Below are 144,179 nucleotides of genomic sequence, written 5' to 3'. Positions count from 1 at the left end.
AAAACCCTTAACCATGGGTCCACTTATCGGGTTCACGGGACATCAGTTATGGCAACTAGGCACCATAAACCTTCCACTTACCCTAGTCAGCCTTGACGGAAAGCAAAAACCCACAAGTGTAATAGAGTTCTCAGTAGTATGTTGCCGAGACGACGATGATATGCTCCCCGTATGACCAGCATTCTTCCAGCTCCGGGTTATACCATCAACGATTCATAGCATGGAGAAGTTTAGTATAAGTGCAGGGTTAGCCACAATCGTCACCGTTAACCCCCAAGCACATCGCCGCCAAGCCGTAGTCACATTAGGAACAATACACGTTCCAAAGAAACGAAGAACAAGCCGCCGCATGAAGAAGCATCTAATCACGACGAGTACCACACGAGACCAAGACAGAAAGCGAGAGAGCTCCTTGATTAAAGAAAATCAAGAGGGAAGGGCACAGTAGCAGCAACACAACTATGTCGAAGGTCACAAAGACAGTTAGCATGAACACTCACCATGGTTTGATCTCCTTACGCTTACTTACACACCACCCAAGAAGGAGAAACCACGACGGGTTATAGCAGGAGTGTATCAATCACCCTATCTAGAGTGAAGATACACCGTCCTGCAATACCAAAAAGACCCCCCATGATCTAGCAAGAACATAGAACAAGGTCCAATAGCCACACCCAATAAGTAGCACAAAAAATAAAGAAAAGCTTGGGACGAACCTGTGCAAAAAACGGGAGGTTGAAGTAAGACACTTGTCGGCCTTCAGTGAGCCCCCTCTCACCTACAAGAATAAAAACCATAAGATTTGGAGACACCGAGACACAGAGAAAATTGTAAAATGAACGCGCAAGGATTCCAAGGTCGAGCAAGTTCCCCAATTGGAAACTACAAACGTCGAAACAACATCGCTCATCAAGCAAATAAAAAAAATCAACTCAAAATAAATCGTCGAGGCAACAAAAACCTCTGACTGGTTCAATTCGTGCTCAGATCACCATCCATAGGAGCCACTCCCAGTTAATTGTCAAAGTAACGGTGCACGGGGAGGCCTAAGAGTTGTGATAAGGAGAACGCAGTTAGGAAAAGGAAAACGCTTTCCCTAGAGAAGAACCAGGCAGACAGAACCGAGGCACGAGGGGATCTGAGAATCATCTTTAGAAGGACGACTCACCTAGGAACGCTAAGGCCCATCATGCACTAAATACGGTCAAACCCTGGGGAAGCACGCATAGGGAATATCCAGGGTGTTAGGGCACAGACGCCATGGAACCCCCTCCCCCCCCGGGTTGGATAAATGCCTTACAAACTAGCGAGAGACACAACATCAATGTCAGGTCGTCATGAACGCCAAACTTTGGTGAGAACATCAACAAGACAAAACAAAATTCAAACATTAGCAAGCTCAACAAGAAGGATGCCACCAGGGAATGTACGAGAAGAACCATAAACACACATCACGGGGGGATTCATACCCCAAGAGCTCAATACGAAGGATTCATTCCTGTGAGCTAGGGCGCACGCGGTTTGCACCACCACCCCTAGAGTGAATGGAAAACCCATACAAAGCACATTTGGTGCAAGGGAAATGTGATAAAACTCCGAATAGATAATCACATCCTAATAGGCCTACCTAAGAACTAGGCCTTGGCTTGCACTATAGTCATCTCTCTTTCTTTACTTACCGAACAATGTAGATGTTTCCAAAACACTATCAATGAAGTAATGAAAGTCAACATTTCAAAATAATATAAAAACTATTAGAATGTTCCTATTCAAGCTTGATATCATTCACATAAAAGGTTGTACATGTTTACCAAATGATAACAAGGACTATTCATTCACATCATTTGAGTGAAACCGTTGTGAGGATGCAAGCATAGGCTTCAAAGGCTCGTAACCTTTCGCTAAAACGTGCCAGTTAAGCCAAGATAGCCACAAATCCTAACTTTAGCATAAATAAAGGCTTGAAAAGATCATAAGTTTTCCCTTAAATAAATAACACCTAAGTCCCCAAGCCTCGAGGTGATGATCTCGACATGAATTAGATGATTGAGCTCGGAGAACAAACCTCCAAGATGCAAGGCTTAGAACAAAGTTCGAAAAGGGTGATCAGTAAACCTTAGCTAAAAAGGACACCCTAACAAAGCAAACTGATCAAAATACCCTAATGGTCTAGGACCTAAAGAAGGGACTAATCCTAAGCCCACAACGCGAGCTCTCGGGATAAGACCAAACGAACCTAGATGAATACGATTCCTAAGGTCTCAAGCGGGACAAATCTAACAAGTGTGGCCCAGCCACCAAATAAACAAATGCCCATCAGGCAATATAACCCAACCCTCCACAAGGCAAGGTAGATCCATCTTATGTCAACGCACGTTACCAAAACGAGCTCGAGGAAGAATCACCCCAGAAAGGAAGCATAAGGGTAAAAATACCACGATAGCCAACACAAACCACCTGGGATAACAAGCAAAGGCATAACAAATGAACCATTGCATACATATTATTAAAAAAAGAGCAAACAAGGAAAATAGAAAAAAAAAGTGTATTCTTCGCCGGACTTGAAAAAAAAGGCCATGCATGACCCCCAAAAATTTCAAAATTCACAAGATACAGATTGTTCTGTAAATACCAAAATAATAGATAAATTGTCTCAAATACTGGGAAGTAAGGAAGAGAGCAGGAATTACATACCAGGAGGAGTGGAGGGAGGCTAAGTCCCAGAAGTGCACTACTCATGATGTTTTACTTCAGCATCAGGATTACTACATAACTGGAGAAGGTCATCCATGTCGAGCTCGTCGAAGTGGAGGTTGGAGGCAAAATCCGTCTCCAGAAAATATTTCACCTCAGCATGCATCGCCCGGGTGTGTTCCAGAAGGGTGCTTGGTTCACCAGGAATGAAATTTATGGTGGCAATCTGCTCCCTAATCACCTCTCTACCATCCTCCATCCCAAAAACCATGAATGCTCCTTCATATGCCTACCGCCCAATGAAAATTCGACACTCTCAATGACCTTGTCCACAACACGGACAACTCCCTTATGCAAGAACCACACCACATCCTCCTCCACTGTGTTCATCCTCATATTCTCGACCTCTAACTGGCTTCGCCCTATCTCCACCTGAGTCTCCAATGCTTTCTTCTCCTCCACCAAAGTCTCGATCCACTGAGATAAACACTCCACTGCCCCATCCGAAGTTGCCACCTGCTCCTTTAAAGAAGGTTTCTCCCTAGCCCAAAGTTCATAACACTCCTCAAATACATGTTTTTCCTTCTCCAAATCCAGCAACTTCGCCCTCAAATCATCCCGCTAGGCCCTAGCAGAAGAAAGTTCACCATAATCTGAACTAACCTGGCGCAAGTATCGAGCAACATCAACCATATAAGGAGCGAATTGAGCTTCCGCGTACTGAAGGCTATTATACATGTGAGAATTGGAATGAAGCTCCAAATCTTCAATAGTAGCAGGGGAAATGCATGACAACCCCACTCGTACGCAACTTAATTTTGCTTAAGGAGGGACTCTCGAGTAAGTCTCAATTATGGCACGTAAATACCAAGGGTCACTGAAGGAGCGGAGGAAGAACCTATAACAGCACCAACGTTCATCGAAAGTGAAGCTTGATCAGGTGCAACTTGGGAGATATCATCCAAAACAAGCCCGAAGACACCCTCCTTGAGGGTAGCAACGTCTTCGGGCTCCTTCTCGGGTTCACGAGGCTGCTCTGTTGCCTCTTCATCTATTCCCTCCAACTGTTTCGATGGTTCATCATCGAGAACATCCACAACTATGTCGAAATCCCCCAACATGAAGTCCAAGTTTTGCCTCTTACGAAGATGCCGACTAATAAAGCTAGCACTGGTTCCTTCCGTATGAACGGAGTCCAGCAAGGCCAACCACCTCTTAGTGGCCGAACGATCCTCTCTTATCATTAACTTAGCCGATGGCTCGTCCTCATGATCGGAGGGAAAAGGATCATCGCGAGTAGTTCCCATAACAGGTGCATCAACTAACACCTGGTCAGCCTGGGACATGGATCCTTGCGTAAGGGCAATAGTAGGCCTAAAAAGGGTCAGGGCATGGTCAACGTTGACCGGTGGAGGAAGTACCTCCACCAAGGGAACTTCCCAATGCTGACATATGCCCTGAAACTGGCCCCTCAAGACCATCTCGAAAACGGAAAACCTTCTAAAGACCTGCAACCGAAACACAAAACAACATAGTTAGGGATATCTGAAAAATAATCGACCCTAACACATAAAAACATACACACAAAAGAAACTAAAAACAAAAAAAATGCGGGGAAAGAGAGGCACTCACTATCCTTCTTAATGAAGAACTGAGGTATCGTTCCATGCGCCCTCCAGGCGGCGCTCATATCAACAACGGCCAACATGCAGTCTTCCTAGTCCTCCCCATCAAAAGAAATGGTCTCCATCACGTTGGCCACAGTTTCGCTGCCCCCATCCTCCCCCAGAGGGCAGGTAACCGATCAGTGAAGTTGGTTCTACGGGGATAGCCATTGCCAACTAAATCACGGTTCACCCATAACCATTTATCTTGCCTATTCTTTTTCAGGGCCTTCTAATTAATAATGGATGTGTGGATGCCCGCTGTTGTGAGAATGTGTGTATGCCAGATTAGGTATATGAGTTGAAAAATACTTGAAAGCCCAAGTTCGACACGTCATCTCAAAGTTGACTATCTAGTTGACAGCGTTGGGGGTTATATCGTCGATGGAGAATCTGTATTGGCGCATGATGTCGTTAAAGAAATTGGTCATCGGCATCCAAAGCACTGCCTCAAAGATCGGTATGGGGACTCCGACCTTGCCTTCCATAGGCCGTGTTATAATAGATCCCTTTAGAGGTACTCCACCCCATGCTCGGGAAGGAAACTAAATCGGTCCTACAGATCTGCAAACTTGCTTGGAGAGGGCATGATCCCGATATTCAGAGCAGTCATTATCCACCGATGAGCAGAAACAAAACAGATAGAGAAAGAAAAACCAGTAAGTAGGAAGAAATAGAAGAAGTAAAGGAAACTCATACAGATAAGGAAAGTTTTAAATACAAGCAGGAAATTCGAAGAGTTACGATGATGAAACCTTCTGCATAGACGGATCCGTCACATCATCATGTATCATAAGCCATCCCTATAAAACATGTGTCCAGATCTAAGCTAGACCAACTCAGCTAGCTCAAGAAAACGCTGATGTTTTTGTAACATCCCAAAAATATGATCCAAAAATTTCATTTTTAATTTAAATAAAACGGTATTCCAAAAACATTATACATACAACCCAAAAGAAATAAGCATATCAAACATCATAATAATCAAAGCGATATCTCAAAAGCAGAATCCATGTGGTGTGTGCGATGTAGTCAACCCGAGCTCTTCTTCTTGGAAACAGGAGTACCTGAAACATAAACTGAAAACTGTAAGCACAAAAGCTTAATGAGTTCCCCACGATACCGCATACCAAACATAAAACAAATAACGGGGCCCACCCAAAGAGTATAATAAGCCCCACCCTAACTCGCATAATGGTCCCCGCCCAATGAGTTAATGGGCTCCTCCCTAAATTGCATAACAGACCCCACCCAATGAGTATAACAGGCCCTGCCCTAACTCGCATAACGGACCCTGCCCACATACAATTCATAGTATATAAAAAGTATTAGTATATAGGATAATCAACAGGCCCTGCCCAGTAAGCATACAAGCACATACACATACTAGTGTCACATCGACAATGAGTATTTTAACATAATAGATCATGGGTCAACATTGGTGCCTTCAACCTACTATACATGGTGACGAAACTCACCTCGACTGCTGAATCTCACTGAAAATCCTTGACTGCTAGTCTAACGAATCCCTGAACTAATCAATACCAAAACAGCACCCAATTAGCATTTGGGTTCCAATCCGTAACCAGAAATCCATACTTATGGTAAAACGTCCATTTTACCCCTACCCTAGCTTGGTCCAAGAAAAAGGTCCAAAATCTAAATAATCAACCAAGGCCTAGTTATGGCCCAACTTTCCAAATTAGGCCAAAACCCTTTATATGGACCTTACCCTAAGGTCCAACCATTTTTCCTAGTCCAAAACACTTGCACTCAAATGGCCCAATAAGAACTCCAACACCCAAGCCCAAAAGAAAGCCCAATTTTGAAGCCCAGTATGCGAAGTCCCACCTGACTTAGTACGTAGGGTGCACTCAGTTGTATGCTAAGCGTACACGCTATTTGGCTTGTACGTTCAGCGTACTCATCCATTAAGCTAACTCTTCATTAAGCTCTTAATGTTTAAGTCCATAAGTCCAAAGCACATATCTGAGTTCTAATAAGTGTCTAGAACCCTAAAGTCACCGACTTGGTGACTTTGCATGCCCCAAAAGAACTCAACTTCAAGATATAGCATTATACTTTGACCAAATGGACACAAACTCATGCAAGGGGGATTCTAAACCCTAAAGGTGACAACTTTATGCATCTAGAACCTCAAAAATACCAAGAGTGGCAACTCATAGCTCCTAAAGTGGTATCAAACCACTAGATCTCATTCTTGGGATCAAAAGGGGACCAAACACACACACACACACACACACATATATATATATATAAGCCATAAATAAATAAATTCATAGCTTTATACCCCAACCAAGCTGGAAATGAAGCCAATAATCAAGATCCACAAGCTTTTACTTGATCCTCCACCTTTCACCAAGCTTCTACTTCTTGAATATGAGCCAAAACACACCAAAATGGACACAATGAGCTCAAAACACAAAGGAGGGGCTTAGGGTTTCGAATATGAGGCTAAAGGGTCAGAGGAGGCTGAGAAACAAGGGTTTCATAAGCCATAAGGATTTAAATATTGTGTCTAATCATGAAATTAGGGTTTTCATTAAGCACATGTATGCCCCGCGTACGTGGCCGGAACCCCCGTATAAACCTCGCATGAGTATGCTAAGTGTACAATGTGGTACGCCTTGCGTACTCGCTTCGTAGCTTGTACGTCAAGCGTACCATTTGGTACGCCCCGCGTACAAGACAAAGACCAAAATGCAATAATCAATACACAAGGGGCAAAACTAAACATACCAGGTTTCCAAGTGTTATAATTCTCCCCCACTTGAATCAGACTTCGTCCTTGAAGTCTGCTGCCCCGAACATCTCTTGATAGTGCTCTCTCATCTCATCCTCGGGCTCCTAAGTCCACTCCAACCCCTTGCGGTTCTGCCATTGCACCTTCACCAGCTTGACAAACTTGTTCCTCAGGGTCTTCAACTTCCTATCCAAGATCGGCACCAGTCTCTCAATATAATTTAAGCGGTCATCCACCTGAATATCCTCCATTGGCACCACTGCGGAATCATTCCCTAAACACTTCTATAACTGAGAGACTTGAAATGTGCTATGAATCTGACTGAGCTCATCTAGAAGATCCAAGTGATAAGCAACCCGAACCACCCGCGCCAAAACCCTAAAAGGACCAATATACCTGGGGGTCATCTTTCCCCGTTTCCTGAATCGGATGACACCTTTCCAAGGTGACACCTTCAGGAGAACCATATCTCCCACCTGGAACTCTAAATCTGGCCGCGCGACTGTCAGCATAACAGTTCTGCCAACTCTGAGCTGTTTGCAGCCTGCTCCAAAACTGCTGAACCAGCTTAGTGGTCTTGAGTACCACCTTGGTACTCCCCATAACCCGTTGACTGACCTCACCCCAACAAGTCAGGTTCGTGCATTTACTCCCATAGAACGTCTCGAAAGAAGTTCGATCAATGCTGGTGTGATAACTGTTGTTATACAAAAATTCAACTAACGGAAGATACATATCCCAACTCCCACTAAAATCCAGAACACACGCTCGCAGCATATTATCAAGGATCTAAATAGTTTGCTCGCTGTAACCATCGGTCTATGGATGAAAAGTTGTACTAAAATGAAGACGAGTGTCCAAATCGTCATGAAACCTCTTCCAAAATTTGGAAGTAAAACTAACATCCCTGTCAAAAACCATTGATACCGGCACCCCATGACATGTCACCACCTCTTTGATATAAACCTCGTCCAACTTCTCTACATAAATACTCTCTTGAACCAGAATGAAATGTGTGCTCTTGGTCACACGATCCACAATGACCCAAATCGAATCCATTCCGCGCGCAGCGCTGGGAAGCTTCAAGATAAAATCAATTGTATTGTCTTCCCATTTCCATACGTGAATCTCCAACGACTGCACCTTTCCATGAGGTCGTTGATGCTCGACCTTGACTTTCATGTAAGTCAAGCACTGCTCCACATACAAAGCCACATCCTGCTTCATGCAGGGCCACTAATAATCAGGACGAAGATCCCTATAGATCTTCATCGCCCCAGGATGAATGGAGAACCTCGACTTGTGAGCCTCCTCCATCAGAATCTGTCGCAGACCTCCCCAATACGGAACCCAAATGCGCCGATGTAAAGCCAACAACCCAAGGCTATCATAATCGAAGGAAGCCACCTGACCCACAATGCGCTCGCTCTTTCTATGCTCTTCCTTCATAGCCTCGACCTGTGCCTCACGAATCCGCTCCAACAATGGAGTAATCATGGTCATCCTCAAACATATGTCTCTAATCGGAGCCGCGACCACCTTTCAGCTGAGAGCATCGACCTCTACATTGGCCTTCCCCAGGTGATAAAGTGTCTCACAATCATAATCCTTCACCACATCCAACCATCGACACTGCCTCATTTTCAGATTCAGCTGATCCATCAAATACCTCAAACTCTTGTGATCTATGTAAATAGTACAACATACCCCATAGCCAAATATTGAGGGCGAAAACCATGGCTCCTTACTCCAAATCATGCGTCGGATAATTTGCCTCATGAGGCTTCAGCTGCCTCGAAGTGTAAGCGACCACGCGACCCCTCTGCATCGGTACTGGCCCCCAAACCTATGATCGAAGCATCACAATAAATCACAAAATCATCAACACCCTCTGGCAGGGTTAGAATCGGTGCCTCACATAATCGTTGTCACAGAGTCTCGAAAGCTACCTGTTGCTCAGGCCCCCAACTAAAAGTAACTGTCTTATTGGTCAGTCGGGTCAAAGGAACAACTATCTTGGAGAAATCCTGGATGAATCTCCGATAATAACTAGCCAAACCAAGAAAACTTTCAATCTCAGATTGAGATCTCGGAACCCCCCACTGCATCACAGTCTCGACCTTGGTCAGATCGACCATAATACCCTTCTGTTTGAGAAGGTGCCCCAGAAGCTGTATCTCGTGCAACCAAAACTCATATTTGGAGAACTTTGTGAAAAGTATCTCCTTCCTTAATGTCTCCATCACTTCCCTTAAGTGCTCCTCGTGTTCCTCCTTAGTCTTAGAATAAACCAAGATATCATCGATGAATACAATCACAAAACGATCCAGCATCAGTCTGCACACGTTGTTCATGAGATCCATGAACACAACTGGAGCATTGCTGAGCCCAAAAGGCATCACCACGACCTCATAATGACCATATCGAGTCCGGAAAGCTATCTTCTGCACATCCTCATCCTTGACCCGCATCTGATGATAACACGATCGCAAATCAATCTTGGAGAACCAAGATGCACCCTAAAGCTGGGCAAAAAGATCATCAATCCTCAGGAGTGGATAATGGTTTTTCACTGTTACCTTATTCATCTCTTGGTAATCAATAGACATACGGTGAGACCCAACCTTCTTCTTCACAAACAGAATTGGTGCTCCCCACGGCGAACTGCTCGGCCGAATAAATTCCTTGTCTAACAGCTCCTGCAGCTGTGTAGACAACTCTTGCATCTCGGGAGGAACCAACCGATATGGTGCATTGGCTATCAAAGTCGCACCAGGAACCAAATCGATCCTTATCTCAACTTGCCTCTCTGGAGGCACCCCAGACAAATCCTTAAGGAACATATTCGGGTAATCCCGTACAATCGGCACATCATCCATGGTCGCCTTACCCTTATCTCGGGTATCCATGACATAGACGACAGAACCAGAGCAACCCTACTGAAGATAGCATCAGGACCTCGTTGCAGAACGCAAAATAGGCCCACTTTGTGGTCTCTCCTCATGAATCACCAACTTTCCCCCACTTGAAGTCCATACCCGAACCAACTGTTGCTCACAGTCGATCACTACCCATTAGGGATGAACCAATACATGCCCACGATAACCTTGTTCCCACACAGAGGAATGGGACTCAAATCAACCGGATACTGCTCACTGAATAACTGGAGAGTACAACCCCGATGAACTCTTGTAACCCGAACAGACCTATCATCAGCAATCTCTACATCTAGAGGACAATCTAGCTCCCCTGGATCTCCAAAAAATCTCTTACTAAGCGCAAGTGATACAAACAATCAGGTAGCCCCCAAATCAGATAATACCAATGCAGAAATATCATTCACAAGGCACGATCCTAAAATAAAATATATATGAACATAAGCAAGCAATTCAATATAAATAAATAGATATGGAGAAGATACATACCAATCACTACATCGGGAGCTGCATGCACCTCGTCAGCCGTCAATTGGAAATCCCTGCTCTTCGCCACAGGCGCGTCTGCCCAGCCCTGGCGGTCGTCAATAATCCGAAGAGTTGTAGGAGCGGGTGCTGACACCGATCCTGCTGTAGCCAAACTCGGACAATGGCCTTTCTTGTGCTTCCTCTAATTACAATGGAAGAAAATCAAATCAGATATTGAGGTGATGGTGGTGGTAACAATACATTCCCTGCTAATATCACCAGTTCGGTCGCACTTGAAGCAGCCAAAACCACCCACCCTACAAGTCCCCTCGAGCGACCTGCCACACTTGCCACGGCCTAGGCTCTGCTGGCCCTTCCCTCACGAATCAACTACCTTGGGCCTCGTGCCCAAGCCCTCGGCACTCGACACAAAATTTGGCTTCCTCTTGTTCTCCATCTCCAGATCAATCTACCTCTCCCTATCTTGTGCTATCGTATTCTCTAGTGTCTTGCAGTCGGATCGGCTCACAAACTGCCAAATATCACTCCTAAACATCTCATGATACTAGTACTTCTTCATCTCCTTGTCCGCCACATATTGTGGAAGCATAAGTGCCCTCTCCCGGAACATAGCGGTGATCTCAGCCACCGTCTCGGTAGTCTGATGGAGATCCTGAAACTCTCATGCCAACTGTTGCATCTTAATCCATGGTGCAAACTCAATTCGGAATTTTGTCAATAAATCATCCCAGGTCATCACATCAACAACATCGTCACCCACCACACGTCCTACCTCCTCCCACCAGTCTCGTTCCCTGTCCTTCAGAAGGCAACAAGCTAGTCTGACCTTGTCCCCCTTGGGACAACGATTGGTACGGAAGGCGTTAGCAACATATTCTAACCACCTCCTTCTCGCAATTGGATCCCTATCCCCATGATAATTTGGAGCTCCACATGCCCGGAACTCCCTGAAGGTCAAAGAATGCATCCTAACCAAAGCCACAACCTCTCCGCAAAAGGCGCTCAACCGCTTATCTAGAGTCTCTAGAATACCCTCCTTGACCGAGCAAAAGATCATAGGAGTCTGCTCAAGGATATTGTGTGTAATCTTAGACAAGATGACCTCCCTCGCCTGGTCATCTAGCAGGCCGACTCTAGATCCTAAGCCCGATCCCTCCCTAATACTAGAACCGCCAACAAGTCTGCCTCGTAAAGTCACCATACTGAAAATAGACCAGACAAACCATCAGAATGCACATCAAAATATATATCAGGGAATAAAAAACTCCACAAGCTCCTTGGTTTTGTTGCTGCCATCCTTGAATCGAGTACCGATCCTCTGCTTCCAGTAGTATGGGCCAATACTACCTTCCACATATATTCGTACTTTCTTCAAGAATTGCCTTGACTCCACTAAGTCACTTTATATCCATACTATTTCCCCTCATAAATAAGGCTCTTAGCACTAGATCTCATCCTAGGTTTTCCTAGGGCAAACCCTACACCACTCTCCGCCATCAGCTACAAAGGAATACCCGCTAATTTCCTCTAACTGGCTGACGAATACAACTACATATTATTAAAACCAGATAATTCTGCGAATGAGAGGTCTCACACTACAACGGTTGGACACAGATAAGATCTGCACAATAGAGTTAAACCTAACCTTCTAATATTATTTAGTTCCCATAATATGTAACCTAGCATATTCACTTACTAGTTAGATGAAGCTAGTTAGAACTCCTAAAAGCACAAAGCAAGCAACATTCGGGCATCACGTAATCAGAACCAAGCATCACCTAATCAAGTCGTCCTATCACTGACTGATCAGTACTAGCATGAAAGTCTACAAGATCATACAATAGGCATACAAAGGCATCTCTCCTAGCATTCTATTATGCAAAAACTGAGCAGATCCTTAGCCATAACTAGCATGCGATTCACATATTCATAGATCAAAGCATATCATATAACATGGATGGGTATTTTGGGAAAACTTATTTGAGCTCGGCTGATTTCATGCACTACACCCTTTCTTATTTTGGATAAACCCTTTTCTTAAAATGTATTTCTTTCGAAAAACTTAACCAAATCCTCAGTTTGAGTGTAGACACACTCGAGAGTGTGCCCAAATCCCTCAAACCAAGGCTCTGATACCAACTTGTAACGTCCCAAAAATATGATCCAAAAATTTCATTTTTAATTTAAATAAAACAGTATTCCAAAAGCATTATCCATACAACCCAAAAGAAATAAATGTATCAAACATTATAATAATCAGAGTGATATCTCAAAAGCGGAATCCATGTGGTGTGTTTGATGCAGTCAACCCGAGCTCTTCTTCTTGGAACCAGAAGTACCTGAAACATAAACTGAAATCCGTAAGCACAAATCTTAGTGAGTTCCCTAAGATACCGCACACCAAACATAAAACACATAACGTCCCCGCCCTAACTCGCATAACGGGCATCGCCCAATGAGTCTAATAGGACCTGCCCTAACTCGCATAACGGGCACCACCCAATGAGTATAACCGGCCCCGCCATAACTCGTAGAATGGGCCCTGCCCACATACAATGCATACTACATAACAATTAATAGTATAAAGGTTAATCATCGTGTTGGATCTGTATGCCCAAGAATCATTATGGAGTGATATTGCTAATAATATATGATCCTATAGGGTCACACATTTATCAAGTTGGCGCATTTTGTATATTTATTATTAATATGACTATTAATAAATAATATTGATTCTTGTATTTTAATTAGGGAATAATTATTGTTTTGTGAAAATAATAATTATAAGAGAGTATTATTAGTAATTATTTCGTATGGTATGAATTAAGTCATGCACAACATTTTGGACTGGTTGGATTTTTTGTCTTTTACCTAAAGACAAAGTTTATATTTTATAAACTTGGAGTTTATAAAAATTAAAGAATCTTACATTTTAAAAGGCATAATGATGGTGTGAAAGGTTGTTTTTCAACCTTCCACCTTTTGTCTCCCATGATTCTAAAGGCTACCATTATTTTAGATTATTTTAATGGTTATGCCTTATTTTTCAAGGGCTATATAAGAGATGCATGAGGCTTGCATTTTTGCAAGAGTGAAGCTCTTCTTCTTCCTCTCTTTTCTCTCTAGAACTGTCGGTTCTTCTTCTCTTCTTCCTCTCTTTCTCTCTGTATCTTTCTTTCTCTCTCTCTCTCTCCCCCTCTTTCTCACTCTCTCTCTCCCCTCTCTCTCTTGAAGTTAGTTTGGTGTTTAGAAGAACTCTTGAGTTGTTCCATTTAGTGCTTAATTGAGTTAAGCACTTAAAGGCTTTAGACACTCAAGAATACAAAAAGGAACTAGCATTCCAAGTGTCTCACTCTTGATGGTGGATACTTGTAGAGAAGATCATACACTTTGATCTTTAGTTATCTTCATCAACACATCAAAATCAAGTGGGTTCAAAGGCTTAAAAGGTTATCTCTAAAACATCCTATCGTTGGTTTTTCATTCTAACCTCTAGAAATGGATCCATGATGGTTCGGTTTTGTTATGAACTAAAAATAAACTTGTTATTTTTAAAGTCTTCCGTTGCCGGTTTTTTGTAAAACAAACTTTTATTTCATATCAAAACCCAACACATCGGGCCCCGCCCAGTAAGCATACAAGCACATACACATACTAGTGTCACACAAACAATGAGTATTCTAACATAATAGATCATGGGTCGGCATAGTGCCTTCAACTCGTTATATATGGTGAGGTAACTCACCTCAACTGCTGAATCTCACTGAAAATCCCTGACTGTTGGTCTAACGAATCCTTGAGCTAATCAATACCAAAACAACACCCAAATAGCATTTGGGTTCCAATCCCTAACCATAAATCAATAATTAGGGTAAAAATACCATTTTACCCCTACCCTAGCTTGGTCCAAGACTAAGGCCCAAACTCACAATCTAAAAAGGCCCAAAAGCCAAATAATCTACCAAGGCCCAATTATCGCCAAATTTTCCAAATTGGGACCAAACCCCTTACATGGGCCTTACCATAAGGTCCAACCATTTTTCCTAGTCCAAAACACTTGCACTCAGATGGCCTAATAAGAACTCCAACACCCAAGCCCAAAAGAAAGCGCAAATTTGAAGCCCAATATGCAAAGTACCACCTGACTGAGTACGCGGGGCGTACTCAGCTGTACGCTAAGCGTACACGCTATTTGATTGTACACTCCGCGTACAGACTTGTACGCCCAACGTACATGGCTATACGCCCCACGTACGTGGCCGGAACCCCCGTCTAACTCTCGCATGAGTACGCTAAAAGTACCATGTGGTATGCCCTGCGTACTCGCTTTGCAACTTGTATGCCAATCATACATTATGGTACGCCCCGTGTACAACACAAGGACCAAAATGTAATAATCAATACACAAGCGAAACAAAATAGGACTAGACGCTTCCCAGAGTGACAGGTGTAGTGTGCAGCACACTGCCCTCTAGTAGTTCTGCACCAATAGCGAGAAACCACTAGTGGAGAATGATCTGCCAATAGGATACCCCCACGTCCTGTCATCTCAGAAAGGACAAAAAGCATTGTCAGGGGTCTGTCCCTATGACAACATGTATATACATAAACCTTCTTCTCAAAGAGAAGGGATCGTCTCTTCTTATATATTAAGTTAAACCCTTATTCTCTCATCTAGATACCGACTAGACCATCGGAGCTTCATTCCGAGATCCCCTCCTGGATGATGACTGACGTCTATTCTTTTTTTTTTTGTGATTCTTAGGCTAAACCCAAACAAGACATCCAGTAACAGCATTAAGCCTGAATACATATGACAACAAGTTTGATGATTCTGGTGTTCGGCTTTGCTGAATGGACGATATCTCTGTGACGAATTCTACAAATGTCGGTTGTGCTTGTCATGGCCCCTGTCCTGGCGCTCTCGATGGATAGCATTGGGGTGAGAGACTACTTCTTCTTGTTTTATGTACGCATTGGAAACAACCTTTAGGTTGGATTCTTTTCTCTCTTCACCTTCAACTTACCTGAGGTATTTCCTAACTCTGGATTTGAGTTCATCCCTTTATTGGGGTACCATTCCTTGCATCTTCTTCTATAGAGGGTCGGGAAGTAAACCTTGGGCGAAGGCGTCGATGATAAGGAATTCCTCATGGCTCGGGACGTTTAGCGTTGCTAGAGGGAATCTATCATAATACGTTCTTATTGACTCTCTCTCATTTTGCTTTCATGCCATGATTGAGTTTGTGTTTCCCTTACCCTTCCTTAACTACATGAAATTATTGAGGAAAAGGTATCGTAGCTACTCAAAGCTTAAGATGTTGTTGGGTCATAGTGCCTTGAACCATTTTCTCGCATTTCCCGATAGTGTGACGGGGAAGTATATGTAAGCGAACCGTGTATCCATTCTCAATGACATCATCGTCCATTTGTAAGTGTCGATGTGTTTGTATAGATCGGTGGTTCCGTAATACTTTGGGATGTTCGGTATCATGGCCGTGTGTGGGATCTCGTATTGTAAGAGTTCCTGGAAGAAAACAAAGTCGGTATACCTCACTCTGTTTTCCATGTGTGGGTATGGAAATCCATCGTACATCATGAATTGTTAAGCGTATTATGGGTTGTTGTACGCCTGATTGTACATAGCCGCCAACAATATGTATGGTTTTCGCTGAAAGCTAATTTGTACGGTTGTTTTTGCAACTATGAGCTTCTTCTCGGCTATTGGAGTGTGTACAGATTCGGCCCTTGTGACTATTGTGCGTAGGAATTAAGTTGTTGTGTCGATAACAATTAATGATTAGACTCCTGTGTCGATATTATGTGAGGGTTAGACTCATGTGATGGTGGCACTTAGGGAATGGATCCATGCAGTTGCAGTGCGAAGAGCGAAATATGTGACATGCTTGCTATGGGAGAGAACTGATAGTTCAACATTGGGTGTGCGTGGAGGACAGTTTGGTACCCGGGAACCAAGTATTCTTCCCTAGTTCTTGCAACAATGATTATGGTTGAGAAGTTAGTGATTGTGACTGTTGAGTTATCATTATTTGTGGCGTTGTGGTCGTGGTTGTGACCATATTCTATGTCGTGACGGGCGATGGTCGCCATAAGTTGGCTATTGACGTCACTGTGGTTTCTGTCGTGGAACCTGGCGGTGCTTGTGCGGCTGGTGTTTGGTGGAGGCTTGTCCTTCTGGTGTAGATGTTTGTGTTTCGTCGAGCGACGACATAGATCTGAGTAGACTAATCTCTCCTTCGGAAGGTATCACAGGTCCTTTCCCCGTCATTGCCGATGTGTAGTGCTGTATCATGTTTGTGTAACTCTAAGTACATGTTTAGATGACACCAGATGTTGTGATATTTGCTCCTAGCTTAACTCCGTCTCATGGTGGATCCATCTGAGTTAAGCCCTGTAATCACAACAATGAATAAACGGCGTTAGTCGACGTCCAAGAGGTTGTCCCGAGACAAAGCTCTGGCAGTCTAGTTAGTCTGAGTGTGTATGTGAGAATGTAGAGATTAGGGTTTTAGCTGTAAGGAAGCGATCCCTTCCTTTAATGGAGAAAGATTCCTTTTATACTTGTCATTAGTTGAGCATGATCCCAACGGTTTCCTTTGTCCTGTCTGGGCCGACAGGACATGGAGGAGTCTCACTGGTGAATCGTGCATCACTAGTAGTAATCCTATCAGCTATTGGTGCAGAGGGAATAAGTGGTAATGCTCTAAGCATTACACTTGTGACCATAGGGATTGGTCAATTGTGTTTTGGCTTATTATAGACCGGAGATAGCAACCTGGAGTTGGACCTAGGCGCGAGAGTGCCAAACACCAAAGTCCTAGTGCGAGGCCACGAGGGCGAGGGCGAGGGCGAGGGTCTGGCACTAGGCTAGTTAGCTACCGTTAGCTAGGTCATCCTAAAGACAACAGTTTTGTTATCTTTAATGTATTTCTAGAGGGATACGTTAATACTACGCTTTAAAGAAGGCCGGTGTTGGTATACACTGTAAGTAGAAGTAGATTGGGTAAGTAATAAACAAAGTTAATATGCTCTTTGATAAAAAAAATTATTATTATTATTATTATTATTATTATTATTATTATTATTATTTGTTTTAATTAATGTATGTTTATTTTTTTCTTTATTTTAGTAAAAATTCAACGAGAGAAGATGTTGATGCAAGAAGAGCTCGGGGAGGGAGAACACTTCAATGAAGAACATTGTCTCACTCGTGCCCTCGGTGAGATACACATACATATTCATAGAGTTGGAAGGAAACCAAGCATCAACAATCATTTGATTCCAAATTAACATTCCAAAAAATCCAATTCTTCCAAATCTCAATCTCTAAATATGGATAATTGCCAAGTTGGTACATTAACCCAACAATTGCAATACATGCAAAAATACATTCACCAAATGAAACAATTGTATAACAACTCCCTGACATCTGTAATTCCTAACTTGCAACCACCACCAATACAATAATTTCCATTCAATCCCAATATGTTTCCACAGAACACCCTTGAACCAACCAACGGGATCGAGGAGAACGAGAGCGAGAACGGTGATGATTATGATTGATCTTTTATGTTATTTTGAACACTATTTGTTGAAGACTTTTTTTTTTGTTATTTTCTTGAATTTGAAATTCAATGGTTTGTTATGCTTATTATTCTGCATATCTTGAATTTGAAATTTAATGGTTTGAAAAAATAGATTTGGTAAATATAACAAAAATTGTGAAAAATATTTTAAAAAAATTAAGCTATACCGACGACAAGTCGTATGTATAGATAAAACCGAAGTTGGCGGTTATCATCTTCTCTCGACGACATGCCGTCTGAATAGCCTTAACCTTTCCCGATGACTTGCCGTCGGTATAGATTATATTTATACCGACAACTTTTCATCTGAATTTGTATATAATAAAACTTTTTTGTCCCTTGAAAATTAATTCTAATAACCCTTTTCGGACGACTTATTGTTGGAATTTGTTGACCAATACAGACGACATCTATCCCGACGACATTTTTGACTTTTACCAACGAGGCTATATCGACGACTCTGTACGGACGACAAGTCGTCGATATAGGTTTTACCGACGTTTTTTTGTCGCAACAGTTGTAGAAAATGTTGTCGGCATAGTGTCGATTCTTGTAGTGTGTGTGTGTGTGTCTCTCTCTCTCTCTCTCTCTCTCTCTCTATATATATATATATATATATATATATATATATATATATATATATATATATATAGAGAGAGAGAGAGAGAGAGAGAGAGAGAGATAGGTTCAGATGTTTAAAGTAATTATTGTGTTATTGTATGCATAAATGTGGGTCAATCAAATTTTAAAAAATAAAGAAATAATCAAACAAATATATAAGGGTAATTTAGTAATTTGATAAATAATTTCTACAAATACACTCCTATAATTATGGTAATTACTGTATTCTATCCCATTCAATCCTCCCTAACCCTAGCTCCAAAACAGAAGATCGCCACCACCATCATTTGTTGTTGTTGCCGAATTAGGGAGATTGGTGGGTCGATGGTGATTGATTAACCGCAAGGGTGAAGGGATCCATCGACACTAGCGACCCTTTGTGGGGTTTCCCTTCATCGTCTTCTTCATAGATCGGGAGAGGGAAGAATCGAGCGATCAAGCATCGAACAGGGGTGGTCTTGGTGGTGGTAATCGATCGAACTATGTGGCCATCTCCAATTTTTGGCCGAACCAAAGGAAGGAAGGCACGAGGCACCGAGATTTCGTTCTTTCTCCTCTGAATCAGAGGTGAGAATATAGGAGGAGCGATTTCAATCGGCGACAAGGGAGGTCGTCTTTCTGGTTTGACGAAGTTGAAGGGAGGAAGGAAAATGGTGGGGTGTCGCGATCAACAGAAGTGAAGAAGTCGGGGTCCTCGGTGGGTTTTCATGACGAAAGAAGAAGAGGGGTTGTGAGGGGTGTTGCCCTGATCAGTAACATGTTCTCTTCCCTTTTCTTTTTGTTTGACTGTTAGATAGAAATCATTGGGGTGTTTGGGTTTGTTTTATTTGATAGAAACCAATGGGTGTTTGGATTGGGTGTTTGACAGGGAAGGATAGGAAACACAAACGTGTTCTTGTTTGCAAGTGTACTTTAGATTGATTTACTGTAAACCAATGAAGTTTAATCTCCAAATGAGTTTTTTTTTTTTTTAATTTGATTTGATTTCAATGTATGGAATGGATGTTTTGGGTTGATTGTTTGACAGAAATCAAAGAAATTTTGGATGTGTTTAGGTTTATTGTCTAATTCTTTCAAGGTGTAATATTTTCGGTGAATTGGGAATTTGTTCCGATTGTCTAATTTTTACAAGAAATTGAAAGTTGTTTTGATGCACACCAAGCGCTCGCTAAAATGATTCAACTGAATGGTATTTCTTCGTTTATAGTGTTTTATCAAAAAAGAATGTTTTTTATGATAATCATGAGCATATTTTGTTAGAATTCCCCGAATTAATATAATTATTGGTAAATGAATTCCAATTCTATCAGAATAGAATCACAAATTACAATTATGTTGGAATGAAATATGGATATTTTCTCACTAATTTATTCATTGGATTTGTTTCCACAGAAGCTAATGCTTGAAGAACGGACCACGAAATTTGAACGACGCCTCTTAGCAACATTATTCTTTTAGAATGTATTAGTATAATTGTTAGATTTTGACATTTTCTTTTAGATTTGAAAGTTTTTTTTAGTTTTATTCTTTAACAGTAAATGTATTTTTAACAATAGTTACATGTATTCTATAAGAATTAACGTAATTTTTGTTTTAATTCCTCAATTGATGGTTCAAGAATTTTGTTATTCAAAAAGAAATTTTTAAAGTCGTGATCAAGAAATATGTTCAAGAATATTTTTATTATTTTATGGTTCAACAATATTTTTATTTTTGAACATACTCAAACATATTCTGTCAGAATGTTCGAATTAAAAACCTTATAATTCGTAAAATCGGATTCTTAAAATTAATAGAATTTATGATTCCTTAGAATGTAACACTCATAGAAATTGCACAAATTTAAAACATTTTAATTTGTTCAAAATTCGTTAAGTTATTACAATTTGTTTTCAAAAGAGTTCAAACATCATAGTATCCCCAAAACCAGATCACAAAATTATGAAGTATGAGGATCGGTATGATCACGCCTTCGCCTTGCCATGATCTCCTGAAGTACCTGAAAACAAAACACTACAACTGTAAGCCCAAAAGCTTAGTGAGTTACCCCCAAAATACCAACCACATATAACCATACTCATATCATATCACAATACAGAACAACCATGCATATCGAGTCTACATTGTGACTGGTCCGCCTGCACCAAGCCTTCTGTCCACCTGGTCCACTCTCCGAGTCTAGCCATGTATATCGAGTCTATAGTGTGATTGGTCCGCCCGCACCGGGCCTTCAATCCACCTGGTCCACTCTTTGAGTCTACAGTATGACTGGTCCGCCCGCACCGGGTCTTCAGTCGGCCTGGTCCACTCTCCGAGCCTCGGCACATCTGGACCGCCCTCTTGGCGCCTTCATCCAATCCGGACTACTCGCTGGGCCTTCGGTCTAACCGGTCCGCCCTGGGTATGTTGGCCTACAGTACAAAAAAGGACCCGCCTCAACCCAACCCCATCCAAACAACCATGTGCACATAAAACAGTTAATCACATAAAAATCCTCAACCAAACAAACGAATCTATCAGATCATGCAGCATATCAACATCCTAACCAGGATACCGACCTAACTGGTCACTAACATAACGTTACCCTATATACAAGGATACCGACCGTAACCAGTTCACTAACATAACACCATCCTAAAACCAGGATGCAAATCTAGCAGCTCAAAAACATATCAAACAATACCCAGATTCCCATCCGATAAAGGGCCGGCCTTGGTGTCGTAGACCCTGTTGTTATAGTGAGGATAACTTACCTTGCAACTGCCGAACTGAATCAGGAAAGAACAGACCCGAACACTTCCTCTAACTTCAACACCTATAATCATCAATGATCCCATGAAATAAATATCCAAAAATTACCATAATACTCCTAAAGGTCAGACTGGTCAAAGTCCACCTTCTTGATTGGCTCTACTTGCCGAGTCAACCTGTCGACTCGCCGAGTTCTCAAACTTAGAAAACTCTCACAGCACGACTCAACTCGCCGAGTCACCCCAAGACTCGTCAAGTCCAACGATCTCTGAGTCCCATCCTGTCCAACTCACTGAGTCGCCATCCGACTCCCTAATCCGAGGCTTTAACCAAAAGAGGTTGGGGTTCTGCGACCAGACTCACCGAGTCCATGACAATCTTCAATAGACTCGCCGAGTTGTTCTTCTAACTCATCGAGGCCATGCCCATCTTCATATGACTCGCCGAGTCCACCCATGTGACTTGTCGATCCCCTTCAGTACTTAATCCATACTGAGACTTTTTGAGCCATGTAGGGGCTCTAAACTGTAGATCCACTCTTCTAGTGCATAAATCCCACATAAAGTTGCAAACTCTAGGGCTAGGGTTTAAGACAAAGGAGCTTCACCAACAACTCACTGACTGATGCTTTATGACATTCTAGACCAACACAAGTCTAGATCTGGAGTAACAACCTTATATCTAAACTCCAAACCCAAAATGGATCTTAATCATACCAAAATGGCTTCAAATCTCATTCAAGAATAGATCTAGAAACAACAAAGGCAAGGTAACAACTTATTACCTCCAAGATGTGCCCACACTTTTGTAGATTTTGGATCTACACCACTCTCTTGATGCAAGCCCTTTTTATCTTCATGCTTCTTCCACTAGAACACCTTTCAAAGCTTCAATCTCCCTCCAATGGCCTCACACGCATGAGCTTAGGGTTTTCTGTCTCTCAATGGCAATAAGGAGGCTGAGAGAAGGACATAAAGTCCTTTAAATAGGGTGCAAACCCTAAGATTAGGGTTTTTCTCACTCCAACACCAACTCGTCGAGTCCAGCTTCCGACTCGGCGAGTTGGTCACTTAATTCGCAACCCAAGACCCGCTCCGACTTGACGAGTAAGCATACCTACTCATCGAGTCCCTTCTTCGAAATTACACTTCAAACCCTTAAATCATACTTCTGAAATTCGGGATGTTACATAGAATATGCAAAATTTCCTTTATTAAATATATATTAATTGACTAAAATACCCTTATAGTTAAATTTGATGGTATTTTTCAATTATATTTAATTCAATAATATGTATTAATCACTTTCTTAAAATTAGTAAAATATTTAGCCCACATTTATGCATACAATAACACAATACTTACTTTGAATATAATAACCTAAGCATATATATATATATATATATATATATATATATATATATATATATATATATATATATATATATATATATATATATATATATATATATATATATATATATATATATAATTGGATGATTAATCGGGAACCTTAATTACTAATAAAACTATTTTAAAATTTAATATAACATAAGAAAATTAGTATTTTAAAATTTTAAATTTTAAAATATTTGTTATAATAATATAAAAAAAATTAAAAATTTTGAAATTTTGTAAATTTTCGCATAATATTTGAAAATTTGGAAAGTTGAATTTTTAAAATATTCCCACCTAGGAGCGCCAAGGATAGCCAAAAAACTGACAAGGAGCATTGATGACCGCCTAGCCCGAGTTTGATCGATGTTGACAATTCTTTGTTAAGCACCCTAATCGTAATCAGTTGCTAACCGTCTAGCGCCTTGGCATCACCTAAACGGCGACATATGTAAATTCAATAAATAAATTTTTTCACATTGTGAATCTGAACTGTATATAAATTAGTTTTCAGAATTCACAATGTGAATCTAACTTACTATTATTTATATTGTGGATCTTAACAAATTTACATTGTGAATATGACCATATTCACAATGTAAATATGACTATATTCACAATGTGAAACTGAACTAAAAATTCATTTTTTTAAACATAAATACGAATATACACTACTTTCTTGATGCAAACCCTTTTGATCTTCAAGTTTCTTCCACTAGAACACCTCTCAAAGCTTCAATCTCCCTCCAATGGCCTTATACAGACAAGTTAGGGTTTACTGGACCTCAAAGGGGGCTAAGGGAGCTGAGGGTAACACTCCCTCACTTAGATTCAACTAAGCCTTCATAATACATGAAGATTGGAGGATTCTCAATCCTCCTCACTTCCCAACGATTTATTCGATGACAACCAACTCTTTCCCACTAGTGTTCCGTTGCTAGCTAGACCCGACTCATCACACACTTCTAAGAATCAGATGATCACTTCCTGAATCCCAATGAAACCGATAGCCACTAATGCGTGAATGACTCCACACCACTTCCTGAAGACCACCATATAGATGCTCCAACTAATACCTCGGCAACGAGTTACTTCTCTTAGCGCTTTTAATCTGTCAACCACTAATGGTTGCTAACCACTAAATCCTGGAAATGATGAATAACCCTTTTGTAGGACTCCCTCCACAGTCCTCCCACATAAAACCCCTTTTCTAAAGGTGTTCCAAACAAGCTTCCCGCTTTCGGGCTTTAGAAATCATTATCTTCAGGGTTCACACCCTGACTTACTCACTAACTCAAACGCCCATAGCTGAAACAACCTCTGCCCTAAACCGGGCTACAAACCACTCCCAAGACATAGTCTACAGTCCCAAAAGTGCAATAGATCGCACAATCAATCCTTTCCATCCGATATAAGAGATCAAAGGAAAATCGGACCTCACAACACTTATGCCACGCCGACCGTCCTGATCTCACCGGCGCTGAAATAATGTTGCCTATTCTTGTAACCAACTGACCCCGAGCTGGAATACACATGATCCTGGGATCACAAGCCTGCTCACTCCTTCGAGCTCGGAAACTGAGAGGGTGCAATCCTTGCCCTACCAAACGACGGTCCAATTCATCAATCAGCCATTTCACTTCCAGCTGCAAAACCCCAGCTGAACATAATCATCACTCCTTTCTGGAGTTCCCACGACCCATAACCCGGCCTCGAGCAAACCCCCGAGCCTCAAATCGATAAACCCACAAGCTAGACTCTCCTGCTCAACTTGCGGAAATATAATGAGTACAGGTCATCTTCCTGCTCCCAGAAAACTATATCCTTTTGCTCATCTGATTATGTACCGATATCATGTCCCGGTCCTGGAAAGCTCGTCCAGCTCCTCTCCCTGCCGTCGTTACAGTTGCCATGGCACACAGCTGCCAAAGCTGTCGCGGCAACTGTCTCAGCAATGGCCGCATGACACTCGACAAAATACTCAACCATGGCGGTCTTGAAGGAACCAATCATCTTCGGAATTTATCCCCGAATAATCTCGATCGTCTCCTCTCGGAGGATCTCCCTGACTAAATCCCCTGACAATGCTGGCCTATCCTGGCTGCCAGCTCCCGATCCTAACCTGGATCCGGTCACAAGACGTCTTGTGACCACCATTCTGGCAATACACCAACAGGTCTCTAATAGCCTATATAATGACAGGGAAACAACTCCAAAACCCAAACCTAGGGGTTGTGACTTCCTTGCCACGCGTATGGGTCCTGTGCTTTCAGTAGTACGGGCCCATACTACCTTCCACACATGCCCATATTTGTCTCAAGTATCTATTGGATTAGGTGTCTAAGCCCATAACTATAATTGGTATGTACTTGAATTGATAGCAGCACAATCCTTTTGGGTTGCCCTCAAACCTAGCAACCGGACAAGGAAATTATGAAAGGAGAGATATTAATTTATTATAAGATTAATAAATTAATATAAATGAATTTATTAATATGTTAAAAGATTAATATATTAATTAGAAATCATTATGTTTAATTAATATTTAACCAGAAATTAATTAGAACTAATTTTGGGGTTAAAAGAATTAATTACAAAGTGCAGGGACTAGTTTTCAATTATGTAATAGTTGAGTGGAAGGCTCTAGAACCCCCTTGGAAGAGGGTGGACGGAATCTTTAGGGGAAACCCTAATAATTTCGTCCATAGGGGCTTGGATAAGGCCCTTGGGTTTGCTTAGGCCATAAGCAAAGGATAACTAGGGTTTCCCCTAAACCCTAGATCCCTCAGCTATATAAGGAGCCTCCTGGTTCATATTTTGGTCACTCTTTCTTTTGAAGAAACCCTAAGGCCGAGATTTTGCATACTCCCTCTCCCATCTCTCCTCTACTTTCCTTCTTGCTAGTTTGGGTGTGATTCCATTAGAGGCATTACACTTGTGGTGCTAAGCTTGCAAGAAGATCAAGATCAAGATCAAGGGAATTGTCAATTGTTTGCTATAACAATTGAAAGGTATGTAACTCCTAACCCTAGTTTGTTAATTTCGAAATTAGCCTCTCTCCTCTAGGGTTCTTGTTTTGCAATTCAAAGTTGTATATTCAATAGTTAAAACATAGATCCCAAGTAGGTTGCATGTGAGCTTAGAAATTGTTTTCTAGGTTATTTGTTTTACCTAAAACTCATCAGTGGTATCAGATCCATTGTTTGTTTTAAATTAAATTGCTAAAATTGTTGAATTGCAAATTAGGGTTTATAGCTATTAAACCCTAAAGGCTATTTTTTCGATTTTTAGGGTTATGGATCAAAGGGTTTTCGAAAACCCTAGCCTCCAAAGAACCCTAATCGAAATTAGGGTTAGGGTCTTGAAACCCCTAGCCTCCTCCCTTGTGAATTTCAAAAATATGTTAGACATTTTAGGGTTTCTTGTTTTTGGATAATTGTTACTAGATTAGATTAATTGGATAATTATCTTTACCCTAATTTTCGAAATTTAGAGGGATAAGGATTAGGATTAAATTAATTGTTTAATTTAGTTGGATAATCCTTACAAGATTTAATAAATTAATTAAAACTTAATTAATAGATAAACATTAAATCTAATTAATTGGTTTATTTAAATTTTAAATTTAATAGTTTAAATTTCGAAATTTATATAAACCCTTGGAGTTTTAAAATGTTTTAAAACACACCTTATATATATATATATATATATATATATATATATATATATATATATATATATATTATAATTAAAAGTTTAATATTATATATGTATAAGAATATGGTCAGTCAAATCGCTAGTATGCCTCATTCACGAAGCTAATCTATAAGGGGGGTATAAGGAAACTACCTATAAAATGGTAGTTGAATGGGTGTTCACTCACACCTACCGCTTCCTTGATTAATGGAGGGTCGTTAGCAGAACAGATTTGATAGGACAACTACTTCTCATTAAAAGTATAATGCTATTGAAGAAAGTACTAGACATTATTTTAAAAAAAATACCAACTCTAGCTACTTTAGGAAAAATGTGAAAAGTATGCTAATCGATGAAATTGCACATTATGTTTTATTGGTCGTTAGTGGAGCGTGTGTGGTTAACCGGCACACTAAAGGGCACTAATAAAGTGTAGTAATGGGTATCTTATAATTATCATTTTGATGGAGCGTGTGTGGTTTACCGGCACATCAATAGTTAATGATAAAGACAATAAGGTTACCAAGCACATTTGCATGGTTATTCACATCTAGTTTGTGCTTGGTATCCCAGTCACAAATAGTAGAGCATAATCCGAGATTAAAACATGCCATTAAATAGTTTTAATGTATCTCAAAAGAATTAGGAATTTCATTTCGTCTAATGGTGGAATTGGTGAATCTTCATTCACCTACCTTTATGAGATTTGAACTTGGATCTTGGCATCCTATTTCTAAGTTGTAAATCATCATAGTTGGGTCCTAACCTTAATGTGATATCTTTGGGTTATTATATTGAGGTGTCTTGAAATCTAACTAAAACTACCTTTCTTTTCAGATGTCTACTCTTGGAAACACTTCTGCTTCTTCATCCTCCAGCCACAACTTCTCTTTGCTCAACATTTGCGCTAAAGTCATTATGGATGGCTCGAACTATAATGATTGGATGCATAACATCAAGATGGCACTTAGATTCGAGGACAAAGAGTATGTCCTTGAATAGGAGCTCAAAGAACTTGATGAGTCCAAAGCCACTCCCGAAGAGTATGCTGCATACAAGAAGCACTATGATGATGCTACCAAAGTGGCATGCATCATTGTCGCAACCATGTCCCCTGAACTACAAAGGTACTATGAGGACTACTGGCCTTTTGAGATGAACAAGGAATGGCTTGTAAGATGAAAGAGGGGGAATCGGTTGTATCTCATGTGCAAAGAATGCAACGCTAAATAGAGCGTTTGGTCAAGCTCAACATTCATTTTGATGAGGAATTGGCCATTGACATGGTCTTGAACTCGTTGCTTGATTGTTATGGTCAGTTTATCTTAACTTACCATTTGAACAACACTGAGCAGACATTGGCCCAATTGCACAACTTGTTGCAGACTGCTGAATCAGGGATGAAGGGTAAAAGTATAGCCCCCATCCCTGCAAGTGCTCCTGTTCTAGCTATTGGACAGGGAAAGGGGAAAAAGAGGAAAGGTCCTCCCAAGCAAAACTGGAAGGCAAAGGTCCAAGTAGGGTCATCTAGCAATGACCCAAAAGCCAAGCCCAATGCTTCCCTTCCCCATGTCTATGATCCAAAGGAAGCTGTTTGCTTTTACTGCAATTAAAAAGGGCATTGGAAGAGAAACTGCCCACAATATCTGTAGGACATCAAAGATGGCAAAGTGAAGCCATCTTCGACAGGTATTTACACTATTTCTTCTAATAACTCATTATCTCCTCGTTCATGGGTCCTTGATATAGGATGTGGTTTTCACATTTGTTCTGATTTGCAGGGGCTAAGGGAAAGTGAGAAGATAGAGCGAGGTAGGATAAACTTGATCATGGGAAACAAGAAGTCTTCACCAGTAACCAAGATCAGAGTTTATCAACTTTTGCTTAATAATGATGTTAGATTAGATTTGTTGAATTGTTGCTATTCGTCTGAGATGACGAGAAACATTATTTCATTTCATGCATTGTTCAGACAAGGTTTTAAATATTCTTTTAATGATTTGAATGGTTCAATTTCTGTTTATAGGAATGGTGTTTTTGTGTTTGAAGCTTTACCTTGTGACGGCGTGTATGAAACAATGACTTGTGTTGATAGCTTAGGAAATAATGTGTTTAATATTGACTCGTCTAATAGTGTAGACAAGGCATGCTTGTGGCATTGTTGTCTTGGACACATTAACAAGAAACGCATAGTCCAACTCCAAAAAGATGGAGTCTTGGAATCATTTGACCTAAAATCAGATGATCTGTGTGAATCTTGTCTTTTGGGAAAGATGACAAAATCACCATTCACAGGGTCTTGTGAAAGAGGTAAAGGTCTGTTGGATCTCATACACACAGATGTGTGTGGGCCCTTCAGATCAACCACAAGGGATGCTAATAAATTCTATGTGACTTTCACTGACGATTATAGCAGATATGGTTACATCTACTTGATCAAACATAAGTTAGAAACCTTTGAAAAGTTCAAAGAGTTTAAGCATGAAGTCAAAAATCAATTGGGCATAAAGATAAAGATACTTAGATCCGATAGAGGCGGGGAGTATCTTAGTATCGAGTTCAACGACTATCTGAAAGAATGTGGGATAGTCTCACAATTGACTCCTCCTAGGACACCTTAGTTAAATGGTGTAGATGAGAGGCGTAATCGAACCTTGTTAGACATGGTTCATTCTATGATGAGTCGTGCTCCACTTCCAATTCATTTTTGGGGCTATGCCTTAGAAACAACCGCCCACATCCTAAATCTTGTCCCAACAAAGAAGGTTGCCAAAACACCTCACAAAATGTGGACAAGGAAAGTTCCCTTGTTAGCACATATTAAAGTCTGGGGTAGTGAAGCTTTCGTAAGACGAGAGACTCACGACAAGCTAGCAACAAGAAGTGAGAAATGTGTTTTCATTAGTTACCCAAAACAGTCTTTTGGATATTTGTTCTACAGACCTAGTGAGAACGTGGTCTTTGTAGCTCGAAGATGAGTCTTTCTAGAAAGAGAGCTCATATCCAAAGAGGACAGTGGGAGTACCATTGACCTTGAAGAGATTCAAGAGTCAACCAATGAAGGAACCTTAGATGACACTAGCACTCAACCAGAGGAAACAGTTCCTGTTGAACCAGTTGATAAATCATTACCTCTTTGTAGATCCACTAGGGTGAGTGTGCCACCTGAGTTGTATGGTTTTCATATCACTTCAGATGGTGACACATTCATCAGTGATAGGACACTGGTGAATTTAGATGAACCAGTCTCTTACAAGGAAGCAATGGCAGGCCCAGAGGCTTCCAAGTGGAAAGAGGCAATGGAAAGCGAGATAAAATCCATGTATGACAACCAAGTTTGGAATTTGGTTGATAATGCACCATGTCGTAAGACAGTTGGTTGCAAATGGATCTTCAAGAAGAAGACAGACATGGATGGGAATGTACACACATTCAAGGCTAGACTGGTTGCGAAAGGTTTCACACAAACCCCAGGGGTTGACTATGATGAAACTTTCTCACCAGTAGCCAAGATCAAATCTATCAGGATATTGCTTGCCATAGCTGCCTTTCATGACTATGAAATCTGGCAGATGGATGTTAAGAATGCCTTCCTTAATGGGAAGCTGGCTGAGGATGTTTACATGAATCAACCAGAGGGTTTTGTCGATGCAAAGTTTCCCAATAGAGTGTGTAAGCTTGAGAAATCCATTTATTGATTCAAACAAGCATCTCGCAGCTGGAATCTTTGCTTCCATGAGAAAGTCAAAGAGTTTGGTTTCTCTAGAAGTGAAGATGAGTTTTGTGTGTATATCAAGGCTAGTGTGAGTATGGTAACTTTTCTGGTGTTATATGTCGATGACATATTACTCATTGGTAACGACATTCCAACCTTGAATGAAGTTAAGTCTTGGCTTGGAAAGTGTTTTGCCATGAAAGACCTTGGTGAAGCTGCCTATATTCTTGGGATTAGGATATTGACAGATAGAAAGAAGAGACTAATTGGACTTAGTCAGAGCACATACTTGGATAAGGTACTAAAGAGGTTTAGTATGGAAAATTCCAAGAAGGGAGAGCTACCTATCCAAAGCAACACAAAATTGAGTAAGACTCAATGCCCTAGTACAGACGAGGAAATAGCAGACATGAGTCGAGTACCTTATGCTTCTGCTGTCAGATCGATCATGTACGCTATGACATGTACTCGCCCTGATGTGGCCTTTGCTTTGAGCATGGTCAGTCGCTATCAGGGAAACCTGGGTAGAGCTCATTGGACAGCAGTAAAGAATATACTCAAGTATTTGCGAAGAACAAAGGACTGGGTCCTTGTACTTGGTGGCAATGATACTTTGAGAGTAGACGGTTACAGTGATGTCAGCTTTCAGACGGATAGAGATAACTTCCGTTCTCAGTCGGGCCGGGTATTTTTACTGAATGAAGGAGCAGTTACTTGGAAGAGTTCCAAGCAAGATACGGTGGCTGATTCTACTTGTGAATCAGAGTACATAGCAGCAAGTGAAGCGTCGAAAGAAGCAGCCTGGTTAAGGAACTTCATCGGGGATCTCGGAGTTGTTCCAACCATCCAGGAGCCTATGGAACCGTTCTGCGATAATGAGGGAGCGGTTTCCTTAACTAAGGAACCCAGAGACCATGGTAAAACCAGAAATATAGATAGAAAGTACCATTTCATCAGGCATAGAGTTGAAGAAGGCCATCTTGTTGTAAAGAGGGTATCATCTGAAGATAACCCAGCAGACCCCCTTACAAAGGGTCTAAGTAGGGTTAAGCATATTCAGCATGCTCGGAGCATAGGTCTGAAAGATGATATTAGTTTTAGTAGTTAGATTAGTTTTGTCCTGAAACTTGTAACAGAGTAAATGTAATTGACTTTTGGTGATTGAATAATAAAGTATTATTTATGGGTTTACTACCTTTTGTCAATTGTTTATTGTTGTGTTTCATTTTTTGCATGTTTTACTTCCCAAATAATTAGATTATTCAAACTCCACAGTCGCTCGTACTTTTGGAAGTAAGTAGTGAATCAAGACTGTCATGAACTGGATTGTAGATTGTCTAAGGATAGACATGGCAATAGATTTGCTGCAACGTTCATGAGTACTCAGAAATTGAGATTTGAGTATTGGATAAACCCTCACTCAGATTATTACTTCATGGAATTCATCACGAGTAATACTGAGATGATAATATCTTATAATCTTGAAATGAAGATATATGAGTTGTAATTTACAAGTCGGTCATGCATTGGTGATACGAAAATGCATCAGTAACTTGGTGTTATAAAACGTATTGTCATGTATAATTTGATGAGTAAAAGATACAAGCATATGAGTCAGCGTTTATTCGTTCCTTTTTCCCTAACCGGAAAAGCGATATATGTGGGCCCCTCGATGATTTGGTGTTGACTTATGTGCTGGGCCCAACCAGGACTAAATTAATGTGTTCAATTAGAAGTCCTACATCATCACAAATCAGGAATCGGGAAACATAGATTCTGGACAAAGAGGTTGATTGAATTCCATGTCTTTTGTCTAGCAATTATAGTTATAGACTTATCCAAGTGGGAGACTGTTGGATTAGGTGTCTAAGACCATAACTATATTTGGTATGTACTTGAATTGATAGCAGCACAGTCCTTTTGGGTTGCCCTCAAACCTAGCAACCGGACAAGGAAATTATGAAAGGAGAGATATTAATTTATTATAAGATTAATAAATTAATATAAATGAATTTATTAATATGTTAAAAGATTAATATATTAATTAGAAATCATTATGTTTAATTAATATTTTACCAGAAATTAATTAGAATTAATTTTAGGGTTAAAAGAATTAATTACAAAGTGCAGGGACTAGTTTGCAATTATGTAATAGTTGAGTGGAAGGCTCTAGAACCCCCTTGGAAGAGGGTGGACGAAATCTTTAGGGGAAACCCTAATAATTTCGTCAATAGGGGCTTGGATAAGGCCCTTGGGTTTGCTTAGGCCCTAAGCAAAGGATAACTAGGGTTTCCCCTAAACCTTAGATCCCTCAGCTATATAAGGAGCCTCCTCGTTCATATTTTGGTCACTCTTTCTTTTGAAGAAACCCTAAGGCCGAGATTTTGCATACTCCCTCTCCCCTCTCTCCTCTACTTTCCTTCTTGCTAGTTTGGGTGTGATTCCATTAGAGGCATTACATTTGTGGTGCTAAGCTTCCAAGAAGATCAAGATCAAGATCAAGGGAATTGTCAATTGTTTGCTATAACAATTGAAAGGTATGTAACTCCTAAACCTAGTTTGTTAATTTCAAAATTAGCCTCTCTCCTCTAGGGTTCTTGTTTTGCAATTCAAAGTTGTATGTTCAATAGTTAAAACATAGATCCCAAGTAGGTTGTATGTGAACTTAGGAATTGTTTTCTAGGTTATTTGTTTTACCTAAAACCCATCAGTATCATCACAACGCCTAACAATATACATAAATGTAGTGAGCGATTAAATCCTCACTCCTAGAGGAATGCTAAACATCTCATATCTGGCCTCCCAGCCTCTCATTACCCACCCAATCCATGAAACTTCCACCGACCCTGCAGCATTAGTGTATACTAGCCACACATAACGCTGGACTCGATAGACTTTCGAATATCAAATTCTACCCTAAGGTCGAATCAAACATTATTAGGCTATAAGATCTTGATTATGCACATCCGTGATGCATAAACTAAATAACTACAGTAAGGATGTCAATTTCATATAAGGAAAACCCTAGGCTAATAGGCATCATGAAATCAGGCAATTCTATCATGCAATTCATGAAGATCCCTAGCCTAGTACTAGCATGCTATTCTAACATATCACATAATCAAATAACTTGTGTGGTATTTTGGGGTCTACTTACTGGCTCTGGCTGATCGTACCTTCTGCATCCTCCTTTACTTATTTCGAAAACCTTTTGAAAACCATTTTGTAAATCCCTCCTTCATTTGAGACTGGATTCACACGAATGTTCCTCCAATTCACTCAAACCAAGGCTCTGATACCAACTAGTAACGACCAAAAATTTGAGCCAATTTAAAACATTTTATTTCATTCAAAAAACCATTAAGTTCATACATCTTATTTTCAAATGGTTTAAACATCAGAGTATCCCCCAGAACCATATCATGAATCATAAAACATGAGGAGCGGTACGATCACGCCTTCGCCTTGCCACAATCTCCTGAAGTACCTGAAACAATACACTGAACTGTAAGCCCGAAAGCTTAGTGAGTTACCTCCAAAATACCAACCACATACAACCATAATCATAACATATTATATCACAATACAAAACAACCATGCCTCTCAAGTCTGCAGCATGACTGGTGCGCCCACAACAGGCCTTTAGTTCACCTGGTCCACTCTCTGAGTCTACAATATGATTGGACCGCCCGCACCGGGCCTTCAGTCTACTGGATCTATCCGAGCCTTTGGTACGACTGGACCGCCATACGGGCCTACAATCTATCCGGACCGCTCGTAGGGTATGTTGGCCTTCAGCACAAAGCAGGACCGCCTCAACCCAAACATCAAGCAAATAACCATGTGTACATATAACAGGAAATCACATAACATTCCATAGGCAAACAAATCGATCTAGCAGATCATAAAGCATAGCATCATCCTTACCAGGATATCGACCTAACCGGTCACTAACATAGCATCATCCTATATACCAGGATTCCGACCTAAACCAGGTCACTAACATAGCATCATCCTATATACCAAGATACCGACCTAAACCAGGTCACTAACATAGCATCATCCTATATACCAAGATACCGATCTAAACCAGGTCACTAACATAGCATCATCCTATATACCAGGATATCGACCTAAACCAGGTCACTAACATAGCATCATCCTATATACCAGGATACCGACCTAAACCAGGTTACTGACATAATACTGTCCCAATTACCAGGACGCCGATCTAACATATCAATAAGCACATCAACAGTACAAGTACAGATATTAGATATAACTATCTCACAGATCATCTATCATAGTAATCTCTCATGACCAAGGCATCGACCTAACCAGGTCACTAACATACCAATCCTAACGGATCACATGAGCATAACAAGATACTATCTATTCTGATACCAATCTAACAGATCATAACCACATGTAGCATATTGTAACCAAGATAACAACTAAAAGGGCCGGCCTTGGTGCCTTAGACCCTATTGATATGGTGAGGATAACTCACCTAAAATTGCTGACTGAAAAAGAAAAGACCAAGATGCTCCGACCTCCGACACGATCGCCGCCACTGAACACCACCAAAGAACCAATTCCATAAATACCAATAATACCAAAGTACCCTTGGAAGTCAAACTGGTCAACTCTTGGTCAAGGTCAAAGTCCTCAATCAAAGTCAACCTTCCTGGTTGACTCTACTCGCCGAGTCACCCCGCCGACTCGCCGAGTTCCCTTACCCAGAAAACTCTCATGACACAACTTAACTCGCCGAGTCGCCCCAAGACTCGCCGAGTCCAACGATCTCTGAGTCCCATCCTGTCCAACTCACTGAGTCACCAACCGACTCACTAATCCAAGGCTTTAACCAAAAGAGGTTGGTGTTCTACGACCTGACTCGCCGAGTCCAAGAACAGACTTGCTGAGTCCAAGGCAATCTTCAACAGACTCGCCGAGTTGTTCTTCCAACTCGTCGAGTCCATGCGTGTGTTCATACAACTCGTCGAGTACACCCATGTGACTCGCCGAGTCTCTCCAGTTCTCAATCCATTCAGAGGCTTTTCGAGCCATGTTGAGGCTCCAATCCGTAGATCCACCCTTCTACAATCTATCCCTCACATAAAGTTGCAAACCTTACGTGAAACCAAAGAGATATAGGCCCAAAACACACTAGGGCTTGGGTTTTAGACAAAAGGGCTTCACCAACAATTCAATAACTGATGCTTTATGACTTTCTGGACCAATATAAGTCTAGATCTGAAGTAGCAACCTCAGATCTAGACTCCAAACCCGAAGTGGATCTCAATCATACCAAAATGGCCCTGGAGGATATGCTGCGGGCGTGCGTGCTAGATTTCGGTGGTAGCTGGGATACCTATCTTCCCCTGGCCGAGTTCTCCTACAACAACAGCTATCACGCGAGTATCGACCGCCCTCCCTTCGAGATGTTGTACGGACGGAGGTGTAGGACCCCGATATGCTGGGGTGAGGTTGGCCAGAGAGTCATGGGGAGCACCGAAGTGGTGCTCAAGACGACTGAGAGGATCCAGCAGGTCCGGAGCAGGCTTCAGACTGCTCAGAGTCGGCAGAAAAGTTATGCCGACAAGCGTCGATCCGATTTAGAGTTCCAGGTCGGGGATATGGTTCTCCTGAAGGTGTCGCCGTGGAAAGGCGCCATCCGATTCAGGAAGCGGGGCAAGTTGGGCCCACGATTCATCGTACCGTTCAGGGTCGTAGCCCGGGTGGGCAAGGTAGCATATAGGCTGGACCTGCCAGCCGAGCTCAGCCAGATCCACAGCACTTTCCATGTTTCTCAGTTGCGGAAGTGCCTAGTGGACGATTCTGTAGTAGTACCGTTGGAGGATATTCAGGTTGATGACAGCCTGAATTACATTGAGCGCTCAGTCGCAATCCTCGACAGGAAGTCGAAGGATTTGAGGAACAAGAAGGTGGAGCTAGTGAAGGTGCAATGGCAGCACCGCAAGGGTTCGGAGTGGACTTGGGAGCCGGTGGACGAGATGATGGAGCATTATCCCGAGCTGTTTCAGGATCGAGCAGCAGACTTCGAGGACGAAGTCTAAAATAAGTGGGGGAGATTTGTAGCACCCGGTTCCTGGTACGTAAATGTTATTTGATGTATTTCCTTTCCTTTAGCCTTGGACTCGACGAGTCATAGGTCCGACTCGCCGAGTGGATGCGGGACCCGGGACGCGTTTAAATTGTCGACTCGACGAGTCCATATCCTGGACTCGGCGAGTCACAGCTGTTGGATGAAACCCTAAGTTTCAGGGGTTTGCACCCTATTTAAAGGGCTCATCAGCCCCAAGCCGGCCCCCATAGACCCTTAAAGTCCTGTATCTCTCGTTCTAAGCTATTCCTTGAGAGTTTGAGGTGTGTGTATGTGTTTTTGAAGGCTTTGAAAGAGGAAGAAAGTAGATCCAGAAGAAGGGGAGCCATCCAAGCGTGTTTTGTGTCCTTCCAGCAGTTCCTTTGAGGTATAGCTCGTTTTCCCCTTGTTTCCATGCTTAAAACCTCATTTGGGTCCTTCTTGGTCAAATCTCCAAGTTTGTATGTGCATTGTATGTGGTAATAAGGCGTTTGGCCTTTGGATCTAGGCAAGATTGAGCTCCAGGAGCTCAGATCTGTTAGCTTTTTGGCTCCATGTTGCTTGTTAGCCCTAGATCTACCCTTTTGAGACATTTTGAGCCCTAAAATCCATATTGGTGAATATCCACACGTAAAGTTGGAAACTTTACGTGTGATTCGTGTCCTAGAAGTCCAGATCTGTGAATGGCATGGACTGGAATCGAGCAAATCGGTATATTTTAGGAGTGCATGGCAACGACTCGGCGAGTCTGCTCGCGAGTCTTCGAGTTTGTCCCCTTTTTGTAGCGTCGAGTGAGCAGTGAGTCACAGGGTGTGACTCAGTGAGTCAGAAGCTTAACCCATCCATGGAGGTACTCGGCGAGTCAAAGCCCTGACTCGGCGAGTTCAAGGCAATCTCCTTAGATCAAGAACGGACTCGACGAGTTGTTCATACAACTCGGCGAGTCTCATCATGAGTGTTCTTCGGATGAAGATGAACTCGACGAGTTGTTCATACAACTCGGCGAGTAGGATGAAGGACTTGAATATTGGTCATGAAGGCGAACCCGTCGAGTCGTCGCCTAACTCGACGGGTAGGATCTGGATTCAGGGCAGTCGTTTGCGTAGGGACTCGGCGAGTCGGAAAGCCAACTCGGCGAGTCGAGGTCAACTGGAAGTTGACTCTGACTTTGACTTAGGGCAAGGTCAGGGGTAAAATGGTCATTTTACCCAAGGTCAGTGAGCAGTGTTTGATTGAGTATATCGTGGGAATTGCAGCCGGAGGGTTTCCGGAGCAGCAGCAGCAGTAGTAGGTGATCAGTTCCCACACAGTCCAGCAGCTATTTCGAGGTGAGTTTCCTTTCTAGTAGGAATGGGTCTAAGGCACCAAGGCCGACCCGTGTAGACGAGATGCTAGTACTAGAGTGTGGGCCGAGCCCGTATCTCTGGGTTTAGTCAAGTACGATATATGTGTTAATATGATAGAATTGCTTATACTTGTTGTCTGCGTGATACTTGTATGTTATGGGTTAGCGGTTGACTGTGAGCAGGGCCCGTATCTCTCCGAGGTTGGAGTGTGGGCAAGGCCCGTATCTCCCAGATAGCGGAGTGTGGGCAAGGCCCGTATCTCCCGACTAGCGAAGTGTGGGCAGGGCCCATATCTTCCCGAGTATGGTTAAGGCCCGTATCTCCTAGCTGATCAATGGTTGTTATATGTTGCATGGTATGTGGTATTATGGGGGAACTCACTAAGCTTTGTGCTTACAGTTTTTAGTTGTGTTTTCAGGTACCTCCTCAGCTAGAGGAAAGGAGCCGACGCGGTAGCGGCACGTCACACACACACTCTCCGGTTTCCGCATTTATGAGCTTTTCTGGGATTTGTACTCTGATATTTTGGTTAAATGTGTGAATTGACTTTTAGACATGGTTCAATTGTGTGATAATTTGATCAGACAATGTTTTAGCTTTTAATGTTTTCTAAAAGTAGTATTTTAAAACGAAATTTTTGGTCATGAAAATTGGGTCGTTACAAGTTGGTATCAGAGCCCTGGTTTGAGGGATTCGGACACACCTTTGGGAGTGTCTGAACTCAAATCGAGGGATTTAAAAGATTTTCTAAAAGAAAATGTTTTCTAAAATTTAGAACAGAGTTTTGAGAAAGAACGAAGTGTGTGATGTGCGCGACCGGCCGAGCTCAAGTAAGTATCCCCAAAGTACCCATGCAAGTTTATGTTATGTTTATAAGCTTTTGTAGAACAGCATGCTAGAATAGGACTAAGGATCTAGGAGTGATGCCTGATGTGCCTGCTTTATGTGTTCCAATTGTATGAGAACTTGCATGCTAATTGTTGAATAAACAGTAAATAGGATAGCCTGCTTAGGTTATGCCTGGTAGTATGAGTTAGTACTTTATGCTAGCTCAGTTCCTGAAAATAGATAGAGTTAATTGAGATTGTTACCCTTATTTGAATGCTGCTTGCTTCGTGCTTCGTGGGACTCTGAATAATGGGAGTTAGCCATTAGGCGAACGCGTCACGTCACATGTGACCAGGGTTGAGTAATCTTAGAGTGCCGGATTTGATCCTACTGCGCAACTCTTGTTTGAGTCCAACCGTTGTAGGGACGAGTCGGGTACTCGAAGGATTATTTGAGCCTCGTCATATGTGATGGTATTCGGGTAATGGCTAACTGGCATTACAAGGAGGCCTGCAGCAGCTGAGGACTGGTTAGAGTGGGACTAGAGATTTCCCTAGGGCAAGCCTAGGATGAGTATAGCTGTGATCAGCAGTAGTGAAAGGGATCTGGTGGAGTCGAGGCAATCCTTGAAGAAGGTACGGATAGATGTGGAAGGTAGTATGGGCCCGTACTACTGAAAGCAGAGGATCCGTACCCGAACCAAAGATGGCCAAGATAAGACCAGGGAACTTGTAAGTAGATGTGATCCCTCAGGGAGTATCAGTATCACTAATGATTGTTGTGATGTATTGCAGAATGGTGGTGCTTCGATCGAGGCCGGTAGATGGCGGTTCAGGAGAGGGGTCAGGTTCGGGATCAGGTTCCGAGCCGATTGATGAGGGGCTGCGCGAGTTCACCGCGTCAGAGATCACCAGGGGTATCCTTGAGTCGACTCCCATTATCTTTGGGTCGATCAAGGAAGGGATCATGGAGTTGATGGAGGATCGCCTTCGGGCATTCAGGAGTGATATGGCATCTAGCCAGTCAGGATCTCGCACGCTATCCTTCAAGGACTTCAGGGGCAGTGGTGCAACGAATTTTCATGGGGTGAAAGACCCCATTGCTGCCAGGCGATGGATTGCAGACATCGAGTTTGCCCAGTTGACTAGCTTCTGCCCCGAGGGGTCGAAGGTGAGGTATGCAGCGGGATGTCTACGAGACCGAGCCCGGGATTGGTGGGAGTCAGTGGGTGACTCGTTGGGAGCCTCAGCTGTCGAGGCGATGACCTGGTCGGACTTTGTGACCAGGTTCAGGGCAGAGTTTGCGCCGGCTGTCGAGCTTCAGCAGCTGGCCAGGGAATTTCTGGATATGAGACAGACGACGGAGACTGTGGCGGAGATCACCGCCAAGTTCCGGGAGAGGGCTTTGTTGGTGCCCCAGTATGCTGGTGACGAGGACATGAGGAGGACTCGTTATCACGATATGCTACGAGCTGACATCCGGGAGCATGTTAGCTTTTCGGCTTGCCCTACCCTGGACTCCATGATTGCCAGGGCGAGGGAGAGGGAGATAGACTTGGAGCTCATCCGGAAACGGAAATTAGAGGAGGGTCAGGCAGGAGGGGCTTCGGGGAAGAAGCCCAAGGGATCAGATGGTAGGCCGAAAGGCCAGTCAGGACCGAGCCGCTGCGGGAAATGCGGCAGGACGCATGTGGGGGCATGTAGGATGGGTTCAGTAGGCTGCTACAAGTGCGGCAAGGCAGGGCACTTTAGCAGGGATTGTACTGCCCCAGTTTCAGCTATTCAGACATCGGAGTTGCTATGTTTTCACTACAACCAGAGGGGCCACAAGAAGGCCAATTGCCCCCAGTTGACAGTTGCAGCGCCAGTGAAGGCGCCAGCTCCAGCGACCCTGCGAATCACGGATGGTCGGCAGGGCAAGGCAGAGGCTCCGGTGGTGAGGAGCCGGGCGTTCCAGTTGACTACCGAGAGGCACGCGCCGCACCCGATGTGGTGACGGGTATGATTCTTTTCCTCTATCCTTTTTTTTATGATGTTATGTTATTAATATGTGCTCTGTATGTATATGTATGTATTAGGATCGTTCCATGTGAACGGCCTCCCAGTTCAGGTGTTATTTGATTCGGGTGCATCCCGATCATTCGTTTCCCTTGCGCTTAGCAGGAAGTTTCACGAGTCAGCGGGCAAGTTAGATTGCCCTTTAGAGGTGGAGATTGCTGACGATCGATCGGTGCGAGCATCGACGGTATTTCGAGATTGCGTGTTGCGTTTGTTTGAGGAGCGCTATTTGGTAGATTTGGTTCCCATTCCGTTGCGTGGGAACAAGGTGATTATTGGCATGGATTGGTTGAGCCCTAATGGGGCAGTGATAGATTGCGCGCAGCAGCTAGTGCGGGTCAGGACCCCAAGCGGGGGAGAGTTAGTGATTCATGGTGAGAGACCCCAGTATGGGCCCGCTGTATGTTCAGCAGCGAGGGCTAGGCGCTACCTTCAGCAGGGATGCGCAGGTTACGTCGCGTATGTGATGGATACCCGGGAGACGGGTAAGGCGACAGTGAGCGGGGTTCCGGTGGTCCGAGACTTTGCAGACGTCTTCCCAGAGGAGCTTCCTGGGATACCTCCGGAGCGACAGGTGGAGTTCAGGATCGACCTTGTTCCTGGTGCGACGCCGATAGCCAAGGCACCGTATCGGTTGGCTCCTCCCGAGATGCAGGAGTTGTCTACGCAGCTGCAGGAGCTGCTAGACAAGGGATTTATTCGTCCGAGCCGTTCGCCCTGGGGAGCCCCGATTTTGTTTGTGAAGAAGAAGGACGGGTCGCATCGGATGTGTATAGATTATCGGGAGCTGAACAAGGTAACGGTGAAGAACCGTTACCCGCTTCCGAGGATTGATGACCTCTTTGACCAGCTTCAGGGCGCATCTTGGTTCTCCAAGATTGATTTGCGTTCGGGTTATCACCAGATGAGAGTCAGGGAGGAAGATATGCAGAAGACCGCGTTTTCGGACGCGCTATGGCCATTATGAGTTCGTGGTGATGCCGTTCGGGCTAACCAATGCTCCTGCCGCGTTCATGGACCTCATGAACCGCGTATGCAGACCGATGCTGGATCAGTCTGTGATAGTCTTTATCGATGATATCTTGGTCTATTCCAAGACCCGGGAGGAACACGAAGAGCATCTGAGAGAGGTGTTAGAGACCCTGAGGAGGGAGAGCTTGTATGCCAAGTTCTCCAAGTGTGAGTTTTGGTTGCGCGAGGTGCAATTTCTAGGACACCTTGTCAACCAGAACGGAATTCTGGTCGATCCGGCCAAGGTCGAGGCCGTGATGAGATGGGAGGTTCCGAAGTCTCCATCTAAGATTCGGAGTTTCCTGGGATTGGCAGGTTACTATCGAAGATTTATCCAGGATTTCTCCAAGATAGCCGTGCCCCTGACGCGGCTGACGAAGAAGGCCGTGGTCTTTCAGTGGGGACCCGAGCAGCAGGCGGCATTTGAGACGTTGAGACAGAGATTGTGTGAGGCGCCGATCTTAGCCCTGCCAGAGGGCGTAGAGGATTTTGTGGTTTATTGTGATGCGTCCATTTCTGGGTTGGGCGCGGTGCTGATGCAAAGGGGGCACGTCATTGCCTACGCTTCGAGGCAGCTCAAGCCTCACGAGGCAAACTACCTGACGCACGATTTGGAGTTGGGGGCGGTGGTATTTGCCCTCAAGATTTGGCGACATTACCTCTATGGGGTTCGGTATACCATCTACACGGACCACAAGAGTTTGAGGTACCTCATGGATCAGCCGAACCTGAACATGAGGCAGCGTCGGTGGTTGGATGTGGTAAAGGATTATGATTGCGAGATCCTTTACCACCCGGGGAAGGCCAATGTGGTGGTCGATGCGCTTAGCCGCAAGGCGGCGCCGATCAGGGACGTCTACTTGAGGATGACCGTGGTGACTCCCCTGTTGGAGCAGATTCGGGAGGCTCAACAGGAGGCTATCAAGGAGGAGCATCGGAAGAGCGAGCGAGTGGTGGGTCAGGTTTCCTCCTTTGATTATGATAGCCGAGGACTTTTGACACTACACCTTAGGGTGTGGGTGCCGTATCTCGGAGGCGTGCGCCAGATTTTGATGGAGGAGGCGCACAAGTCCCGGTTCTCTATTCATCCCGGGGCGACGAAGATGTATAGGGATCTTCGTCTTGACTATTGGTGGCCCTGCATGAAGCGGGATGTGGCATGGTATGTCGAGCGATGTTTGACCTGCAGGAAGGTCAAGGCCGAACATCAGAGACCGCATGGCAAGATGCAGCCATTGGATATTCCACTGTGGAAATGGGAAGATATCACGATGGATTTTATCACGAAGCTTCCCAGGACCGCACGTGGAGTGGATTCGATTTGGGTCATCGTGGATAGATTGACCAAGAGTGCTCACTTTATTCCGATTCAGGAGAGCATATCGGCCGAGAAATTGGCCGACATCTATATCAGGGAGATTGTGGCACGACATGGGGTGCCAGTATCGGTGATCTCGTACAGGGATGTGCGTTTTACTTCCAGGTTTTGGAAGAGATTCCATGACGAGGTAGGCACTCGTCTGCATTTTAGCACTGCCTTTCACCCGCAGACGGATGGGTAGAGCGAGCGGACCATCCAGACTTTGGAGGATATGCTGCGGGCGTGCGTGCTAGATTTCGGTGGTAGCTGGGATACCTATCTTCCCCTGGCCGAGTTCTCCTACAACAACAGCTATCACGCGAGTATCGACCGCCCTCCCTTCGAGATGTTGTACGGACGGAGGTGTAGGACCCCGATATGCTGGGGTGAGGTTGGCCAGAGAGTCATGGGGAGCACCGAAGTGGTGCTCAAGACGACTGAGAGGATCCAGCAGGTCCGGAGCAGGCTTCAGACTGCTCAGAGTCGGCAGAAAAGTTATGCCGACAAGCGTCGATCCGATTTAGAGTTCCAGGTCGGGGATATGGTTCTCCTGAAGGTGTCGCCGTGGAAAGGCGCCATCCGATTCAGGAAGCGGGGCAAGTTGGGCCCACGATTCATCGTACCGTTCAGGGTCGTAGCCCGGGTGGGCAAGGTAGCATATAGGCTGGACCTGCCAGCCGAGCTCAGCCAGATCCACAGCACTTTCCATGTTTCTCAGTTGCGGAAGTGCCTAGTGGACGATTCTGTAGTAGTACCGTTGGAGGATATTCAGGTTGATGACAGCCTGAATTACATTGAGCGCTCAGTCGCAATCCTCGACAGGAAGTCGAAGGATTTGAGGAACAAGAAGGTGGAGCTAGTGAAGGTGCAATGGCAGCACCGCAAGGGTTCGGAGTGGACTTGGGAGCCGGTGGACGAGATGATGGAGCATTATCCCGAGCTGTTTCAGGATCGAGCAGCAGACTTCGAGGACGAAGTCTAAAATAAGTGGGGGAGATTTGTAGCACCCGGTTCCTGGTACGTAAATGTTATTTGATGTATTTCCTTTCCTTTAGCCTTGGACTCGACGAGTCATAGGTCCGACTCGCCGAGTGGATGCGGGACCCGGGACGCGTTTAAATTGTCGACTCGACGAGTCCATATCCTGGACTCGGCGAGTCACAGCTGTTGGATGAAACCCTAAGTTTCAGGGGTTTGCACCCTATTTAAAGGGCTCATCAGCCCCAAGCCGGCCCCCATAGACCCTTAAAGTCCTGTATCTCTCGTTCTAAGCTATTCCTTGAGAGTTTGAGGTGTGTGTATGTGTTTTTGAAGGCTTTGAAAGAGGAAGAAAGTAGATCCAGAAGAAGGGGAGCCATCCAAGCGTGTTTTGTGTCCTTCCAGCAGTTCCTTTGAGGTATAGCTCGTTTTCCCCTTGTTTCCATGCTTAAAACCTCATTTGGGTCCTTCTTGGTCAAATCTCCAAGTTTGTATGTGCATTGTATGTGGTAATAAGGCGTTTGGCCTTTGGATCTAGGCAAGATTGAGCTCCAGGAGCTCAGATCTGTTAGCTTTTTGGCTCCATGTTGCTTGTTAGCCCTAGATCTACCCTTTTGAGACATTTTGAGCCCTAAAATCCATATTGGTGAATATCCACACGTAAAGTTGGAAACTTTACGTGTGATTCGTGTCCTAGAAGTCCAGATCTGTGAATGGCATGGACTGGAATCGAGCAAATCGGTATATTTTAGGAGTGCATGGCAACGACTCGGCGAGTCTGCTCGCGAGTCTTCGAGTTTGTCCCCTTTTTGTAGCGTCGAGTGAGCAGTGAGTCACAGGGTGTGACTCAGTGAGTCGGAAGCTTAACCCATCCATGGAGGTACTCGGCGAGTCAAAGCCCTGACTCGGCGAGTTCAAGGCAATCTCCTTAAATCAAGAACGGACTCGACGAGTTGTTCATACAACTCGGCGAGTCTCATCATGAGTGTTCTTCGGATGAAGATGAACTCGACGAGTTGTTCATACAACTCGGCGAGTAGGATGAAGGACTTGAATATTGGTCATGAAGGCGAACCCGTCGAGTCGTCGCCTAACTCGACGGGTAGGATCTGGATTCAGGGCAGTCGTTTGCGTAGGGACTCGGCGAGTCGGAAAGCCAACTCGGCGAGTCGAGGTCAACTGGAAGTTGACTCTGACTTTGACTTAGGGCAAGGTCAGGGGTAAAATGGTCATTTTACCCAAGGTCAGTGAGCAGTGTTTGATTGAGTATATCGTGGGAATTGCAGCCGGAGGGTTTCCGGAGCAGCAGCAACAGTAGTAGGTGATCAGTTCCCACACAGTCCAGCAGCTATTTCGAGGTGAGTTTCCTTTCTAGTAGGAATGGGTCTAAGGCACCAAGGTCGACCCGTGTAGACGAGATGCTAGTACTAGAGTGTGGGCCGAGCCCGTATCTCTGGGTTTAGTCAAGTACGATATATGTGTTAATATGATAGAATTGCTTATACTTGTTGTCTGCGTGATACTTGTATGTTATGGGTTAGCGGTTGACTGTGGCAGGGCCCGTATCTCTCCGAGGTTGGAGTGTGGGCAAGGCCCGTATCTCCCAGATAGCGGAGTGTGGGCAAGGCCCGTATCTCCCGGCTAGCGAAGTGTGGGCAGGGCCCGTATCTTCCCGAGTATGGGCAAGGCCCGTATCTCCTAGCTGATCAATGGTTGTTATATGTTGCATGGTATGTGGTATTATGGGGGAACTCACTAAGCTTTGTGCTTACAGTTTTAAGTTGTGTTTTCAGGTACCTCCTCAGCTAGAGGAAAGGAGCCGGCGCGGTAGCGGCACGTCACACACACACACTCTCCGGTTTCCGCATTTATGAGCTTTTCTGGGATTTGTACTCTGATATTTTGGTTAAATGTGTGAATTGACTTTTAGACATGGTTCACTTGTGTGATAATTTGATCAGACAATGTTTTAGCTTTTAATATTTTCTAAAAGTAGTATTTTAAAACGAAATTTTTGGTCATGAAAATTGGGTCGTTACACCAGCTTCCGACTCGGCAAGTTGGTCACTTAATTCGCAACCCAAACCCGCTCCGACTCGGCGAGTAAGCGTACCTACTCGTCGAGTCCCTTCTTCGAAATTACACTTTAAACTCTTAAATCGTACTTCTGAAATTCAGGATGTTACAATATATGTTTAAAAAAAATCAAAAAATATGAATTTTGATATATTTATTACTTTTATAAAAAAAAATAGACATTAATTTTTCAAAAAAACAAAGGAAATGAAGTGAGTTTTTGGCAAACAAAATATTTTTTATATAAAAAAATGAGTTTTGTTATAATCCGGTGTATGTGTATCTATTGTAAAGGTTTACAAATTTACTTTTTTGCTGTTGATCGTGTTGATGATTTTTTTTATCATCAATGTTATTTAAGTGTGATGAGATTACTAAGGTGACCAAAAGTGATCTCGATAAATATTAAACAAATAAGGAAGATGTGAAGTACACATTTGTTTAAGTTTGATCAAGTTTCAAAATACACTATCATTTAGCGGCGAATCCCCTGAACGAACGGGGGTCCGGGGACAGCGCCCCTGGGAGCGGGGTCCAAGGGGCAGAGCCCCTGGCTGGTCAGCATAGAATTTTTTTATATAGGGTATGTTGCTATATTAAAAATGCATCAGAAAATTGAATTTTCAGATAATTGACCATTGGTTTGACCCTTATTCGTATATCCGTTTTTATGATAGTTTTTTTGGTTTTATGATAGTTTAAAACTGTCATATGACAATTTTCAGACAAAGATCTTAAAGTTAGTTTTGGTCTCATTTATGGTACATAGGAAAAGGTCATCAAACATTCTGAGTTATTGTCTCTTTAGTCTTATTCAATTAAGGATTTGAGAGTATCCAAATTTCTAGCAGATATTATTATTATTATTATTATTATTATTATTATTATTATTATTATTATTATTATTGTTATTGTGCTACCTGTTGGGTCTATGTATGTGTATAGATAGAAGACGGGGGGTTAGTACGTAAATGAATGTAGCCAAAGGACAAGGTCATGAAATTAGGGTTAGTTGTTGTCTCCCATTATCCCACTGCATACTCATATACTTGAAAATGCATAAAATATTTACATTTGTATATTTGTGTGTGTATGTGCGATATTTTCACAGTTCCTTGGGAAGCAAATAGTTTAAACCCCAGTACTCCGGCAGTGAGCTTTGAATGTAGTGATTTTGTCGCCTTGGCTCCATACACACTCTTTCACACACAGTTCATCATCTTGTTCAATTTTCTTCTTCCATGAACATTAAACCTACTGTGTTGCTTGCACTTGTACATTCTTCACAAGAACACTCACAGTAGTGATGTAACACTTGCTAGTTAAATTTTAATATGGCTGCCGGTGAAGTACGTTCATCAAGACTCTGCTGGTTTTGTGGCAATCGTGAAGTCATACAAAAAGCACGGTTTATCAGTTAGCTTTGGTTTTGTTACAAATGATAGAATTACATACATATGTTAAAGTTTTTTTTTTTTTTGAGCGTTCATGATTTAAACTTATAACGAAATTGTAATAAATCAGTTATTTAAACGTATAACAAAATTGTAATAAATCAATTATTTGAAGACTAATCAGACAAAATACATAATTAACTTGGCTTACTTTCATATGGAAGCAAAGGTTTTTTTTTTCCGGTAAACATTGAAAAAAAATATACATATCTTCTAATTGCATGATTATATGTATATTGTTAAAAAAAATAATAAAAATACACTGTTTTTGAAATATATATATATATATATATATATATATATATATATATATATATATATATATATATATATATATTTAAGTTCAAATGAAGACACTATTTAATGTGAGAACGTGAGAACACTACTTTATGTTACTATTCTACTATGAATTTTGTATATACAACGATATGACATTATTCATCAACAAATATACCAACAATGACACATTAACATTCACATTAAAATTTTGTATGTACAACTTTATGACATTATTAAGCACCGAATATATGAACAATCATATATTTAACATTCACATTACATTTTACTAAATTACTATATATATATATATATATATATATATATATATATATATATATATATATATATATATATATATATATATATATATATATTATAGTAGAATAACAATATAAAATTGAATATATTCATATTATAATAACTATAATACTATACATATTAAATTCATAATAGAATAGTAACATAAAGTAGTGTTCTCACGTTCTCACATTAAATAGTATTCTCATTTGAACTTATATATATATATATATATATATATATATATATATATATATATATATATATATATATATATATATATATATATATATATATATATATATATATATGTTCAGGTTCATTTGAGACCATTCTAATTTTGTGAGACCGTGAGACCAAATCTAAAAATAATTTTAAAATGCAAAATAAATGGAAAAATCCAAAAATTCTTTTTTTAAATGTTATTTTTGGAACTTGAATTAACTAAAAAAATATAAAAAAAATAAAAAAAATTCCGTTTTTTTTTTTTGAAAAATACGTGAAATATTCTAAATAGAATATTTCACTGACATATTCTAAAAAATAATTTTAAAATGCAAAATAAATGGAGAAATCTAAAAAAAAAAATTTAAATATTATTTTCGGAACTTGAATTAACTAAAAAAATAAAAAAAAAAGTTTTAAAAAATAAAAAAAAAAATTCTATTTTTTTTGAAAAATACGTGAAATATTCTAAATAGAATATTACACTGTACATATTCTAAAAATAATTTTAAAATGCAAAATAAATGGAAAAATCAAAAAATTCTTTTTTTAAATATTATTTTCGGAACATGAATTAACTAAAAAAAAATAAAAAAAAATAAACAAATGCGTCTCACGGTCTCACAAAATATAAGTGGTCTCAAATGAACCTAACCCTATATATATATATATATATATATATATATATATATATATATATATATATATATATATATATATATATATATATATATATATATATATATATATATATATATATATATATATATAAACATTTGTGTTATTGTGCACATGCATTTAAGCTGACGAACAAAATGCATATATATATATATATATATATATATATATATATATATATATATATATATATATATATATATATATATATATATATATATATATATATATATATATATATATATATATATATATATATATATATATATATATATATATATATATAGTTTGTGACATTGATAGCTCATAAAGGAATTTTAAGAATACTATGTAAGGACATTGACTACTAGTAATATTTAATTAAAATAAATGTCAATTTAAATGTTACATTTAATCTCAAGGGACAAATTTGTTAGAAGATTTTCAGACGGGTTACTTTTATCATAAAATATAATATCTAATTTGATATATAATTCAATATGATATAATTATAAAAACATATGATTAAATTATAAAAATATTAGTAATAGTTGTTGATCAGTTTTTGATAGACAGATCATCTATATTTATAGAAATTGAAACACAATTACTTTAAATTTTAGTTATCCAAATTAGAAAACTAAAAATAAAAAAATTACATCGTTTTCTTCTTTTGAAGGGAGGGAGTAATACAATTATTTTGATTACTTCACTTTTGACTCAGATGGTGGTTGTTTTTTTTCATTCCATAATTTGTTTCAACCTTTTGAAATATGACCTTTTGACTGGGAATTTTATTGGTTGAAATCAATTATTAAAAAACTCAAATAATACGACATAAACGTTGAGAGAAATAATCCGCTTTGAAGTGATTGATGTGATGATATATAAATGAAGATATATAACTCAAACTCACTTCTTTTGATTCCTTTTTCCTTTGCCTTCTCTGATTCTTTGCTTTTTATAGAAAAATTAAATTAAAATAAATATATTTTCATCATGAAATTGGTTTCAAACCAAACTTTACTATTTATTTACCCCACAAAAAGTTGATTGAAAAAGCCAAATTTTCTCATTATCTATCTCTACTTTTATTTGGAAATATCTGAATAACTTATAATTTTAGAAAAAAAAAAAAAAAAACTAAACAACAAGAAATTGGAATGTACTTTGGATTAAGCTTCAATTTGAAAATTAAAGTAGACATACATATAAGGATTATAGTTTTAAATTGCAAGTTTTAGCAATCCAGGAATCATAAATCATTTATAAGCCGATAAAGGTGACGTGGAAGCGTTTCTCAGATCCCAAAACAAACACTTTTATAGATTACCCCTTTTATATATGTTTTTATTTTAAATACTATTTCATAATTTAGCAATGATCCAAAGTATGTTATATTTTAATTATCATTAATCATAACCAAAATTCATAATCATTTTTTTTACAACAAACAAAAGAATACATTGAAAAACATTTTTTAAAATGTATTTTAGAAAACGTATATTTGAAAATGTCTTAAAAAATTATTTTTGAAAAAATATTTAAAAGTGTATTTAAAAACATATATTTGAAAACATATAAAATATATATTTTTGAAAGATTACTTAAAAATGTACTTATATTTATCTTCATTTTTAATAATAATAATAATAATAATAATAATAATAATAATAATAATAATAATAATAATTGTATTTAAGTGTTTAGTGTGTTAATCATTATATACATATGTTCAACAAGAAATACAACATGATGCTTCTTAGCTTAGTGGTAACTATGGGTGCAAATATGCCAAACCAAGACTGAGATTGATTCGGCTCGAGCTCAACTCATTTATATATATATATATATATATATATATATATATATATATATATATATATATATATATATATATATATATATATATATATATATATATATATATATATATATATATATATATTAAAGGTGGATACTTTTTAGGAATAGTGAACTTCTTATTTTTTGACAAAAATGGCCCATAAGTTTTCATATTTTTAGTGGTTCATGTTTTTGGCACTAAAGTTTGTGATGTTAGCTATTTGGTCCCCTGAATTATTAACAGTGTAAAGATAAATATGGGCTTGTTTAAATTTTTGGAGCTCATTTTGAGCTTTATGGTATAGATGTCACGATCAACTCGTAATGATTATATATATATATATATATATATATATATATATATATATATATATATATATATATATATATATATATATATATATATATATAAAGAGAGAGAGAGAGAGAGAGAGAGAGAGAGAGAGAAGATCGACTAGTGAGCCTAATCAAACTTAGTAACACATACTCGAGTTCCAGCTCATTTAATAAACAAGCCTAATACTAAGCTCGAGCTCAGATCGGGCTCATTTAAAATCGATATCGGGTTGAGCTTTTACGAGTTGATCCCGAGTAGCTCACAAGTAGCTTAACTCGTTTGCACTCTTAGTGGTAACATACATGCCTTATGTGTGGGAGGTCATGGGTTTGAATCCCACCATTTTTTATTTTCTTTCCAAAAACTGTTTGTTTTTTTCAAATAAATGAACGTGGTGACGTCACATGCAACGTTAGCCCATGTCTGCAATCTGTCTAGCTTGGTGCGTCACACGACATAGATTACCTAGTGAAAAAGCTAAAAAGGGTTGATTCCATTACAATTATCGATATGTCCGTTTTTGTAAAACAAAATGAGATTAAACTATAAATCCAAAATATTAAGATTTTATCGGATATTTTCCTTATATAACAAGTGGTTTTAAAATTATTTAACAATAATAATTATTAATAGTAACATAAAATTATGAATTAGATAACTTTATCATAAAAGCAATCGTTGATATTCTAAATAATCATCATATTAGAATTAAAAGATGGTCAAATTAAAATTTTAAATTAATTAATTATAACAATATTTAGAACTAACACCAAGTCAATAATTATGTTTATGTTTATCCATGGAAAAGTTGGAGGCAAAGAACACTTAGTAATAGATTTTAATAGATGTTGTGTATCTTATTGTTTAAAATAGTTGTAATTTCATATATCAATTTAGCGTATGAATTATTAATTTATCGTTAATTTCATATCAAACAACATATATTTATCAAAATTTTAACTAAATAATTTTAACATGCACAATATACAGATATTCGTCATTTAACTTTTATAATAGATATCATCTGAATCGATGTGGTTCAAGATGAACCATTTTCTTTGCACTATATTCATTTTAAATTCTCACAAGCATTCAACTTTCAACTAATTAACAATTATCACTGTGTTTTTTTTTTAACTTATATTTTAAAACTCATTAATATATATATATATATATATATATATATATATATATATATATATATATATAAAGAGAGAGAGAGAGAGAGTGTGTGTGTGTGTTAGGTTGAAATGTTTCTACTATCTATTATGTGCATGCAGGATTGATCTGGACCAATCATTTTATTTATTTTAAGAAAGTAATTAATGCATATTAAATGCTGAAGATTTAATTAATACTCATTATATCTTCAACATATACTATGTATTAATTAATTTCTTAAAATAACTAAAATGATTGGTTCACAATCAATCATACATGCACACAATAGATAGTTAGAAATATATATATATATATATATATATATATATATATATATATATATATATATATATATATATATATATATATATATGTAAGTACTTTTGAGAACTTAAATATGTAAAAAAAAACTTGAGAACTACTAATACGCTCATTATTTTTCAAAACCAAAACAATCGTCAGACTAGTAAAACTGTGTTTAAGAGAGATCTGTGGTACAAAAAAAAATTGAGTAATTTTTTTGAAATATATATATATATATATATATATATATATATATATATATATATATATATATATATATATATATATATATATATATATATATATTCAAATATGCATGTATGCATATTTTAAGAAAAAGTTCATCAAATCTTTTTTTTAGCCTAAATATGTTTAGACCCAACATTAAGAGACTAATGATGGTCTTGGTTATTAAAAATGATAAGCGGATTAGGAATTCTTGAATTCTCGTAAATGTTTATGTTTTCACATTAACTTAGCCATAAATAGAGGGAAGTTCTTTTGAGATCTTAAGGATTTAAGGGAACTCCTAAATTGTTCATCATTTTTATAAACCAAAGCCACCATTGGATTCGTAGAACTGCATCTATGAGATATTAGTGGTAAAAAAAAAGATTTGATGGACTATTTTTTTTTGGAAATTTACATATATGTGAATCTAAATGTGCATATTTATGTTTTTTTTTTGGGTTTTTGACGTTTTCAGGTTGCGTTTCTCTTAAACACTGGAGTTTTGGTTTAAAAATTACAAACTAATTTTGTAACCAAATAAGTAAGTGTGGTGTGATATTTGAAATAAGATGTAAAAAATTGAAGTGCTGAAGATCTTGAAATATGTTGAAGATGTTGGTCGTGTCCAAGGTCATGGGAAGGAAATGATAATGCTTAGAAAACATTTTAGTAAAAGTTAATCTATTTCGAAATGTAAATATGTGTTTGAAGTAGTTAGGATAAAAATAGAGTTAAAGTTGTGAAGTAAGTGAATTTATATAACAAATCTCTAGATACTAAAAAAGATACCAAGATACCAAAAATTATCTTGGTAATATCGACAATGAAAATAAATTAGTAATCAAGTAAATATAAGAAAATGTTACAACCGATCAAGCAACAAATAGTAAATGAAAGTAAATACAAGAACACAACGAATTATGAGGAAAGCCTTTAATCCTTTTAGATCTACAGTATAATACATCGGGAGGTGATGAAATCACATGCCTTAGAACTTATATTAAATTGAAATAAAATTACAAGTGCTAACTGATGTTAAAGGTGATGTAAAAGTGGTCAAGTGTCGAAAGCATCAGAGTGAAAGTGGCAATGAGAATGTGTGTGTGAGTGATAATAAGCTAGGCTTTATATACATAATAACAATAACAAATATTCTGACATGCATGACTTGACGGCAATATCAAGTCTCAAGTTTTTTCAAGCCGTGGCAAGCCACATCGTTTGTAAGGCGTGACTTAAGGCGGAAATTTTGTATATAATTCATAATTATATATATATATATATATATATATATATATATATATATATATATATATATTCTACTATTATTCATTTTTATATACATATATGACTTAAGGCGACAATTTGTAAAAGTTTGGTGGCAAGTACAAGCATTGGAGCCATGACGAGATTTTAGAACCTTGCATTCTAGGTATCTTCCTTGATCCATGTCCAACCCCGCTTTTGCGGTAATCTTTAATGTTCAAAAGGTTTTGACCACGTGTTATTGACTTGGTCTACTCTCCTCTAGTCAAGACTTTAGTTTCTGCATAAGATTATAAGAAACACGATGGCAGTCCAATATGTTGATTAAATCCAAGATATTTGGCTTGCATGAGATGTTAGTATAAGTTCAAGATATCAAGATAAAAAGAGTAAGAAAATTATACCCATAACAATTACCCCAAAAAATCTTAAATCCAAGATCTAAGGAGTTGGATATTTCTTGGCTTTTGGAAGCGGATTGTTCAAATGAGGCGACGTGACATGCTTTTCCAGGATAAATCTTATCTGTCCATTATCATGGGAATTTTGAATTCCGAATGGATGAGATTTTCTTTTATAAACCCTCTTATAAACCCATGGAAAATTCTTCTTCTTCTTCTAGTCAATTTTCGATCATCAAGGTTTTCTTCATGCTCCTCTAGGTAATAACTTCCTTCATTTCACTTGTTTTATTCTTGTGTTTCTTAGTTTAATCATGGAAAAAAACAGCTTTGAGCTAGGGATAGATCACAGAAACATGTTATCAAGGATTTCGTAGATTTAGGTTATTAGCTGGTAATGAGAGCCAAGTTAGTAGTTTTTCCAATGCTGATATCAACTTGCTTTGATTATCAGGCAAGTTTCCACAAGATACAATCTTTAGGGTCATGATTCATTGTTAAGAGCTATATATCTTTCTTCACCATGGGTTTGTTTATATGAGTTTCCTTTTATCATTATCCTATTAGACCCTTTTCCTCCACTGATTTTAGATTTTTTTTCAAGTTACCCAACTTTATTACACCCGATTCATGCCAATTATTTGGCATATCTTGTTTTGGATTCATCATCTAAATAAATATGAAGGTTTGGATCTTGGGTTATCTGAAATAATAAGTATCTATAATCTCTGGACTTTCAATTATTCTCGTGTTGTTCTGAAAGTAAAGACTGGTAAATCTCATTTAGTCTTTGTTGTGTGCTAGATTTGATTACGAACACAACTAGTTTAAGAAAAATTGTTAAGAACACTAGATGTAAATATAATCTGGTTGGTTCATATTAATTCTGAAGAGAGTACAAAGTATCGAGAGTGTTTTACAATCTGAAGTGCACAAAATTTATCCTCTACTCTAGTATTTACCCTATTTATAGGGTACAACATACTCAACAAAAAATGCAAGGACTAAATATTCTAGCTTCGAATATTAACTGTGCCTTGCAAATATATAGAGAGTCGAAATCATTTGGATTTCGACTCTTTACAGACTCATACCATTTTGAATCCTCATTATAAACGTTTCGACCCCTACAATCTCCCCTTAGTGAGTGTAGTCGAATATAGTCCATTAGCTTTAGAGTCTAAAGAAGTACATTCCGAATCTCAATATACCATAAAATAATCTTTCGAATCTCTGCCTTGTCTTCAACCTCATTCTTCTTGTAGTTGTTAGTTCGAACAACGAGATTAGTATACTGAGAATTTGTATACCTCTCTAAATCACTCACTTGAAACAAAAATTCCGTCATTCTCCCATTCCCGTTCTTTCCTCGAAACACGACCCCAAGAGGCTGATGAATAATCTCACCATCTTCATAATCATCGATGTTAATTTTTCCTCTTAGCAAAGGTTGAGAGACTTTCAAAGGTTTCTTTACAGTTGAAGCGAGCTCAATATCAGTGATTGCCAAGTAATCATAGTAGTTGTCTATGAAAACCTTGATCTGAGCAAAACCAATGATGAAATCATCCTTGTTGGTCCCAATTATCTTCGAAACATCGACATTACTCAAAATCTATGTGACCGTGATCAAGTCATTTAAGTTCATCAATGGGAAGTCTACAATTGTGAACTCACAAGCAACAATTTTCTCTCTTAAGACCACATAGCGAGAATTTTGTAGAAGACCTTCGAACAAGTTGTCATGCATGATAGTCATCACCTTCACTATCTTTACAGGTGACCATACCTCTTCTTCGATTTTCCCCAAGACTGCATGAAAACGAATCTTCAATCTTTTGAACTCATCTTTATCATTGAAATTTTTAACAATCTTAAACCCTGAAGATGTGAATAACATGTGGTTGATCGAAAAATCAAGCTGATTGTAATTGGAATTCTCAATGTTATAGTTCTTCTTAGGAACCTTTCGAAAATAATCATTTAACCCCAATCAAAACAATATCTTCAATTGTTTCATAACACCATTGCTTGTTGGGATCACCCTTGTTGAAGCCAGGTGGGTCATTAGCTCTTCAACTCAAGATACTATTGATCTTCCTTTTCTTCTCGATTTCAAGAGCTTGTTGCTTTTTTTTCTCTTCTTCCGATGGAACCACAAAAATAGCTTTTCCTTTATTACTTGGATCATCATTCGAAGTTAGTGGAATTGAACTTGAGCCCGAACCTCCAACTCCTTCATTTATTGATGTTCCTTTTGTAAGTGCTTTTGTAGTTGTTGTTATTGTTGAAGTTGTGGTCAATGATATGGGAAGTGAAGTCGGAATTTGATTCGAACTCACTTTTCCAACAACAACCCCTTTCTCAGGATCTTTTGAAGAACCAACTTCTCAAAATCCTTTCTTTCACCCTTGTGACACTTGCACCGCACGTGGAGAATCATTTGGTAAACAAAGAACCAACTCAAGGATTGGAGCAAGCTCTGGTTTGATATTGGACTCAATATTCAAAATCAATTGAGAAATAGACTCTTGAGTGGCTGTTGATTGGTTCGAAAGATCAACTTTCGACAGAGACTCCTTGATATTGGATCAAATTTCTTCCATCTTTTCAAACACCTAAGAATCGTTTTCTGACTTCACTCAAGCTTGTTCGTATACTTAGTGTTTAACTTAACCAACTTAGTGATAACAAGCGCAATGACATCAACTTTGCTATGTAATAAAGTATAGTTTTGCTCCATTTTCTGAACTTCCTTTGACAGCTCAGATTTGATTCCTGCAACTTTGAGATCTACATATTCCTTTATTTTGGTCACTTGTTCAACAAAAATTTAATGACGTTCCTTTGCAATGTCACGAAGATTCTGAATCTCACTGTCAAAGCTCTTGGATTGAATTGCTAGATTTTCATCTTGTTTATGCTCAATTCCCTCAACCAAGCTTCGAAAGCGATTTTCTTGAGCTTTCAACAAATACTCCATCTTAATACTAGTCACATAATTCCTTCCTCCTGTAGCTGCTTGTATTTGAAGAAGAGAATTGTTTTCGAGTTGAGGATTTTGAACTTTTTACCTGACACGATTAAGTTATCAGGAACATTCTCCTCCTCATGATCAAATTAAAGATCAGCAAAGCACACCATGATCTCATCCTCATTACGTTCTTCATCATGAATCATTCTTTAAGCCTCAGTGGATTGAGAGGATAAGAAAGTGGTAATAGGTTCATGCATGATAGTAGAATATGTTGGTGAGATGGTCGAAATTGGAATTGAAGTTGTTAAGGGTGATGAAATTGGTGGTAAATTTGTTGTGGTTTCAACTGTTGAAGTTTCGATTGTAGAGGAGATCATGGTTGAAGTTTCAAAGGTAGAAGTAACAGAAGATTCGGTGTTTTGCATCCCTTCATCCGTATTGACATTTGTTTCCTTATCAGAGAAGTTCATAGGGATGTCTGGAGTTCGAAACTCCTTCGTATTACACTTGGGTTTTGAAACCTCGGATGGTATGGCTATTCTTTTCACAGGTATGGATGTGGGTGGTTGGTCATTCGAATTGATGTTTGTATCCATATTAGATATGTTTACAGTGACATCAGCATCCCTTGTCACCTCGAAATTCGAATTAAGAGGAGAATCCCTTCGAAGTGATCCAAGCACAAAGTCTTCTATGCGAATGTATGATTTTCCACTATCACTGTCATGATCAGTTTCGACTATGTCTTTGTCAAGTGGATCCTAGTGCTTTCGTTTCTTTTTTTTTTTTTTTTTGCAGTTTCTAAACCATATCAAGGGCTCGACGCTTTTTTGATGCATGTGAAACAGGAACAAATACTTCCCGAAACAAAACACATTTCCTGTTGAACTGAGGCTTTCGAATCTTCTTGATACCTTTCTAAGAAGAATGAGTATTTGAGGAATCAACGTGCGTTTGCTCAGTACTTTCTATTTCAGGTTCTTGCACAGGTTTCTTAACTGAGGAATTAGTGGGTTTCTTCGTAGGTTTCTTTGTTCGCTTGAGAATTCCAGATTTCGAAGGAATAATTTTTTTCGTAACATCCTCCTCCACTATTGGTGGTTTCTCAACCTGCTTGTTCTTCTTTGGAGCTTTGGAAGCTTTAAAAGAACTTTCAGCCCCCTTTGGTGAAAGAACACCAATTAATACAATAGAGTCAATCGAAGCCAAATATTACACAAGAAGTGGGTTTTTAGGATCAACAAGATTGAGCATTGCATCACGATTGGGAGCAACAGTTGGAAACACGACTGGATCATCAACAAATATCCTTGGGGCAGTCATAGTCGAAAACTTAGGAATTTCAACATCAGAAGGAACGAGAATCTCCTCTTGTCGATAAACCTATTGAAAAATTAGACTCCAATAACAAGCACACGAAACACCATTAGCAAGATTGGTGTGAGTAACTGCAGTTGCAAACTCCTCCCAAAGATATGTGGCATAGTCCACATTCAGACCATAGTACAACCCTACGATGACTGAATAAATCTCAAGTTTGGCTTTGTCTATCCTTAAGCTTCTTCCTGTTAAGCAACGTAACACGATCCTAAATAGAAAACTCCATATGCAAGGAAGACTTGACTTCTTAAAATGACTTATCCCAGTAAGAACTGATTGATGCCCCATTTCATTGAACATATGAAGCACTTGATCAGTCGAAACTTCATAAAAGGTACCTGACACTGGAAACTTTAGGATTTGGGAAAATTCCTTCCTTGTAAGCTTTCTAGTCTTTAAATTCGTCAACTGATATGTTACCACCTTCGTTGTTTTGTTGAAGACAATAGTGGAACCAGCAAGAGAAATCCATTTCATTGGAACTGTGAATGAAGAATGCAGTGCAGTTGATAATATGAAGTTGTTTAGGGTTTGAAAAAGAATCCTTAATGGCTCCAGATACTAATCAATCATTGGAACCAAACGAAGATTGGTATTCTGAATATTCATCATGGGTTGCGAAACATCCTCTTCATTTGTTGTAGTTGGATCAACAGTTGGATGAGGAGCAACCATTGTAGAGAATGCAGATGTGTTTGAAAATGATGAACAGTTTGGGGTTTTTTTTGAAATTTGATCTGAGAGCATAAAGTTTGATAATAAAATCATCAACTTCCTTTTATAATCGACAATATTTTTGGATTAGAGTCGGTATCCAATAATATGTTGCCACATATTATGTTGGTTACTTAACCGGCACCGTAAGAAGCTCCATGTCATAAAAGTGATCATCACATTTTCCTTGAATCCCGTCAAAATCTGAAACTGTCATGCCCATCGGATCTTCGCTGTTCCCAACCAGATAAGAATCGTCACATTTTTGGAACTGCAATTGATATGGGCATATTTAGTTATAAAATTCATGCATTATCTTAATACTTTATGTTGATTTTATCTCATTTAATGAACAAAGGGTGCTTAATTAGTTTATAATTTCATTTTTCAGCAACAATCAAATGCTTGGATGGAAAAGGAAGCGAATTTAGCAATTGGAAGCTTGGATCTTGGATTTTGAAGAAAGAAGGATGTTGTTGGACAGCTTGACCCCTCATCAGTGGTTTGGCCATATGTGTGACATCCCTATTTTCACGGCCAGAAAAGACCGATTTTTGTTTATGCTTTGTAAAAATCAGAGTACTTCTTTTCATAAAAATGTTGTGGAATTTGTTCCTAGAAAAACATGATAAATACGTTATCAAAACATTTTAGAAGAAACGTATTTTATTCATTTTAAAACGTTTGGGATGTCATCGCCAATACAGAAACATAAGCATAGACGAAACTTACATTTATTTACACTAGTAATCTACATCTCTTTGATCTCTCAGTGTAATGTGACTTCATATCAACACATGTGATATAAATAAACTGAGTGGGTCAGGTTGGGAAACCTGGTGAGTACATAGAGGTTTCAACCCACAATAATATAATTATTATGTTTAAACAATCAAACAATCAACCTAATTACCCATCCCCATTATCTTCTTTACTCTTAAGGATTTATCCTAAGAGTCATCTATCCTGCATTCGTTTATTCCAAAGTCCCTTACTTCCAGGGTTATAGGACTGGCACTAAATCCATAGCTGCCAATGCTCGTTCGTAAAGCACTAATTCCATAGCTGCTATAGTTTATTCATCGGGTACTAAATCCATAGCTACCAGTGTTTATCTAATAGGTACTAAGTCCATAGCTACCAATTCCTAACAGGTACTAAATCCATAGCTACCAGTGTTTGTCCAATAGGCACTAAGTCCATAGCTTCCGATGTTATTTATTAGGAATTAAGTCTGTAGCTGCCTATGTTTACTCACATCATCTTTTATCTCTCATCATACATCTACCCATGTCATACCCAATATATTTGTATATATAAAATACGTAAAACATGTATAAAAATGTTCATCTAGCATAGACAGCAAGTATTCAGATAATATGCACACATAGCACGTAGTTTATATAAAATACTTCATATCTATGTGTAAGATGAAAGTAACTATGCACTCACATGGGAAGGTGGTGACTCGTCACTCGGACAACACTTCGTTACTCTTAAAACGATTTCCTCGACAAAACCTAGATTCAATATGACTAGGGTTTAGTCTGACATTAACCGCGACAAATTAGTAGTCTAGCTATTATTATTATTATATAAGCGTTAAATAACACTCAATATAACTCATAATAATAGCCCAAATACTTATTATAAGTTCCTAATAACTCATAGCTCACTTACAACGAGTTTTCTTGAAAGCTGGGCTTTGCTGAAGCAGCGTTCCCGAGCCGAAAGGCTCTTTTCTCGGGACTCCGGGAGCCTCGAGGCTTCCATCGGGTGCTAGGGGGTTTACCCTAGGCTTTAGGGGCTTAAGGGGGGCTAGAGAGATAGAGTATATAGAGAGAGAAAGAATGTTGGAGAGGTGTGAAGAGAAGTGAATGTCCGGCACCTCTATTTATAGGGGTGATGACTGACCTACTCGCCGAGTAGGAGGATCTACTCGCCGAGTTGGTGCATGTGGAAACCTTCTGGTGGTGCCACGTCACCCCCTATCGCGTATCAGCCTTCAAGCTTAGAAAAATCATAACTCTCGCATACGAACTCCGTTTTCGACGTTCTTTATATCCACGTGTAGGTAAAATCAAGATCTACAACTTTCGTTTAGACTCTATCGGCTAATTCTCGACCGACCTTAAATTTAACAGTAGGAGGCGTTTAGACTCTTAAATGACCGCGAAGAATTCGTAACTCCTTCATACAGACTCTGCTTTTGTCTATCTTTTTACCGTTAAGTTCCTATTAATGAGATCTTCAACTCTCATTTAGGTCGCGTAAGCCAAAAACCGCTCGAACTAAAATTCGAGTTTCAGGCTGTACACTGCTAAGCCGAAACTTTGAAAAATCATAACTTCCTCATACGAAGTCAGATTTGGGCGTTCTTTTTATGGATTTTCTCTTTTTAACATACTATATGACTTTGGTTTAGACTACTATGGCTAAAAAGTCTTCTATTGTAAATTCACTTTTTACGCCTCCCGGTGTCGTACCGGTTTTGCCGAAAAACTTCGACGGGTCATAACTTCTTCGTTATAACTCGGATTTCGGCGTTCTTTATATGTAAGGGAACCTTGTGACATATACTACAAGTTGGTTCAAACTATTTATTCTAAATAATATTTTTCCGAAAAGTCGTTTTCGACACTTATTGCATCTAAATTGACTAGCTTGGATCTGCGGGCGTTACAATTATCTCCCCCTTAGGATGATTACGTCCCGGAATCATCAACGAAACATGATAGTATAATGACTCCATACATTATCTCTTCATCCTTGGTAATAATCGTAACTTCCTCGTTTCTTCGAATAAGTATCTATCTCTTGGACTCCTTGATTGCAGGCGGTGCTCGATCTTGCACTTGCTCGTTAGACTTTCAATCATGACCTTCGTGTCACAAATTCATTATTTATCAAAGACTCCTTCATATTCTTAACAAACTTAGGATATGTTAATTTGATTACTACAATTGACCGATGCGTCATATTCTAATGACCTATCATTGTATGTAGCAACGCTTAGACTCAGGTCTCTTAGAGTCAAATTCCGGAATGGAATATGCCTTCCTTCATAGTCTAATGTGATATAATCACATTTTAACATGTAGCATTTCTAGCTACCAACATCTTTAACAACGAGCACGATACTTCGCTTTGATTTCAATCGTTTGGTTTAACTCGGACGCTACATCAAACTTGGTTCTCTGAACCACATAACCTACTCATCGTAGTCGGACTCAATGTGATATGACCACTAGGGTCGGAATAACAATCATCTTCTTAGTCATTACCGAAACGATGGTAATGACATACTTGAATAAAACAGTATCATTTACTAGCTTCTTTGTAACCTTGTGACTTTCCCTGATCGAAGCGTGAGTCCCGTGCTTCCGGTAGTATAGGCCTCTACTACCATTCACACCTACTCATACTCGTCCCAAGTATTGTCTCGCAGTTTTCCAAGTCATCATACAAGAAAATCACATAACAATTTAACACATCAGATAACAAAACAAAGGTTTTATTATTTCTTGAAACTATTACATAGGTGTTCAAGTTCACCCTAGATTATGCCTCTAATAGGCTACATCATACCATACTATGGCTACTGCATGACTTGATCTTCGGATATGAAGTCCTCATCCTTGATTCCTCGCATGGTTTTCTGCTTCATCGAGGATCATGTGAAATGCCCTTGGCCTCGGTGGCGTTTCTGGTCTTGTTGCTTTATTTTTCCTTGGTCAGTCTCTGGACATGTGCCCCTTGCCTCCACATCCGTAGCATACTTTATCATTATGTGTGTAGTCCTTGGAATAGTGACCAGTCCTTCCACACTTGTAACAAGTCACTTCTTCGTTACACTTCCCATAATGCTTCTTCTTGCATTTATCACACCATCTCGCTTCACCTCCATCTCCTCCTCCAAGCTTTGAGAATTTGCTTTCCTTGTTGGACCTTGAAGATCCTTCAAACTTCCGCTTCTCTCCTGCCTTATCTTTTTCTAGACCCTTTTATCTTATCTGGGCCTCTACGTTCTTAGCTGCCCTAACAGTTGTTTTCAAGGTAGTTGCCATTTTGACCATTGGGCCAAAGTCAGTGGGCAGTCCATTTTGACCGTTCGACGTTCTTTATATCCACGCGTAGGTAAAATCAAGATCTACAACTTTCGTTTAGACTCCATCGGCTAATTCTCGACCGATCTTAAATTTAACAGTAGGAGGTGTTTAGACTGTTAAATGACTGCGAAGAATTCGTAACTCCTTCATACAGACTCCGTTTTTGTCTATCTTTTTACCGTTGAGTTCCTATTGATGAGATATTCAACTCTCATTTAGGTCGCGTAAGCCAAAAACCGCTTGAACTAAAATTCGAGTTTCAGGCTGTACACTGCTAAGCCGAAACTTTGAAAAATCATAACTTCCTCATACGAAGTCAGATTTGGGCGTTCTTTTTATGGATTTTCTCTTTTTAACATACTCTATGACTTTGGTTTAGACTACTAAGGCTAAAAAGTCTTCTATCGTAAATTCACTTTTTACGCCTCCCGGTGCCGTACCGGTTTTGTCGAAAAACTTCGACGGGTCAAAACTTCTTCGTTATAACTCGGATTTCGGCGTTCTTTATATGTACGGAAACCTTGTGACATATACTACAACTTGGTACAAACTATTTAATCTAAATAATATTTTGCCGAAAAGTCGTTTTCGACACTTATTGCATCTAAATTGACTAGCCCGGATCTGCGGGCGTTATAATATGTCATGAACCGTAAGTCCGATTGACGTGATTCTGAATGTTCTGAAAACTAGACACAATTTTGGACGACTTTCATATTTTGATAAAATCTTGATTCCAAATGGACTCGACGAATTGGTCAGAAGTTTCACGATTTCTTGACATTGACTTGCCGTACACGGGATTTTAAGTGATGGACTCGTCGAGTCGGTCACTGGACGGGCGAAGTCGCCCCTGTTTTCAGAATTTATATATAGAAACGCTTCTCATTCAAACCCTAAATAATGGGGGAAGCCTTGGACGATTTTTGGAGGCCAGAAGGGTTCTTAGAGCTCTAGTTTTCGACAATTCAACCTAAGAAGTAATTTATAAGAGATCAATGGCAAATAATTATTCTTCTTTTCTTAATCTTTGTTTTAAACCATGTTTGAATCATTAGAATTTGAATTTATGTTGTTATTTGCCGTAGATATGAGCTAAAAACTCGTATCTTTTGTTTAGGGTAGATTAGCTTGTTACTATGGTTTGATTTTGTGGTTGGATTAATTTAATTTGGTGAATTTTGTTTTGTTAAGCTTGTTAAAGAACCTTATGTATTAACAACTACTATTTTCTGTTAATTACAAGTAAATTAACCTGCATGAACATCTCTTAATTGCTTATCTCATATGATTTATGTGAAAACATTGTTATATGCCTAGGAATAGCGAACGTGAAACTAGGGTTAACTAGAAAATAGGTAAGTTAATGTGTGAGCTTATGTGATATACCATCAACAAGAAGTTAATTGAATTAGTAATTTGATTAGCTAACTACAAGTCTTACTTAACCCGAATTAATAAACTAGGAAATTCATTAGTTTAACCACTTGATCACTGCTTGAATTAATTTGTTTTCTAAGGATTAGTAATAGAGAACGTGAACCTAATCACAATAATCGGTAGCCAAAGCCAATTAATCCATTGCACTTGCCATAAAATCAACCATATGAACAAGTGAGTCGAACCTAAACAGAAGTCTCTTTTAATATTGAATTTAGTTGTCTTTTGTTTCTCCTTAGTTGTTAATTGTCCTTTGTTTAAGTGTTTAAGTAGTTGCTTAAGTTTCTAGACTTGTAAAACTAGAGAAAAATCTTTGTTTTTTACTTGTTTTATTTAGATAATATTAGTAATAATCTTAATTGTTTATCGTTCCTTGTGTTCGATACCCTACTTACCTGAGCTAAACTGCTAATCGATAGGTACACTTCCTTTCGTGTGTTTGTCTTTGTGTTTAAGTTACTAGGATTAAAACTAGTACTATTTCACACACATCAGCAACCAAGTACATTTTTTTGGTTCAACACTAAGGTTAGGCTCATTCACTTTTGGGATTTAAAATGTGAAATAATATGCCAGTATCTACAAAATCTAAGTTTCGAGTTGGTAGTACCCAAAACCTCAAGGGATTTCAGTGTATTTGTGTGCCAAAGAATGAGAGAGAATCAATTTAGAAAAATGTGGATATTGTGATATCAAATTGTTTTTGATACAAAAGCAGAATGATCCAAGAAAAAGATCTCTTCATTTGACATCAAGAGAGATGAAAAATTGTTTGTGTGGTATCCCATGAATTACAATCGAATAATCATTGATGAGCATCGAAGGGTTTCTTTTTCATTAGTTTTAGAAGGTAGGTTCAATTTTGCATAACACCACAACTTAACATAAGTGTGATCCAATTGAAACAAAATTACTTGGATGACTAGTGTAGTCAAGAACAAGTATGGTTAGATATGATTTTAAGTGACAAAAAGTCAGAAAGATATTCATACGAAAATCACATTCCAAAAAAAAAATTAAGTACTGGATCTTGTTGGGAAAAAATGTCTTGGTATTAGAACTTTTCATCAAGATCACGCAACACTAATTAAATGTGATTTTGAATATCAGAAAGGTACAGAAACATGAATAAAATTAAGTACCTTTCTCTACGAACGTTTTCACTTGTTCTTACCGAAATACTCTCTGTAATCATCATTTTATATTAATAAAATCATCAAGGCAGGTGATCATTATCACCTCCCAAGGTTTTGTGTCAGATATCCTAGCAAGGATCAAGGGCTTAAACAAAAATACTATCAATACTTTCTCTATGAATATTGATTCATGAATAAGTCCAAACATGGCTTGAGAACTTCAGCAATTGAGACAGATGATCTCAAGCGTACCTGGGGTAGTTCAACCCATACCAGAAGCATCTCCAACAAGTCACAGGATCTCGAGATTTACTCGTGTGATAGCCGATACCGAAGTTCCTAAGCACTTTCAGAGTCCTAGCATGAAGCCTTACGATGGAACTACGGATCCTGAAGAGCACATAGCACAATACCGAGAAAGGATGGAGATGATTCCCATCCCAATGCACTTAAAGGAAGCTTGCCTATGCAAAGGCTTTGGTTCAATCCTCACGGGATCAACTTTTAAATGGCTGCTAAACGTTCCTCCCTATTCTATTACTTCATTTGTACATTTAGTCAATATTTTCAATAACCAGTTTTCTTGTAGCAGAACCTTCGAGAATATCACTAGATATCTCTATCGGGTGGTCCAGGATCCTAAGGAACAACTTAGGGATTTTGGTAACAGTTTTGGCTGGGAAGCTCTGAGCATCCCCAACATTGACATGGTGACTATTGTGGAGGCCTTCAAGATGGGTCTACAGAAGGATTCACCCTTCTATGAAGATCTCTTGATGACTCCATGCAATAGATTGGATGAAGTTAGGTTCTGAGCATTGAGGTTCATATGGCTTGAAGAGGATAAAGAAGTCCAGAAGAGGAGCTACCCTTCAAGTCAATACGAGAATCCCAATAGGAAGGCCGAATCCTTGGCTCCAAGATCCTAAAAATCGATGACCTATTCCAAACTAAATCATCACAGGGTTATTGCCTTCAAAGATGAAGGGGAGGAAGAGGATCCTCCTAAGATCATTGACTATTGTTTTTCTATGGATGGTTTAGGTTTAATCTATGCTATGCAGGATCTCGGAGACAAAGAAAGGTGGCCAAAGAAGGATAACTAGTCCACCAGTTGGAAAGACAAGTTCAAATGGTGTGCTTACCATGAAGATTTTAGTCACATGACGGAGCATTGCATAGCCCTAAGAAAGGAGATCAGCTACCTCCTTAGAAAAGGGCATCTTAAAGAGATCCTCAGAAGAAAGAAAGAAACATCCAAGGAGAAAAACCAGGATAGACACAACATCCTGGAGAAACCAGGATCTCCACCCCCAAACGCCAAGATAATTAACGTTGTCTTAGGCGGATCTAAAATTTGTGGTAATTTTTATTCTCAAGCTATAAGACATGTCAAGGTCTCTAAAACAGAAGAGGAGGATAGACCATGGAAGAATACCTCAGTTAGCAATGAAAAGGAAATCACGTTTGATGAGACAGACAGGGAACATATCCAGGATCCTCACCATGATGGACTCGTGATAACACTGTAAATTACCAACGACTTCGTCAGAAGGATCCTTTTTGACAAAGGATCCTCAGTCAACATCATACTCTTGGACGTACTTAAGTGGATGAACATCCCAGAATCGGAGATAATCAAAAGATCCTCGGTCCTCAAAGGATTTAGTGGAGAAATGAAACACACCATCAGGGAGATAAAGCTACCACTACATATAGTGAGGGTAAACTCTATACAAAATTTATGTGTTAATGACACCTTATCTTCTTGTAATATGATATTTGGTAGACCGTTGATCCACAAGATGAAAGCAGTTCCATCGATACATCATTAGTGTGTAAAAATCCCTACTCTGTGGGGAACAGTGAAGATCATGGAAGATTAAAAAGAGTCAAAGGAATATTATAAAACCTCTATGAAGCCTACGAAGAAACCCCAACAAACATACCAATTAAGGCAGGGAGAAAGACATGTTCTAGAAACGAAGGAGCAAAATGTGAAGGAAGTGCCCCTGAGCAGTGAGGATCCTGAAGCCAAAGTCCTCATGGGATCCTCAATAACTGATAAAATTGAGCAATACCTGTTAAAATTCCTTCGAACCAGAAACAAGACGTTTGCATGGAAACATGAAGATATGACAGGTATAGACAAGAGTATTATCACTCAAAAACTTAATATTGATCCTTCTTTCAGACCGATACATCAATAAAGAAGGAAGTTTGCACCTGAAAGGAATCAGATCATCCAAGAAGAAGTGGAAAAGCTCCTCAAGACAAGGATGATCAAGGAAGTGATGTTCCAGAGATGGCTATCTAATGTAGTTGTCGTACAGAAGAAGAATGACAAGTGGCGAGTATGTGTAGACTACACGGATCTTAACAAGGCTTGTCTGAAGGATCTTTTTCCTTTGCCACACTTTGACTCCATGATAGATGCAACGACTAGCCACAAACTCTTAACATTCGTGTATGCTTTAGTAGGATTCCAACAAATCCAGATGGAACCATCCGATAAAGAAGATACAACATTTATAACACCAAGAAGTATATATTGTTACACTGCAATGCGTTTTGGTCTTAAAAATGCAGGTGCAACATATCAAAGATTGGTGATCCGGATGTTTAAAGACAAGTCGAGGGATACTATGGAGGTATACATAACGACATGGTGGTGAAGTCCATGAAAGTTGAATATCATCTCGGGGACCTCAAAGAAGCCTTTGACATTCTAGACGAATAGAACATGAAGTTGAATCCGTCTGAATGCGACTTTGGGATGAAGTCGGGCAAGTTCCTTTGGTATATGGTAACCAAGAGAGGAATAGCAGCAAGCCCATAGCAGATCAAAGCAATCATCAAGCTGAAATCTCCATCTTCAACAAAAGACATCCAAAGGATAACCGGAAGAGTAGCAGCACTCAACAGGTTCATTTCAAGATCCTCAGAAAGGTGTAAGCCCTTCTATGATATCTTGAAGAAGAAAAAGAAGTTTGAATGGACCAAAGAACACGAAGAAGCTTTTCCGGAACTCAAAAGATACTTAAGTTTTTTGCCACTGTTGGTGAAGCCTACAAATGGAGAACCACTTCTCCTTTACCTCTCGGTATCCTCAAGTGAGGTAAGTGCTGTATAAGCCAAGGATCTTAACGGAGACCAACGTCCTATCTAATATGTAAGTAAAAGTCTTTTGGACCCTGAAAATAGGTATTCTCATCTTGAAAAATTAATTCTTGCATTAGTAACCGCTTCTACTAAATTAAGACATTATTTCGAGACACATACTATACATGTGAAAAATAATTATCCTATTAAGAATGTGATGAGAAAACTAGAAATGTTAAGAAGGATGGAAAAATGGTCAGTTAATTTAAGCACGTTTGACATCAAATATGAGCCAAGATTCGCCAAAAAGTCACAAGCATTAGCAGACTTTGTGGCTGACTTTAGTGATGATCTACAAAACAATGTAGACATTGAAGCTAAACAACTCCTAGAAGATGAACATTTGGGAAAATGGAGATTATTCATGGATGGAGCTTCAAACCAAAAAGTAACCGGGCTAGGGATCATACTAAAATTGCCACATGGGGACATCCTACCCCAGGCAGTAAGTTGTGAATTTGATGAGAATAAATCTCTTGATCGTTTAGATCTTTCACAGGTATATTAACAAATAACAAAATATTCAATCAAACACGACAAAGAACACAATATAGAATCAATAGAAAGCTTATGATTCAAACATTGTCTCGCCTCAGAAGAGCTTGATAAAGAACTTCCAATGTAGAGTCGAGCTAGGGTTTTACAATACTATGATCAGAATAATAAAAGCGTTACTAACTAAGGATGCATGCATGCACCTTAAATACTAAAACCCTAGAATAAAATAATGCACGGTTGGACAGGCCCAAACCGGCTACAAAACTGGGCTAAAAAGGAACGAGCGCAAGACGCAACATCATTATCCCAACAATCTCCCCCTTTACGTCAATTGGGGCGAGATCTTCACTTCGGTTGATTAGTAGCAGTTCGCTTCACCACTTTGAAAAAACATGGAATCACGGCAAGAAGAACATGGTGAAAGTGGATATACCATCTTATCATATCAGTGAAGTACTTCTTGTCGCTTTCACTATTCTGCTTGCATCTGTGAATAATTCCCAGTACATACTCTAGGCACGAAGTAGTAAATAGATGTTTATCAGTTAAAGCAAACATGCATTTCTTACCATCCTGTTTGGTGAACATCACAGAGTTCAAGACTGGATCAATCTTTCCCATCTTCATCTTGTTGACATCACTTGCAGAACCCACAGGCAAAACAGTGGGCTTCTTCCTGAGAATCGAAGCGATCTCTTGATCCATCTTAGCTACCTCCAGAACGTAGAAGACTAGCAATCTTTTAAGATGATCAATAATTGGCTCATACTCAACTAGGTTGGAGAGTAGAATGTTGTGCAGGACAATCCAATCATGAGGATTAAGATTGGGTAGATCAGCAAGAGAGAAGGTATGCTCAGACAAAGCCGAACCTCTAGTTACTTTGAACTTGACGTTGATGAACTTTCCTGCTACTTAAGGATTGAGGACCCGAACTGTGATGATCTTTTGAGCACTACAAGTGAGATATTGAGGTTGAGCGAACTCCAAGTAGTAATCGATGAGCTCACGATCAACCTTTGGATCTGGATGTGGGACTTCTGCAATGGGAAGAAAGCAGTGAAACACAAATGCCTTTCGGGTGATAGGAATATCAAATTGAGAGTCCTTTGTGTTTTCACAGTCCAAAGACACTACTGGCTCGAGCCAATGAGTGCTAGGAGAATCAATGGCTTCTTTGATCAGTTTCTCAAGAGTCCAAACGGAAAAGAGGGTTTTCTTACTTTCTAGGAGATCATGAGCCTCCTTTAATCTTCTTTCTCTTTCTTCAGCTTCTTTTACAATTTTGGCATTAAGATCGATTTCCCTTTCCCTTGCCTTTCGCTTCAAGGCCTCGTCGATTGTCTCCTCTTCCTCATCACTGTCATCCATAGTCCCTTTGCCTTTAGCTTTAACACCCGAAACTGAAGCATGCTCAGTCTTCTTTTGTTCTGGCTAGGAAGTAAGATGTCACACCCCAAAACCAAGAACGGCGGAAATGTTCGGGGGCGGAGGACGTCATGTAAAGTATCACAACACAGTATAACAGTAAATAAGCAAACAACATCATCCATTGCATTAAATATATAATTTTAATAAAACTGTTCTGAACAGTTATAGACACCAAAAAGTAAATCAAAATAATAAGATGAGTCTTGGATGCGCTCCATCTTCTCAAAAGTTGGCCTCGGTACCTGTCTACTGTCGACCTGAGAATACAAGTTATTTTGAAAGAGTTTATCAGCGTTAGGCTGGTGAGTTCATAAGTATTTTAGTGTCGGTGTTTGTATCAAAACGTTTGAACATGGTTCTAAAGTATGAGTTTGTAAACATTGGTCATAAAAGTATGTGAATGTTTGTAAGCGTTTGTAAAAGTTTGAATCTCTCAGAAAAACCTATATTTTCTATTAAAATTAGCCTTCTACCAAGGCGTAACTGTTTTGTACGTTCGTTTATCATAAAAGTGTGTAATTTTCCCAAGTTTAACTATCATTAACAAAATATAGTTTGTACATTAATGTTTAAGTGAGATGATCACTAAATGTATATAAAGGATAAACTACTATAGTACTGTAGTGTTGTATTATAGGAACTACTGTTGTACTAAATACCTTAAACCGAATTTATATTAAGGTATCATGTGATTAATTGTACCATACTATCGACTGGTAACAACGACAAAGGTATGGTCGTAAAAAGAAATGACGTTTGGCACCCGCAGACCTGCAGGTCCTGCTGTAGCTAGCAGCAAGGTATAGGATAGTCAATCCAGTATAGATCTATACGCAAACTCACGCTCTCCCTCCAAGAGACTCTGGCTACAACTCGGGCCATGACATTTAAGGCATGCTCCGATACAGTGAATCACAATTTTGTCAATGTATATATGTATATGTAATGTATTGTTACTCGTTCTAGTATCGGTGTATATGTTCTCTTTCTAGTATAGTTGTATATGTTCTTCCTCTAGTATAGTTGTATATGTTCTTCCTCTAGTATAATTGTATATGTTCTTCTCCTAGTATAGTTGTATATGTTTTTCCTCTAGTATAGTTGTATATGTACTCATAGTAATGTAATGTATATGTTCTCATAGTAATAAGTATTGACTCATGAATGAACTGACTCATTGATCTAGCAATAGTATAAGTATGATCATGTGTTACCCCGATGGTAACTTACTAATGATGTAACTAGTACCCATGAATATGGAAGCACGTTTATGTCTATATATGTACACATGATATATAATTAATATTGAAACGACCTTCGGACGGCTACCCAATATCCCACCAGACCACATCCAAATCGAGGAAAAGGAAACAGGGCGGACGGCCTTCCTAAGCCTTTTAAACATTGCTTATATGACTATACATATACGGGCATGCAATTTATAATAAGTATAACAAAGTTTAAGTAGAATTATTTGATAAGTAAAAGAGTTTGTAAAGCAGTTTGAAGTAAAACGGTTTGATAAACAGTTTGAACGATAATAAAATAATTGGTTTTGTAGTTATTAATCACATGTGATTGATGTAATAACTATAAGTATTCAACTTGTATTCCCCCCCCCCCATAAAAGCATTTAAAAAATTTAAAAGTATTTCAAATGTTAATTAAATGGGTATGAACTCACTTGTGGTGAGTGGATTGGATTGAAGTGTCGGGTACGGTGCTAGGTGACAAATGAATACTTGTACACACGCACGAGCCTAGTTATCATATAATGAACATATATATAACTAATTAGCCAAATTACAACTAATAAAATAAGTTAGGACACTCTAGAACATGCAAACACTTTGTTTCAAGTGTTAAAGATCACAAGGATTGCATCCAAGTGTTGGTAAAGCAAAGTTAGGGTGTTTAGGGTTCAAGGGTAAACTCCCTTGGAGTTTACGGTTTTGATGGTCATGACTCAAAGAGTTTACAGCAGTAAACTCTAGAGTTTATAATTGTAAACTCTAGTCCTAATGACTAGGTGTTGTTTTGTGGTTTAGCAAGCCTTTTGAAGCAATTCTACTAAGTGGTTTGGCCTTTGGAATGGACTAGGGCAACAAAACACCCCCTTTGAGGAGTTTACGGCCTCATGGAATTTTCCTTTGGGTTTACTACCTTAAACCCTTATGGACAAGGGTATTGCCATGTTTTCAAGTCCTTAAGACAATTAGGTAAGTGTATGTGCTAGTTTCTAAGCCTAAGGAAGGAAAATGACCAACTTAAACATACTTTAGGGTGTTTACGGTTTTGGGAGATCCCCAAACTGTAAACGCCTATAAATGTTGGATTTTGGTGTTTTTCAAGGCTTAGACACATCAAAGGAAGGTTTAAACATATCAAGGAAGGCTTATACATCAAACTAGGGCTTAGATAAGGACTTAGGCACACTTTGGTGCCCTTTATGGTGTTTACGGCCCAAGCATCTCCTTGGACCGTGAACACCTAAATCCTTGTGTTCTTGGTATAATTTCTTGACATATAAATGTAATACTAGCTTAAAATCACTCAAGGATGGAAGCACTTACTCTTAGAAGGCTTGATTTGAGCTAAAAGGCCAAGAACACTTAGTGTGTGTTCTTGGTGTTTTGGAAAATCTAGAAAAAATACATAAATGATTGGATGAATAGATGCACAAACACTAGATTAAGTGTTTTACAAACTTGAAATGGTTAGAACACTTACAAGATTGAAGATTTGGAATTAAATCTTGGATGATACCTGAGAGAGTTATTGGAGTTTACTCTTTTGACTTTTGGGGAGTAAACACAAATGACTAACTTCTTGGGGAGTAAACTCATACATAGGTATGAGTTCACGGTTTTGGGTGATTTCTCAACCCAAAACATAAAAGTTTGGTCGGGTGTTTCTAATACGCGAAGTGTTTGCGGTTTTTAAAATTCAAAACCCGAGACGACACTTTCTTTCACCCGTTCGTTTAAAAATAATTTTAAAATAATCAAACGAACTTTATATTTCTTAAAAATAAGAAATAATGACATTAATTTATGATACGAAGTGGTTGACTTTTAGGGTTTGACCGAATGGAAATTTCGGGTTGTCACATCATCCCCCTGTTGAAGGGAATTTCGTCCCGAAATTAAAGTCTAAACAAATAAAAAGTTACAAACAACTAAGCAAAAAAGATGAGGGTATTTCAGTTTCATCTGATCCTCACGCTCCCAAGTGTATTCCGGTCCTCGCTTGGCGTTCCAGCGAACCTTCACAATCGGGATACGACTTTGCTTCGTTTGCTTGACTTCTCGGTCCATGGCCTCTACTGGTTCTTCCACGAAGTTGAGGCTCTCGTTGATCTCGATCTCGTCAAGTGGGATTACAAGAGTCTCGTCGGACAGACACTTTTTCAAGTTAGATACGTGGAATGTAGAATGTACGTTACGAAGTTTGTCTGGTAGGTTGAGTTTGTAAGCTACAGGGCCGATTCTTACGAGAATCTCGAAGGGCCCTATGTATCTCGGATTTAGCTTCCCACGCTTACCAAAGCGTATCAAGCCCTTCCAGGGTGAGACTTTAAGAAGGACTCGGTCTCCTACCTGGAACTCCAAAGGTTTCCTTCGCTTATCCGCGTAGCTCTTCTGTCGGTCTCCAGAGGCTTTCAATCGTTCATGGATCTGAACGATCTTCTCTGTCGTTTCCCGAATGATTTCCGGACCTGTGAGAGTACTGTCAGAAACTTGCCCCCTAGCTAATTAGGTATCACCCACTTCAGCCCAGCACAGAGGGGATCTGCACTTTCGGCCATAGAGGGCTTCAAAGGGAGCAACCTTGATGCTCGTGTGATAACTGTTATTGTAGGAAAACTCGACAAGGGGTAAGTGAGTATCCCATGCCTTTCCAAAGTCAATCACACAGGCTCTCAACATATCTTCCAGTGTTTGGATGGTCCTCTCACTTTGTCCGTCGGTCTGTGGATGGTAGGCTGTGCTCATGTCCAGCCTTGTTCCCAGGGAATGTTGTAGCGATTGCCAGAATCTGGAGGTGAACCTACTCTCTCTATCGGAGATAATGGATATAGGTACACCATGTAGTCGTATGATTTCCCTAATGTATGTTCTCGTAAGCTTCTCCATCTTGTCAGTTTCTTTGATAAGCAGGAAGTGTGCAGACTTGGTCAATCTATCGACGATGACCCATATGATATCAAGTCCACCCGTTGTCTTGGGCAACTTGGTTATGAAATCCATAGTGATCCTCTCCCACTTCCATTCTAGAAAATCTGGTTGTTGTAATAAACCGGAGGGCTTCTGGTACTCGACCTTAACCTTTGCGCAAGTAAGGCATTTACTTACGAAGGTAACAATCTCTGCTTTCATATTAGGCCACCAGTATAGCTTTTTAAGATCCAGATACATCTTATCTAAACCTAGGTGGACGGAATACCGAGTGTTGTGTGCCTCGGTCATGACCAAGTCTTGGAAACCACCGTGTTCCGGTGTCCAGATCCGGTTCATGAAATATAAAGCTCCGCCACCCTTGGCTTCTAAATTTTTATCCATTCCTCTAAAGGATTCACTTGTCATGTTTTCAGGTTTCATGGCTTCAAGCTGGGCTGCCTGAATTTGTTTAATCAAGTTTGAATGGATTGTCATTGACAACGACTTGACTCTTCGACCAGAATATTCCTTCCAACTTAAGGCGTCCGCTACTACGTTGACTTTACCCAGATGATAACGAATTTCGCATTCGTAGTCACTGAGTAGCTCGACCCACCATCGTTGTCTCATGTTGAGCTCCTTCTGATCAAATATGTGTTGTAAACTCTTGTGGTCGGTAAAGATAGTGCTTTTCGTTCCGTACAAGTAATGTCTCCAGATCTTCAGAGCAAACACAACTGCTCCTAGCTCAAGATCGTGGGTCGTGTAGTTAACTTTGTGTGTCTTCAACTGTCTCGAGGCGTAGACGATGACCTTACCTCGCTGCATCAGAACACACCCGAGCCCTTGATTTGATGCATCGCAATAGACTACGAAGTCTTCTATCCCTTCGGGGAGGGATAGTATTGGTGCGGTACACAAGGCTCACTTGAGCGTTTGGAACGCTCTCTCCTGTTTTTTCTCTTCCCAGTCAAAGGCTACGCCTTTCTGGGTCAGTGTTGTAAGAGGTTTCGCAATTCGGGAGAAATTCTGTATGAGCCTGCGGTAGTAGCCAGCGAGACCTAGAAATTGACGAATTTCTGTAGGCGTCTTCGGTGCTGACCATTTCTCAATGGCCTTTATTTTGGATGGGTCCACATGGATTCCCTCTTCGCTTACCACGTGTCCTAAGAATTCGACTATTCGGATCCAAAATTCACATTTAGAGAACTTCGCATAGAGCTTCTCCGCTCGTAAAGTCCCTAGAACTTGTCGCAGATGATCGTCATGCTCTTCCTTACTTCGGGAGTAGATCAGGATGTCATCGATGAAGACAAGGACGAACTGATCCAAGTAAGGTTGGCATACTCGATTCATCAGATCCATAAAAACTCCAGGCGCATTGGTCAATCCGAATGGCATCACCACGAACTCGTAGTGTCCGTAACGAGTTCGAAAGGCTCTCTTCGGAACATCCTCCTCTAGCACTCGTAACTGGTGATATCCGGATCTTAGATCAATTTTGGAAAAGTAGTTCGCCCCTTGCAGTTGGTCAAATAGATCGTCTATGCGAGGTAGAGGGTAACGATTCTTGACCGTTAGTTTGTTGAGTTCTCTGTAGTCGATGCACATACGGAATGACCCGTCTTTCTTCTTAACGAACAAGACCGGTGCTCCCCAAGGTGAGAAACTTGATCTTATAAAGCCCTTGCTGAGCAGTTCGTTAAGTTGACTAGATAGTTCCTGCATCTCTGCTGGTGCTAATCGGTAGGGCGACTTGGCTACTAGGGTAGCTCCTGGGACTAAGTCGATTCTGAACTCGACCTGTCGTTGCGGAGGTAATCCTGGTAGCTCTTCTGGGAAGATGTCGGGAAAGTCGCTCACTACTGGGATGTTCTTTAGTTCTTTCGATTCAAGTCTCGTATCGACAACGTGAGCAAGGAATGTATGGTATTCTTTACGTAGATACTTCTGTGCTTGAATACTTGAAATAATACGAAGACTTGCACCGGGTTTGTCGTCGTAGAAGATAAGAGTTTCGTTAGACGGGTGGTTTAGATGGACTACTTTCTCGTAGCACATGATGTCGGCACGATGAAGACTAAACCAATCCATGCCGATGATAACGTCGAAGCTTTTAATCGAGACTGGCATAAGGTCGATTGGGAATGAATAGTTATCTAGAGTTAGGGTACAACCTAAGTATATGTTATTCGTGCTTTCTGTTTTTCCATTAGCCATTTCTACTGTGAATTGTTCTTTAAGTGTGTGAGGTTGTTGTTTAAGCATGCGAGCAAATTTGTGGTTCACGAAGCTTCGCTCCGCTCCACTATCGAACAGAATGCATGCATAGGAGTTATCGAGGAGAAACGTACCAGTCACCACCGTCGGGTCAGCAACTGCTTCCCCATGGCCTATTTCTAGTACCCCATGCTCCGCCAGCATTCTTCGCTTTGGGGCAGTCCCTCTTATAGTGGCCTGCCTCGCCACATCCATAGCAGGTCGGGCTCGCGCCAGAGCCGGGGACTTGGGTGATCGGTCTCGCCGGGGATTTACAGAAACGGACGGTATGTCCTTTCCTGTTGCAGTTAGAGCACTGCATTTCACGGCAGGGGCCGTTGTGGTGGTAGTTGCATTTTCCGCACTTAGGCAAATTTCCAGCATAATGCCCCACCAGAGCAGTAGCAGCAGTAGGGGTTATTGCGGCATGTACTGCCACAATTTGCTGCTTTTTGGCATCTCGCTGTTTCTTCTTCTTTTCCTCCCAGAACTTCCGCTTAGTGTCAGCGGGTTTGGAGTGTTCCGAGATGGCTAGGGTTTTTTTTGCTGCTGGGGTTTTGACTCCATGCTCAATGAGTCGCTGTGCCAGTCGCTTGGCACTATCGAAGGTAGCGGGTTTTGATGATAGGACATTCCCCTGATACGGAGGCACTAGCCCCCATATGTACCTCTCGATCTTTTTCCCTTCAGTGGGAACCATATTGGGGCAGAGGGCCACCAGTTTGCTGAACCTGGTGGTATATGAGACTACGTCGGAGCCCTTCGTGGTTAGGCTCCACAGCTCCGACTCCAATTTCTGGATTTCGCCCCTCGGGCAGTATTCCTCTATCATGAGGTCCTTCATGGTTTCCCAACCCATGTCGTTCGCCACCACGAGAGTTAGCGCTTTAACGTGGCCGTTCCACCACGTCAGGGCTTTTCCTTCAAAGGTGCATGCAACATATTTGACTTTGCTCGCCGCAGGGCACAAACAAATTTGGAAGACTGTTTCAGTCTTCTCGAACCATTGCGAGAGGGCAATGACTCCGCCGGTTCCATGAAAGGACTTTGGCTTGCAGTTGGTGAAATCCTTGTAGGAGCACTCTCTCGAGCGCACATGGATTTCAATAGGAATTGAGTCAACAGGGGTTCCACCTCTGCTGGCATCAGTAGAGTGATACTGATCCATGGCAGTTGCCACTGCTGCAGCTACGGCAGCATTCAGGGCTGCAATATGGATGACTGAAGGAGGAGGAGGTGGAGGTGCAGGGTTATTCCTAGGAGATTTATGAGGAGGCATCTTTCAGCTATAAGTTTATAAAGATAAACAAAGTGGTAAGAATCAATTGTAGGTAGGGTGAGAGTGACACATGGACTAACTAACCATAGCCCAACAGTTGAATGAGTGTTTGAGATCACAACAAAGAAGATTAGTAGGAAAACACAAGTGTACAGATTTTTCCCACAGATTAGGTAGTTGTCAATAATACTGGTATTACTGATGTAATAAGTTCAGGGAAAATCGACCTAACAGTAGGTCTTACATCATACCATACGAAAAGTTTGACAGTTCCTAGATTCCTAGTTAGAGTACTGAAAGTAAGGAATATTTTACAGACAAGTGCTACTTAGAGCACAGATATTAAAGGCTATTCCTTAACCAAAAGACAACGATGTACTAGACATCTTCTAACGGCGATGGGAATTCCTCGGGCAAACCCTGAGGTCTGCCACTCGACGAACCACTTCCTGAAGGTGTCGCTCATGAGCATATTCTAGGGCATATTCTAATCACTCCTCGGACCAGCATAGTTGATCAGGCTATGCCATTCCCAGAACTGACCATACATCCCCGAGCTCACTTGTGATATTTAACAATCGTAATACTTTTGTTCTTGTCATTGTGACACTGATTTTAGTATGAATGCAGACTAGTATACTTACTTAAATATTTTAATATTTAAAGTATAGACTCTTGGTCAGAGTGTCTTAATCCCAAATGGGTTTATAGTTAGTATATCTTTTATGGGTTGATATACTCAATTCACTATAAACAATGCTCTGATACCAATCTGTCACACCCCAAAACCAAGAACGGAGGAAATGTTCTGGGGCGGAGGATGTCATGTTAAGTATCACAACACAGTATAACAGTAAATAAGCAAACAACATCATCCATTGCATCAAATATATAATTTTAATACAAGTGTTCTGAACAATTATAGACACCAAAAAGTAAATCAAAATAATAAGATTAGTCTTGGATGCGCTCCATCTTCTCAAAAGCTGGCCTCGGTACCTGTCTACTGTCGACCTAAGAATACAAGTTATTTTGAAAGAGTTTATCAGCATTAGGCTGGTGAGTTCATAAGTATTTTAGTGTCGGTGTTTGTATCAAAACGTTTGAACATGGTTCTAAAGTATGAGTTTGTAAACATTGGTCATAAAAGTATGTGAATGTTTGTAAGTGTTTGTAAAAGTTTGAATCTCTCAGAAAAACCTATATTTTCTATTAAAATTAGCCTTCTACCAAGGCGTAACTGTTTTGTACGTTCGTTTATCATAAAAGTGTGTAATTTTCCCAAGTTTAACTATCATTAACAAAATATAGTTTGTACATTAATGTTTAAGTGAGATGATCACTAAATGTATATAAAGGATAAATTACTGTAGTACTGTAGTGTTGTATTATAGGAACTACTGTTGTACTAACTACCTTAAACCGGATTTATATTAAGGTATCATGTGATTAATTGTACCATACTATCGACTGGTAACAACGACAAAGGTATGGTCGTAAAAAGAAATGACGTTTGGCACCCGCAGACCTGCAGGTCCTGCTGTAGCTAGCAGTAAGGTATAGGATAGTCAATCCAGTATAGATCTATACGCAAACTCACGCTCTCCCTCCAAGAGACTCTGGCTACAACTCGGGCCATGACATTTAAGGCATGCTCCGATACAGTGGATCACAATTTTGTCAATGTATATATGTATATGTAATGTATTGTTACTCGTTCTAGTATCGGTGTATATGTTCTCTTTCTAGTATAGTTGTATATGTTCTTCCTCTAGTATAGTTGTATATGTTCTTCTCCTAGTATAGTTGTATATGTTCTTCCTCTAGTATAGTTGTATATGTTCTTCTCCTAGTATATTTGCATATGTTCTTCCTCCAGTATAGTTGTATATGTACTCATAGTAATAAGTATTGACTCATGAATGAACTGACTCATTGATCTAGCAATAGTATAAGTATGATCTTGTGTTACCCCGATGGTAACTTACTAATGATGTAACTAGTACCCATGAATATGGAAGCACGTTTATGTCTATATATGTACACATGATATATAATTAATATTGAAACGACCTTCGGACGGCTACCCGATATCCCACCAGACCACATCCAAATCGAGGAAAAGGAAACAGGGCGGACGGCCTTCCTAAGCCTTTTAAACATTGCTTATATGACTATACATATACGGGCATGCAATTTATAATAAGTATAACAAAGTATAAGTAGAATTATTTGATAAGTAAAAGAGTTTGTAAAGCAGTTTGAAGTAAAACGGTTTGATAAACAGTTTGAACGGTAATAAAATCATTGGTTTTGTAGTTATTAATCACATGTGATTGATGTAATAACTATAAGTATTCAACTTGTATTCCCCCCCGCATAAAATCATTTAAAACATTTAAAAGTATTTTAAAGGTTAATTAAAGGGGTATGAACTCACTTGTGGTGAGTGGATTGGATTGAAGTGTCGGGTATGGTGCTAGGTGACAAATGAAGACTTGTACACATGCATGAGCCTAGTTATCATATAATGAACATATATATAACTAATTAGCCAAATTACAACTAATAAAATAAGTTAGGACACTCTAGAACATGCAAACACTTTGTTTCAAGTGTTAAAGATCACAAGGATTGCATCCAAGTGTTGGTAAAGCAAAGCTAGGGTGTTTAGGGTTCAAGGGTAAACTCCCTTGGAGTTTACGCTTTTGATGGTCATGAATCAAAGAGTTTACGGAAGTAAACTCTAGAGTTTACAGTCGTAAACTCTAGTCCTAATTACTAGGTGTTGTTTTGTGGTTTAGCAAGCCTTTTGAAGCAATTCTACTAAGTGGTTTGGCCTTTGGAATGGACCAGGGCAACAAAACACCCCCTTTGAGGAGTTTATGGCCTCATGGCATTTTCCTTTGGGGTTACTACCATAAACCCTTATGGACAAGGGTATTGCCATGTTTTCAAGTCCTTAAGACAATTAGGTAAGTGTATGTTCTAGTTTCTAAGCCTAAGGAAGGAAAATGACCAACTTAAACATACTTTAGGGTGTTTACGGTTTTGGGAGATCCCCAAACTGTAAACGCCTATAAATGTTGGATTTTGGTGTTTTTCAAGGCTTAGACACATCAAAGGAAGGTTTAAACATATCAATGAAGGCTTATACATCAAACTAGGGCTTAGATAAGGACTTAGGCACACTTTGGTGCCCTTTATGGTGTTTACGGCCCAAGCATCTCCTTGGACCGTGAACACCTAAATCCTTGTGTTCTTGGTATAATTTCTTGACATATAAATGTAATACTAGCTTAAAATCACTCAAGGATGGAAGCACTTACTCTTAGAAGGCTTGATTTGAGCTAAAAGGCCAAGAACACTTAGTGTGTGTTCTTGGTGTTCTTGGTGTTTTGGAAAATCTAGACAAAATACATAAATGATTGGATGAATAGATGCACAAACACTAGATTAAGTGTTTTACAAACTTGAAATGGTTAGAACACTTACAAGATTGAAGATTTGGAATTAAATCTTGGATGATACCTGAGAGAGTTATTGGAGTTTACTCTTTTGACTTTTGGGGAGTAAACACAAATGACTAACTTCTTGGGGAGTAAACTCATACATAGGTATGAGTTCACGGTTTTGGGTGATTTCTCAACCCAAAACATAAAAGTTTGGTCGGGTGTTTCTAATACGCGAAGTGTTTGCGGTTTTTAAAATTCAAAACCCGAGACGACACTTTCTTTCACCCGTTCGTTTAAAAATAATTTTAAAATAATCAAACGAACTTTATATTTCTTAAAAATAAGAAATAATGACATTAATTTATGATACGAAGTGGTTGACTTTTAGGGTTTGACCGAATGGAAATTTCGGGTTGTCACATAAGACGAGGTTGAGACTTGGGTAGTGGTTGAGACGAAGATGTTAGTCCTTCTCCCCTTTGTTTCGAAGGGACCATAGTCTCTAAAACACCTTCAATGCGACTCAACATCCCAAGGGCAGGACGGAACTTGTCAGCAAGGTGACGGCGAACAGAGATGGTTAGAATTGGATCGTGAGCTTCCATGATGTTTGACAGATAAGCGTGTACGTCTTAAACACAACTTTTAACGACATCCCTTTCAAAGCGAAGTTGATTGACCTTGTGCTTCGCCTAAGAAAGTTGGAGATTTTTGGTTTTGAGATGAGTGGTTCTGAGAGAAAGCTCATCCGTGACTGAGTTCTCCATGGCAAGATCTTCTTGAAGCTTCGTGAAACGTTCATTGAGTGCAGATAAATATGCAACATTGTCTTTTTGAATATCTTGACGAAGAGTGGAAAAGTGTTGCTTCTCAACAGCAAATGCTTCTTCGAGTTTAGTGATTGAGTTGGTCACTTTAGAAGCGTTCAACTCAGCTGCTCCCTGTAGAGACTCAAGAAAAATATTAGCATTTTCAATTAGTTTATCGACTTTTTCGGTCGCTTCTGTGCAAACTTTGGTGGAGGCTTCAATAGATGATGTGGCATTAGAAATAGAAGCATCATGAGCCTTGACAAAGGAGTCAAGCATGCCCTGAATAGCAGCTTCAGAAAATGGATGATGAGAGGAAGAAGAGGCCATGAGAGTGTCGAGTTTGGCATTCAATTCCTTAATGTGCTTTTTGGTAATAGGAGCATCATCATCTTCATCACTTTGAACACGATAAGGGTTGTAGTAGAAGGAATCAAATTACATGTCTTCTCCACCAAGCACGGTGTTGGTTTCGGTTGAAGGTGTGGGAGATAATGGTTTGGTTGTTTCTGGGACTGAAGACTAAACCCCCGTATTAGATACGTTGGTTTGAACTCCAGTAGTGGTTGTTTTTGTTGCTTCAGAAAAGAGAGGAGTGGGAATGGGAATGGTAGAGGTAAGTTGGGATATGATAACGGGGAAGGTTGTTGGTAAGGAAATAGGAATAGAAGCAAGTGGAGAGGAAGGAACTGGGGAGCGAACAGGTACCTCAGGTGTGGGTGATCTAGGTGGAGTATCACCACGAGCCGAAACCTCCTCTTCAGAGCTTTCGCTCTCTGATTCGATAAGAGTAGGAGGTTTGTTTCCTGGATGAACATACTCGGAATTTGAATCACTAGAGGATTGAAGAATAAGTCTCCGGGTTGGCTTTTTGAGCTTCTTCTGCTTAGGCTGTGAAGGAGCAGCTTTGTCTGACTTTCGCTTCTTTGGGGTTTGCCCCTTAGCTGGTTTAATGACCCTCACATCCTTTTGTTTTTCTGGTTTCTTTCCCCACTTTGCAGGCTTGTCTGCTTCCTCTATAGAGCGAATCATAGCAGGAGTGAGTTCCCTTGGACCCAAAGAGGGAAGCTTCTTGTATTCTTGAATGACATTACTTGCCTCAGACACACAAGCATACATAGCTTCTGGAATCAATCCAATGAAGAAAAACTTGGAAGGATCTGTGACGATAATCTTCGTTGTGTGAAATGTTGTGATGGATGAGAGAAGGGAGTTCGCCGTGATTGGAATGTGAAGACGATCCATTACCCGCTTTGTGATAATTGACCAGTACCTGTAACATGAAATCTCAGAATGGCGAGAAGAAGAGTATAAACTCTGAACAAGTTGTTGCCATATGACCGCCCCAAAGTCCAGATGTACACCATTGTACAACCCATAAAGCATAGTCATAAATGACTTGCTTGCTCCATCTAATCCAGTGCTACGCTATGAGAGGCCCTTGAATAAGAGAGTAAAGAGGCCGTTCCATTGTGGGGGAAGGTAGGACTTCTTGAATTTCATGACAGTGGTTAGGGTTTCAGTGTACCCCATTTGGTAGAACATCGAGAATAGTTGGCTAGTAGTGATGGAGTCAGGGTTTACCAAAGTGGGTTCATGAGCAAGACCAAGTAGGGCACAGAAGCGATTCTTGGAAATCGAGGTCTTCTCATTGTGAATGTCAAAGTGAATCCTCTCAGCAACCTTGTCATAATAAGCAGTTGAATAAATGTGAGAGAGGCAAGACATGGGAACAACTTCCACCTTTGTAAGAGCATCGACAAGTGGAGAGTATTTGAGGCATTCTACCACGTACAACATGTAGGGTTCATAGATGAATGGTGTAAGATCAATGATGAGATTTTGTTGTGGCTTAATGGTCAGAATGTTGGAGTGAATGGAGGTATCTTGAACAGAAAAGGATTCCGCCATTGATGAAGCTTGAGAAGAAGATGATGAATAGTTAGAGAAATCGCCATTTTTCTTTTAGAAGATTTGTGAGTGGTAAAATAGTAAAGTTGATCGTGAAAAACCCTTTTATACGTGAGAGTATGAGAGAGAAAGATCTGGCTAAAATCTCGTCCTTTTATGAAACGTTTCCTGATGCGATGGAGAGTAGACAGTTGGCAACCCCGATGATGACGCATGAGAGAGAAAAGACGTTTCACTTTTTACGTGCCTTTCCATAGAAAGTACCTTTTTCAAATCAACGAAACGATTGGATAATTGCTAACTAATCCATTGTGCATTATCTGAAACGTCACCCACATAATTTACATGAACCGTCGTCACCCTTATTATATTGATTGAAAATCACCATAATGCTTTTTAGAACCCAAGCTATAAAAATTAGCTCATATATAAAATAGAACCAGACTTTTGAAAAATCAAATATTTTCGTGCATAGAGGGTGAATGAAAAAGAAATAAATCGAACTTTATGGGATATTGTGATGTCAATTAAGACATGAAACAGTAGATCCCGGGCACAAATCTCTTCCTTTCAAGTCAAGAGAGACTTCAAAGTGTCGGTGTGGTTTCCCGTTAAAATACGATCAAAGACTTTTGAAGAAGCAATGAAAGGCATCTTTTAGATATGAGGCTTGTAAAGGAGGCTTTCTCTTCAATTCAAATTTCGGTACTTGATATAAGACCAAAAGAGAATGAAGTACTTGTGAGACCAGTGTGGCCTGTTGAACAAGTAGGTTAGAAATATTTTCAGTGACTTGTTGAATTTTCAGAAAGAAATCTCAAAAAAAATAAAAAAAAAAACAAAAAAAAAACTGGATCCTTAGGGAAGAAAAGCCTTGGTAATAGACAATTCAAAAGGATCACTCAAAATAAAAAGAGATTTCAATGGTGAAAGCTAGAACATAGTAATTGTTCACCGTCAATGCATTATGGGTAATGAATTTTTGGGTTTCACTTAGTACGTAGTGGCACGAAACTAAGATCATAAACGCAGATGTTATGTAACCATAAACCTCAGTGGTAAGTGCTAAGAGTCTCAAGGATTACATGAATGAGATGAAGTGTAATGGAGAAAAAAGATGGAGGTGGTTTTAAGAAGCGAGTCTACCTTTGCTATAAAAGTAGGACCTAGCAGAAAACTCTAAACTCAATATGAGAAGAGTAAGTTAGCTCTCGATTAGAGTGAATGTAACAACCTAATTTGGAAAACATGATTTGTATCTATCACATTATTAAGGCTTCACTCAAAATCATTTGAGTCTTTGGTCAACATGCAACATCATGCATCTAGGGACACTGAACTAGTCTTATGAAAAGAATTTATACCTGTTGCAGCTCCACCATTGAGAGTATCTTTCATACGAAGAAAAAACATAATAAAATTGAAATAAAATGGAAAATATTTTTGTATTTTGTGAAAAAATTCGAAAGAAGAATGAAAACAAAAAGAAAATTATTTTTGGATTTTATATAAAAAAAACATATGAAAAGAAAAACATAAAAATAAGTATGAAAAAGAGTATACAAAAGAATACAACCAAAATTCCTTTTAATGAAAAAGAAGCGAACGAGTTCAGAAGGACCGAACCCGAAATAGACTGAGCGTTCGGTTCATTTCAGTTCCCAGGTGAACCGAACCCGAAATAGACCGAGCGTTTGCTCTATTTCGCTTCTTACCTTTAATGAAGTGAACACGATTTTGGTATTGATTCTGCTTCCATCATTCCTAGGCCTTGTAAGATCTTATTGAAACTTGCTTCAGGTAAAGCCTTAGTGAATATATCTGCTAATTGACCAGTGGTCCTAATGAAATGAATCTCTACGTTACCATCTTCCACATGATCTTTGATGAAGTGATACCACAGTGCTATGTGCTTTGTCTTCGAGTGTTGCACTGGATTATGACAAATCCTAATTGCACTTTCAGAGTCGCAACATAGTGGGATCTTCTTCATGTTCAGCCCATAGTCCCTAAGCTAACTTTGTATCCAAACGACCTGAGATGCGCATGAGGCAGTGACTATATATTCAGCTTCAGTCGTGGAGAGAGAAACACAGGTTTGTTTCTTTGATTGCTAGCTAACCAATTTACCATCAAGAAATTGGCATCCTCCAGTAGTGCTTTTATGATCCAATTCACAACCTCCTAAGTCAGCATCTGAGAATGCTTGGACAAAAAATCATGAGTTGGCTGGATACCATAGACCGAGAGAGGAGGTTCGCTTTAGATAGCAAAAGATGTTCTTCACTTCCAGCATGTGAGGTTCGCGTGGGTTGGCTTGAAATCGAGCACAATAGCAGACTGAGAACATAATGTCCGGCTAGCTGGCTGTAAGATACATCAGTGATCCAATCATCTGACGATAAAGCGTCATGTCAGCAGTCGGTTTGTCCAATGATGATGTCAGCTTGGTGCCAAACGCCATAGGAACCTTCACCCTTGAACCGCCTAACATCCCAAACTTGGAAAGTAACGTCTTTGTATATGCCTCCTGATTGATAAAAATGCATTCGGGTCCCTGTCTAATATTTAAGCCAAGGAAAAAGTTAATTGGAACCATTGAGCTCATCTCAAATTTAGTTTCCATCAACTTCCTGAATTCAGCTGTTAGGCTGGGATTAGTGGAGCCGAAGATGATGTCATCAACATAAATTTGGACTATCAGAAGGTGGTTACCTTTTCTCTTACGAAAGAAGGTTGGGTCAACCGAACCTTTTTTAAATTTGGACATTTTTAAGAATCGAGTTAGGGTTTCATACCATGCTCTGGGAGCCTGCTTCAGGCCATATACTGCTTTGTCCAGAATATAGCAGTGATCTGGATGCTTCTCGTTCACGAAGCCTGGCGGTTGCTCTACGTACACAGCTTCTTCAAGTTATCTGTTGAGAAAGGCACATTTCACGTCCATTTGATAGACTTCAAAATTCTTGTGTGCAAAATACGCGAGAAAGATTCGAACTGACTCTAATCTTGCAACTGGAGCGAAGGTCTCTTCATAATCTATTCCTTCCTCTTGACAGTATCCTTTCACCACCAACCGGGCCTTGTTGCAAATTACATTCCCTTCCTTGTCCATCTTATTTCTAAATACCCATTTGAGACCGACAAGCGAAGCATCCTTTGGAGTTGGAATTAAACGCCATACTTTGTTTCCTTTAAACTCGTTCAGCTCGTCTTGCATGGCTTGAACCCAATCAGAATGATCAAGAGCTGAATTTACCGTCTTCGGTTCAACTTTGGAGACGAAAGAGTTGAACATGCAAAATTCTACTTGAGAGAATAATGCAACTTGCTTCGCTTTCAGTTGTGATCGAGTTAATACCTTTTCATAAGATTCCCCAATGATTTGACTTTGAGGATGGTCTTTGATCCATTTAATGAGAGGAGGGTAATTTGGATCACAAGAGGGATTCAGTTCTGCATTAATTTCTTCTTCAAATTCTGATTGTAAATCATCAGCATTAGCATTCATATCCTCCTCCTCGAATGATGACACGAGTTCAATTTTCGGATCAGAACGTTCCCCTTAATTTGGACTTTTGGTTGAACTTGATGACTGTGATGATGGATTCTCCCCCTGAAATGATGAACCCTAATTGTTTGGTAGAGATGAACCCTCCCCCTGGATAGAAGAACAGTCACCATAAGGTTTGCTTGAGTCAGGCCTTTCAGTTGCCTTTGGTTGTTCAGCTGCCATCTTCTGGGCAACATCGTCAATAATTTGCTTCAAATTGTAGACTCTGTTATATTCAGCCTTGGATTCAGAATCAATAGCTTTTTCTGGTTCATCGAAGAGAAGCATATATTGCTCGAAAAGATTTGAAATAGGCATAGTGACTTGACTAGACTTTGGAAAGATTTCCTGCATTGCACCTTCAGTTGTCTTCAACTTCTTGACATAACTGTCATCGAAAGTGACGTAGTGTGTTTCTTCAATCTTCTTTGAGCCTTTATTCAGAACTCTATAAGCCTTAGAGTGCAAGGAGTAGCCCAGAAAGATCCCTTCATTGGCCTTAGCATCAAACTTGTTTCGATTCTTCTTTGAGTTGAAAATGAAACATCTTGAACCGAGCACGTGAAAGAACTTCACGTTAAGCTTGCGGTTGTTCAAGATATCATAAGGAGTGATTGAGAAGCGCTTGTTTAGATATGATCTATTCTAAGTGTAACAAGCAGCAGCAATGGCATCAACCCAGAAGTATAAAGGCAAGGAAGTGAAGCTCAGCATAGTTCGAGCCGCTTCTCACAGAGAACGATTTCGCCTTTCGACGATTCCATTCTGCTGTGGAGTATATGGAGCGGAAAAATTGTGAGTTGTTCCCTTCTCAGCTAGAAAATCTTCGAAATCCTTGTTCTTGAATTCCAAGTCGTTGTCGCTTCTCACGTTACAAACCACTTTTCGTAGTTGAACCTCTACTTGCTTTATGAAGAGTTTGAGCTTGGGAGTTGCCTCTGATTTTTTCTTCAAAAAAAATACCCATGTGAAGCAAGAGAAGTGGTCTACGATGACAAGTATGTACTTGTTTCCACCAATGATTTCAATAGAGGAGGGTCCACATAGATCGATATGTAATAGCTCTAATGGTTCTATCACCTTTGTGTTGATAATAGAAGGATGACTTTGTCGACTTTGCTTTCCCATTTCACAAGCTGCACATAGATGTTCTTTGTCAAATTTGAGAACTGGAAGGCCTCGAACGTGATCTCCAAGTACCAGCTTGTTGATATCTTTAAAATTGAGATGAGGGAGCCTTCGATGCCATAACCAACTTTCGTCTGAGTGTGCCTTTGTTAGAAAGCAAACAACTGGTTTCCCTCTAATCGGATTGAGATTTAAAGGGTACATTTCTCCCTTTCACTTCGACTTCAGCAGAATATTATTTGACTTCTTTTCAACAATATCTGATCCTTCGTCATCAAAGGAGACCATCAATCCGGTCCCACCTACCAGCTGTGGCACTGATGAGGTTGTGCTACAATCCTTCAACGTATGCAACCTTTCTGATTGAGAAGTCGCCATTTGTAATTGTAACGTCCCAAAATTCAAGACTAAAAATTTATTTTAATAAAACATTACTTTAAGAAAATTCATCATTTCAAAACATAAACAGAGTATTAGTTTCCCAAAATACATGTTCGTTATCAGAGTAAACATTCCCAGGCTGTCTAATCTATGGTGTGTGCCATGCGATCACCCTGAGCTCTTCCCTCCGCTACCGGAAGTACCTGAAACCAAAACTGAAAACCGTAAGCATGAAGCTTAGTGAGCTCCCCACCCTACCACACACCATGCATAACCACATACTGCACATACTGGGCCACGCCCGCTATCTTGGGCCTCGCCCCCTACCTCGGGCCTCGCCCGCTATAACAGCCCCGCCGCTCCAGGCCCCGCCTGGCTTCGATCCCCGCTCGGATACAGATCTGTTTCACTTAGGCCTCGCCTGTCACAGGGCCTCTCCCACTAACATATAATAGCACATAAACATATCACATCACATTACATAAGCTAAACACATACTAACGGATCTTGTCCTAAGGCCTCGCCTATCTCTGGGCCCCGCCCCTGTCCTGCTACTGATGAGTCATGGAACCCCGTCCATACTCCTGCTGATAGTGAGGTACGGGCCCAGCCCATCCTCAATCCTTCCCTAACTTGGGCCTCGCCCCTGATCTGCTGCTACTGAGATATGGAACACCATCCACACTCTACTATTGGTGAGATACGGGACCTCGCCCACACTCACCTCCCTACCAGGCACATACAAGTATCACACAGACAACAAGTATAAACTATCACATAAACCATTCCTTGGGCACCCGCCCTCTATCATTGGACCTCATCCCGAATATCATACTAGCATATTGTGCCTAGGGATAACCCCCGGGTCTTCTACTCGTAACTACATGGGCCGGCATTGTGGCCGTAGACCAATTCATACAAAGGGAAACTCACCTGCACTGGCTGAACTGGCTGATGAACCCACTAGCTGCTGCCCGGCAACTGTCTGAACTCCTGCTCCACTCACTCTCCGAGCTACCAATATCAATGCAACACTGAGTCTAACTAACCCCCGAAAGACAACCAAATCAACTCTGGTCAAGGTCAAAGTCCTGGTCAAAGTCAACCTTCCAAGTCAACTGTAACGCCCGTAGATTAGGGCTAGTCAATTTAGAGACGATAGGCGTCAAAAATGACTTTTTGATGGAAGATCATTTAGAAGGATTACTCTTAACCAAGTTGTAGTATAAATTACAAGGTTTCCGTGCATATTAAGAACGCCGAAATCCGAGTTATAACGAAGAAGTTATGACCTGTCGAAGTTTCGCGACGGAACCGGCACGACGCCGAGTGACGTAAATCATGAATTCAAGATAGAGCGATATTTAGCCTTAGCGATCTAAACGAAAGTCGTAGATTTCGTTAAACCGAGAGCGAGCGTAAAAGGAACGCCCAAATCTGACTTCGTATGATGAAGTCATGATTTTCTGAAGTTTTGACGTGGCAGTATGCAGCCCGAATACTCGATTTGAGATCGAGCGATTTCTAGCCGAAATAATCTAAATGAGAATCGAAGATCTCGTTGTTAGTAGCGAAACGATGAAAAGATAGGCGAGAACGGACGTCGGACGAAGAAGTTATGATTTAATAACGAAGTTTTCCTGTCCGAGCCTTCTAAAAATAATTAATAAAAATAAAAGTCAAAATTAGCCGACGGAGTCTAAACGAAAGTTGTAGAGCGTAGTCTCACCTTCGCGTGGATATAAAGAACGTCGAAAACGGAGTTCGTATGAAGGAGATATGAATTTTTGAAGTTTTAATAAATATTTAATATTTATTTTAATTTAAACTCCGATATTATCCGAAGAGAAGCGAGGCGGTCTATCCGAAGTACGCAGCGCGTACTGCTGTACGCCCCGCGTATAGCATAGGGCACTTGAGTTCTACGGAGTAGTGAGTCGTAAGCGATGACGTAGTCGGACCGGTGACGTAAGCGCTGACGACCACCGAGGCGTACGCCCCGCGTAGCCTCGTACGCCCCGCGTACGTGCGAGGGTCAGCAACTATAAAAGGGGATGCGAGGCCACCTTCTTTTCTTTTACAAATTCTTCATCTTCTCTCATTTTTTGCCTCGATTTGCGTACCATTTATACCCCGAAGCCCCGGTATTATTCCCGAGCCCCGAAGCGAGATCCGAAGCCCCGAGAATCCCGAAGAGCGTTATTCCCGAGCCGAAGCCCTGCCCGCGAGGAGCCCGGTTTTTGTGAAGATCTACCAGATCTGCGGAGAGGCGCTACATCTGCAAGCCGTAGTGCTGTCGGATCATCTTCTGAGCAAGTGAGTGTATAGTCACTTTCATCTTACACATAAATATGAAGTATTTTATAAAATACGTGTTATGTGTATACATATATATATTGTTGTTTATATGCGTGAGGGCATAGCACTTTCTTCTAATACATAAATATAAAGTATTAGCTATGAAATACGTGCTAGGTGTTATATATCTATTTGAGAGGGATTTGGAATTGATGTTTCTATACGGGTGTTAAATGATTCAAATTGTGTTTGTATTTATATCTACAAAAATGTTGGGTAGAACATGGGTAGATGGAATAGTTGGTGACGATGCGACTTTGTGCCTATTTGATAAACCTTGGTGACGATGTGCCTATTGTGTGAGCCCTGGTGACTATGAGACGTAGTGCCAATTGTATGAACCCAGGTGACTATGAGACGTAGTGCCTATTGTGTGAGCCCTGGTGACTATGAGACGTAGTGCCAATTGTATGAACCCAGGTGACTATGAGACGTAGTGCCTATTGTGTGAGCCCTGGTGACTAAGAGACGTAGTGCCAATTGTATGAACCCAGGTGACTATGAGACGTAGTGCCTATTGTGTGAGCCCTGCTGACTATGAGACGTAGTGCCAATTGTATGAACCCAGGTGACTATGAGACGTAGTGCCTATTGTGTGAGCCCTGGTGACTATGAGACGTAGTGCCAATTGTATGAACCCAGGTGACTATGAGACGTAGTGCCTATTGTGTGAGCCCTGGTGACTAAGAGACGTAGTGCCAATTGTATGAACCCAGGTGACTATGAGACGTAGTGCCTATTGTGTGAGCCCTGGTGACTATGAGACGTAGTGCCAATTGTATGAACCCTGGTGACTATGGGACATAGTACCTATTGTATGAACCGTGGTAGCAAATGGACTGTGTGCCAGTTCCTCAGGTAAACCCTTAGGAATGAATGAAGAAAGTATAATCGATTCTTAGGGTAAAACCTTAAAGAAGATAATGGGGATGGGTATTTGGGTTGATTGTTGATAATTGAATATAATAAATGTATTATTGTGGGTTGAAAACCCTATATGCTCACCAGGCTCCCAAGCTTGACCCACTCAGTTTTCTTTGTATCACAGGTATCGATACGAAGACATAATTCACTGAGGGAATAAAGGAGATGTAAATCATTAGTGTAAATGAATGTAAGTTCTGTTTATGCTTATGTTCCTGTATTGACGATGACATCCCAAACGTTTTAAAATGAATAAAATACGTTTCTTCGAAAATGTTTTAATAACGTATTTATCATGTTTTTCTGGGGACAAATTCCGCGACACTTTTACTAAAGAAGTACTCTGATTTTTATAAAGCATAAACAAAATCGGTCTTTTCTGGCCGTAAAAATGGGGATGTCACATCAACCCTACTCGCCGAGTCACCCTATTGACTCGTTGAGTTCATATGTTCAGAGTCCTTCTATTCGCGACTCGACTCGCCGAGTCTACCGATTTCCGAGTCCTGACCTGTCCAACTCACCGAGTCTCCATTCGACTCACTGATTCGAGTCTCAACTTGAAGGGTTTGGGGTTTCGCGACCTGAATCGCCGAGTCCAAGAACAGACTCGCCGAGTCCAAGACAACCTTCAACAGACTCGCCGAGTTGTTCATCCAACTCGTCGAGTTCCTGGCCAACTTCATCTGACTCGACGAGCTGTTCATCCCACTCGTCGAGTTACTCCGAATCTTCATGCTACTCCCCGAGTCCACTTAAAGGACTCGCCGAGTCCATTCAGATCTCTATACATGCAGAGGACTTTTGAGTCATGCATGGACTACAAACTGTAGATCTACCCTTCCCAAGCCTATTCCTCACGTAAAGTTGCAAACTTTACGTGTAGAGAAGGAGATCTAGGAAAAATACACCATACACTAGGGTTTAAAGCAAAGAGGCTCCATAATCAACTCAAGGGATGAAACTTTATGCTTTCCAAGACCAATATATACTTAGATCTGAAGTAGCAACTCCAGATCCAGCATCTAACTCAAATGGATCACTACTCATGGCTAAAAGCCCCAAAACTCACAACCAAAATAGATCTAAAGGAAGGGGAAATGAATTAATACCTTCAGATGATCAGAAATATCTTCCCAACCTCAGATCTATAGCCCCCTCCCTACACCTCCAAGATCCTTCTTCCTTCTCCAAGCTTTAATGCACTCCTCAAGGCAACAATTGGCTCAATCAATGGATATGGCGGCTAGGGTTTGGCATTCTGGGTTAAAGAGGCAGTAAAGGAACCCTAGGGAAGAGAATGAGGCGCTTAAATAGGCCTCGAGTCCTTAATTTAGGGTTTTCCTCGAACAGACCTGACTCGCCGAGTCTCCTTGGCCGAATCGCCGAGTCGGTCACTTACTCCTCGACCCGGATCCCGCTTGGACTCGCCGAGTTCCTCCTTGGACTCGCCGAGTCCCCCTTTAAAGTTAGGGTTTTCTTTCCTTTCTTGGCCTTCAAAACTTTGGGTGTTACAGTAATCATTCCATAGCCTTTGATAGTTCCAAAAGAATTATTTCCATACTTCACCGTTTCACCATCCTTGAGAGACCAAAACTACCTCAGTTCTTCCCTTCTTCCTATCATGTGACGCGACCAGCCACTATCAATGTACCATTATTCTTCAAACTTCTCGTCGCGAATAACCTGCAAAATATTAAGCATATTTAGGAACCCAAAGTTTCTTGGGTCCTTGTGAGCCTTCTACAGCACAAGGAATAGTAAGAGAAACATCAACCAGATAAGTTCTTTTTATTAGATTTGTTTCATCTTTTCTTTTTACTGTAAAAACTTTGATTTTGTTTGACTTGGACTCATTTGATTTAGACGTAGGATTTGTGGTTTTGACGTCTGCATGATTTTGGGTTTCTTTTGGGCATCTATCGTCTTCTGGCAAGGGCTTTCCTTTCCCTTTTGAATCTTTAGATGAATGAGAATTAGAAGAAGAATGAGAAGAATGAGATTTAGAAGCAAGATTAGATCGTTGATTATGGTTCTTCCTTGGTTGAGTATGAAGAATTTCTTCCCTTCGTTTCTTCTGATAATTGTATCTGGGACCGAACCCATCCTTTCGGTTGCTATTGTGTTGAGGACCGAAACCTTCCTTTCAGTTGCTTACATGTTGAGGACCGAAACCTTCCTTTCGGTTGTTATTCCCATGAGGACCGAAGTTACCATTTCGGTTGTTTACATTCTGATGCCCGGAACTCTCCTTTCGGTTGGCTCTTGGTTCTCCTCGTGACTTATTTATCTTTTTGTACCTAACGTAATGAGGATTCTGGGATTGCCAAAACTGTTTTCTTTCTGAGAGATTCTTCTTGTATCTCAGGTTACGTTGGTCTTTTCGTTCTGCCACCTGTTTTGGATTTTTATGAATATTGGCCTTTTTCTTCGGTACTTGAGCATGGCTTTCGCTATAACATCCTGAAATATAGGTAAAGCTATTTAATCCTTCTCCTTTCCCAAGTTGTCAAGTTAAGTCCTTTATGTATGTGTTAGACTTGTGAGTACGCTGGGCGTACTAAGGAGTACGTTGCGCGTACTTGAGCGCTTGTTTTGACGCGGACTCGCCTGGGTACGCTGGGCGTACCTAGGTTACGCCGGGCGTAATGTGTCCAGATGTAAACCCTAATTTGGGGCTTGAGCACTATAAAAGGAATGCTATGGCTACAACCTCAGCCTCCATTCCAGAGAGAAAAACCCTAATAGAGTGAGTCCCTTCGTTTTTAGCAAGTGTGTTGGTGTTCTAAGCTTCTAGTGTCGTTTCAAGGTGGTGGATGGAAAGAAGAGGTCATTTTGGAGGCTAGAAGCTTATGGGAAAGAGTAGATCTGAGCTTTTCAGAGGTTGGAAGTTCTTCCTGAGGTAAAAAGCTCAAACCTTGCCTTGTTATTTGAGTTATGTGATTCTTGGACCAATTTCTAGGGTTTTTGGTCCCAAGATGGAGACTTTATGAAAAAATGGTCTCCATTGGCCTAGATCTATCATATTCCTTGTCTATAAGTGTTGTATGTTCATAAAAATGCAAACTCGGACGTAAAGATAGAGCCATGCATGAGATCTAGACCTTTGGAGGGAAAAGGAAAGAGGTTTGAGGGTGTAGGGACCTTTACAGCCATGCAAAGGATTAAAGGTTCCGACTTTATGGATTAAGAGGTTGTAAGAGAGTCAGATTTGGAAGTTGAAGGAGTGTCTTAATCGTTTAAGACCAAAATCTAAGAAATGGCTGAACTGGGACTTACGCTGGGCGTAACACCCAGTACGCGCAGCGTAAGGGGTTGAAGCCCCGATTGTGGTTTGCTGGCGTACGCCCCACATACAGAGAAGGTACGTGTCGCGTACCGCCTTCTGTTGACTTTGTTGACTTTTAGGGTTTTGGTCAACCTTTGGACTTTTGGGTCAGGGAGTGGTAAAATGGTCTTTTACCCTTCTGTGGAATTATATATGCGGGTAAAGTAGTAGAGGATGAGAAAAAGGAGATCATAACTAATTCTAGTTCTGCAAATTATACTGATTGTCAAACTAATGACTCCTTGAACTCTAATTCTATTGTTTCTAACTCAGTTGCTACTAATCAACCTGTTGTTGGTAAATACAGGCCACCAAAACAAGCGAAACAAAGTGCATATTGCAAGTGTTCTTGTGGGAACAATTAGAGAATAGGCACATACATGCCACCAGGGACAGGAAGAAACAATTCCTACATGAAGAAAAAGACATGTTTTCACTGTGGAACGCCTGGACACATTGCCAAAAATTGTCCAAATCGCGCATATGTTCCCTACTATGCACAAGGCTGGCAGAACGCACAAAGCGGGAGCTTTTCCAAAAGAAACCCTTCGAGGCCACGTTCAAACAATGGTGACTGGAATAAGAATCAAAATCCCAAAGTCAAGAAGGGAATCCCGGCCAAGAAGTCCAATCCAAGAGATGCTCCAGTGAAACCAAGATCAGTTAGATCAAAGTCATCTCGAAGATCGACTTCAAGTTCAAAATCAAGTGTCGAGGCACCCAACTGCCCGAACAAGAAATGGGTTAAACGCAACTACAGATGGGTACCAAAGGTTCAATTTCCGAAATCGTCTAATGATTCTAACATTTCTTCATCTTCTGTTTGTGATAAGCAGGACATGTCATGGGAGAGAGTACCTTGCGTACACGGTAACGGTCGACCCAGTTTCAAAATGGACTGGGTTCCAAAGACCAACTGATCTCACACTCTGTGATGGAGCAGCTATGGAGGCATTGATGGGTTTTGGTCATAAGACATCCTATGTGCTCATACAAACCCTAAAGCTTGGATCTAGGTTTCTCTATTGTACATACTTTGAATCCAAGACTTGAACCCTAATTCTAGCATATGGAAATCAGAATTCACATGTAAATAGGTTTAAGAACATACCTTGATTGTTATATAGCAATAACAATCCAATTCCTCCTTGAATTGACCTTGGAAAGCTGAGAGTCACAAGTGTCACTCCTCTAATGGCTTACAAACACCATAAGCAAGTGGAGAAGGTATAAAGAGAGAGGAGGGAGGTTAGAATTCGTATCTAGGACTTCTTGGGAAGGGATCCCCGAATTCATAACCCTAGGGGTGTTTATATAGGTGTAGAGATAGGGTTTTCAGTCATTATCCTTATCTAGTTGATTATCCATTAAGCAACCAATAAGATAATCCTTGAATCCTTATCATACTCGAATTCTAAGGCTTTCCAACCTTAAATTCGTTCACCATACTTATAAGATAATCCTTACCTTATTTTGTAACTATCACATAATTACAATTCAGCCCCTATAGTTTAATTAATTACATTTGATCACAAAACTAATTCTTAACTAATTATTGACCAATATTAATTAAACAAATATGATTTCTCCTTTAATATATTATTCTTATAACATATTAATAAATCATATTATCCTCTCTCTCTATTTATTTCTCCAATCAAGTTGCTTTGGTGAAGGCAACCCAAAAGGACCATGCACCATCGGGTCAAGTACATACCAAAATAGTTATGGACTTAGACACTAATCCAACAGTCTCCCACTTGGATAAGTCTAATAACTATTCTGCGTATGACTTCGGATCCCGATCTGCAATCGTAGCTTTCCAAAGCCGCTGTCAACTCTGATCATATCAAATACGCGTGTCCTTAGATAAGGGATCATATATTCCTCCATTCTAGATATCATATGAGATATGATTTCAAATCATTCTCTTTGTACTATATCTCGATTCCCGATTTATGACGACTGACTAATTGAACAAATCAAATTAGCCCTAGCCCGGCCGAGCATTTACGTTTGTCATCACTAAACCATCGAGGGGCCCAAAGATATCGCTTTTATCCTACTTTGGATAAAAGGAACGGATAAACTTTGATACAATGCTTGCTTGTACTCACGCACCGAATCACACACAACAATATGTTTTATAACACCAAGTTACTAGTGCGTTTACATATTATCAATGTGCAACCGATTTGCAAGATACAACTCACACATCTCGGTTTCAAGAATATAAGATGTTATCGTCTCACTAATCACTCGTGATACAATCCATGGAGTGATCCAAGTGAGCGTGGGTTTAATCCAATGCTCAAATCATATTCATAAGCACTCATGAACGTTGCAGCAAACATTTGCTTATGTCTAATACTCTTTTAGACAATCCACACACCAATTCACGACAGTCTTCATTCATACCTACTTCCAACATATGAACGACTGTGGCCCGTTTGAATAATTCGATTATTCTTAATAAACTCAATTATTCTGGAAGTCAAAACATGCAAATGTGAAACACAAGAATAATACTAATCCCATATGGCCTCAACCCTTTGAGCATAAATAAAACACCTTTTATTTATCACCATATTGATTACTCATTATTTGTCATTTCGGGTAATCAACTTCTTACTTGAATTGTAACACTTGTCTCATGCTCCTAGCATGCACACAATGTTTACCTATGGTTCTTACTTTGTGAAATAGATTACATTGAACACATTTCCAATCCTTCTCATTTCACAACTCCAAATCCTTTTTCATAAGTGAAAGAATATCAAATTCTTGCTACTTATAGAATATGCTAGATTCTAACATTCTATGCAACTATCCTTTCGTAATGTCACTGCACCAAAGTCACAAATACATTGCCAATGATATTACAAAGTCTTCTATCGGAGATTGTTACAAGACAATTCCATAGATGTGATGTCTCTCACTCAAAGTACTTTCTTTGAACACCCTTTTGCATATAAGTTTCTAATCTGGTCATAGATTTCTCAATATTCAATTCCCAATATGGACACACTTCCATATGTTCCATATGACAACTCATTCTTAATAAAATCTTATCTATTCGTAATGATGTCGATATGGTCTATCCAATATGGAAACATTTCCATATTTTCCAATACCATACTTCCAACTACTCACAAGCGACCAATCTTCGTCGAACTTGGATTGTCCTTTGATAGTTGTTTAATTATTTTAGTCAAAACCAATTCTAGTCCCTTTTCCCTCTAAATGCGCTCAACATTTGGAAAATTTTAGAATGGTCAAACATTAAAGCATTTGCAAGCGATCCTATACCCGAAGCGTATGGGACACGATGCATAATGTTTTATTTGCTATGTTCTCAAAATTCGAATTGTGAAAAGGGATGCCGTAATCATAATCGAAATTTTAAGAACACATTATGAACCTTTGACTAAATTTATTAACAACCTAATCCTTTAGATTTGAAATGAAGCATAATATTCTCTCCCTTAATTATAGCAAAACAACTCTTCAACTATTGCGACTTTGCAAAGTATGACTCTTGTTTTCTATAATTAATATTGCTAACCTTGCAATACTTTCCTTAATAATCATACAATCATAACTTTTATGCTCCCACTATCTTGATGATTATTATAACACATATCACTTATGCTCCCACTAGCTTCGACATGTATTCTTAAACATCTTAACTTCCAGAAAGACAATACCTATTGAATTTCTTGAGTCCATGTTTCTAATACATAGTGCTTTGATAATCTTTTATCAAGGTTTCTTGAACTTATACACATTTGCCTTTGATAGTCCATATGTGTGTCTAAACAATTAAGACTAATTGCCAAACCTCACAATTCAAATTATGGAAAGGGATGCCGTAACCATAATTGAATTCGAGAATGCAATTTTACAATCACTATCTTCTTAAAATCTGTCTTAGTGAAATCATTTCCTCACAATCATTTTCATGAAGGAGGAAATCTTATGACACTTAGATTTTAAACGGTGTAAATGTTCCTATCCATGTGAATTTGTCAAAACCAAGGTTTACGACAAATTCAAACTCTTATGGATCGAACTTTCTTAATCTTGATTTCTTGCCTCATGGTAGCACAGCTGCCCACCACGTCTTCCAAGTAGTTAAGCATCTCACCCTTTCTTATCAATGTACCTTTCATTGATTAAGGTGCCTTGCCTTTTATGCATTCAAGATGAGAACTCATAGAACTCATATGCATAATTAACTCAATTGGAACAGCACATAATCAAAATAATGTCAATACGATAGGTTGCAAACCTCAACTCGTGTGCTAGTGATGATCGATAAGGTCTATTTGATTTGTTCTTGAAACCTTTCAAGACTATTAAGACTCCCACTGACTCCTTGACATATACTATTCTCTTGTCAACACATTTCTTGACAAATAAATATTCAAGAGTTAGTGTAGCTCTTATCAAAACACTTCATAAATTGGTCCTAGTTGGTCTTTGTCTTATCCAAGACATCACAACTTTCCACATTTAATGAAGGTTACAAACCTTCTTAATACCTTTCACTCAATGTCATAATCTTAACTTTAAGACTTGTTATTGGAACGAAGTATGATTGACTTATTGATTTAACCATTTCTTCAATTCTTTATTCCTCTTATTAGACATACAATTGTACTAAGACTCACTTAGAGGATCAATTGAGATATGGTTCTTAATCATTAAGACCTATCATAAAGCATAAAAGGTACTCTCCCATCTTCTTAGAATGGAGAAACTTTTATCTTTCTGCCTATATGATTCTTCTTATTCGTTCTACTATTGATCTAAACCCTTTAATCAATTTAGAATTGCACTTAATCTTGTAAGTATAATCATATTTACTAAGCCTTTTAGTAAATCATGACGAATATCTTTGTTACTCTTATGGTGAACTTGATTAACACACAACTTTGTGTACTCGATCTCCTAGTCCTTCACTTGACACTTTGTCAATGAATTTCTCTAATTTCCAAATATGAAATTTCTCATTCATCGTGCAACCAAGTTGCATGATTCCAAATTTCTGTCCAATTGAAACTTTGGGCGATGAGAAACTCTCCCTATTTGGTAAATTCGCGATTTTTCCATAAACACCATAAATAAGGATCATATCCATTTGTTGCAGAAATATTCAAACACCAATTTTCATAACGATTTCATTGCAAGGAAATAAACAAATAAATAAGTCAAACGAAAATTTATTTTTATTTATAAAAGCAGCGGAAAACATTTGTCCTTACAATGCAAAATCCATTGAAAACTATGTACAAAAGAAAATTTCTAACAACTCTATCATAACTTTCTAAGCTCAAAATCTAATCTTCAAGTCCATGCGATCGAGATCCATCTCTTGTGATTAGATTCATCTTGCTCTCTTATCAAGCTTCCTTTCTTTTCACCGACCCTACAAAACACTCAAATGTAATCTTATTACATCATGTATTAAGAATCAATGAATAGGAACTTAATGGAGTTAGATAGTGGATTTTTACCTAAAGCGCGGTCATACCTTTGACTCTCCCATCTCTTAGATCTCTTAGGTAATTAGGGCAACTTCGTCTCCAATGCCCCTTCTCTTGGCAATAAAAGCAAATTGACTCTTTTGGAACAGGACATGCAACTACTTCAGACATCGCCTTTCTCTTATGATCAAACTTTTTGATCATTGCATGTCTTTCATTGCCATTGTCTATATCCATAGAGGTCTTGAAGGCAGATTCACCAATCAACTTTGCTTTTCTATTGCGCCAAATCATTGCAGATTCAGCAGCAATAAGCATATAGGTGAGATCTATAAGGGTCACGTTGCGTTTCGTCATATAGTACTCTCTTACGAACTCACTATATGAGTTGGGAAATGACTTAAGAACCCAATCAACAGCCATCTCTTCACTAACAACGGATCCCATCATTCTTAGTCTATCAATGCGCGACTTCATCCCTAGGACGTGTGCACACACCGACTTTCCTTCTTTATGTTTACTTGCCAAAAGGGCTTGAGTGATATTGAACCTTTCAATTTTACAATCTTGTGGGTTAGGGAGAATAATTGGAGGAGGAGGAGGAAGTGAAGCATGATTTCTTGATCCTCGATCGAATCGTGGAATATCATCTTCATGTGGAATGCTTGTTCCACGGGATTTGGGAATACCATAGTTGTCGAACTTTGACATCTATAAAACCGGAGAAAACGAATTCAAGTTAGTTGATAGATTAAATCCTTAGTAAATCACCCAAATGAAATACTAAGGCTAGGACCCAACACAATATTCTACAACTCGGGAGAGGGATGCCGTAACCCTAATTGCAGAATATTTGAAGGTAAGTGCATAACGATTCACTAATTTCCACCATGAGAAAACGAAAAAGAATTTAAGTTTTAAATCTATGAAAACTCCTAGATCCTTTGAGATTCATTGAACTTTCAATGGCATGTTTAAATCTCGATATGCCCCTCTTGTTTGTGACTGGGATGCCGAGGATCACAAAGCGGGTGTGAATAACCATGCAAACTTACATGGTGCCCTCACATGTTACAATCACCTATTCGATGTGCCGGTAAACCACACACGCTCCACCGAACTATGACAAACATTGAGTCACCCTTTGCTACCTTTGCTTAGACCCATTTAGTGTGCCGGTTAACCACACACGCTCCACTAACGTCTTCGCAAGGGCACAAAGTGTAATTTCATGGAATTGCATCAATTCACTTTTGCCTAAGTAACTAAGATTGGGAATTTTATAAAACATTTAGTTACTTGATAATTCATTATACTTATAATGGAAGGTTTCGTCCTATCCTACCCGTTCGGCTAACGACCCTCCACTAGTCAAGAGTGCGGTGGGTAAGAGTGGATACCCATTCAATCGCCATTTTATAGGCAATTTCCTTAAACACCCCTTATAGACCAGCTTCGTGAATGAGGCCTACTAACGGTAAGACTGACTTCTAGTTATACATATATATAATGTTAGACTTTTAATGTTATATATAGTATAGGGTGTATTTTATAACTTTTAAAATACTATGTGGTTAACTTTAACAATTACACTTTTAATTCTATTAAATGGTTAACCTAAACTTTAATGGATTTATTAAATCTCTTTTAATTATACACCTTAATTAATTAATAAAACCATAAGGGTGTGATTTGAACCTTTTCAAAATTACTTAGATGTTTTAGAATTTAACATTCCTAATTAAACTTTTAATCAACTTTTAAATTCCAAAACTTGAGGGCAAGTTTTGAAACCTTTTTCAAAACATTAAGGTTTCAACTATTTAAATTTCAAAACAACAAAACTTTTGGGGTTCAAATTTAAACTATAAAACCTAAAGGGCCAAATATGAAACTTTTCACAACAACAAGGATCAAATAACAAATAATTCATTTAATCACATAATTATCCATATTTGATGATTTCTTGCAAAATAATTTATCAATTTACTTAAAATAATTAATCAATTATCTTATAAGGAAACAATTATCCTATTAATTGATAAATATCTTCAATTAGATTAAAAATATAATCAAATATATCATATAATCGGATTAATATTAATCTAACATGATAAGGTAATTATCCATAAGCAAAAACAGCAAGAAATCCCGAAGTACCCTCCTTCTGACGAGTTGACTCGTCGAGTCAGCCTTGGACTCGTCGAGTCACCTTGGACTCGGCGAGTTCAGCCATGGACTCGGCGAGTCCAGCCTCCAGAATGCAAAAAATCGAATTTTTTAGTTACAACAAGCATCAATACAATAGAAACCAATCATGGCTCTGATACCACTGATGGGTTTTGGTCATAAGACATCCTATGTGCTCATACAAACCCTAAAGCTTGGATCTAGGTTTCTCTATTGTACATACTTTGAATCCAAGACTTGAACCCTAATTCTAGCATATGGAAATCAGAATTCACATGTAAATAGGTTTAAGAACATACCTTGATTGTTATATAGCAATAACAATCCAATTCCTCCTTGAATTGACCTTGGAAAGCTGAGAGTCACAAGTGTCACTCCTCTAATGGCTTACAAACACCATAAGCAAGTGGAGAAGGTATAAAGAGAGAGGAGGGAGGTTAGAATTCGTATCTAGGACTTCTTGGGAAGGGATCCCCGAATTCATAACCCTAGGGGTGTTTATATAGGTGTAGAGATAGGGTTTTCAGTCATTATCCTTATCTAGTTGATTATCCATTAAGCAACCAATAAGATAATCCTTGAATCCTTATCATACTCGAATTCTAAGGCTTTCCAACCTTAAATTCGTTCACCATACTTATAAGATAATCCTTACCTTATTTTGTAACTATCACATAATTACAATTCAGCCCCTATAGTTTAATTAATTACATTTGATCACAAAACTAATTCTTAATTAATTATTGACCAATATTAATTAAACAAATATGATTTCTCCTTTAATATATTATTCTTATAACATATTAATAAATCATATTATCCTCTCTCTCTATTTATTTCTCCAATCAAGTTGCTTTGGTGAAGGCAACCCAAAAGGACCATGCACCATCGGGTCAAGTACATACCAAAATAGTTATGGACTTAGACACTAATCCAACAGGCATATCATCAGACTTCGGTTTGTTGGTAGTGGCTATTCCAATCACATGATTGGAGACATATCTCAACTGTATAACACTCAGAACTTAGTTTTGAGTGTATGTGTCCTTTGTGGGAAAGGAAGAAAGGAAAGGATCACACATGAGGTTTGTGCTTAAAGATGTGAAGAATTTTCGGATCTGTTCTAAAATTAAAATATGCGTGCTGTTCTCAGACCTTCTGTCACAACTGACATTTTTGCTAGGATATTCTATTCTCATGAAAATACCATCTGGTGTAAGGCTTGTACTCTAAGTGAATATCGTACCCTATGTTCAATCAACGTCATCCATTTAAATCCAAACTCTTGAATGAACGTCAAAACCTAATACAATACATCTCATATGTTCAACTATGAGTTGAAAACCCAAGACATCCCATTTCAAGTTCACTACTTCTCTTATTGGGCCTAATGGACCAATAAACCTTCAACTTGAACTACTTTGGGCCTAAAAAGCCTAATTGGGCTCTAAATGGACCCACATTCATAAAACATAACATATTGGGCTATGTGGACCTAAAATAATTCATGTTATCCTTATTAGGCCAAGTTGGGCCATAAACTCCATTTCCTTGAGTCTAATGGGCCGTGAAACATCTTAACGGCCCAATGGGCTGAAAAATAATTATTGGGCCTATGAAATTCGAACAAAGCCAAGAAATTGAGCCCAACACCATTTTCCTTCATTCCATTAGGCCTATTCTCGGCCCAAGAAGAAAAAAAATGGAAAAGGAGGATTTGCCTAACACATGACACCTAATCTTTATTTGTTGGATATCCATGCAAGAGTGCATGTATCCATGCACCACTCATCCCACCATTAATCAAACTCTATATCTCCCTCTCTCCTCTCTTATTCTCCCGGCCAAAGGAACACACACACACACACTCCACTTTCAAACCCTCTCAAAAATCATCTCAAAATCTCTTCCTTCACCCATCAAAATTTCAAGATTTTGGGTGCTCTCAAGAGGATCTTCATCTAAATCATCATCTTTGGTAAGTGCTTACTTGCATCTATGTTTTAACTTCAAGATTCCATCAAAATCTCTTCTTAACCCACATCATCTCATGGTCTATGCTCTTGAACTTCATAGACTTCAAAAATCTCCTCAAGGAAACATCTAGCGCATAAAATCTTCTTCAAACTCTTCATCAAACCAAGAACAACAAACCAAAGTGAGTTCATACCCCTTATTTTCGATTTTTACTTTGTTTTGGGGGGAGAATACAAGTTGTGTTGTGTAGATCTATGTGTGTATGCATGATTATGTGTGTTTTCTTGAATCATTTGGTGATTATGTGTTGTTTACTTCATAAACCTAAGAATATGTTAAGAACATGAAGTTTATCACTTGGATCTTCATGATCACCTTTAGAAAAGTATGTGTTATCACATATAATACATGTAAACTAGTATATATGGTATTTATACACTTAAAATAGCAAAAATGTGTGTTGTGTTCAAAGATCTATAAACTAAACTCAAAATTCAGCCCTTGACAGAAAAGTTTTAGTCCAATCTCGAACTGTTTTGACCACCTAAATGATAATACTTTTCAAAAATGTTTTACATGAAAAACGTTCAGGTTTCTACCTTTAAAATGAATACGCTCACGTTTTCATACGATTTTTATACAATTTTTAGCGATTTTTACAAAACTGCCTATCAGATTTGAAATAATTTCGGACAAGCTTGTGAAGGTGAGCAATTTCACACTTGTTAGAAGCCATTAAAAATTATGATAAAAATTGTAAACAAACTAAACTAAATTTCCAAACTTCCAAAATTTACGGATCCAAATTTTGACTTACGATGATTTTTCTACAAATTTTCCAACAACTTGGTGAAAAAAGCCCAAAACCCGAAAAATGTGTGTTTTCACAAAAATCAAGCCAAAGATGATATTTTTGACAAAAATGGGTTAAAAATGTTATTTTTACCAAAAACTAGTCATCAACACAAGTTTTGAACAAAATGGAGAAAAAAGTGTTATTTTTACAAAAATTGGGCCTCAATTGTAAATTTTTGGCTTATTGGGCCAACAACGTCATTTTTACAAAAAGTGGGCTTTTATGCAATTTTAGTGAATACTTGAACCAAAACCAACGATAAACTAACAAACGAATTAATTTGATCATTTTCTAGGTTATTGGGCCTTAGTGGCCCATTTATATGTTTGATAGGTCCTGTATACTATTTATATGTTTATTGGGCCTCATTGACCCATTAACATGTGCAACGGACCTCGGATACTATTTTTGTGTTATTTGGGCCTGTAAATACCTTACATTTGAAATGGGCCTTAGTTGTCCTTTCATATATATTTCGGGCCCATGTTATATAATCTCATTCCAATTGGGCCTTGAAATGATTTACATGTTTAGCAATGCCTTAGTGGTTCACTTACATGGTTCATTGGGCCTGGAATGAGTTTATACTTTTCTTCGCGTAAATTCAATTAAGGATCTAGTCAGTTTTGTTGGTTGGCACCTTTTAAGTGTATGATCGTAGCCTGTAGTTATAACCAGAGTCTCTTGGAGGGAGAGCGGGGATTTGTGTATAGATCTATACGAGGATGACACCCCACACATGAGTTGTTCGCTACAGTTAGACTAACTCAGTCTAGGGTGACGAAAACCTTATAATCAAAACTGGCGTCCAACAACGCCAAGACATGAGAAATTGTCATTATTTAGTATGGTTATGACGACTCACTTAGAGGAATTAACATTATGAAGTTTACGGAACACCATTCTCTTTTCTCTTGGATTACTCGGAAACATACTCGTACTGGTACTCAACCTCGGGGGTTGGTATGACAACTTTCTCTTTTACAGACAACATCGGGTTGTCTGGGAATATTATATTTACATGCTCTTTACATTCTCTCTACATTCTCTTTACCCTTTTAGTCAAATAAACAATATCATACATGTATTAATACAAGATCTGACACAAACATACTAAACAGTTTGCAGAAAATATAGGATTTTCTGGTGGTTTCAAAATTATACAAATCATTTTCACAAACATGCTTATGAACTCACCAACATTTTATGTTGACCGTTTTCAAAATAACTTGTATTCTCAGGAAACCGTTGAAACAGGATGAATTAATCAAACTAATGGATATTGTGTTATATTTTGTTTGATCATACTCTTACTATTTTGACATGTAATATTCAAATACAATACTCAATGTAAACAATGAATGTTGTTATATTACATGTGTGATGATGATGATATTATGTTTCAATTATATTCACTGTAACAATATTTCAAGATAAAGTCACACACAAGCCCCCGGACATTTCCGCCATCTGGTTCAAGGGTGTGACAGATTGGTATCAGAGCATTGTTTATAGTGAACTAGCATATCTAATCATACAATGGGACTAAACAACTCTGAACATAATAATTAAAATACATACCTTTGTGTGCATTTTAGAGTAATAACACAACAAGAACAGTAAAAGTCTTTGGAGGATTTGAACATCGCTATTAAACTCGGGCAGTTATGTAGTCGTATTAGGAGTGAATGTAGCCTGATCAACTACATTCATTCAAAATACGACCAACATGTGTTTGGGAGAAATCGTGGTGGACAATGAATTAAAAACTTACCATCTAATTATCCAAAGGGCTTATAGAACCAAACCTAAACAAAATTTAAATACTATAGGAGTATTTGGTGTGCTATTTGTTTCTAGCATTTACACAACTTCGTGCGGACGCTATGGCCAGGTATCATTAGCCAGGAGAACCCTATCTCCCTAATTAGGGGAATGCAGGGTGGCTTGATCCAAAGGAAGACCCAGAAGAAGACTCAGAGAAAGAACCAGAGGAGGAACGTGAAGTAGAACTTACAGATGAGCCCGCTGAGCAGGTAGTGAACCTTGAAGAGAAAGAGCTCGAGGGAAATGACGATGATGACTCGGATGCAGGGTCCAAGGTCATCAATCTTCCGTACATGGCCAGAGTACTGGATTATCATAAGGGCCCCGATGGACCCACGCCCCATGGGCACACGATAATCGGAGATGGAGTCACCAGCAAGGGATACGACCACACTACGGTAGGAACCGAGGTCTCTTCGATCTTAGTCATAGAGGACCAGCTGACCGGGCCCTCCCAGTCATGGTCCGACGCACCCGAGACGTTGGCAACCAAACTTAGGACACCCATAAGCAAATGGACCACATGTGGGTTGCTGTTCAGAGAACTTAGAGACAAACTGAGGAAGTGATTGGGACTCCCAAACGAGGCAGTTAGTTCGGGAGGCACGGCTACGAGACACCGAGCGACAAGTAGCTCATCTTCAGGGTGCATCCACTTCATCAAAACCACCACCAGACACTTTTCGCCACGATTAGGATCAACTTCCCCCCCCCCAACTAGCATTTGTTATGATTCTCTTTTGTGTACTAAGATGGTCCTGACCAATGAAACAATTGTGTGCTATCTTTATTTCATGTTATTGCATAAATCCAATTATATGCACAACCGAACCCTCGAAACCGCTAGATACTTAAGGATCTCGAAACCAAAAACAACCCATATACTCTAAGGATAGACGTAACGATCGTGCCAAATTTGCGACTACCTACTACCATAAATACATCATAGGGATGTAGACGGAAACAATGAGAATCATACGACAAGACGCGGAATTTATAAAGTACAACCAGGAAAGACGATCATTACTTACAATTTGGCTTAACATCATGCAACAGGAAAAATGTCATCCCACAGAAATAACAAGCACACCCGCGAGACACTGCTCCTGTAGATGGACTCTGCTACATTCCAAGCTGCTGTAACAGCAACAGTAACCGCTGCCATGGCACAACTCAACGTAAACAACATGAATAGAAGTGGAAACAGTATCGACAACTTCAGCCGAAGTGAAACCCTGGAAGTAAGAGCAGGAAGTGAAACCCTGGAAGTAAGAGAAAGGGACAACCAACTCAAGGGTTCTCAAAGAAGCAACATGTTGTTGCTGTTCATGTGACCATGACCCATATTACACCAACATCAGCGAGACCATATGTTGGAAGCCTTCCAAAGTGCAACCAGTGCAATTACCATCATAAGGGTGCTTGCCGGGAGCTGCATTGTAAGAAATGCAACCGAAAGAGTCACACCACCATATATTGTAGAACTTATTCATGACAGAATCGTCAGCAAAACAAAAACAACAACAACCACAACAACCTTAACAACAACACCAATGATGAGACCAATCACACTTGCTATGGGTATGGAGGAACCAGTAACTTCAAGCGCAATTGCCCCAAGGCTAACAATCAAGGAGCAGAAGGATCAGAAATGCTCCTGACCTTGGGTCAAGGCAAAGCAGTCCAAGACCCGACGGTTGTTACTGGTACGTTCCCACTTAACAACTCTTTTGCTTGCATCTTATTCGATAATGGAGTTGAGCAAAGCTTCGTTAGTAACAAATTTGAGAATTTACTAAAAAAACAACCCCAAAAGATAAACGAAGCCTTCACGACGGAGATGGCTAATGGGAAAAACCGAATCAACCTAGGATATTTACGTAGGGTACCCCTTAACAATAAATAACCATTCATTTCAAATAAAATTCAATGCCAGTAAATATTAGGAGTTTTGACGTGATAATTGGCATGGTTGGGCTAAGCCCCCACTATGCTGATACTATGTGTCACGAGAAGGCCGTTTACCTTCATCTTCCTAATCACGAAAGTCTAATAATCCATGGTGAGAAACTTGGTGCCAATCCTCGTCCTATCTCATGCATCAAGGCATAGAAGTGTCTGCACCAGAAGAACTACATTTTCCTCGCTCATGTTGTGGACAAGACCAAGAAAGAAGTAAGCATACAAGGTATTCCAGTGGCAATGCGATTTTCTGGATGTATTTCCTGAAGAACTTCCAGGAATATCCCAGAGAGACAGGTCGAGTTTCGAATCGACCTCATACCGGGAACCACATCAATTGCCAATTCATCCAACAGGGTAGCTCGTGCCGAAAATTCAAAAGTTATCCAGTCAATTGAGAAGAATTGTTGCGCAAAGGATTCATCGGACCAAGCTTCTCGCCCTGGAGAGCTCCGATCTTGTTCTTCAATAAGAGGGATCCTTCAGAAGGTGCAATGATTTTAGGAAATTGAATAAGCTCACTATCAAAAATCGATACCCACTCCCTCGGACTGACGACCAACTTAACCAGCCCCAAGTAGCTACTTGCTTCTCCAAAATAGATCTAAGAACCGGTTATCATCAGCTCCGAGTCCGAGAAGAGGGCATTCCAATAACTGCTTTCCGAATTCGTCACGACCATTTCAAATTTGTCGTGATACCCTTCGGTCTAACGAATGCTCCCACGGTATTCATGGACCCTATGAACCGAGTTTTCCTAACCATTCCTAGTCAGCCTTTTCATTATTTTACATCAAAAACATACTCGTCTGCTTACGAAGCAAGAACAAACACTGTCAACACTTACGACCGGCTTGGGAGGCATCGAATCCGGAGAATATCACGAAGGAAGCATTGCGTGGATTGGATAAAACTCTCGAAGTCAACAAGATGAAGCTTATTAGTACAAGATTTGGATTGGGCACTATTTGGGTGATCGTCGATAGGTTAACCAAATCTGCTCATTTCCTACCAATAAAAGAATCGTACAAGATGGAAAGATTAACACGGATCTATATCAAAGACATCGTCAGACTCCATGTAGTGCCAATGTCTATAATCTCAGATCGAGATAGTAGATTTACTTCACGATTTTGGCAATCGCTTCAGAAGGCAATGGGAACACAATTAGACATGAGCAATGCTTACCACCTTCAAACCGATGGCCAAAGCGAACAAACCATCCAAACACTCGAAGACATGCTCCAGACTTGTGTGATTGATTTCGGCAAGTCATGGTACACCCAAATGCCCTTGATTGAATTCTCATACAATAAAATCTATCTCACAAGTATCAAGGTTGCCCTATTCAAGGATTTTTATGGTCGTAAATGCAGATCACTTGTCAGTACTCTCACGGGACCAGAAAACCATTCGCGAAACGACAGAGAAGATAATCCAAATCAGAACTCAACTTCAAGCAACACGAGATAGACAGAAGAGTTATGTTGACAAATGATGAAAACCTCTGGAATTTCAAGTCGGGGGTCGGGTACTATCGAAAGTCTTTCCCTAGAAAGGAAGAATTCACTTTAGGAAACAGGGAAAAACTAAAACCGCGATACATCGGGCCATTCGAGATTCTGGCTTGAATTGGTCCGATAACTCATAAGATGCAGCTACCTGCCGAACTCAGCAATGTACACCCCGTGTTCCATGTCTCAAATTTGAAAAGTGCCTATCAGGCAAAACTCTTATCATTCCTTTAAAAGAGATCGGAATAAACGAGAATCTCCTGTTCGTCGAAGAACCAGTCAAAGTATTGGATAGGGAAGTAAAGCGTACAAAACAAAGCCACATTCCAATAGTGAAGGTTCGATGGAACGCCAAGCGTGGACCGGAATTCACATGGGAACATGAAGACCAGATAAAGCAGAAGTACCCTCACCTATTCTCTCATACATGATCCTACCTTTCAAAGGAATTTCGGGATGAAATTCCCTCTAACGGGGGGATGACGTCACAACTGGTATTTTTGCTAGGAAATTATATTCTCATGAAAACACCATCTGGTGTAAGGCTTGTAATCTAAGTGAATATCGTATCATATGTTCAATCAACGCCGTCCATTTAAATCCAAACTCTTGAATGAAGGTCAAAACCTAATACAATATATCTCATATGTTCAACTATGAGTTGAAAACCCAAGACATCCCATTTCAAGTTCACTATGGACTAGGATTCTCTTATTGGGCCTAATGGACCAATAAACCTTCAAATTGAACTACTTTAAGCCTAAAAACCCTAATTGGGTTCTAAATGGACCCACATTCATAAAACTTAACATATTGGGCTATATGGACCTAAAATAATTCATGTTATCCCTATTGGGCCAAGTTGGGCCATAAACTCCATTTCCTTGACTCTAATGGGCCGTGAACTGTGACATCCCCCATTTTCACGGCCAGAAAAGACCGATTTGTTTATGCTTTGTTTTATAAAATCAGAGTAATCTTTTAAAGAAAACGGTTGTGGAATTTGTTCCCAAAACAAGATATGATAATAACTTATCAAAACATTTCTAAAAGAGAATGTATTTTCATTTAATAATAAAACCTCGGGATGTCATGTTCCGATACAGACATATAAGCATAAACAGAACTTACATTCGATTACACTAATGATTTATATCTCCTTTAAATCTCTCTATGAAATATGTCTTCGTATCGATACCTGTGATACAAAGAAAACTGAGTGGGTCAGGCTTGGGAGCCTGGTGAGCATATAGGGTTTTCATCCCACAATTTTATATCATATATTTATAAATATAGAACATTAAAACTTGTACAATTTCACCATGTAAAGGCAACTCTTATCCCACCCCATCGATCCTCACAACGACACGATCTAAACTCTCGTATCTAAAATTTACCTCTTTACCTGATCCCTATTCACGGATCTAAAACTATCCTCTTCACCCGATCCATACTCACGTATCTAAAACTAACCTTTTAACCTGATCCATACTCACGGATCTAAAACTAACCTTTTCCCCTAATCCATACTCACGGATCTAAAACTAACCTTTTCCCTTAATCCATACTCACGGATCTAAAACTACCTGATCCATACTCACGGATCGAAAACTAACCTCCTGATCTGATCCATACTCCCACATCAATAATTATACCCATTCCATACTCCCGGAATAGGGGCAATTAACTATACCTTAATCCTGATTTGATCCATACTCCCGGATCTATAACTGTGCCCAATCCATACTCCCGGACTAGGGACAATTAACTTAATCTTAATCCATATCTGATCCATACTCCCGGATCTATAACTATGCCTAATCCATACTCCCGGACTAGGGACAATTAACTTAGTCTTAATCCATACTCCCGGACTAATAGCAAGTTTATCTCTTTACCTGATCCATACTCACGGATCTAAATACAATTTCTTGATCTAATCCATACTCATGGATCTAAAACTAACCTCTTGATCTGATCCATACTCACAGATCTCATGTACCCATGTCCTACCCAAAATATTCGTAGATACAAAATATATATATACAGTTTAACTCATTAAAACCTATATAGTTCATCTATTCCATACTCATCTCAAATAAACAAACAATATATAAACACATAGCACGTATTTCATAACAAATACTTAATATTTATGTGTTAGAAGAAAGTGACCACACGCTCACACATATAAACATCTTTATATTATACACATAGCACATATTTCATAGCAAATACTTAATATTTATGTGTTTAGAAGAAAGTGACCACACGCTCACCCAAACATATACTTAATACATTCAAACAATACTTGTATTATACCTGTGTTTATGAAAGGGACTATACACCCACACATATAAAGAACAATATATAAACACATATCATGTATTTCTTAGCAAATACTTAATATTTGTGTGTTAAAAGAAAGTAACTACACACTCACACATATAAACAACAATATATAAACACATATCATGTATTTCTTAGAAAATACATAATATTTATGTGTTAGAAGAAAGTAACTATACACTCACTTGATTAGAAGATGATCGGACAACACTACGGCTTGTAGAAGTAGTATTCTTCGGCAGATCTGGAAGATCTTCACAAAAACCAGACTCCTCGCGGGCAGAGCTTCAGCTCGGGAATTGCACTTCTCAGGATCTTCGGGGCCTCGGGACTTGCTTCGGGGCTCGGGAATGATACCGGGGCTTCGGGGTATAAGTTGCACGCAAAACGAGGTAAAACGCAAGAGGAAGGAAGAATGGAGCAATAGAACTTGGCTGCCCTCGACTTCCATTTATAGGGGGCTGGAACAACGAATTACGCTGGGCGTAATTCTATGTTACGGTGGGCGTAATGTAGATAAGGTCGGTGACTCCCCCCTTCCGGATAATATCGAATTTATATTTAAATTAAATATCGAAAATATTTAATAAACTTCAAAAATTCATATCTTCCTCATACGAACTCCGTTTTCGACGTTCTTTATATCCCCACGTAGGTGAGACTACGCTCTACAACTTTCGTTTAGACTCCTTCGGCTAATTTTGAATTTCTTTTTTATTATTTATTTTTAGTAGGCCGGGACAGGATAACTCCGTTATAAATTCATAACTTCTTCATCCGACGTCCGTTTTCGCCTATCTTTTTATTGTTTTACTATAATTAATGAGATCTTCGATTCTCATTTAGATTGTTTCGGCTAAAAACCGCTCGGTCTCAAATCGAGTATTCAGACTGCATACCGCTAAGTCGAAACTTCGAAAAATCATAACTTCCTCATACGAAGTCAGATTTGGGCGTTCTTTTTATGCACGCTCATGGTTTAACGAACTCTACGAATTTTGTTTAGATAACTAAGGCTAAATATCACTCTAACGTAAATTCACTTTTTACGTCATTCAGCGTTGTGTTGGTTCTGTCGCGAAACTTCGACAGGTCATAACTTCTTCGTTATAACTCGGATTTTGGCGTTCTTTATATGTACGGAATCCTTGTAACATATACTATAACTTAGTTAAGATTATTCCTTCAAAATAATCTTCCATCAAAAAGTCATTTTTGACGCTTAACGTCTCTAATTAACTAGCCCGGATCTACGGGCGTTACAATTATCTCCCCCTTAGGATGATTACGTCTCGGAATCATCAACGAAATAGGACTTGCATAATGATTCCACACGTTATTTCTTCATCCTAGGTAATAATCGTAACTTCTATGTTTCCTCGAAAGAGTATTTAACTCTATGGCTTTCTTGACCGTAGACGATGCCCAATCTTGCATCTGCTTATCGTACTATGTTGTACTTTCAATCGTAACCCTCGACTTACCAAATAAGTCGTTATTATGGACTCCTTCTTCTTCTCAGGATAAATACTTTCCTTTATCTATTGTAACAAACCGATGGGTCGTGCTCTACTGACCTCTCATTGAATGATGCAATGCTTAGACTCAGGTCTCTTAGAGTTAAATTCCAAAATGGAATATACCTTCCTTCATATTCTAATGTGATATAATCACATTTCAGCATGTAGCATTTCTACCTACAAACTTCTTTTAACAACGAGCGCGACACTATCAATCGCATTAACTTCAACCTTCTGACTTAAGTCAGATGTTACATCTAACTTGGTCCTCTAGACCACGTAACATACTCCTCGTAGTCGAACTCAAATTTAAACATGACCACTAGGGTCGGAACAAGAACCATCTTACTAGTCATTACCGAAAGAATGGTAATGACATACCAGAATAAATTGGAATCAATCACTAGCTTCTTGGGAACCTTGTGACTTTCCCTGATCTAAGTGCGGGTCCTGTGCTTCCGGTAGTATATGCATCTACTACCTTTCACACCTACTCATACTCGTCCCAAGTATTGTCCCGCAGTCGACCAAGTCACCATACAAGAAAATCACAAAACAATTTAACACATACGAATGTGTCCAAATAATCATAAACAATTTCCCTAGACTCTACTAGGACTTCTTCATTGCTCAATCTTTAATCATCAACTCTACTTCAACTTGATTGGTGATGGAAATACCAGACGATGAGACAACTTCAAGAATTTCACCAATCTTTCCATCATCCTGCTAATCGAAGGTGTACTTTAGACGTACCGTACTCCTCTAAACGTACTTTTATTTCATAAGACATACTCTAAAGGCAAGATACCACTCTTACGATGTCTTCTGATAGGTGTCATCCACTATCATAAGCCTTCTTCATTTCCTCCATTTACTCAATTTCTCTACGAGTCTTCACCATGACCTCTTGTACATCCAAGCAGACATTCGGTGTACCAAGCGAGAATTTTAAGATAAGAAAGCTTTAATTACGATAAACGTATAAATCTCCTTATCACTCCGAAACGTTTACATGCTAGTTCTAATATCGTAGTCATACGCTTAGAATCCTACACACATAAGGTTTCCAGATCCGGTCGGCAGCAGACCATAGATCCGAACAAATAATAGCATCAATATAGCTATCACACAAAACATTTAGCACATAAAAGCTTTTTAGGCATCATTCCTAAAATAAACTAGTGCTTGTGTCAATCAACGTCGTCCATTTAAATCCAAACTCTTGAATGAAGGTCAAAACCTAATACAATATATCTCATATGTTCAACTATGAGTTGAAAACCCAAGACATCCCGTTTCAAGTTCACTATGGACTAGGATTCTCTTATTGGGCCTAATGGACCAATAAACCTTCAACTTGAACTACTTTAAGCCTAAAAACCCTAATTGGGTTCTAAATGGACCCACATTCATAAAACTTAACATATTGGGCTATATGGACCTAAAATAATTCATGTTATCCCTATTGGGCCAAGTTGGGCCATAAACTCCATTTCCTTGACTCTAATGGGTCGTGAACCATCTTAAAGGCCCAATGGGCCGAAAAATAATTATTGGGCCTATGAAATTCGATTAAGGATCTAGTGAGTTTTTTCGGTTGTCACCTATTAAGTGTACGATCGTGGCCTGTAGTTATAACCAGAGTCTCTTGGAGGGAGAACGGGAATTTGTGTATAGATCTATACGGGGATGAAACCTCACACATGAGTTGTTCGATACATTTAGACTAACCCAGTCTAGGGTGACGAAAACCTTATAAACAAAACCGGCGTCCAACAACGCCAAGACAGGCTAAATTGTTATTATTTAGTATGGTTATGACGACTCGCTTAGAGGAATTAACATTATGAAGTTTATGGAAGACCATTCTCTTTTCTCTTGGATTACTCGGAAACATACTCGTACTGGTACTCAACCTCGGGGGTTGGTATGGCAGCTTTCTCTTTTACAGACAACATCGGGTTGTCTGGGAACATTCTCTTTACATGCTCTTTACATTCTCTCTACATTCTTTGTACATTCTCTTTACCCTTTTATTCAAATAAACAATATCATACATGCATTAATACAAGATCTGACACAAACATACTAAACAGTTTGCAGAAAATATAGGATTTTCTGGTGGTTTCAAAATTATGCAAATCATTTCCACAAACATGCTTATGAACTCACCAACATTTTATGTTGACCGTTTTCAAAATAACTTGTATTCTCAGGAAACCGGTTAAGCAGGATGAACGAATCAAACTAATGGATATTGTGTTATATTTTGTTTCATCATACTCTTACTATTTTGGCATGTAATATTCAAATATAATAATCGATGTAAACGATGAATGTTGTTATATTACATGTGTGATGATGATGATGTTATGTTTCAATTATATTCACTATAATGATATTTCAAGATGAAGTCACGCACAAGCCCCCGGATGTTTCCGCCGTCTGGTTCGGGGGTGTGACACCTTCTAGATGCAAACTCAATTGGTGACTAATGGTTTGAATTTTCTTCTCGATAATCCTAAGTTTTCTTTTACAATGATTCGTTCCAAAGACATTTTTTAGTTTTTCGTGTGTAGGTATTGTTTGGGAAGTGATATGAAGTATAGTGCTAAAGGGAAATTTGTGATACGTGTAATACAATAAAGCTGAATTGTCTAGACTCTATGTTCAATGTGTTGGTAGGCACAAAGGATACAAAAGGACTAGACATTGATTAACAAAATGAAAGGACTTGACAATATGAACTTAGATAGTATCATTTGGACTGACCATACGACGCTCGGGTAGATTGAGTTGTGAGATAAACATGGGAACCTGCGAGATACACTAAAAGTTAATTATCTAGAACTATGGCTCAACATTTCCTTGATGTATGGACTCATGTCCTTAATTCTGGTATTGATAGGGCGACTGGGGGTTCTGATAAAGTAGGTCTATAGGAAATTATATTCTAGCTTTCTATCTGTTAGTCATATGTTGCCTCCTCTGTGTGATTGGAACATATCCGACCTAGAATGCAACATATGCAACTCTATCTCTATGAATATCCTTCTATCTGTTAGTCATATGTTGTCCCCTCTGCAATATCGGAAGATCCGACCTGGGACACAACATATGCACCCTACTATCACTATAACCATCTATCTATATTAGTCATATGTTGTTCCCTCTGCGTGATTGGAAGACATCTGAACTGGGATACAACATATGCATTTCTATTTCTGAATTCTTTCTTAATGATTAAATACTCACCTAAAGTAAGGAGGTCTTTGGAAGTTCTTCATTACTGGGGTATATCGGGAAGTGGGGAACACGTTCTAGTACATCTAAAATTGAACCATTTAATAGGTTGTCTGTAGATCTCACTACTTAATTTAAGTGGACAACAATATCCTTGGTCGTCGTCGGCTAAGTGCCCATTTAGGAATAAGATCACAATGTCTGGTTACTTATAATCTGAGAAAATTGTCCATATCATTTGTCTTTAAGTGGACCACTATGCCGGTGATTGACCAGATCTAGACATGCAGGCGTGTGCTGATAAACGATATTAAATTGCTTGACAACTTTGATCCCAAATATTTTTGTTTTTGTTAAATTTGTTCATAGTTTTCCTCTATGCACAAATTTAAGGGGGAAAATTAAAAATTAAAAAAAAAACAAACAAAAATCAGAAAATAAAAAATCCAAAAATATCTTTGTTTCTGTTTTATTTTTCAGAAAATATGAAAAATCCAAAAATATTGTGTGTTAAAAATTTCTTTTAGTTTTGTTTTTATCTCAAAAATTTCTTTGTCTTAAAAAGTAAATTCAGATGTAGATGAGACTCATGGAGACTGTATCGAGATTTTCTGAGCCAAAGCTTCATCTGTGATTGTCGAAGAATTCATTCGAAGGAACAAGAAATGAAGATTATTCTTTCAACATTCAATCTTTCAACCCTAGAAGCAAGGTGAAGTTATACTTGAAGATTATGTGACAGATTGCATTGAAGCCTCCTCTTTGGAATCTTCTGACTTTTATGTTCTTATTGTAAGCCTTGGTGATTTTTTTTTATGAGCGTCAATGCGTATTTTGGAAAGATCTCTAAGTTCATCAATAGTGTCAAGATCCTGGGCTAGCATCTCATCGTTATGCTCTTGATATTGGAACAAGTATCTTGCCATCGGGATTACTACTTCGGTAAGGATCGCTACTTATGTACCAAACACCAAAGAGTAGGGGGTATGACCTATGGCTACTTTGGAAGTAGTCCTATCTGCCCATAGGACGACATGAAGCTCTTCTGCCCATCTTCCTTTCTTCTTATCCAACCTTTTCTTCAAGTTGTTTACTATGATTTTATTGTTGGATTCTTCTTGACCTTTAGCTTGGGGATGAATATGAGTGGACATTATCATTTTGATTCCTCAACTCGTGCAAAAGTCTCTTTTCATTTTGCTTATGAATTGGGATCCATTATCGCATATGATTTTAGTCGAGACCCCAAACCTAGTCAAGATATTACGTTTAATAAACGAGACTACTGATTTGTATCTTACCTGAACGAAGGCTTCAGCTTCGATCCACTTCGTGAAATAATCAGTCATCACCAGCATGAAGACTTTTCATCCTAGAGCTATTGGTAATTTTCCCACTATATTCATTCCCCATTTCATGAATGGCCATGGAGAGATAATATGATGTAGAGGTTCTGCTGGTTGATGTAGGATGTCGTTGTGTCTTTGGCAAGCATCACACTTTTGAGACTCTTGTTTTGAATGCTCTTTCTCTTTTTTCTTCTATTGGAATTGTGCCATTTTGGAGATACTCCATAATGGGTTGGATCCATGATCGTGAACTTCTTCAAGGAGCCTATTCTTCGGGGTAAGGATATCTGATGGTTGTTACATTCATTGGTTGTCCATGATCATTGTGTGTATCGGAAAGGGCTTCTATAGCTGGAGTTATTATGTGGGTCATGGGGATCTTCATTTCTGGTGGCATCCTTAGGGAGGATCACAAGTTAGCTAATGCGTCCGATTCTATGTTTTCTTCTCTGGGAACTTGGGTTAGGCTAAAATTTTCAAAATTAGAGGCTAATTTTTAAAGGATCTCGAGGTATAATGCCAGTCTTTCACCTTTCACTTCATATGAACCGTTAAAGTGATTGGTTAATAATAAAGAATCAACAAATACCTGAAGATCCTTGATTTGAAGATCATTAGCAAACTATAGTCCCATGATGAGTGCTTCATATTCTGCTTTGTTGTTGGTTACTTCAAATTCACAAATAATTGTCTGGGGTAGGATGTCGCCCTCTGGCGATTTTAGTATGATCCCTAACCCGGTTCCTTTTTGGTTTGAAGCTCCATCCATGAATAGTGTCCATTTTCCCAAGTGTTCATCTTCTAGGAGTTGTTTAGTTTCAATGTTTATTTCATTTTGTAGATCATAACTAAAGTCAGCAACAAAGTCTGCTAGTGCTTGTGACTTTATGGCGTATCTTGGCTCATGTTTGATTTTAAGCGTGCTTAACTTCACTGACCATTTTTCCATCATTCCTGACATTTCTGGTTTTCTCATTACATTCTTTATAGGATATTTAGTTTTCACATGTATAGTATATGTCTCGAAATAATGTCTTAGTTTGGTGGAAGCAGTTACTAATGCAAGAATTAATTTTTCGAGATGAGAATATTTGGTCTCAGGATCCAGAAGACTTTTACTTACATAAGAGATATGATGTTGGTCTCCGGTAAGATCCTTGGCCAGGATGGCGCTTACCACGTTTGAGGATACCGAGAGGTAGAAGAGAAGTGGTTCTCCATCTACAGGCTTCACTAGTAATGGCGTGGAACTTGACTATTTTTTGAGTTCCTAGAAAGCTTTTTCGTGTTCTTCAATGCATTCAAATCTCTTTTTCTTCTTCAAGATATCATAGAAGGGCTTACACCTTTCTGAGGATCTTGAAATGAATCTATTGAGTGTCGCTACTCTTCCGGTTAGTCTATGGATGTCTTTTGTTGAGGAGGGAGATCTTAGCTCGATGATAGCTTTGATCTGCTCCGAGCTTGCTTCTATTCCTCTCTTATTTACCATATACCCAAGGAAATTGCCCGAATTCATCCCAAAGTGGCATTTAAGTGGATTCAACGTCATGTTGTATTCGTCTAGAATGTCAAAGGCTTCTTTGAGATCCCTGAGATGATCTTCAGCTTTCACTGACTTTACCACTATGTCGTCAATATAAACATCCATGGTGTCCGTCATCTTGTCTTTAGACATTTGATTTACCAATATTTGATATGTTGCACCTGCATTTTTATGATCGAAAGGCATTGCAGTGTAATAATATATATATATATATATATATATATATATATATATATATATATATATATGTTGTTGTTATAAACGATGTATCTTCTTTAGCATATGGTTCTATCTGGATTTGTTGGATTGCTGCTGAAGCATCTATGAAGGTTAAAAGTTTGTGGCCAGTCGTTGCATCTATCATAGAGTCAATGTGTGGTAGAGGGAAAGGATCCTTAGATCCGTGTAGTCTACACATACTCTCCATTTGCCATTTTTCTTCTATACTACAACTACATTGCAGTGTAACAATATATACCTCTTGGTGTTATAAATGTTGTATCTTCTTGATCGAATGGTTTGATCTGGATTTGTTGGAATCCTGTTGAAGCATCCATGAAGGTTAAGAGCTCGTGGTCAGCCGTTGCACCTATCATGGAGTCAATGTGTGGTAGAGGGAAAGGATCCTTAGGACAAGCCTTGTTAAGATCTGTGTAGTCTACACATACTCACCACTTGTCGTTCTTCTTTTGTAGAACAACTACATTAGCTAGTCATCTTGGTAACTTCACTTCCTTGATCATCTCTGTCTTGAGGAGGTTTTCCACTTCTTCCTAGATGATCTGATTCCTTACGGGTGCAAACTTCCTTCTCTTTTGATGTATCGGTCTAAAATAAGGATCAATATTAAGTTTATGAGTGATAATACTCTTGTCTATACATGTCATATCTTCATGTTTCCATGAGAACGTCTTGCTTCTGGTTCGAAGTAAGTTTAATAGGTCCTGCTCAATTTTCTCAAGTATTCAGGATCTTATGAGGACTTTGGCTTCAGGATCCTCGATGTTTAGGGGCACCTATTTCACATCTTGCTCTTTTATTTCTAGAACATGTCGTGCCCCCTGTCTTAATTGTTATGCTTACTGGGGGTTGGTCGTAGGCTTCATAGAGGTTTTATAACATTCTTTTGATTCTTGTTGATCTCCCATGATCTTGACCATTCCCCATGGAGTGGGCATCTTTACACATTGCTCGGGTTTGGTCGTGCCCCTGTCCTAATAACGTGTTTCGTTTCTCTGCTAGATCCTATGAGGACCGGGGATCTTTTGATTATCTCCAATTCTGGGATGTTCATCCTTTTTAATGCATCCAAGAGTACAATGTTGACCGAGGATCCTCCATCAACAAGGATCCTTCTGATGAAGTGATTGGCCATGTACAATGTTATCACAAGTCCGTCGTGGTGAGGATCCTGGATCCCTTCCATGTCCATCTCGCGAATGTGATTTCCTTTTCATTGCCAATCATGGTGTTCTTTTGTGGTGTATCTTCCTTTTCTATTTTATAAATCTTGGCACATCTTTTAGCCTGAGAATAAGAAGTACCACAAATGTTAGATCCGCCTGAGATAACGTTAAGCGTTTCGGGGTGGAGATCCAGGTTTCTCCGGGATCTTTTAACCATATTGATTGTTCTCCTTGGATTTTTCTTTCTTTCTCCTGAGGATCTCTTTGATATGCCCCTTGCTAAGGAGGTAGCTGATCTCCTTTATTAGGGCTACACAATCCTTCGTCATGTAACTAAAATCTTTGCGATAAGCACACCATTGGACTTGTCTTTCCAATTGGTTGACTTGTTATCCTTCTTTGGCCACCTTGCTTTGTGTCCAAGATCCTGCATAGCATAGATTAAACCTGAAACATCCATAGAAAAACAATAGTTTGCAATCTTAGGAAGCTCTTCTTCCTCTCCTTTATCTTCGAGGGCATTAACCCTATGATGATCCGGTTTGGAATAAGGCTTCGATATGTAGGATCCTGGGGTTGAGGATTCAGCCTTCCTATTGGGATTCTCGTATTGACTTGAAGGGTTGCTTCTCCTATGGATTTCTTTATCCTCTTCAAGCCTTATGAACCTCAATGTTCGGCACCTAACTTCGTCCAATCTCTTGCATGGGGTTATCACAAGGTCTTTATAGAAGGGTGAATCCTTCCTTAGGCCCATCTTGAAGGCATCTACAGAAGCTGCCATGTCGATGTTGAGGATGCTTAGAGATTCCCTGCCAAACATGTTGACAGAATCCCTAAGTCGTTCCTTAGGATCCTGAACCACCCGATAGAGATCACTAGTCATCTTCTCGAAGGTTCTGCTGCAAGAAAATTGGTTATTGAAAATATTGACTAAGTTTGTAAATGAAGTAATGAAATAGAAAGGAACATTTAGCAGTCATTTAAGGGTTGATCCCATAAGGGCCGAACCAAAGGCTTTGCATAAGCAAGCTTTCTTCAAGTGCACTGGGATGGGAATGATCTCCATCCTTTCTCGGTATTGTGTTATGTGCTCTTCAGGATCTGTAATTCCATCGTAAGGCTTCATGCTAGGATTTTGGAAGCGCTTAGGAACTTCAGTATCAGCTATCATAGGAGCAAATCTCGAGATCATGCGACTTGTAGGAGATGATTCTGGTATGGGTTGGACTACCCTGAGTACGCTCGAGATCATTTGTCTCAATTCCTAAAGCTCCCTAGCCATGTTTGGGCTTATTCCTGCATCAATATGCATGAAGTTAGTATTACTGTTTAGGAGGTTACTAGAATCAAGGTTTTTAGGAGTATTGAAAGGCTCATTGAGATCATTGATCATAGATGCTTGGTTTTTCATAGTTACCCCCAAGGTGATGAAACAATAGCAGCAGATGTGTTCTTCTGCTGAATTCCTGAGGATCCTGCATTGTCGAACTTCAGGATCCTTTGTTGCACAACCGTGGGTATCATTTTGTTTAGATTTCAGAATGAGTCGGGTTTTGTTTGTCTTAACTCATAACAGGAAGCGAGAATTTACAAAAGTAGAAAGATCATAAACAAGAGCCAGCTCAGGTAACCCGATGTCCATACTCTTGGACTGATTCAAGCGATCAATTTAAAATAGGATCTTCCAAACCACAGGCATAACTTGGACATAAGAAATTTGGGTAGTCGAAGAGAAATCACGAACGATACCACTATATGGATAAGTTAAACCTAGAGTAAATGGGTATTCGGGAAAGCAAACCCACATCGGAGAAACAAAATCCAGTTGAACGGTGGCATCAAAAGGTCGAAAAACTACATCAGAAGGAAAATCCCCAATGGCTTTTAACGATTCCATATACTCATCATCGAAGGAGAAAACCTCATCATAAGATAAGATAGCCTGATCACTGAAGTCATTCTCGGGAGAAGTAACAACGCTAGCTCGAGAACGACTAGTTTTCTTAACCATGATGAGGAAAATCGGAGGAACAGAGGAACACAAGTAAGAGGAAAATTTTCCTTCACAATAAGACGATGAATAATGAAGAGAGTAAAGAAGAAATTATCTAAAGCCCACATTTATAGCAAAGAAGAGATTAGAAAGATGATTTGACTGCTTCTCGGTTACCTCGAGATGGATAAAACTTATCCATTAATGGACAATTTTTAAACTGATCCCTTTAATATTCTCGAAACTAACTCCTATATTTTCGGGAATAACTTGGGGTCAATTGTTAGGGCTAGGATCCTCAAAGCATTCAGGATCCTCAAAGATCATCAGATATTTAGGATCCTCGACTATCTCAGGATCTCGACTATTATCGTTATTATTATTTACTAAAATTTATAACGATGATATTTCATTCTTCAAAAACACATGTGCAGAAATAGTCAAGAGAAGACTTATTCTCAATAGAGAGTCGTCTCAACTATGCTAAACACCCAGAATACCAAGTCAATCAACCTTCACAAAGCTGGTTATAAAGGATCCCAAGAATATCAGACATATTATTAGCTAGTTTAGACTATAAATTGACACATGTATCTCGCATACGACACACTCTACTTACTCTTAGCTTACTCTACGAACTTTTTCACTTGTTCTTACTGAAATACTCTCTGTAATCATCATTTTATATTAATAAAATCATCAACGCAGGTGATCATTATCACCTCCTAAGGTTTTGTGTCGGAGATCCTAGCAAGGATAATGGGCTTTCCTTGTAAACAATCCTGACATTCTCTTTACCTTTCTCTATTTCACAATTCGATCATCACAACCTCTCTTTCAATTTGGTTGATTTATACTTGTGTAATTTTTGACCAAAACGATTTAACTTGGCCCTTGGCAAGACGTTCAGCGATACCTGTTTCCCTATTAGGTGAATCACCCTGGTGTCGTGACAGTTCTTAGGTAAAGAAAGCTGACAAGACCAATCTGAAAATTTATACCGTTTCATACTTTCAATTCCTTAGATACGACATTTCTTAAAAAGAAACTACCTGACTGGCATTTTGTACAATGTCACACCAGGTATGAGCCATTATTCGTCAATTCATGGGTGAAATCTAGAACATATAAAATGTTCACCGTTAATTTAGAAATAAATGGAGTTGGATTTTGGGTTTCACTTAGAGTCATGGTGACAACGACATCTAAGATCATAAACACAGACTTTTTGGCAACCGTCGACCGAGTTGTTTTATACTCGAACCTCAAGGGGTACCGGTATGTGGAAATGATTTGATGGAGAAATTTTAGATATGGGTGAAGAATGCTTGGGAGTTTCACATTGGTCATGGTGAAAATGACTTTTGATCATTAACATTTGATGCGAAGACTCCTATTAAGACTGATATATGTCTCAATATGGTAGATTCTATCACTTGCATATGAAACATCCATCAATTCCTTGTGAAAGTACTGTGAAGTGTAATGACTGTCAATTCCTTTCCACTTTCAGGTTTCTTCTCCTTGCTCAGAATATTTCGATACAGTCTCCTTAAGTCTCATCTTCTCCTGAATTCTATTTTCAAGAAAGATAAATTTTTTTGAGGTAAACAAAAAATAAAAGTAAACTTCGCACACTAATAAATAAAAATAAAAGTAAAATACACTCAAACACACTATTTTTGGATTTTTGATTTTTCTGAGAAAGAAATAAAAACATAAATGAAAATAGTTTTGTATTTTTAAAATTTTATAAATTTTTGGTTTTGTTTTGTTTTTTGTTATTTCTCCCCCTAAATTTGTGCATATAAGAAAATATGAACAAATTTAACCAAAAACAAAAGTAAAATACAAAATGTAATTTTTTAAAATTTTTGATTTTTCTAATTTTTTGTATTTTGATTTCTCCCCCTTAAATTGAGCACGGGGAAGAAATAAAATAAATCCGCAAAATCAAAAGAAATTTGCCTTTGAAACGAATCATTTTAAGAAAAACTCAGGAGCATTGAAAGAACTCAGATCGAGAGTCAGCAATTGAAGACACAAGCAACAACAAATTCAGCCTTAGCTGTGTTTCAATCTCGGAAAAGATCTAAAAATTTTTCACATCATTAAGCACAAACCCCATTTGTGACCCTCCCTTTTTCTTCCTTTCCCGCAAAGGACACATACTCTCACTTAAAGTTCTGAGTGTTGTACAGTTGAGAGATGTCCCCTATCATGTGCTTAGAACAACCACTATCAACAAACCAAAGTCCGATGATATTCCTCCATATCCGCTCCAACAAAGTGCGAGATTAGTTGGTCTTTGGAACCCAATCCATTTTGAAACTGGGTTGATCTTTGTCATCTAAAGATGGTACTCTCTCCCAAGACATATCCTGCTTATCATATACAGAAGATGAAGAAATATTAGAGTCATTAGAAGATTTGGGATAGTGAACCTTTGGTGCCCATCTGTAGTTGGGTTTAACCCATTTATTTTTCGAGCGGATGGGTACCTTGGCACTTGCTTTTGAACTCAAAGCCGATTACCGAGATGACTTTTTACCTAACCGGTCTTTGTTTCACTGGAGCATCTCTTGGATTGGACTTCTTGGCCTACATTCCTTTCTTGTTGTTGTGAGTTTGATTCTTACCCTTTGTCGCGTTCCAATCACCATTTCATGATTATGACCTCGAAGAATTTCCTTTGGAGTATCTCCCTCTTGGTGCGTTTTGCCACCCTTGTGCATAGTAGGGAACATATGCACGATTAGGACAATTTCTGGCAATATGTCCAAGTGTTCCATAGTGAAAGCAAGTCTACTTCTTCACGTAGGAGTTGTTTCTTTCTGCCCCTGGTGGTGTGTCATTGCCTTGTCTCTGATTGTTCCCATAAGAACACTTGCAACAGGCACGCTGTTTATCTTGAATTGGTGGCATATATTTACCCACAGCAGGTTGATCAGAAGTATCTGAGTTAGAAGCAACATATTCAGAGTTCAAGGAGACATTGGTTTGTTCAATAGTGTTCTCCTTGTTCTCATCTTCCACTACTTTACCTGCACAAGAAGTAGAAGCATCAAAAACATTCACCTTAATATTATGAGTTGGCCCAGATTGCTCAGTATTAACTAAAGTTGGAATAGGGGTTTGGCCAAACTAAGCAGGAATTTTTCCTCGTTGGTCTCAAGGGGTGGGTTATAGTTGTCATTAAAGGGAGGTGAAACACTATTATACCCTAAACCCTTATTTTGATTATCTTTAAATTTTAGTTGTTTTTCGATCATAGATGCAACTACCTCACTTGATACATCAAATTTCTTAAAGTTAAATTCAGCATCATTATATTTAGCTTTCAATGCATCAACTTCGGCAATTAATTTGGCCATTTCCCTTTTAACATAGATGTAATTTTCACATTTATTACTATATTCTTCTTGAAGTTTTCGGAAGTCCTTGGTTTTGGCCTCTAGTTGTTCTTTTAAGGGTTTTTGACATTTCCTAAGTGTATAGCCTTCGTATTTAAGGTCCTCATTTTCTTTTTTTAATAAATCGATTTGATCTCGGAGAAATTTAATAGTAGCTTCACAAGATTGAGTACATGAAACTTCATTGACTGGGATGTTTGAGAAACTCATTGTTTTTTTTAAATTGCCCTTTGACTTAAAAATTGAGAAAGTCAACCTTAAAAAGTCAAGTTCAAACAGTCAAACTTGAAAAATCAAACTTAGAAGTCAAACCGAAAAGCTAAAAATAAAAATTTGAAGGTTAAACGAGAAAGTCAAAGTTTAAAGTCAAAGGTCAAACGGGAAAGTCAAAGTCAAATTTTTAAGGTCAAAAGTCAAAAATTAAAAACCAAATTGTTGGTTATGAAACTTTAAAATTTGGAAAATTTAGTTTAGGGCAAAATTTGTCAAAATTGCGAAATTAAGGTCGAAGCAACGAGTCTTTTTGAATTAACATGGGAAGGAATATAACACCAGCCTTGCTAGATGGACTGGTAAGGGCATTGTTTGAGTTCCCAAGTGACCTGGGTTCGGTCCTTGCACCACGCAATAATTTTTATATGCTCGCTACTGGCCGAGATTGGACCAAGAACCGCTGCTGTTGTCCGAAAACGCGAGTCGTAAACCGGAATCGTCCGAGCCGAGAAGTCATAACGTAAACCGAAGCCACGTCCGAGAACGTGCAAGGCTGACCGAGAACGTTCGAAATACGCAGTTGGTCGCCTAGGGTTTGACCGAGACCGAGGGTTTTGCTAATATTTTGCAAATTTTGGCCAAAAATCATCCAAAACTTGCCAAAAACACGAAACTTTTAATTTTTAAAATCAAACTCGATCAAAACTTCAAAAATATGAAGAACATGAAGAACAATGGTCAAAACTTCATAAAAATATAAATAAAAAAACACCAAGAAATCCAAGAAAAACCGTTTGCAATAACCCGATTGATACCGATCCGAGCTCTGATACGACTTGTAAGTCCCGAATTCTCCTATGAATCAATCGGATTCAGTTTGATGGTGCGGAATCCCAATCAAAGTGAATAATACAAGATATAATATGAAATAATTACAAAAGATTAATATTTAATGCACACTATTATCATTCAATAGTCGGGTATATAAGATGTTGATTACACTTGTTCTCTCTCTGTTTCTCACCAACTCACGTCCAGAGCAATATGGCATCCCTTAGAACGTCCCACCCTCTTTTCTTACTCATTTTCAAGCCTAAATAACCCTATATATACCTAGGCCTAATAACCAAGCCCGAGCCCAAAACCTAAACAAAACAATACAAAGCCTAACCAAAATCGCACACGATTTCGGTCCAATTACAAGGAACTCAAGGGGATTTTGGCCCTAGACTGAAAACTCTAAAGGTTTATGAAAATCAAAGTATAAACCACAATTTATGACCTAGCAATAACTCAAGGTTCAAACTTGATACCTTATAAAGCTTGCACAACAAAACATGATTATGGATCCAAAGCCTTTTCACCAAGCAAGACAACTTCACGATCTCCTCTTCCTTCACAAAGGCCAAAAATGAGCACCGAGAACTTCTTACTAGCTCAAGAACACCACCAAGAGACTTAAGGATCGATTTTATGGTTTTAGTGGCAATGAAGGCTGGTAAGGAGGTCATCCATGAGGACCTGAGGTCTTTATATAGGTTGTGTAACACCCTAAAATTAGAGTTTCTCCACCAGCCGCCAACACGCCGTGTAAAGGCACAAACACGTCATATTGGTACATTAAACTGCGTGGGCCAAATTAATATCGCAACACCGTGTTGAGGCTTCAACATATTGTTTCCATAGAGAAATCATGAGATTTACTCCCTAAAATTGCTCCTCAAGATTCTGGGTGTTACATTATTTGTTCATGTGTATATTGTTGGATTATGTGTCTAACCCAATAACTAAAATGGTATATACTTAAACTATTAGCAAAGTCCTTTTGGGTTGCCCTCAAACCTGGTAATTGAATATGACAACTTTTAGAGAGAAATTGATTTATTGATTTATTATATGATTAATAAATAACAATAAATGATTTATTAATATATTATGAGAATAATATATTAATCAAAAATAATATTATTTAATTAAGAATTAATCAGAAATTAGTTAGAATTAATTTTAGGATTAATTGGATTAGTTAAAGGGGTAGGGACTCAGCTATAATTGCTGAATAGTTAAACAAAAGGGTTTCAGAACCTTCCCCATAAGAAGTGGACGGGTTTGCGAGGAGTATTATAGGCTTCTAGAATATCCCTTGAAGATAATTACAAGATTGGATAATGATGCAGCGAGCAAAATGGAAAAATAAATAAATAAGAGTGAGCCTATTGATTCCAACAGAATACCCAGGACAATCTCTTCAAAACCACGTTGATTCTACGAATACTGTATGATTGGATTCAGTCTGGTCTAACACACACAAAATTTTGAGAGAAAACTAAAAGTTTATAAAACTAATGAATGATGATCCAAATTGCATCAATTACACATAAATAAGGAGCAGAATTTAAAACGGGACTTAAAACAACCATGGGCCAAACACAAACCAAAAAAAACCAAAATAATGAAAAAACCATAAAATTGTCTATAACTTCATTTATAAAGCGATGTATGGACTCAAAAATGGATGAGTCCCCTTTGGTTACTTATCATGACGTGTTCCTTGTTCCAAGCTTCAATTTGACTGGTCGTAGGCCCAAAACGTAGCCCTATAGCCGAAGTTATGGCCATTTCTGTGAAGCCCCTTTAGTCACTTGATCATAGGCCTCTAGGAACATAAGGGCTTGATCCTCCACACTAAGGCAGATATCAGATAATTATCTAATTTGAAATAATAGTATTATATTCTAATTAGGGTTTCCAGGGTTTCCTAGTGCATCTATAAATAGGGCTTTAAACCCTCTAATTTTCAGCCACTCCTTTTGCTAAGGGCATAGTCGAAAATTTTCTTCCCTTCTCTTTTCTCTTCAAGTTTTCTTAGTTGCAACGGTTTGGGTGTGAACCATCAAAGGTATGAGATTTCTGGTGCTTGCTTCCAAGAGCAATAGAATATGTAATTCATTGATTATCTACAAAAACAATCAAATAGGTATGTATTACCTAACTTGTTTATGATTTTCGAAAATAGCTAGGGTTAATAGGGTTCTTGTTGTTTAATAAAATGTTACTTCAATAGTGTTTTGACTTAGATCTAATAGGTTGCATGTAACCTTAAGAGTATAAGGAGTACTTCTCTTTATTACATGTAAAACTCATCAATGGTATCAGAGCGTTTGGTTGTCTAATAATTGATAGTGCATTCCTTGAACTCGAACAAAACCCGACTTTGAGAATTGACAGAATCAACATTTTATCGCGGCACCACGTCGTGGACCTTTTCTGCTACAGCGTGGGGATCTTCTTATCCGCATTTTTCCTTGTTCTGCCACGATGCAGCAATCCAATGCCACGTCGTGGTGAACCCTCTGATCATCGAATTATTTTTCTTAATTCAAATAGATTAGGATAATTACGTTATATAATTATTTTAATTATATAAAACTGAAAATTTATCTTGGTAATCAGATATCCTATATATTGAATTTGAAAATTATCCTGATGATTTAATTAAATTTAATTATTTGATTATGTAACACCATGATTTCCAAAAACAAAATTTTCATTTATATAATCAATTTAATATTAAAAACACTTGTTTAAAATCTTATTCACATTCGAATTACAAATCATAGTTTCATTTTCATTATAATAGAAGACCAGGATCCTCCAAAACACAACTCTTTCTTCGGTGTGTACAATCGAACCGTTGCCATCCCGCGTTACTATAAGAACCTGAAACAACATACATAAACAACGTAAGCACGAAGCTTAGTGAGTTCCCCAATATACCTTACGCACATACGCCTTCCGGCCCGGACCTTTCGGTCCACATAACATTGCCTTCCGGCCCGGACCTTTCGGTCCACATAACATTGCCTTCCGGCCCGGACCTTTCGGTCCACATAACATTGCCTTCCGGCCCGTAATAGTATCGCCTTCCGGCCCATAATATATATCGCCTTCCGGCCCGTAATAGATTGCCTTCCGGCCCATAGCATTTTGCCTTCCGGCCCATGATAGTATAAAACATAACACATGTAACATAATACTCATAACACATAAATCATACATCATACCGTTCTTTCTATCACATAAAGTCTCGCCTTCCGGCCCGTATAAGCATACATTACATATAAGCACACATCACATATAAAGCATCTACCTCTCTAGACATAGCATGAATATAACACACACGACCTTCCGGTCTAACAGTCAAACCCTTCCGGGTGAAGTATAGTGAGAAGACTCACCTCGCGGACACTGGAAGATAGCAACTCCTAAAATCCCTTGCACTTGATCCTCCGAGCTACAAGCTCCCTGTAACATCATATATCCCTTATTTAATACTTCTATCTTCCACGTTAACTGACCCTAAGAAATCACACCAGTCAACTCTGGTCAACAGTCCATTGTCAGCTCGACTGGACTCGGCGAGTTCCCTGGCGACTCGGCGAGTCTGGTCGTCCTTCAATCCTCTAAGGTTCCCCTTCTACTCGTCGAGTATCCTCTTGGACTCGACGAGTCACTCCTGGAAGAATCGCGGGGCCACCCCGACTCCACTCGCCGAGTCTGAAGAACAACTCGGCGAGTCCCAGTGAATCTTCAAGCTACTCGCCGAGTCTGATCATCCGACTCGGCGAGTCCACGCCATGCAGTCGATCAAACTGCTTCCTGAGATACATATTTTCCCGAATATAAAAACATAGGACCTTCTGGACCTCTAAGGGGTACTAATACAGGGTTATAAACGTTGGATAACAACACAACAATCCATCTAATCCCAAATGGGTTTCATAAACCCTAAATTCGTGTACACATCAAAATAACAGGAATGATCCGAAACATAACCTGAAAACGTACTCTCTGTGTCCCCAAACCTCAGAACTCGACCCCCTTGCTCTTCCTTTGGCCAAAATCCTTCCTCTTCTTGCACCACAATTCCTTCAAAGTCAAATAATGGCCTTCAAGTTTGCTCTAGATGCCACAGTCGTTTAGGGTTCTCCACAATCGGCCAAAAGACGTGAAATGACGACATAACAACCCTTATATACGACCCAATACGAAACGGCTAGGGTTTCCGCTGAATAGCGTCGACTCGCCGAGTCCATACCTGGACTCGTCGAGTCCAGTCGCGAACCCGCGACCAAATCTGCGACCCTACTCGGCGAGTCTGGCTCCAACTCGCCGAGTCTCCCCTTTAAAACACCCCAAAATGCAATTTAACAATACTTGAGATTTTGGGCTGTTACAATTCTCCCCCACTAGAATTAGACTTCGCCCTCGAAGTCTCACTCTGAAAATAGTTCTGGATGCTGCTCCCGCATCACACGTTTCGGCTTCCCTAAACACTTTCGATATCTTCCGAGGTCGCTACTGAACCAATACCAGAGGTACCTCCTTGTTCCTCAGAACCTTGATCTTCCGATCTCCGACGGCCACTGGCCTCTCGACGTAACAAAGGCTCGCATCCACCTAATCGTTCTCTAGTAGAACCACTGCTGACTCATCCGCTATACACCTCTTCAACTGCGACACATACCAGTGTCATGGATCCGTCCCAATTCCGTTGACAGCTCCAAACGATAGGCCACCCTTCCTACCTTCGCACCTTCACGAAAAGACCCAACATACCGGGGCCCCCCATTTACCCCTCTTCCTAAATCGAAGCACCCCGTCAGAAATACGAAGTCGCTGACCTGAATCACATACTCGTAACGGCGTCTGCCTGCATAACTTTCCTGTTAACTCTAGACGATCACTAACTCTCTTTAACCTGCTGAGTCTGCTTTGCCAACTAAAGTACGAACTCTGAACTGCTCATCACTCTCTGTAATCGGAAATTACCCAAGATGCACTCTGCTCCAAATCTCAACGATCACTCAACCCATAAGGGTTAGGAAACCCTGAACCACCGGATCCCCGATCCAAAGCCCACTTTGCCCATTCCGGACCGACTGAGAGATCCGTTCTCCCTCTCAGATCAACTCTCACAAGTTCCCTCTTGCCATCACATACACATACTGAACTAGTCCCAACACCCGCAGGTGGAAAGACCCGATACACTGATGATATCCTCGAACATCTCCCAAGATGAACCACCACATCCACCCTACACTCTGATCAGATTCACACTGAGAATTTAAAATTTTCTCTCTCCATGCATCCCTTCTGAGCCTCAACAGACATCCCAACCGGATGGGTTCCTACTCCACTGCCGCGAACACGGTGCTCAAAACCATACTCGAAATACTCTAACCATAACTCTGCTCTGCAGCTTTCACTTTCGTGAACTTGCACCCCCTTCGGAGTTACATACCCTCCTCTTTTCCTTTTCCACGGAACTCTCTTGAACATAATGCCACTCCAACCGGTGCCACGGTGCTCGCCCCAAGCGACACCACCCTTTTTGCGTAACTGCTATTCACATACTCTGGTTCTCATTGCAGGGGCTCTCAATCCCATGCACTCTCTCCACTCATCAAAATCACTGCCTCCGCTAAACAAGATCAATAACCCGGGGCCAGACCTTCCAATGCAATCACACTGCAACATACGCGATCCGCAAATCTCGAGCTAATCCAGCAATACCAATAGAGTCTCCAGTATAACTGGACCGACTCTCATAACACATACTAGCCACTCGAGGCTATATCTCTGTGGGTCCGTACACCCAAACTCTGCGAACCCTCAGGTTCTAACTCTGGGAACCTTCCGGTTCCAGCTCTAGAAACATGCACAACATAATCCCGTGGGATTAATGCAGTACAACCCATCACGTACCTCAAACGTACCAATACTCTGATCGCAAAATTCCGATTACTTACTCAAGCTTGATCCCGACCTCCTCTCAGGCCTCCACAATCAAATGCCCTAGGTCTGTATCTCGCCCCGCATACTCAACACTCGCTCTCGTCGGCCTATACTTTGCGCTGACAAACACTGCTGAATCCCAACAGCTAAGCACCCTTACATACTCATCGATCTCCCGGAGAGTTTTACAATTCTCCCCCACTAAAGCACTGACTAACTGCCACCGATCGTCATTAACGACCTTTCAGAACCATCCTGCACAAAGAGAACATTTACCCACTGACTGCTTCCCACAAGCGTAAGCAACCCTCAGCAAAACACATCTCCTCCCTGATCAATCCGCTCAAAAGAATCCGATCTTCCAATTATCCACTCCACAACTGCAGATGCTACCCGTCATTCAACCCAGTGCCGCATCTCCACTAACAACCCCCACAAACGATAACCAACTGAATTCTCAACAATAACCCGTAACCAAACCCACAATCTGCCAAAGGATGAATACCACATCGAAAACCGCACAAAGCTACCGGCACTAAAACACCAGACTATAACCATACCAAACCATCAGGGAACAACGAATGCCAAAGCGAAACCTGAAGCACCAATCCATAACCATGCCAATCCCGCGAAACAACGAATACCGCATCGAAATCCACACTACCAGCACAAACAATACGCCACAATCAACGCAAGCTAATCAAGACATCAAGACATCATCATACCCGCAGCTGCCTCCGGCACTGCTCCGTCTCCCTCTGCCGCAAGCCGATAAGCACAACCCTGAGCCCTTGGGCTCTACTCCATCCTGTCCTCCTCCTGAACTCCTCAAGGTGGCCGGTGCTAGAGCCTGCACCGATCCTGCAAAAAGCTGTGGACAGTTGACCCTCAAATGTCCAACCTGCCGACAATGATGACAAATCCTCAAATCCCGAATCGGCACTGACTGCCGACAATCCCGCGCATAGTGCCCCTCTTTTCCGTACTTGCGGCATGCACCACCGGACCAGCAACTCCGGTGTGACTCCTCCCACACTTCCCACAAGTGTGGCCGCTCCGATCCCCCATTCCAACGTCTACGGTCCTGAACCGTTTCGGCGCCGACTGCGACTGCATCGGGGCCTGCCTCAGCTCACGCGACTGCAACTCAACCTCTAACTCACGCCACATGGCGGCCTTCTGCAACTCCAACAGGGTCTCACACCTCCGCGCAGACACGAACTGTCTGATACCCCCTTGAGCATACTCGGATATCGGGGCATCTGAGCCTGCTCCGAAGCGAACTCAGGGCGAAACATCGCCCTCCCAATAAACATCCTGGTGATCTCAGTCACCGACTCCAAATCCTGCTTCAGCTCAAGGAATTCCCGAGCCAATCTCTCCTTTTCATCTCGCGGAACATAGCGAGTACTGAACATCTTTATGAATTGATCCCATAAAACCGCAGCCCTCTGCGCATCGGAAAATGACCTCGTGGTCAATCTCCACTAATCCTTCGCTCCTAGTCTCAATAGGTTCAGAGCACACCTCACCCTCTGATCAGCAGGGGCATAAACTCGTGGAGAAACACCCCTCCATGTCTGATAACCATCTCATAGCAACAATCGAGTCCTGAACTCCATCGAATGTGGGAGGCTTCGCATAATAGAAGTCCCGATACTGAAAACCCCGACTAGCCCCTTTCTTTGCCGTTGCTACAGCCGCTGTAACCGCCGCGGCAGCCGTCTCTGCGAAAGCCGCATATCGCTCATCAAACTACTTCAATCATAGTGGTCCTGATCGACCCAAACAATTCTGGCGACTCGGCCCGCAACAATGCAGCAACCTCATTACGCCGGATCTCGCGAATCCTCGCATCCCGCTCGCTCGTGCTCGTCCGATCGATAACCGGATAACAAGATAGCCACAAGCATCATCCACTACGAACCATGGTACTCATCCCATGACATCCCTCCTCAACATGCTTCGGTGTATGGTACCTGAACCATAGCACCACTCCTCAATCTGCTCCAATGTATAGCACTCGAACCACAACATCTATCTCAAACTGTTCCGATGTATGGTGCCCTGACCATAACATCACTCTGTATCCGCTCCGATGTATGGTATTCGAACCATAACATCACTCCTCAATCTGTTCCTTAGGACCTTCAGAATGCCCCCTGTATCAAGTATGGGTCCTCTGCTTTCAGTAGTACGGGCCCATACTACCTGCCACATCTACCCATACTTTCCACACGGACCATCCCAGAGTTCCTAAGTAGCTGATAAACCTGCTCTTTCACCCATCTCATCGCGCGTGCTCGCTTTCCAGCGAAATCCTCTACTCTACCAGCGCACTCATCTGGCTAGGTTTACTCCCTAGTCCCTTCTGCTGTCCTCCCACTTCTTTGCTATCAGCTGCTGAAGAGTTCCTAATGATGCCAGCCCTCTACCTCCTGAGTATCGTCATACTCACTTAGTAGCTGACTCCCATCATCGATAACTCCACAAAGCACAAAGCAAGCAGCATTCGAGCATTGAAGCATACATAGTACTCCCCATTTGTGGTAGCTCCACCTTCTCGGCTCATCCTCGGAAGTACCTCTGTACCCCGTAGCTTTACCCCTTGTGCGTTCTAACTAGATACTCTCACTCATCACATACACACAAAAGCATAACGCACATATAACAGCAAACCCTAGACTAAGGCATCACAAATCAGGCCACTCTAGTCCTAAGATGAGAAATACCTAGCCTGTCTCTAGCATGCAATAATGTCTCATAAAGTGCATAATAGATATTTCATAATACAAAAGTAAGGGTATTTTGGGAAATCACCGTTTGGCTCTGGCTGATTGTACACACTGCTCTTTCTTGCTTTCTCTTTGAACTCTTATTCACTTTTAGAAAACCATTTATTTGGAAAACTTTTTCTTACTTCCTCAGTTTGAGTCCAGATTTACCCGTAGGCGCGTCCGAATCCCTCAAACCAAGGCTCTGATACCAATTTGTAACACCATGATTTCCAAAAACAAAATTTTCATTTATATAATCAATTTAATAATAAAAACACTTGTTTAAAATCTTATTCACATTCGAATTACAAAACATAGTTTCATTTTCATTATAATAGAAGACCAGGATCCTCCAAAACACAACTCTTTCTTCGGTGTGTACAATCGAACCGTTGCCATCCCGCGTTACTATAAGAACCTGAAACAACATACATAAACAACGTAAGCACGAAGCTTAGTGAGTTCCCCAATATACCTTACGCACATACGCCTTCCGGCCCGGACCTTTCGGTCCACATAACATTGCCTTCCGGCCCGGACCTTTCGGTCCACATAACATTGCCTTCCGGCCCGGACCTTTCGGTCCACATAACATTGCCTTCCGGCCCGTAATAGTATCGCCTTCCGGCCCATAATATATATCGCCTTCCGGCCCGTAATAGATTGCCTTCCGGCCCATAGCATTTTGCCTTCCGGCCCATGATAGTATAAAACATAACACATGTAACATAATACTCATAACACATAAATCATACATCATACCGTTCTTTCTATCACATAAAGTCTCGCCTTCCGGCCCGTATAAGCATACATTACATATAAGCACACATCACATATAAAGCATCTACCTCTCTAGACATAGCATGAATATAACACACACGACCTTCCGGTCTAACAGTCAAACCCTTCCGGGTGAAGTATAGTGAGAAGACTCACCTCGCGGACACTGGAAGATAGCAACTCCTAAAATCCCTTGCACTTGATCCTCCGAGCTACAAGCTCCCTGTAACATCATATATCCCTTATTTAATACTTCTATCTTCCACGTTAACTGACCCTAAGAAATCACACCAGTCAACTCTGGTCAACAGTCCATTGTCAGCTCGACTGGACTCGGCGAGTTCCCTGGCGACTCGGCGAGTCTGGTCGTCCTTCAATCCTCTAAGGTTCCCCTTCTACTCGTCGAGTATCCTCTTGGACTCGACGAGTCACTCCTGGAAGAATCGCGGGGCCACCCCGACTCCACTCGCCGAGTCTGAAGAACAACTCGGCGAGTCCCAGTGAATCTTCAAGCTACTCGCCGAGTCTGATCATCCGACTCGGCGAGTCCACGCCATGCAGTCGATCAAACTGCTTCCTGAGATACATATTTTCCCGAATATAAAAACATAGGACCTTCTGGACCTCTAAGGGGTACTAATACAGGGTTATAAACGTTGGATAACAACACAACAATCCATCTAATCCCAAATGGGTTTCATAAACCCTAAATTCGTGTACACATCAAAATAACAGGAATGATCCGAAACATAACCTGAAAACGTACTCTCTGTGTCCCCAAACCTCAGAACTCGACCCCCTTGCTCTTCCTTTGGCCAAAATCCTTCCTCTTCTTGCACCACAATTCCTTCAAAGTCAAATAATGGCCTTCAAGTTTGCTCTAGATGCCACAGTCGTTTAGGGTTCTCCACAATCGGCCAAAAGACGTGAAATGACGACATAACAACCCTTATATACGACCCAATACGAAACGGCTAGGGTTTCCGCTGAACAGCGTCGACTCGCCGAGTCCATACCTGGACTCGTCGAGTCCAGTCGCGAACCCGCGACCAAATCTGCGACCCTACTCGGCGAGTCTGGCTCCAACTCGCCGAGTCTCCCCTTTAAAACACCCCAAAATGCAATTTAACAATACTTGAGATTTTGGGCTGTTACAGATTAATTAAAAGATTAATATTAAAATCATATTTGGTTTAAAGATCAGTTAGTTAATTGCTTAATTTGGACAATAAATATTTAAAACTTGTGTTTTAGAAATGTTTTAAAATACACTTTATACTTACATTATTAAAAGTTTAATATATTATATGTATAAGAAAAGTCAGTTAAATTGCTAGTACTCCTCATTCACGAAGTCATACTATAAGGGGAGTTTAAGGAAGCGGCTTATAAAATGACCGTAATTAGGTATCCACTCTTAACCACCGATCTCTTGTATGGCGAAGGGTCGTTATCCGAACAGATTTGATAGGACATAATCTCATTAATAAGTATAATGATATAAAGTAACTAAACTATTTTTAAAAATCTCACTCTTGGTTACTTTAGGATAAATGTGAAAAGTATGCTAATCCATAAAATTGCACATTATGCTTTATATGTAGTTAGTGAAGCGTGTGTGGTTAACTGGCACACTAATAGTGACTATAAAGAGTAATAATGGGTATCTTGAGAATTATCATTGTTAATGGAGCGTGTGCGGTTAACCGACACATTAATTGGAGATGATAAATGACATCAAGAGTGCCAAGCATATTTGTATGTTTATTCACATCTTGTTTGTGATCCTCGACATCTCATACACAAATGGAAGAACATAATCTAAGATTAAACATGTCATTGATAAGATTCAATGAATCTCAAAAGATCTAAAAATTTCAGAGTTCGAAATTGGTGAATTGCTTTTACCTACCTTTCATAAATTCACAATAAGATTACGACATCCCTCTTCCTAGTTGTGAATTATTATATTGTATCCTAGCCTTAAATATTAATTATGGGTTAAAATATTAAGGATTGTTGTCATCTAACTAAAACTTCTTTTTCTCTATAGATGTCTACTTCTGGTGATGCTTCTGCTTCTCAAAACTCCACCACAACTTTTCTCTTCTCTCGATCGTGTCCAAGGTGACATTGGATGGCACCAACTACAATGATTGGATGTGTAACATCAAGATGGCTCTTCTATACGAGAGCAAATACTTTATGTACTTTAGAAACATCTCGTTGAGATCGGTGAGGCCATTGCTACTCCTGAAGAAATAGTCTCTTACAAGAAACACTATGATGATGCTACTAAGGTTGCTTGCATCATGGTTTCCACCATGATTTCTGAGTTGCAAAAGTTCTATGAAGATTACTGTCCATACTAGATGAACTTGGATCTTGTGTAAAAGTTTCACACGAGAGCTCATCAAGAAAAGTATGCACTACAAATAAAATGACATTTAGTGACACGGAAAAAGTGCCACTAAAAACCCCTTTGACAATCAACGACACAAAAAAAGTGTCACTAAAAGCCTTTAGTGGCACTTTTTGATTATGTCGCTGCAGCCTTTTGATTTTTAGTGGCACTTTTTTGTTATGCCACTACAACACTTTTGGCTTTTAGTGGAATTCTTTTTATGCCACTATATATGAACTTGGATCTTGTGTAAAAGTTTCACACAAGAGTTCATCAAGAAAAGTATGCACTACAAATAAAATGACATTTAGTGACACGGAAAAGTGCCACTAAAAACCCCTTTGACAATTAGCGGCACTAAAAAAATGCCACTAAAAGCCTTTAGTGACACTTTTTGATTGTGTCGCTGCAGCCTTTTGATTTTTAGTTGCACTTTTTTGTTATGCCACTACAACACTTTTGGGTTTTAGTGACATTCTTTTTATGCTACTATATATTTGTTGTAATAAATTTTATTTTCCTGTTCTTAGCAACATATTCTTTTTACCACAAACAATTTATATCCAAAAATTAGGTCTTATACTTTTAATTTAAATGGAATATAAAATAATAAAAAGACAATAACAATAATAAATGGAAAAACATAGGATCATTACTTAAATTAAAATTTAAGTTGTCTAACAACAATATTCTTAACATTTAAAACATAAATGTTTTCCAAATTTAACGAGTCTAACTATTGCCTCACTAGCACTCAAAACCAAAAACTATCAAACTAAATATTTGTTGGAGAAGAAACGCGAAACTTGATTGTGTATTAACTTTGCGTAATTGCTCCTTTTATTGATCAAGTGCAACACCTACAATGAAACAAATAATAGAAACAATTATTATATTATTTACATCTTTTAAAAAGTTACTTGTATAGAAGCAAGGAAATTTGTGTTCGGGTATTTGGAGGACAGATGTCAAAAGTCTAGCTTTATTAAAAACTAGGCGTAACCTCGCGCGTTACGCAAGAATGCATTCAAGTGGTTAAAATAATTATGGAAAAGAATAGAAATATGTTGAAATTTACGTTTTTAGTCATGTTTTGGACATTAACCGAATTATCAAATAACATAAAAATCCATCAACTTATATTTTGATACTATTTAATATAGTCCATACCTTATAAACTTTACTTTTACTTAAATAATATCCAATATATATTATAAGTTTTTGTATAACATTAATATAATCTACTTTTCTTATGTCCGATAATATTTTTTGGATAACATAAGAAATAACTTGTTTTGAATGAGCTATTAATAAACAATATTGAACTAATAAACTTTGTATTACACTATTTATATTATACCAAAACATCCAAGGTTTCATATATGAACTTTCAAATATTAAACATTGAAATTATGAATGAAGTCATACAAAATATATCATTATACATAAATGTCATCAAGAGTTTTAAAATAAGTCGATTAGTAAATATGATATTTAATTTTAATTACATATTTTGCAAGGCGTGTGTTTGACTTTATGTTGGTGCGTCGAGAATCCTCTTCCTTAATTTGTACCTAAAAAATTAAGGTGAATAGGAATATAAAATAGCTATTACTAAGCATTAAT

This window comes from Lactuca sativa, chromosome 2 (genome assembly GCF_002870075.4).
Source record: "Lactuca sativa cultivar Salinas chromosome 2, Lsat_Salinas_v11, whole genome shotgun sequence".
NCBI classification, from domain to species: domain Eukaryota; kingdom Viridiplantae; phylum Streptophyta; class Magnoliopsida; order Asterales; family Asteraceae; genus Lactuca; species Lactuca sativa.
This window is presented reverse-complemented; position numbering follows the sequence as displayed.